We start from the raw sequence: 108,081 nt of genomic DNA, 5'->3' as shown, positions 1-108,081 counted from the left end.
AAATCCCCCAAATAAAATCCCCAAACAAAATCCCCAAACAAAATCCTCCCCAGCAAAATCCACCAACAAAATCAACCAACAAAATCCACCAACCAAATCCACAAACCAAATCCACAAACCAAATCCACCAACAAAATCCCCCAAATAAAATCCCCAAACAAAATCCCCAAACAAAATCCTCCCCCAGCAAAATCCACAAACAAAATCAACCAACAAAATCCACCAACCAAATCCACAAACCAAATCCACAAACCAAATCCACAAACCAAATCCACAAACAAAATCCTCCCCAGCAAAATCCACCAACAAAATCCACCAACAAAATCCACAAACCAAATCCACAAACCAAATCCACAAACAAAATCCTCCCCAGCAAAATCCACCAACAAAATCAACCAACAAAATCCAAAAACAAAATCCAAAAACAAAATCCAAAAACAAAAAATCCACCAACCAAATCCACCAACCAAATCCACCAACAAAATCCACCAACAAAATCCACAAACAAAATCCAAAAACAAAATCCACCAACAAAATACACCAACAAAATCCACCAACAAAATCCAAAAACAAAATCCACCAACAAAATCCACCAACATAATCCAAAAACAAAATCCACCAACCAAATCCACAAACAAAATCCACCAACAAAATTCACCAACAAAATCCACAAACAAAATCCACAAACAAAATCCACAAACAAAATCCACAAACAAAATCCACAAACAAAATCCACAAACAAAATCCACAAACAAAATCCACCAACAAAATCCACCAACAAAATCCAAAACAAAATCCAAAAACAAAATCCACCAACAAAATCCACCAACTAAATCCACAAACAACACCCACCAACCAAATCCACAAACAAAATCCACAAACAAAATCCTCCCCAGCAAAATCCACCAGCAAAATCCACCAACCAAATCCACAAACCAAATCCACAAACCATATCCACAAACCAAATCCACAAACCAAATCCCCAAACCAAATCCTCCCCAGCAAAATCCACCAACAAAATCCACCAACAAAATCCAAAAACAAAATCCAAAAACAAAATCCACCAACAAAATCCACAAACAAAATCCACAAACCAAATCCTCCCCAGCAAAATCCACCAACAAAATCCACCAACAAAATCCACCAACAAAATCCACCAACAAAATCCAAAAACAAACTCCACCAACAAAATCCACCAACATAATCCAAAAACAAAATCCACCAACCAAATCCACAAACAAAATCCACCAACAAAATTCACCAACAAAATCCACCAACAAAATCCAAAAACAAAATCCAAAAACAAAATCCACCAACAAAATCCACAAACAAAATCCACAAACAAAATCCATTAACAAAATCCACCAACAAAATCCACCAAAAAAATCAAAAAACAAAATCCAAAAACAAAATCCACCAACAAAATCCACCAACTAAATCCACAAACAACACCCACCAACCAAATCCACAAACAAAATCCACAAACAAAATCCTCCCCAGCAAAATCCACCAGCAAAATCCACCAACCAAATCCACAAACCAAATCCACAAACCAAATCCACAAACCAAATCCACAAACCAAATCCCCAAACCAAATCCTCCCCAGCAAAATCCACCAACAAAATCCACCAACAAAATCCAAAAACAAAATCCAAAAACAAAATCCACCAACAAAATCCACAAACAAAATCCACAAACAAAATCCTCCCCAGCAAAATCCACCAACAAAATCCACCAACAAAATCCACCAACAAAATCCACCAACAAAATCCACAAACAAAATCCACAAACAAAATCCACAAACAAAATCCTCCCCAACAAAATCCACCAACAAAATCCAAAAAACAAAATCCAAAAACAAAATCCACCAACAAAATCCACCAACAAAATCCACCAACAAAATCCACCAACAAAATCCACAAACAAAATCCACCAACCAAATCCACCAACCAAATCCACAAACCAAATCCACAAACCAAATCCACCAACAAAATCCCCAAATAAAATCCCCAAACAAAATCCCCAAACAAAATCCTCCCCAGCAAAATCCACCAACAAAATCAACCAACAAAATCCACCAACCAAATCCACAAACCAAATCCACAAACCAAATCAACAAACCAAATCCACAAACAAAATCCTCCCCAGCAAAATCCACCAACAAAATCCACCAACAAAATCCACAAACCAAATCCACAAACAAAATCCACAAACAAAATCCACAAACAAAATCCTCCCCAGCAAAATCCACCAACAAAATCAACCAACAAAATCCAAAAACAAAATCCAAAAACAAAATCCAAAAACAAAAAATCCACCAACCAAATCCACCAACCAAATCCACAAACAAAATCCACCAACAAAATCCACCAACAAAATCCACCAACAAAATCCAAAAACAAAATCCACCAACAAAATCCACCAACAAAATCCACCAACAAAATCCAAAAACAAAATCCACCAACAAAATCCACAAACAAAAACCACCAACAAAATCCACCAACAAAATCCACAAACCAAATCCACCAACCAAATCCACCAACCAAATCCACAAACCAAATCCACAAACCAAATCCACCAACAAAATCCCCAAATAAAATCCCCAAACAAAATCCCCAAACAAAATCCTCCCCAGCAAAATCCACCAACAAAATCAACCAACAAAATCCACCAACCAAATCCACAAACCAAATCCACAAACCAAATCAACAAACCAAATCCACAAACAAAATCCTCCCCAGCAAAATCCACCAACAAAATCCACCAACAAAATCCACAAACCAAATCCACAAACCAAATCCACAAACCAAATCCACAAACAAAATCCTCCCCAGCAAAATCCACCAACAAAATCAACCAACAAAATCCAAAACAAAATCCACAAACAAAATCCAAAAACAAAAAATCCACCAACCAAATCCACCAACCAAATCCACAAACAAAATCCACCAACAAAATCCACCAACAAAATCCACCAACAAAATCCAAAAACAAAATCCACCAACAAAATCCACCAACAAAATCCACCAATAAAATCCAAAAACAAAATCCACCAACAAAATCCACCAACATAATCCAAAAACAAAATCCACCAACCAAATCCACCAACAAAATCCACCAACAAAATTCACCAACAAAATCCACCAACAAAATCCAAAAACAAAATCCACCAACCAAATCCACAAACAAAATCCACCAACAAAATTCACCAACAAAATCCACAAACAAAATCCACAAACAAAATCCCCAAACAAAATCCACAAACCAAATCCTCCCCAGCAAAATCCACTAACAAAATCCAAAAACAAAATCCACCAACAAAATCCACCAACAAAATCCAAAAACAAAATCCAAAAACAAAATCCACCAACCAAATCCACAGACAAAATCCTCCCCAGCAAAATCCACCAACAAAATCCACCAACAAAATCCACAAACAAAATCCTCCCCAGCAAAATCCACCAACAAAATCCACCAACAAAATCCACCAACCAAATCCACAACCAAATCCTCCCCAGCAAAATCCACCAACAAAATCCACCAACAAAATCCACCAACAAAATCCACCAACAAAATCCACAAACAAAATCCACAAACAAAATCCTCCCCAGCAAAATCCACAAACAAAATCCACAAACAAAATCCACAAACAAAATCCACCAACAAAATCCACCAACAAAATCCACCAACAAAATCAAAAAACAAAATCCACCAACAAAATCCACCAACCAAATCCACCAACAAAATCCCCAAACAAAATCCCCAAACAAAATCCACAAACAAAATCCTCCCCAGCAAAATCCACCAACAAAATCAACCAACAAAATCCACCAACCAAATCCACAAACCAAATCCACAAACCAAATCCACAAACCAAATCCACAAACAAAATCCTCCCCAGCAAAATCCACCAACAAAATCCACCAACAAAATCCACAAACCAAATCCACCAACCAAATCCACAAACCAAATCCACAAACCAAATCCTCCCCAGCAAAATCCACCAACAAAATCAACCAACAAAATCCAAAAACAAAATCCAAAAACAAAATCCAAAAACAAAAAATCCACCAACCAAATCCACCAACCAAATCCACAAACAAAATCCACCAACAAAATCCACCAACCAAATCCACAACCAAATCCTCCCCAGCAAAATCCACCAACAAAATCCACCAACAAAATCCACCAACAAAATCCACCAACAAAATCCACAAACAAAATCCTCCCCAGCAAAATCCACAAACAAAATCCACAAACAAAATCCACAAACAAAATCCACCAACAAAATCCACCAACAAAATCCACCAACAAAATCAAAAAACAAAATCCACCAACAAAATCCACCAACCAAATCCACCAACAAAATCCCCAAACAAAATCCCCAAACAAAATCCACAAACAAAATCCTCCCCAGCAAAATCCACCAACAAAATCAACCAACAAAATCCACCAACCAAATCCACAAACCAAATCCACAAACCAAATCCACAAACCAAATCCACAAACAAAATCCTCCCCAGCAAAATCCACCAACAAAATCCACCAACAAAATCCACAAACCAAATCCACCAACCAAATCCACAAACCAAATCCACAAACCAAATCCTCCCCAGCAAAATCCACCAACAAAATCAACCAACAAAATCCAAAAACAAAATCCAAAAACAAAATCCAAAAACAAAAAATCCACCAACCAAATCCACCAACCAAATCCACAAACAAAATCCACCAACAAAATCCACCAACAAAATCCACCAACAAAATCCACCAACAAAATCCACAAACAAAATCCTCCCCAGCAAAATCCACAAACCAAATCCACAAACAAAATCACCTAACAAAATCCACAAACAAAATCCACAAACAAAATCCACAAAGAAAATCCTCCCCAACCAAATCCACCAACCAAATCCACCAACCAAATCCACCAACAAAATCCCCAAACAAAATCCCCAAACAAAATCCACAAACAAAATCCTCCCCAGCAAAATCCATCAACAAAATCCACCAACAAAATCCACCAACAAAATCCACCAACAAAATCCACAAACAAAATCCATAAACAAAATCCACAAACAAAATCCACCAACAAAATCCAAAAAACTAAATCCAAAAACTAAATCCACCAACAAAATCCACAAACAAAATCCACCAACAAAATCCAAAAAACTAAATCCAAAAACTAAATCCACCAACAAAATCCACCAACCAAATCCACCAACCAAATCCACAAACCAAATCCACCAACAAAATCCCCCAAATAAAATCCCCAAACAAAATCCCCAAACAAAATCCTCCCCAGCAAAATCCACCAACAAAATCAACCAACAAAATCCACCAACCAAATCCACAAACCAAATCCACAAACCAAATCCACCAACAAAATCCCCCAAATAAAATCCCCAAACAAAATCCCCAAACAAAATCCTCCCCAGCAAAATCCACCAACAAAATCAACCAACAAAATCCACCAACCAAATCCACAAACCAAATCCACAAACCAAATCCACAAACCAAATCCACAAACAAAATCCTCCCCAGCAAAATCCACCAACAAAATCCACCAACAAAATCCACAAACCAAATCCACAAAACAAATCCACAAAACAAATCCACAAACAAAATCCTCCCCTGCAAAATCCACCAACAAAATCAACCAACAAAATCCAAAAACAAAATCCAAAAACAAAATCCAAAAACAAAAAATCCACCAACCAAATCCACCAACCAAATCCACCAACAAAATCCACCAACAAAATCCACCAACAAAATCCAAAAACAAAATACACCAACAAAATACACCAACAAAATCCACCAACAAAATCCAAAAACAAACTCCACCAACAAAATCCACCAACATAATCCAAAAACAAAATCCACCAACCAAATCCACAAATAAAATCCACCAACAAAATTCACCAACAAAATCCACCAACAAAATCCAAAAACAAAATCCAAAAACAAAATCCACCAACAAAATCCACAAACAAAATCCACAAACAAACTCCATTAACAAAATCCACCAACAAAATCCACCAAAAAAATCCAAAAACAAAATCCAAAAACAAAATCCACCAACAAAATCCACCAACTAAATCCACAAACAACACCCACCAACCAAATCCACAAACAAAATCCACAAACAAAATCCTCCCCAGCAAAATCCACCAGCAAAATCCACCAACCAAATCCACAAACCAAATCCACAAACCATATCCACAAACCAAATCCACAAACCAAATCCCCAAACCAAATCCTCCCCAGCAAAATCCACCAACAAAATCCACCAACAAAATCCAAAAACAAAATCCAAAAACAAAATCCACCAACAAAATCCACAAACAAAATCCACAAACCAAATCCTCCCCAGCAAAATCCACCAACAAAATCCACCAACAAAATCCACCAACAAAATCCAAAAACAAACTCCACCAACAAAATCCACCAACATAATCCAAAAACAAAATCCACCAACCAAATCCACAAATAAAATCCACCAATAAAATTCACCAACAAAATCCACCAACAAAATCCACAAACAAAATCCAAAAACAAAATCCACCAACAAAATCCACCAACAAAATCCACAAACAAAATCCATTAACAAAATCCACCAACAAAATCCACCAAAAATCAAAAACAAAATCCAAAAACAAAATCCACCAACAAAATCCACCAACTAAATCCACAAACAACACACACCAACCAAATCCACAAACAAAATCCACAAACAAAATCCTCCCCAGCAAAATCCACCAGCAAAATCCACCAACCAAATCCACAAACCAAATCCACAAACCAAATCCACAAACCAAATCCACAAACCAAATCCCCAAACCAAATCCTCCCCAGCAAAATCCACCAACAAAATCCACCAACAAAATCCAAAAACAAAATCCAAAAACAAAATCCACCAACAAAATCCACAAACAAAATCCACAAACCAAATCCTCCCCAGCAAAATCCACCAACAAAATCCACCAACAAAATCCACCAACAAAATCCACCAACAAAATCCAAAAACAAAATCCACCAACAAAATCCACCAACAAAATCCACCAACAAAATCCACCAACAAAATCCACCAACAAAATCCAAAAACAAAATCCACCAACAAAATCCACAAACAAAATCCAAAAACAAAATCCAAAAACAAAATCACCCAACCAAATCCACCAACCAAATCCACAAACCAAATCCACAAACCAAATCCACCAACAAAATCCACAAACAAAATCCACCAACCAAATCCACCAACCAAATCCACCAACCAAATCCACAAACCAAATCCACCAACAAAATCCCCAAATAAAATCCCCAAACAAAATCCCCAAACAAAATCCTCCCCAGCAAAATCCACCAACAAAATCAACCAACAAAATCCACCAACCAAATCCACAAACCAAATCCACAAACCAAATCAACAAACCAAATCCACAAACCAAATCCTCCCCAGCAAAATCCACCAACAAAATCCACCAACAAAATCCACAAACCAAATCCACAAACCAAATCCACAAACCAAATCCACAAACAAAATCCTCCCCAGCAAAATCCACCAACAAAATCAACCAACAAAATCCAAAAACAAAATCCAAAAACAAAATCCAAAAACAAAAAATCCACCAACCAAATCCACCAACCAAATCCACAAACAAAATCCACCAACAAAATCCACCAACAAAATCCACCAACAAAATCCAAAAACAAAATCCACCAACAAAATCCACCAACAAAATCCACCAACAAAATCCAAAAACAAAATCCACCAACAAAATCCACCAACATAATCCAAAAACAAAATCCACCAACCAAATCCACAAACAAAATCCACCAACAAAATTCACCAACAAAATCCACCAACAAAATCCAAAAACAAAATCCACCAACCAAATCCACAAACAAAATCCACCAACAAAATTCACCAACAAAATCCACAAACAAAATCCACAAACAAAATCCCCAAACAAAATCCCCAAACCAAATCCTCCCCAGCAAAATCCACTAACAAAATCCAAAAACAAAAAATCCACCAACAAAATCCACCAACAAAATCCAAAAACAAAATCCACAAACAAAATCCACCAACCAAATCCACAGACAAAATCCTCCCCAGCAAAATCCACCAACAAAATCCACCAACAAAATCCACAAACAAAATCCTCCCCAGCAAAATCCACCAACAAAATCCACCAACAAAATCCACCAACCAAATCCACAACCAAATCCTCCCCAGCAAAATCCACCAACAAAATCCACCAACAAAATCCACCAACAAAATCCACCAACAAAATCCACAAACAAAATCCTCCCCAGCAAAATCCACAAACAAAATCCACAAACAAAATCCACAAACAAAATCCACCAACAAAATCCACCAACAAAATCCACCAACAAAATCAAAAAACAAAATCCACCAACAAAATCCACCAACCAAATCCACCAACAAAATCCCCAAACAAAATCCCCAAACAAAATCCACAAACAAAATCCTCCCCAGCAAAATCCACCAACAAAATCAACCAACAAAATCCACCAACCAAATCCACAAACCAAATCCACAAACCAAATCCACAAACAAAATCCTCCCCAGCAAAATCCACCAACAAAATCCACCAACAAAATCCACAAACCAAATCCACCAACCAAATCCACAAACCAAATCCACAAACCAAATCCTCCCCAGCAAAATCCACCAACAAAATCAACCAACAAAATCCAAAAACAAAATCCAAAAACAAAATCCAAAAACAAAAAATCCACCAACCAAATCCACCAACCAAATCCACAAACAAAATCCACAAACAAAATCCACCAACCAAATCCACAACCAAATCCTCCCCAGCAAAATCCACCAACAAAATCCACCAACAAAATCCACCAACAAAATCCACCAACAAAATCCACAAACAAAATCCTCCCCAGCAAAATCCACAAACAAAATCCACAAACAAAATCCACAAACAAAATCCACAAACAAAATCCACCAACAAAATCCACAAACCAAATCCTCCCCAGCAAAATCCACTAACAAAATCCAAAAACAAAATCCACCAACAAAATCCACCAACAAAATCCACCAACCAAATCCAAAAACAAAATCCAAAAACAAAATCCACAAACAAAATCCTCCCCAGCAAAATCCACCAGCAAAATCCACCAACCAAATCCACAAACCAAATCCACAAACCAAATCCACAAACCAAATCCACAAACCAAATCCCCAAAACAAATCCTCCCCAGCAAAATCCACCAACAAAATCCACCAACAAAATCCAAAAACAAAATCCAAAAACAAAATCCACCAACAAAATCCACAAACAAAATCCACAAACAAAATCCTCCCCAGCAAAATCCACCAACAAAATCCACCAACAAAATCCAAAAACAAAATCCACCAACAAAATCCACCAACAAAATCCACCAACAAAATCCACCAACAAAATCCACCAACAAAATCCAAAAACAAAATCCACCAACAAAATCCAAAAACAAAATCCAAAAACAAAATCCAAAAACAAAATCACCCAACCAAATCCACCAACAAAATCCACCAACAAAATCCAAAAACAAAATCCAAAAACAAAATCCACCAACAAAATCCACAAACAAAATCCTCCCCAGCAAAATCCACCAACAAAATCCACCAACAAAATCCACCAACCAAATCCACAAACAAAATCCACCAACAAAATCCCCAAATAAAATCCACAAACAAAATCCCCAAAACAAATCCTCCCCAGCAAAATCCACCAACAAAATCCACCAACAAAATCCACCAACTAAAATCCACAAACAAAATCCTCCCCAGCAAAATCCACAAACAAAATCCACAAACAAAATCCACAAACAAAATCCACAAACAAAATCCACAAACAAAATCCTCCCCAACCAAATCCACCAACCAAATCCACCAACCAAATCCACCAACAAAATCCACCAACAAAATCCCCAAACAAAATCCACAAACAAAATCCTCCCCAGCAAAATCCACCAACAAAATCCACCAACAAAATCCACCAACAAAATCCACAAACAAAATCCACAAACAAAATCCACAAACAAAATCCTCCCCAACAAAATCCAAAAAACAAAATCCAAAAACAAAATCCACCAACAAAATCCACCAACAAAATCCACCAACAAAATCCACCAACAAAATCCACAAACAAAATCCAAAAACAAAATCCACCAACAAAATCCACAAACAAAATCCTCCCCAGCAAAATCCACCAACAAAATCCACCAACAAAATCCACCAACCAAATCCACAAACAAAATCCACCAACAAAATCCCCAAATAAAATCCACAAACAAAATCCCCAAAACAAATCCTCCCCAGCAAAATCCACCAACAAAATCCACCAACAAAATCCACAAACAAAATCCTCCCCAGCAAAATCCACAAACCAAATCCACAAACAAAATCCACAAACAAAATCCACAAACAAAATCCTCCCCAACCAAATCCACCAACCAAATCCACCAACCAAATCCACCAACAAAATCCCCAAACAAAATCCACAAACAAAATCCACAAACAAAATCCTCCCCAGCAAAATCCACCAACAAAATCCACCAACAAAATCCACCAACAAAATCCACCAACAAAATCCACAAACAAAATCCACAAACAAAATCCACAAACAAAATCCTCCCCAACAAAATCCACCAACAAAATCCAAAAACAAAATCCAAAAACAAAATCCACCAACAAAATCCACCAACAAAATCCACCAACAAAATCCACAAACAAAATCCACCAACCAAATCCACCAACCAAATCCACAAACCAAATCCACAAACCAAATCCACCAACAAAATCCCCAAATAAAATCCCCAAACAAAATCCCCAAACAAAATCCTCCCCAGCAAAATCCACCAACAAAATCAACCAACAAAATCCACCAACCAAATCCACAAACCAAATCCACAAACCAAATCCACAAACCAAATCCACAAACAAAATCCTCCCCAGCAAAATCCACCAACAAAATCCACCAACAAAATCCACAAACCAAATCCACAAACCAAATCCACAAACAAAATCCACAAACAAAATCCACAAACAAAATCCTCCCCAGCAAAATCCACCAACAAAATCAACCAACAAAATCCAAAAACAAAATCCAAAAACAAAATCCAAAAACAAAAAATCAACCAACCAAATCCACCAACCAAATCCACAAACAAAATCCACCAACAAAATCCACCAACAAAATCCACCAACAAAATCCAAAAACAAAATCCACCAACAAAATCCACCAACAAAATCCACCAACAAAATCCAAAAACAAAATCCACCAACAAAATCCAAAAACAAAATCCACCAACAAAATCCACAAACAAAAACCACCAACAAAATCCACCAACAAAATCCACAAACAAAATCCACCAACCAAATCCACCAACCAAATCCACAAACCAAATCCACAAACCAAATCCACCAACAAAATCCCCAAACAAAATCCCCAAACAAAATCCCCAAACAAAATCCTCCCCAGCAAAATCCACCAACAAAATCAACCAACAAAATCCACCAACCAAATCCACAAACCAAATCCACAAACCAAATCAACAAACCAAATCCACAAACAAAATCCTCCCCAGCAAAATCCACCAACAAAATCCACCAACAAAATCCACAAACCAAATCCACAAACCAAATCCACAAACCAAATCCACAAACAAAATCCTCCCCAGCAAAATCCACCAACAAAATCAACCAACAAAATCCAAAAACAAAATCCAAAAACAAAATCCAAAAACAAAAAATCCACCAACCAAATCCACCAACCAAATCCACAAACAAAATCCACCAACAAAATCCACCAACAAAATCCACCAACAAAATCCAAAAACAAAATCCACCAACAAAATCCACCAACAAAATTCACCAATAAAATCCAAAAACAAAATCCACCAACAAAATCCACCAACATAATCCAAAAACAAAATCCACCAACCAAATCCACAAACAAAATCCACCAACAAAATTCACCAACAAAATCCACCAACAAAATCCAAAAACAAAATCCACCAACCAAATCCACAAACAAAATCCACCAACAAAATCCACCAACAAAATCCACAAACAAAATCCACAAACAAAATCCCCAAACAAAATCCACAAACAAAATCCTCCCCAGCAAAATCCACTAACAAAATCCAAAAACAAAATCCACCAACAAAATCCACCAACAAAATCCAAAAACAAAATCCAAAAACAAAATCCACCAACAAAATCCACAAACAAAATCCTCCCCAGCAAAATCCACCAACAAAATCCACCAACAAAATCCACCAACAAAATCCACCAACAAAATCCACCAACAAAATCCACAAACAAAATCCACAAACAAAATCCACAAACAAAATCCACAAACAAAATCCCCAAACAAAATCCCCAACCAAAATCCACCAACCAAAATCCACAAACCAAATCCACAAACCAAATCCACCAACAAAATCCACAAACAAAATCCACCAACAAAATCCACCAACCAAAATCCACCAACAAAATCCACCAACCAAATCCACAAACAAAATCCACCAACAAAATCCACAAACAAAATCCACAAACAAAATCCTCACCAGCAAAATCCACAAACAAAATCAACCAACAAAATCCACCAACCAAATCCACAAACCAAATCCACAAACCAAATCCACAAACCAAATCCACAAACCAAATCCTCCCCAGCAAAATCCACCAACAAAATCCACCAACAAAATCCACAAACCAAATCCACAAACCAAATCCACAAACCAAATCCACAAACCAAATCCTCCCCAGCAAAATCCACCAACAAAATCAACCAACAAAATCCAAAAACAAATCCAAAAACAAAATCCAAAAACAAAAAATCCACCAACCAAATCCACCAACCAAATCCACAAACAAAATCCACCAACAAAATCCACCAACAAAATCCACCAACAAAATCCAAAAACAAAATCCACCAACAAAATCCACCAACAAAATCCACCAACAAAATCCACAAACAAAATCCACCAACAAAATCCACCAACAAAATCCACAAACAAAATCCACCAACAAAATCCACAAACAAAATCCACCAACAAAATCCACCAACAAAATCCACCAACAAAATCCAAAAACAAAATCCACCAACCAAATCCACAAACAAAATCCACCAACAAAATCCACCAACAAAATCCACAAACAAAATCCACCAACAAAATCCCCAAACAAAATCCCCAAACCAAATCCTCCCCAGCAAAATCCACAAACAAAATCCACAAACAAAATCCACCAACAAAATCCACCAACAAAATCAAAAAACAAAATCCAAAAACAAAATCCACCAACCAAATCCACAAACAAAATCCACCAACAAAATCCACCAACAAAATCCACAAACAAAATCCTCCCCAGCAAAATCCACCAACAAAATCCACCAACAAAATCCACCAACCAAATCCACAACCAAATCCTCCCCAGCAAAATCCACCAACAAAATCCACCAACAAAATCCACCAACAAAATCCACCAACAAAATCCACAAACAAAATCCTCCCCAGCAAAATCCACCAAACAAAATCCACAAACAAAATCCACAAACAAAATCCACCAACAAAATCCACCAACAAAATCCACCAACAAAATCAAAAAACAAAATCCACCAACAAAATCCACCAACCAAATCCACCAACAAAATCCCCCAAACAAAATCCACCAAACAAAATCCACAAACAAAATCCCCCCAGCAAAATCCACCAACAAAATCCACCAACAAAATCCACCAAAAAAATCCACAAACAAAATCCACAAACAAAATCCACAAACAAAATCCACAAACAAAATCCACAAACCAAATCCACAAACCAAATCCTCCCCAGCAAAATCCACCAACAAAATCCAAAAACAAAATCCACCAACAAAATCCACCAACAAAATCCACCAACAAAATCCAAAAACAAAATCCACCAACAAAATCCACCAACAAAATCCACCAACAAAATCCAAAAACAAAATCCACCAACAAAATCCACCAACAAAATCCACCTACAAAATCAAAAATCAAAAAACAAAATCCAAAAACAAAATCCACCAACCAAATCCACAAACTAAATCCAAAAACTAAATCCACCAACAAAATCCACCAACAAAATCCTCCCCAGCAAAATCCACCAACAAAATCCACCAACAAAATCCACCAATAAAATCCACCAACAAAATCCACCAACAAAATCCACCAACCAAATCCACAAACCAAATCCACCAACAAAATCCACAAACAAAATCCACAAACAAAATCCACAAACAAAATCCACCAACCAAATCCTCCCCAGCATCAAGCGTAATAAGATCAGACACAGGAAAAGTATTTTATTTATTTATTTATTTTAATTTTATGTGTTGCCAAGTAACGTCATCATTATGCAAAACAAATTAATTTGTTTCCAACAAAAGAAGCAGTCCATCAAAACTTTTTTTGGAAGCACAAAGGCAGACAACACCTGTTTCTTCATAAGAGATATCAGATACAGTAGACACATGGCAGCAGAATTGTACACATTTCATGATAAATCAGTTCAGTAAATATTTCAGTAATATTTGTCAGTTATAAATAAGTTATGCCCTCCTTTATCTGTGGCAGGGTATATCAAACATTTGTGGCAGATTTTGTATCATCCACAGATAAGCAAATTCAAATTTCAAGTTAGATAATCTGTTAGATAATCTGTTGTATATTGTCCTGTGGTGCGTATGTAGTTAACGTTCACAATGCACAAGTTACATTTATAATTTAGAATGCAAATAGTATCGCGCGTGTGTGTTGCATGTTTTATTTATGTGTTCGAGTGTGTTAGCACATTAGTTGTAAATTCAAGGCACAGTTTGCATCATGTTTCTTCCATCCCAGCAGCTCAAGGCCTCACATGTTCCTGGTTACATGGTTCCCACTACAGTAATCCCTCGTTTATCGCGGGGGTTACGTTCCGAAAATGACCCGCGATAAGTGAAATCCGCGAAATAGAAAACTTTTTTTTTTTTACAATTAGCAACTATTACATGTATACAAATACAGTGACTCACGTGTAGGCCGTTTCACTGCTCTTCAGACTGGGCCGCTGCATCCTGACTGCGCTCTGCAGTGTTCTCTTCTTCTGAAGCCCGCGGTGCAGGTGTGTTTGTTCGGGAGAAGAACATAGTGATAGGCAGCTGTTGTCGCTCTTTTTTCTTCTTTGCAAAAAGATCCTTGTACACCGACATGCCACCATCGATTACGTTGGAGAACTGTAACGAACGGCTCATCAAAGGGTCCCATTTCATTAGGAGATGTTCGAAATTACAAGATAATTTGGCCAACTTAATGTAAATTTGCCAAGCTGTTTTATGTACGTACACATAACTGCACGAGACGACAAAATGATAGCACAATTCGTAGCATGTTTTGATACAAGAAGCGGGAGTGAGTTTTTAGCGAATCAGAATGCAGAGCACAATGCACCAAAAAAAAAAATGCATTATGAAAATCCGCGAAATAGCGAATCCGCGATAAGTGAACCGCGAAGTGGCGAGGGATCACTGTATACGACCAAGCTGCAAAGTCAAAATCGGCAATATTTTACATTTTTTAAACATTTTTAGTCATTTAGCAGACGCTCTTATCCAGAGCGACTTACATGAGCAATTAGGGTTAAGTGCCTTGCTCAAGGGCACGTCGACAGATTTTTCACCTAGTCGGCTCGGGGATTAGAACCAGCGACCTTTCGGTTACTGGCACAACGCTCTTAACCACTAAGCTACCTGCCATATCATGAAGATGTATGACATCTTTACGATATGGTCTTGTGTTAAAGGGATTCTTCGGGATTTTGGCAATGAGGCCCTTTATCTAAATCCCCAGAGTCAGATGAACTGGTGGACACCATTTTTTTATGTCTCTGTGTCCAGTATGAAGTAAGTTAAAGGTGGTTTCAAGAGCCAATGCTAACTAACTAGCGTTAGCACAATGGCTGGAAGTCTATGAGTATCTGCTAGCATGCTATCCCTTTAAGGTTCTGGTTAGGCATAAGGTTAGCAGTGTGGTTAAGGGTAGGGTGTTAGGGTTAGCTTTACAATCAGGTCTGAAGAAGAGAAATTGTATAACTAGAGAGGGCTTCCGACTTTGCAACTTGTCCAAATAGTGATGAACTGTTAACATATTACATGTTATTAGTTGTATCTCTGGTTTCTGGTCCTAACTGCTTTCCTCTCGTTCAGGTACATGTTGACATACGAGGTCAGAAGATCATCCATCTTATAGCCCTGATGGACAAAGACACAAAGCACAATATGGAAACATTATTCAGAATAAATGTATTTTATTAAGGCCAGGTACCACACCCTAATAGGGATTTTTCACAATTAACTTTTACAAGTTGAATGTAGATACAAATATTACTTTTTTGTATTACACATCTTCTAAAATATTAAATTAAAATATGCAAATGACCTCAACATGCGTTTTTTTGCCAGAAATGCCTTCTGGAACGTGAACATTCATGTGCCTTTATAACAACCTTGTGTGCCATCTGTAAATACGAATACAATTGTTAAATTGGCTCGGTTTAGCCACAGAAAAATACAGGAACCTTCCCGCTAGCCATGATTGGCTGAGATAATGGATGGGCTGGACATACTGAGAGATGAGTTCGGATTGGTCTGCCATGTAGCATGTTTCTGTCTATAACATGAGCTGCTCAGTATGTGTGGATAATCCTTTTTACCACTTTTTTGTTGTTGTTGTTGATATCAAGAAGAACTGAAAAAGTGTTGCATTGACGCCCTGAAGTTAATAGCGCTATCGACAAAGATCAGTGGGAAAAAGTTGTGCTGGACTACTTTCTGGAGGAAGGTCGTGCCACGGTGACTCTCTCTGACTCGGATCGGACGATGAGGAAATCCCTGATTTAGGTAAAAACATTTTAATTGAACCGAACATTGTAGTGTCTTCTGATTACAGTGATGGGGAAGATTATTGTACCTCTGGAGAGTTTTTGGTTACATTTCTATCTGTAAAATACTAAATATATAAAAACATAAAATGTTATCTAGAATTAAAAAAATTTAACATATCAACAATTCCATCCGGGCAAGTCTCGAGTATATATCTAAGGATGACCACACAACATTTGGTGAATGTAGATGTTTCTGAAGCTGAGGAAATTTAGTTGGCGTGTGGGAAGAGTCTGACTTACGGGAAAAGGCAGTTAAATACAAAAAAACACTGAATTTAGACTTACAAATGCCAAAAACCTATTTAGACCCAATCACCATCTCTTCAAAGTATGTTACTATACTGAACAAAAATATAAAAGCAACATGCAACAATTTCAAAAGATTTTACTGAGTTACAGTTCATATAAGGAAATCAGTCAATTGAAATAAATAAATTAGGCCCTAATCTGTAATGATCATGCTGTTTAATCAGCTTCTTGATATGCCACACCTGTCAGGTGGATGGATTATCTTGGCAAAGGAGAAATGCTCACTAACAGGGATGTAAACAACTTTGTGCACAATTTGAGAGAAATAAGCTTTTTGTGTGTATAGGGAAAATTATTTTATTCAGATCGTGAAACATGGGATCAGCACTTTACATGTTGCGTTTATATTGTTGTTCAGTTTACATATAGTCCAGATTGTTACATTCTCTATGAAATGGGCTTTTTAAATGATGTGTAATTCAATGTAGTGAGTTTTGAAATCATGGATGTGTGCCCATTTTAATGTGGTCAAAATGTATGACATTTTTATGACGGTAGTATGATAAACGAAAGAAAATATACCTTTTAATCAAGATTTTGACATTTTTATGTTTACTTTGAGAAAATACTAATATTAATGGATCAAAATACCAACAAATATCAAAATTAAAAGGTAGATGCAAAAATGTCATTTCAGCCTGTGGTGCCTGGCCTTGAAGGTTGAACACATCTATCTAATAAGAGCTAAAAACCCGTTTTTTCAACCACTCCACAAATTTCTTGTTAACAAACTACAGTTTTGGCAAGTCGGTTAGGACATCTACTTTGCGCATGACACAAGTAATTTTTTTCCAACAATTGTTCACAGACAGATTATTTCACTTATAATTCACTGTATCACAATTCCAGTGGGTCAGTCAGAAGTTTACATACACTAAGTTGACTGCGCCTTTTAAACCGCTTGGAAAATTCCAGAAAATGACGTTGTGGCTTTAGAAGCTTCTGAGAGGCTAATTGATATCATTTGAGTCAATTGGAGGTGCACCTGTGGATGTATTTCAAGGCCTATTTATTAAGAGCTAATAGGAAATGGTGGAAGTTTATCGCAGCAATAGGCTTCCGTAACAAACAGGAGAAAGAGGCACACAAAATAACTAGCTACAAAGTCAACAGTAAAAAAAAAAACAAGCAAACTAACAAAACAGTAGCACATGTCTTACCAGTGATGTTTCACACAGGATCTTGTTTCCCTTGACCAGGTTGCCCACGGTGATGTGGAAGTAGGTGGATCCGCTGCACCAATTAGCGATACGGTTGAACGGGTGAGTCGCAAGGACATCCTACGGGACAGACAGACAGGTTAGACAGACAGACATCTCTTTACTGTTCATGCTCTCCGTTGAATGTTAATGTCAGCTGGATGTATAAAACATATCTCAATGAGAGGGCCATGGATATTACCTAGTACTGTTTAGAAAGGTCAGATTCTTTGCTTTTTTTGGTAGTTATTATTTATCTATGATTTGTAGGCACTTTGTGCACTAGAATGCACTGCTATAGTAAATAGCATGAAAGATAGTACATCCTAGATTTCATTTTCACAATGTGTATACTATAGTTTTTAAAAAATAATCTACATATACTCACAATCAACTTTAGTCATTTAGCAGACGCTCTTATCCAGAGCGACTTACAGTTAGTGAGTGCATACATAATTTTTTTAATTTTTCATACCCCCCGTGGGAATCGAACCCACAACCCCATGCCCTACATCCCTGCCGGCCATTCCCTCCCCTACCCTGGACGACGCTGGGCCAATTGTGTGCCGCTCCATGTGTCTCCCGGTCGCGACCGGCTACGACAGAGCCTGGATTTGAACCAGGATCTCTAGTGGCACAGCTAGCACTGCAATGCAGTGCCTTAGACCACTGCGCCACTCGGGAGGTCTCTTTGCTATAAGCTATAAGATTTCAGATGCCTTATTATTGTAATACTTTTTTTTATATAATTAGTGGTCAGGGAAGATCCGACTCATTTCCTGGTGGGCTGCTCTCATTCGTTGTTGTCTCTCCCCCTGTGAACGTACCACAGAGTTAGCTAGCGAATCTACTAATTCTTCACGATCTCAGATTTCATCTAATATAACATTTGTCCCTTTGTGACGAACACAAAGTGATTTTGTTTCACATCTTCAAATTGTGTTCAAGTTAAAAAATAATTTAAAAAATGATATAAATCTTATTTCGATCGTATTTGTCATAGAACACATTCATTCCGCTACAGCTGTGTGTCTGAGATGTACCGTTCCGACACAAATTGATGGACAGTCCGATCAGCGAATGAGCGTTAAGGGCGGGACTCTCGAGCCTCCAATGGCTGTGGAAATGTCACCTGATGCCCCAGAATCAATGGACGCTAACTGAATTGAAGAGGGGAAGCGGGGGGCTGTCAGACAGAACTGCCGTGAAGCCATTTGGCCTAACAGAAGTTGATTAATAAGCAAATTACCTTGATATGCCTTGATAAAACAATTAAATTATAACGAAAGTCCCCTAAATAGAGTAATTAACAAAATTTAAGAGGAACCATTTCTCAAGAGGAAAAAAAAGGAGTCTTTGATGGTGAATGAATGAATGTTGAATGAATGAATGAATGTTAGGATTGTGTGTGTGTGTATGTGTGTGTGTATGTGTGTATGTGTGTGTGTGTGTGTGTGTGTGCGTGTGTGTGTGTGTGTGTGTGTGTGTGTATGTGTATGTGTGTGTGTGTGTGTGTGCGTGCGTGTGTGTGTGTGTGTGTGCGTGTGTGTATGTGTGTGCGTGTGTGTGCGTGCGTGTGTGTGCGTTCGTGCGTGTGTGTGTTACCTTGGTTTTGGGGTGGATGATTGTGACCCCCTGTTTGCTGATGGCAATTCTGACGATATCTGGGAAGTTAGGTTCTGATGTTTGCTGGAGGAAAAAACACAACATCTCTAATGAGGATGGAAGACAGAGTAGTGCATGCTCCATCCTCACAAATGGCACCCTATTCCCTATCTAGTGCACTACTTTTGTGTCCTTCTGCGGTACACCCATTTCTCCTGAGGGGAATTTAATTTGTGATAAATCAATGCCTGTTCCATACCTTCACTTCAAAGAAAGCGCAGCCGAAGGTGGGCCAGCGACAGACCACCTTGAGGAACGCCAGCATGGCTTCTTCAGCAGTCATACCAGCCTGCTTGTTGTAGGCCGCAACGATGTTCTGGTATCAAAGAGATTAAAATGGTTTAAAAAAAAAACACAAAAAAAACATTTCTAAGACATTTTACATAGTTGATCCCTCTGACCTCACAGATTTAATGAACTGAGTTAAGGGTCATTTGAGTTCAGGGATCATGTAGAGGGTAACGTGGAGCTGCAGTCACAGACAAAGGGGCTGTGACTGTCTACTGACTGTCTTTGTATACAGGCCACATGAAGTCATCACCCAGTCCCTTCCAGCTATGTGCACTCATGCACTCCTCCCAGTAAACCATATCTCATATACCGGTTCAGGGAAGTGAACAAGTGCACACTTTTGGAGGAATGACTACAGTGACACAGAGAGACTCTCTTTCTTCGATGCATGACAACTGTAAAAATGGCTTTATAAATAAATGATTGATTGATCGATTGATTGATTGATTGATTGATCTTACCTTCTGCCACTCCGTAGCGGACATGGCCTTCAGCATGTCGCCGGGCACCAGGTCTTTCAGCATCTTGGGGATCATAACGAACTGGGACTTGTCGTTGTTGGACTTCACCCTGAAGAGCAGAGCCCCTACATTCACCATGTCCTCCTTCGTGCAGCGGTGGTACCCCCTCAGGTACTTAGGCAGCTCCTAGCAGGGAGAGGGAAAGGCTAATCAGGACGTCTGTCTGTTAGTATAATGCACTGAGGGAAAGGCTAATCAGGACGTCTGTCTGTTAGTATAATGTACTGAGGGAAAGGCTAATCAGGACGTCTGTCTGTTAGTATAATGCACTGTAAGCAGTGTTAGGGTCAATTCAGAAAGTAAACCAAATTCCATTTCCGATTTTTCCTCATTTAAAAGCATTTAGGTAGAATTGGAATTGGAAGCGGAATGTCAGTGCACTTCCTGAATTTACTGCTTTTTAAATGGCTGACTGTAAAGATGGGCAGTTTCATCATAGGTACACAACCACAACATTCTATTTTGTGGTTAGAGAGGGAGGCCAGTAACCGGTCGAATCCAAGCGCTGATTTGGAAAAATCTTGCAGGAGTTAGCCGGCAACCGGAGGGTTACTGATATCAATATCTCAGGTGCCACCTAATGCCCTTGAGAAAGGCCCCCAACACACCTGAGGGCAGTGGAAGATAAACCATGATGGCCCCCAACACACCTGAGGGCAGTGGAAGATAAACCATGATGGCCCCCAACACACCTGAGGGCTGTGGAAGATAAACCATGATGGCCCCCAACACACCTGAGGGCAGTGGAAGATAAACCATGATGGCCCCCAACACACCTGAGGGCAGTGGAAGATAAACCATGATGGCCCCCAACACACCTGAGGGCAGTGGAAGATAAACCATGATGGCCCCCAACACACCTGAGGGCTGTGGAAGATAAACCATGATGGCCCCCAACACACCTGAGGGCTGTGGAAGATAAACCATGATGGCCCCCAACACACCTGAGGGCTGTGGAAGATAAACCATGATGGCCCCCAACACACCTGAGGGCTGTGGAAGATAAACCATGATGGCCCCCAACACACCTGAGGGCTGTGGAAGATAAACCATGATGGCCCCCAACACACCTGAGGGCAGTGGAAGATACACCATGATGGCCCCCAACACACCTGAGGGCAGTGGAAGATAAACCATGATGGCCCCCAACACACCTGAGGGCTGTGGAAGATAAACCATGATGGCCCCCAACACACCTGAGGGCAGTGGAAGATAAACCATGATGGCCCCCCAACACACCTGAGGGCTGTGGAAGATAAACCATGATGGCCCCCAACACACCTGAGGGCAGTGGAAGATAAACCATGATGGCCCCCAACACACCTGAGGGCAGTGGAAGATAAACCATGATGGCCCCCAACACACCTGAGGGCTGTGGAAGATAAACCATGATGGCCCCCAACACACCTGAGGGCTGTGGAAGATAAACCATGATGGCCCCCAACACACCTGAGGGCTGTGGAAGATAAACCATGATGGCCCCCAACACACCTGAGGGCAGTGGAAGATAAACCATGATGGCCCCCCAACACACCTGAGGGCTGTGGAAGATAAACCATGATGGCCCCCAACACACCTGAGGGCAGTGGAAGATAAACCATGATGGCCCCCAACACACCTGAGGGCTGTGGAAGATAAACCATGATGGCCCCCAACACACCTGAGGGCAGTGGAAGATAAACCATGATGGCCCCCAACACACCTGAGGGCAGTGGATGATAAACCATGATGGCCCCCAACACACCTGAGGGCAGTGGAAGATAAACCATGATGGCCCCAAACTGCACCCTATTTCCTATACAAGGGATCTTCAACCTTTTCTTGCCCAGGGACCCCCTCCCAGACAAACCGGCGACCCAGAGACCCCCATCATATGTTATCAAAAAAAATAAGTAATATCTTGTCTTATCATCAGGTGAAATAGAATGAAATAGAAGAAAACTTTATTGTCCATCCAGGATGGACATTTTTCTTTGGCATCACCTTCCATTAAAAGGATCACATTCACATGCCTTCTCACATCACATCTAAACCAGTCAGTCCATCATGTTGCATCCACTAAAAACATAGAGGACATTGATACATTCACTCACAACTGACCGCTGTCCCAACTGCACTGGATAGATAAGTACATACAGTGGGGAAAAAAAGTATTTAGTCAGCCACCAATTGTGCAAGTTCTCCCACTTAAAAAGATGAGAGAGGCCTGTAATTTTCATCATAGGTACACGTCAACTATGACAGACAAAATGAGAATTTTTTTTCCAGAAAATCACATTGTAGGATTTTTAATGAATTTATTGGCAAATGATGGTGGAAAATAAGTATTTGGTCAATAACAAAAGTTTCTCAATACTTTGTTATATACCCTTTGTTGGCAATGACACAGGTCAAACGTTTTCTGTAAATCTTCACAAGGTTTTCACACACTGTTGCTTGTATTTTGGCCCATTCCTCCATGCAGATCTCCTCTAGAGCAGTGATGTTTTGGGGCTGTCGCTGGGCAACACAGACTTTCAACTCCCTCCAAAGATTTTCTATGGGGTTGAGATCTGGAGACTGGCTAGGCCACTCCAGGACCTTGAAATGCTTCTTATGAAGCCACTCCTTCGTTGCCCGGGCGGTGTGTTTGGGATCATTGTCATGCTGAAAGACCCAGCCACGTTTCATCTTCAATGCCCTTGCTGATGGAAGGAGGTTTTCACTCAAAATCTCACGATACATGGCCCCATTCATTCTTTCCTTTACACGGATCAGTCATCCTGGTCCCTTTGCAGAAAAAACAGCCCAAAAGCATGATGTTTCCACCCCCATGCTTCACAGTAGGTATGGTGTTCTTTGGATGCAACTCAGCATTCTTTGTCCTCCAAACATGACGAGTTGAGTTTTTACCAAAAAAGTTATATTTTGGTTTCATCTGACCATATGACATTCTCCCAATCCTCTTCTGGATCATCCAAATGCACTTCAGACAGGCCTGGACATGTACTGGCTTAAGCAGGGGGACACGTCTCGCACTGCAGGATTTGAGTCCCTGGCGGCGTAGTGTGTTACTGATGGTAGGCTTTGTTACTTTGGTCCCAGCTCTCTGCAGGTCATTCACTAGGTCCCCCCGTGTGGTTCTGGGATTTTTGCTCACCGTTCTTGTGATCATTTTGACCCCACGGGGTGAGATCTTGCGTGGAGCCCCAGATTGAGGGAGATTATCAATGGTCTTGTATGTCTTCCATTTCCTAATAATTGCTCCCACAGTTGATTTATTCAAACCAAGCTGCTTACCTATTGCAGATTCAGTCTTCCCAGCCTGGTGCAAGTCTACAATTTTGTTTCTGGTGTCCTTTGACAGCTCTTTGGTCTTGGCCATTGTGGAGTTTGGAGTGTGACTGTTTGAGGTTGTGGACAGGTGTCTTTTATACTGATAACAAGTTCAAACAGGTGCCATTAATACAGGTAACGAGTGGAGGACAGAGGAGCCTCTTAAAGAAGAAGTTACAGGTCTGTGAGAGCCAGAAATCTTGCTTGTTTGTAGGTGACCAAATACTTATTTTCCACCATAATTTGCAAATAAATTCATTAAAAATCCTACAATGGGATTTTCTGGATTTTTTTTTCTCAACTTGTCTGTCATAGTTGACGTGTACCTATGATGAAAATTACAGGCCTCTCTCATCTTTTTAAGTGGGAGAACTTGCACAATTAGTGGCTGACTAAATACTTTTTTTCCCCACTGTATACCGATACAATTTATTTTGCATTTACTAGTCCAACAGCACAAGGAACGAATGAATGTTTGAACACGTTCTTCTTGGCCAATGATAATGGCAAGGAGAAGTCATCCATTTTAAAATGAATAGTTTCGTTAGACAGTTTCATTATTTTAACCTCCCCACAGTTCATTGGAAGAGGAAGTGTCGACTCTAACATACCTTTCTAGCTAATAGGCTATCTTGGAAACGGAGAGAAATTATTGCCGTTGTAAACGCTAATTTTCAGCAATTCTACACAGTTTGGCATGGAGCTGAGAGACAATTTTTGAGTTTTAAAGATAACTTCCTGCAATTCTATGCATTTTGCCATGGCTAATGCTGTGTTCCCCTGCTCAAACATTATAACAAAATCAATGGGCATGTGCCCTGAATACCTGTTTTTTTTTTTTTTTTTATGTTCGATTCTCAGCAATATTCATAAGAAATATGATTTGTCACGTAAAATAAATATATACACATCCCCCCCAAAATGTAATAATCGGGCCCTGGTCAGAAGTAGTGCACTACCCAGAGAATAGGGTGCTGTTTGGAACTCAGCCATTGTAACACACCTGGGGGTAGTGGAAGATGAGGTCAGCCTCCAGGTCTCTGCCAGGACTGACGTTAAACCACAGCTTCCTCATGAAGAACACTAGGTAGGTCATGTTCAAGGGCCCTCCTCCTACACACACACACGCACACACGCACACGCACACACACACACACACACACACACACACACACACACACACACACACACACACACACACACACACACACACACACACACACACACACACACACACACACACACACACACACATACACATACACATACACGCACGCACACACACACACACACACACACACACACACCCACACCATTGTTAAGGGTTCAACACTGGGCCGTGGGCATATCAACGGCGTTCCTAAAGGCATGATCTGATCTTATCTTACCCTCTTTGACACTCTTGGCTTTCTTGGACCAATCAGTGATCTGTCTCAGGCTGTCAAAGAAGTAGTCTGAATCATTCAGACTGAGAACCTGGACAACATAGGGACAAAAGGACGTCTCACAAACTAGAGACAAATACTTGTTTTACTTTCTACTTTTTGTGTATGAAAAGGTCCTCTGATATTCAGGAATCTAGCCTGGTCCCAGATCTGTTTGTGCCGTCTTGCCAAACACCATATGACTCCAGGGGAACCAGGCTACTATGAATCACTGAGGTCAGGAGTCTGTTATAATGACATTTATTGATGATGTTGTTGTATTGATGACGAACCTTGTCGGGTGTTTTGACGAAGATGCTGAAGCCGTCAGATGAGACCAGCTGGAGCTTGGCGGAGATGGTCTGACAGAGGTCCCTGATCCTAGTGCTGGTGTTGACCTCAAAGACCTACAGAGGGAGGAGGGGGAGAGAAGGATACCCAGGGAGTAGGGATGTGGAAGGATACCCAGGGAGTAGGGATGTGGAAGGATACCCAGGGAGTAGGGATGTGGAAGGATACCCAGGGAGTAGGGATGTGGAAGGATACCCAGGGAGTAGGGATGTGGAAGGATACCCAGGGAGTAGGGATGTGGAAGGATACCCAGGGAGTAGGGATGTGGAAGGATACCCAGGGCGTAGGGATGTGGAAGGATACCCAGGGAGTAGGGATATTAGTGGAAGGATACCCAGGGAGTAGGGATATTAGTGGAAGGATACCCAGGGAGTAGGGATGTGGAAGGATACCCAGGGGACATATAGTACAGTTCAGTACAGGTTCTATACATGTGCAACAAAGGGAACAACATATGCCTGGACAAATGTTCCTATCCGGCTCAAAGGACCAGTGGTTATGAAAGGGACTGTACATATTGTTTGTACAGATTATTAGAAGTTTAGTTTAGCACTTGTCAGAGTAACCGTCATGGCGCGGGGCTCTTCACCTCCTCCATGTTGTTGGGGAAGTGGACCTTGTGGAAGATCTGGGTGGAGTTCTGCTGGATGGCATCTACCTCCACCTGATGAGGAGGCAACTTCCTGGGCTCCATCCTGATAGACACACAGTACAATCAGTACAACCACCCTAACCCTAACCTCTAACCTTTAACCCTAACCTATAACCCCTGACCTTTAACCCCTGACCTTAACCTCTAACCCTAACCTCTGATCCTAACCTCTAACCTTAACCTCTGACTCTAACCCTAACGTCTAACGTCTAACCCTAACCTCTGACCCTAACCTATAACCCTAACCTCTAACCCTAACCTCTGACCTTTAACCTCTAACCTCTAACCTCTAACCCTAATGTACAACCCTAACCCCTAACCTCTAACCTTAACCTCTAACCCTAACCTCTGATCCTAACCTCTAACCTTAACCTCTGACTATAACCCTAACGTCTAACGTCTAACCCTAACCTCTGACCCTAACCTATAACCCTAACTTATAACCCTAACCTCTGACCTTTAACCTTTAATCTCTAACCTCTAACCCTAATGTACAACCCTAACCCCTAACCTCTAACCCTAACCTCTAACCCAAATCTCCACCTGGTGAGGAGGCACCTTCCTGTGCTCCATCCTAATAGACAACACAAAGTACAATCAGTACAACCACCCTAATCCTAACCCTTAACCCACAACATATAACTTATAACCCTAACCTCTGACCCCTGACCTTTCCACATCTAAGGAGATGGGGTCTAATGGGTCCCCTCTAATGGGGCTATGAGATGGGGTCTAATGGGCCACCATAATATGTACAGTAAGTGAAGATATTCAGTATTTGATGTGCTCATGTACAGTGCCTTGCAAAAGTATTCATCCCCCTTGGTGTTTTTCCTATTTTGTTGCATTATAACCTGTAATTGAAATGGATTTTTATTTGGATTTCATGTAATGGACATACACAAAATAGTCCAAATTGGTGAAGTGAAATTAATTCATCACCAGTTTCAAAATATTCTAAAAAATCAATAACGGAAAAGTGGTGCATATTTATTCACCCCCTTTGCTATGAAGCCCCTACATAAGATCTGGTGCAACCAATTACCTTCAGAAGTCACATAATTAGTTAATTCAAGTCCACCTGTGTGCAATCTAAGTGTGACATGATCTGTCACATGATCTCAGTATATATACACCTGTTCTGAAAGGCCCCAGAGTCTGCAACACCACTAAGCAAGGGGCACCACCAAGCAAGCGGCACCATGAAGACCAAGGAGCGCTCCAAACAGGTCAGGGACAAAGTTGTGGAGAAATACAGATCAGGGTTGGGTTATAAAAAAATATCTGAAACTTTGAACATCCCACGGAGCACCATTAAATCCATTATTTTAACAAATGGAAAGAATATGGCACCACAACAAACCTGCCAAGAGAGGGCCGCCCACCAAAACTCACGGACCAGTCAAGGAGGGCATTAATCAGAGAGGCAACAAAGAGACCAAAGATAACCCTAAAGGAGCTGCAAAGCTCCACAGCGGAGATTGGAGTATCTGTCCATAGGAACACTTTAAGCCGTACACTCCACAGAGCTGGGCTTTACGGAAGAGTGGCCAGAAAAAAGCCATTGCTTAAAGAAAAAAATAAGCAAACACGTTTGGTGTTCGCCAAAAGCCATGTGGGAGACCCCAAACATATGGCAGAAGGTACTATGGTCAGATGAGACTAAAATTGAGCTTTTTGGCCATCAAGGAAAACGCTATGTCTGGCGCAAACCCAACACCGCTCATCACCCCGAGAACACCATCCCCACAGTGAAGCATGGTGGTGGCAGCATCATGCTGTGGGGATGTTTTTCATCGGCAGGGACTGGGAAACTGGTCAGAATTGAAGGAATGATGGATGGCACTAAATACAGGGAAATGCTTGAGGGAAACTTGTTTCAGTCTTCCAGAGATTTGAGACTGGGACGGAGGTTCACCTTCCAGCAGGACAATGACCCTAAGCATACTGCTAAAGCAACATTCGAGCCGTTTAAGGGGAAACATTTAAATGTCTTGGAATGGCCTAGTCAAAGCCCAGACCTCAATCCAATTGAGAATCTGTGGTATGACTTAAAGATTGCTGTACACCAGCGGAACCCATCCAACTTGAAGGAGCTGGAGCAGTTTTGCCTTGAAGAATGGGCAAAAATCCCAGTGGCTAGATGTGCCAAGCTTATAGAGACATACCCCAAGAGACTTGCAGCTGTAATTGATGCAAAAGGTGGCTCTACAAAATATAGACTTTGTGGGGGGGGGTGAATAGTTATGCATGCTCAAGTTTTCTGTTTTTTTGCATCTTCAAAGTGGTAGGCATGTTGTGTAAATCAAATGATACAAACCCCCCAAAAATCAATTTTAATTCCAGGTTGTAAGGCAACAAAATATGAAAAATGCCAAGGGGGTTGAATACTTTCGCAAGCCACTGTACCTCAGTGATCCCTGTAGGCGCTGTAGGCAGTCAGGGGCCAGGGCTTCACGCCGTCGGGACTCCAGGAAGCGCTGGGTGTGTTTCAGCAGCGACTGGCTTGGAGGGAAGAGACCACAGCACAGCCACAGCAACTGCCAGCCCTGCTCCAAACTGAACCTGTTACAACAACAATCATCATCATCATCATCATCACCATCATCATCATCAGAGACCACAACACAGCCACAGCAACTGCCAGCCCTGCTCCAAACTGAACCTGTTACAACAACAATCATCATCATCATCATCATCATCACCATCATCATCATCAGAGACCACAACACAGCCACAGCAACTGCCAGTCCTGCTCCAAACTGAACCTGTTACAACAACAATCATCATCATCATCATCATCACCATCATCATCATCAGAGACCACAACACAGCCACAGCAACTGCCAGCCCTGCTCCAAACTGAACCTGTTACAACAACATCATCATCATCATCATCATCACCATCATCATCATCAGAGACCACAACACAGCCACAGCAACTGCCAGCCCTGCTCCAAACTGAACCTGTTACAACAACAATCATCATCATCATCATCATCACCATCATCATCATCAGAGACCACAGCACAGCCACAGTAGCTGCCAGTCCTGCTCCTAACTGAACCCGCGTTGGGGATGTTACAACATTGTTACAAAATCAGCAATACCACATTAGGAAAATTGTCACGAACAGAAGAGGACCCAAGAGCGCAAGTTCAAATTCAGAGTTCTTTATTCAAGGTTACAGGCGGGAAGAGGAGTCCCAGGGGTGTCAGGGGTCTTTCAGGGTCCTCCTGTGGGTACCTGTGCTCCGGGGGTCACCAAATGTCCGGGGGTGTCCAGTCCAAGTGCTTAGTGTGTGTGTTCCCCAGTGATGGAGCGGCGTATCGGGCTGAGGGTGGTGAAACGTCTGGGCACGCTCCTCTGGTGGTCGGGGACCGGAGGGGCTGAAGATCGGAGAGTAGTCGAGGTCCAGAAGGCGGGTTGGGATAGACGGGGCAGTAGAACAAGGAGGCAGTCAAGAAAGGATCGGTATCACAAACAGGAGTCAGAGCGCAGACAGGCAGGTTACTGGTCCGGGTTTGAAGACGATCTGACAGGGCTTGGCTGAAAAACAGGGCTTGATATACTGGGAGAGGTAGTGGGGAAATGCAGTTCAGCTGGTAGAGTAATTAGAACAGAGTGAGGCAAGGTGAGGATGGTGAGATGGGAAATGCAGTGCAGCTGGCCAGGTAACAAGAGCAGAGCAGGGCAGGTGGAGCTAGTTAGGCTGAGTAGAGAGAGGGAGGTGAGCAGAGTGGAAGATAATTGAATGCAATTAATGTTGCTACCAGGGAGAGAGAGTGCTCATGACAGGACCCCCCCTCCAAGGGGACGGCCCCAGAAGTCCCAAGAACAACATCATGCCGGGAGGGTGGAGGGGAGCAGGCGGCGGGTCAGAACTCCTCCGAGCGGTCCGAGTGAATCTCCTCATCCTCAGAAGGAGCTGGAGGGTCACGGTCGGGAGACAGGACAGGCACTGAGACAGGAGCAGGGGCGGGCCGGACGGCTAGGAACCCCTCTTGGACGGCCCCCTACGGATTGCAGGCTGATCAGGATGTAGTCGGTGGAAGTCAGTGATAAGGGTCCGGTCCACTATCCTCCTGGCCGGGATCCAGGTCCTCTCCTCTGGACCATCTCCCTCCCAATCAACGAGGTACTGGAGACCCCTACCCCTTCGCCTAGAGCGGAGCAGCCGCGGACGGTGAAGACAGGACCGCCATCTACGAGGCGCGGAGGAGGTGGCGCCGGAGCTGCAGGGACCAGGGGACTTTCATGGACCGGCTTGACCTTGGAGACGTGGAAGGTGGGGTGGACCCGCATGGAAGCGGGCAACTGAAGTCGGACCGCCGTTGGACTGATGACTTTCTGCACAGGAAAAGGACCAATGAAGCGAGGGCCAGCTTTCGTGATACAACCCCGCAGCGGCAGATCCCGGGCAGACAGCCAGACCTTCTGACCAACCCGGTAAGTAGGTGCTGGGGTCCTCCGTCGGTTGGCACCCGACGGCGTAGCTGGTTCCAGACTTCAGGAGCACAGTGCGAGCCTGGGCCCAAGTGCGGCGGCAGCGGCGGGCATACGCAAGAGCAGACGGACAGGTGGCATCCGCCTCTGGCTGGCAAACAGTGGAGGTTGATACCCGTAGACACACTGAAAGGGGGAGAGCCCGGTGGAGGAACTGGTGAGTGAATTATGGGCATATTCCACCCAGAGCAGGTGTTGAGCCCAGGCCCGGGGATTTTGGGAAGCCACACACCTCAGTGCCTTCTCCAGCTCCTGGTTCATGCGTTCAGTCTGGCCGTTTGACTGCGGGTGGAATCCAGACGATAGGCTGGCGGTGGCCCCAAGGAGATGACAGAACTCCTTCCAAAAGGTTGCTGAGAATTGCGGGCCCCGGTCTGACACTATATCCTGGGGTAGGCCATGGATACGAAACACATGTTCCAGGACCACCTGGGAGGTCTCTTTAGCAGAGGGTAGTTTGGGAAGGGGCACGAAGTGGGTCATCTTACTAAAGCGGTCAACAATGGTAAGGATGACTGTGTGTCCGTCAGAGGGCGGAAGGCCCGTAACAAAGTCCAGTGAAACGTGGGACCAGGGCCTCTTGGGTATGAGTAGGGGTTGCAGCAACCCAGCAGGAGGCTGGTTGGGAGTCTTGTTTCGGTTACAAGTGGGACAAGCTCGGATGAATTCTCGGACATCCCGTCTCATCCCCCGCCACCAGAACCGCTGGCGGACCAGATGAAGGGTGCGAGTGATGCCGGGATGACAGGCCAGACGGGATTCGTGCCCCCACTGAATCACAGGTGACCTGAGATTTGCTGGAACAAACAGACGGTTGGGGGCGCTGGTGCTTGGACCTGGCTGGTCCCGAAGAGCCTCCATGACCTGCTTCTCGATCTCCCAGGTGAGGGCCGCTACGACCAAGTGGCTGGGAAGAATGGGAGCTGTCATGGCGGTGGTCTCGTCCCTTCTGAAACATCCGGGAAAGAGCATCAGGTTTGATGTTGCGAGATCCCGGAGCGGTAGGAGAGCGTGAAATTGAAGCGCCGTAAAGAACAGAGACCACCGCTGTTGACGGGGAGTTCAGCCTCCTGGCTGTTTGGATATACTCCAGGTTCTTGTGGTCTGTCCACACTACGAATGGTTCCTTTGACCCCTCTAACCAGTGCCGCCATTCTTCAAGGGCGAGCTTGACAGCCAACAGCTCGCGGTTCCCAATGTCGTAGTTGCATTCGGCAGGGGTTAGCCGACGGGAGTAGAAGGCACAGGGTGCATCTTGCCATCCTCAGCTGCTCTTTGAAAGCACTGCACCCACTCCCACGTCCGAAGCATCTACCTCCACCACAAACTGCCTTGCTGCATCTGGCATCTGGAGGATGGGAGCAGAAGTGAAACATGTCTTGAGGATATTGAAGGCCTTATCAGCAGCTGATGTCCATTGGTACGGGTTGTTTAGTGCTGGTTAGCGCCGTGAGGGGTGCAGCCACTGTGCTATAGTTTCTGATGAATCTCCTATAAAAGTTGGCAAAGCCCAGGAACTGTTGCAACTTCTTCCGAGACTCAGGAACTGGCCAGGAAGTGACAGCTCGACACCTTCGTGAGATCCATCTGAATGCTGCCCTCGGTCACCACATACCCCAGGAATGAAACGGTCTTGGCATGGAACTCGCACTTCTCTGCCTTCACGAAAAGAGAGTTCTCCAGCAGGCGGCGCAGGACCAACCGGACGTGGTGCGTGTGTTCTGACAGAGTCTTTGAGAATATTAAAATATCGTCAAGGTACACAAATACGAACGTATTTAGCATGTCCCTGAGGATATCATTCACTAGGGCTTGAAAAACTGCTGGGGCATTGGTGAGGCCGAAGGGCATGACGAGATATTCATAGTGGCCGGTTGGTGTGTTGAACGCTGTCTTCCATTCGTCTCCCTCCCCTCATCCGCACCAGATGGTAGGCATTGCGAAGGTCCAGCTTAGTGAATACAGTGGCTCCCTGCAGCAGTTCGAAGGCAGACGAAAGTAAGGGCAGTGGGTAGCGATTCTTAACCGTGATGTCGTTCAGACCCCGGTAATCTATGCATGGACGAAGAGAACCGTCCTTCTTGCCGACAAAGAAGAATCCCGCTCTCCTGCGGGGAAGACGACGGTCTAATTATCCCGGAGGCAAGAGAGTCGTTAATGTAGTCCTCCATGGCCTTTCTTTCCGGGGCTGACAGTGAATACAGACGACCCTTGGGAGGTGCTGTGCCAGGCAGGAGATCAATCGCGCAGTCATAGGGTCTGTGTGGGGGTAGAGATGTCGCCTTGGATTTGTTGAACACCTCTTTCAGGCTGTGGTAACAGGCCGGAACATTGGATATGTCGGAGGTAGCGCTAGATCCTTCCCGGTGAACGGGCAGGGTGGCCCCCTTAAACAGGTCTGGTGACAACTCCTTCCCCACTCACGGACTGTTCCTGTCTCCCAGTCGATGTGGGGGGTTGTGCTGACGGAGCCACGGGTATCCAAGAATGAGTGGTTGGCCAGGTGAGTGTAGGAGGTGAAACTGGATGGACTCCTGGTGGTTTCCTGACAGCAGGATTGTCACAGGGGCGGAGATATGAGTGACAGTGCCAAGATGATGCCCATCCAGGGCTCGTGCAGGGAATGGGTTGTGTCAGTTGATGATGGTTCACGCCCAGTTGCTGTGCAAGCTCAGGGTCCATGATGTTTGCTTCGCTCCGAATCCACAAGGGCGGCCAATGTATGAGTCTTGTCAGAAAGCTGAAGGCGGAGATGAAGCAGGGTCTTTCGGATGGAGGGAGACTGAAGGCTTGTTGAGCTCACCCGGATCTCCCTACACCTGGTGAGCTGCGGCTTTTGCCGGACAAGTAGCGACACGGTGATTCCTCGCCACCACAGTAGAGGCAAAGGTTGGAGCTTAGACGGCGCCCGACGCTCCTCGGGAGTCAGAGAGGCACGGCCAATCTCCATGGGCTCAGGCTGATTGAGTTGGCTATGGGACTTGACAGGCAGGGGCTGGACAGAAGCGGTATCGACCCGAGCACGGATGGCAGGTTGACTGAGACGGCCCTTCTCCCTCCTCCGGGTCTGTATACGGCGGTCAATGCGAACGGCAAGGTCAATGGCGGCATCAAGCGTTGAGGGCGGGTCATGGGAAACAAGCTCGGTCCTTGATATAGTCCGCCAGGCTATGGAGGAAGGCTTGCACCAGTGCCTCTGGGTTAAGCGAGCTTTGACTGGCCAGGGTACGAAAGTCAATGGAGAAGTCTGCCACTGTCCGATTGCCCTGACGGATGGTGAGCAGAGCTTGTGACGCTTCGGCTGTTGGCGAGCCTAGGTCAAAGACCTTTAACATCTCCTCCTCAAAGGCACTGAAGGAGGCACAGGCTGGGGTTTGCCGGTCGAATTCCGCCGTTCCCCACAACCGAGCTCGACCGGGTGAGATGTGTGATGACATACCCCACCTTGGCTCCCTCTGTTGAGAAAGTCCTGGGCTGTAGTGCAAACTGGATTCGGCAGCTGCTCAAGAATGGTCTTACTTGCTTCTGGTTGCCATCAAACGTTCCGGGTTCCCAATCCTTGGTTCAGGAGCGTGGGGATCTGGTGGCAGCACTGCCGGGCCTGCAGCATTGGGACCTCCAGCGGAGGGATGAAGGAGTATCGGTGGTACAGGAACAAAAGGACCAGGGGGGTGCAGGTGGAGTAGCCGGGCTTGAGAGTAGTTGCAGGGCTTGGGCTAGCTGTTGTTGCTGCAGTTGGAACTGTTGTTGCTGCTGGTTGAATAGCTGGAGAAGGGAAGCGATGTCGCCAGCCATCCGATTTATGTCTCCCTCAGAGCGCTCCAGTCGCTGTAGGGCAGTCCTCTCCTGGCTCTTCCTCCATCGTGGTCAGGGGAGTGCGCTGGGTCCATGATGGTCAGATCGTTCTGTCACGAACAGAAGAGGACCCAAGAGCGCAAGTTCAAATTCAGAGTTCTTTATTCAAGGTTACAGGCGGGAAGAGGAGTCCCAGGGGTGTCAGGGGGTCTTTCAGGGTCCTCCTGTGGGTACCTGTGCTCCGGGGGTCACCAAATGTCCGGGGGTGTCCAGTCCAAGTGCTTAGTGTGTGTTTCCCCAGTGATGGAGCGGCGTATCGGGCTGAGGTGGTGAAAGCGTCTGGGCACGCTCCTCTGGTGGTCGGGGACCGGAGGGGCTGAAGATCGGAGAGTAGTCGAGGTCCAGAAGGCGGGTTGGGATAGACGGGGCAGTAGAACAAGGAGGCAGTCAAGAAAGGATCGGTATCACAAACAGGAGTCAGAGCGCAGACAGGCAGGTTACTGGTCCGGGTTTGAAGACGATCTGACAGGGCTTGGCTGAAAAACAGGGCTTGATATACTGGGAGAGGTAGTGGGGAAATGCAGTTCAGCTGGTAGAGTAATTAGAACAGAGTGAGGCAAGGTGAGGATGGTGAGTGGGAAATGCAGTGCAGCTGGCCAGGTAACAAGAGCAGAGCAGGGCAGGTGGAGCTAGTTAGGCTGAGTAGAGAGAGGGAGGTGAGCAGAGTGGAAGATAATTGAATGCAATTAATGTTGCTACCAGGGAGAGAGAGTGCTCATGACAAAAATAGTATTCTTCTTGTGTAACCTCCCATCTATGTATAGGAGTGTCCTTTCCTCTGGTGTCCTGTCCTCTGGTGTCCTGTCCTCTATTGTCCTGTCCTCTGGTGTCCTGTCCTCTGGTGTCCTCTCCTCTGGTGTCCTGTCCTCTGGTGTCCTGACCTCTGTTGTCCTGTCCTCTGTTGTCCTGTCCTCTGGTGTCCTGTCCTCTGGTGTCCTGTCCTCTGGAGTCCTGTCCTCTATTGTCCTGTCCTCGGGTGTCCTGTCCTCTGTTGTCCTGTCCTCTATTGTCCTGTCCTCTGTTGTCCTTTCCTCTGTTGTTCTGTCCTCGGTTGTCCTGTCCTCTGTTGTCCTGTCCTCTGGTGTCCTGTCCTCTGGTGTCCTTTCCTCTGGTGTCCTGTCCTCTGGTGTCCTGTCCTCTGTTGTCCTGTCCTCTGTTGTCCTGTCCTCTGGTGTCCTGTCCTCTGGTGTCCTGTCCTCTGTTGTCCTGTCCTCTGTTGTCCTGTCCACTGGTGTCCTGTCCTCTGCTGTCCTGTCCTCTGTTGTCCTGTCCTCTGCTGCTGTCACACTCTGGCTCCGGGACTGTTTATGTTGAGTCAGGGTGTGTGGATTTCCGTGTGTTTTGTACTGTGTTTAGTGTCTAGGTGTTCTCGTTCTATGTTTGGTCAAGTGACTCCCAATCGGAGGTAACGAGTGTCAGCTGTCGGCTCGTTATCTCTGATTGGGAGCCATATTTAAACTGTCTGTGTTCACCTTGTGGTTGTGGGTTTTTGTTCTATGTTCAGTCGGTGTACTAAGGACTTCACGGATCGTGTTTTGTTTTGTCGTGTTTCTACATTAAAGTCATCATGTTCACTCCCAACGCTGCGCTTTGGTCGTATTTCATAGGCGATCGTGACAGAAAAACCCACCATAACCAGACCAAGCAGCATGTCCAGGAGTTGGATGACGAGTGGTGGAGACAGAGGAGCGAAAGTTGGCGCGAGGACGATAGAGGCCTGGTCTACGGGAGGAGAGACCCCAGAAAATTTTTAGGGGGCTCACGACGTGGGACGACGGGCAGCAGGAGGCCGCGATGGAGCGGTCCAGCGGCTGTGAAGAGGAGGCCGACAGGTTAAGGGGGCCCACTGGTCACTAAGGGGAAGGAAGGTGTGGAGGCAGGGCGAAAGGTACTGGGGTGTGTTGCCAGTCCGGTCCGGCCCGTTCCTGATCCCCGTGGAGGGCCAGGGTGTGTGTCCCCAGTGCGGTCCGGCCCGTGCCTGCTCCCCGCACCAAGCCAATGATGCGCGCCGCCAGCCCGGCCCGGCCTGTTCCTGTTCCACGCACCAAGCCTACGGTGTGCGTCGCCAGCCCAGCCCGGCCTGTTCCTGCTCCCCGCACCAAGTCTGTGGTGCGTTTCGTCGACCCTGTCCGGCCCGTGCCTGCTCTCCGCACCAAGTCTGTGGTGCGCGTCGCGGCCCGGCCCGGCCTGTTCCTTCTCCCCGCACCAACCTGTGGTGCGCGTCGCCGGCCCGGTCCGGCCTGTTCCTGCTCCCCGCCCTAAGTCTGTGGTGCGTCTCGTCAGCCCTGTCCGGCCTGTTCCTGCTCCATGCACCAAGCCTGCGGTGTGCGTCGCCAGTCCAGCCCGGCCTGTCCCTGCTCCACGCACCAAACCAAGGGTGCGTTTCGTCAGCCCTGTCCGGCTCGTTCCTGCTCTCCGCGCCAGGTCTGTGGTGCGCGTCGCCGGCCCATTCCGGTCCGTTCCTGCTCCACGCACCAAGCCGGGGGTGTGTATCGTCAGCCCGGTCCGGTCCGTTCCTGTTCCACGCACCAAGCCTGGGGCGCGTGTCGTCAGTCCGGTTCCGGCCAGCGGGGCTAGACAGGACCAGGGGTACTTTGGGGGGTTGGAGAGGAAGTGGGGATCTAGCCCGGAGCCGGAGCCACCGCCGAGGAGGAATGCCCACCCAGCCCTCCCCTGTTTTTGCTCGTATTTAGGCGCGGTCGCAGTCCAGGGGGGGGTACTGTCACACTCTGGCTCCGGGACTGTTTATGTTGAGTCAGGGTGTGTAGATTTCCGTGTGTTTTGTACTGTGTTTAGTGTCTAGGTGTTCTCGTTCTATGTTTGGTCAAGTGACTCCCAATCGGAGGTAACGAGTGTCAGCTGTCGGCTCGTTACCTCTGATTGGGAGCCATATTTAAACTGTCTGTGTTCACCTTGTGGTTGTGGGTTTTTGTTCTATGTTCAGTCGGTGTACTAAGGACTTCACGGATCGTGTTTTGTTTTGTCGTGTTTCTACATTAAAGTCATCATGTTCACTCCCAACGCTGCGCTTTGGTCGTATTTCATAGGCGATCGTGACAGCTGCTCTGTTTTAAACATCTTTCCAAAAGGGTTCATTCTACCTTGTATTTAGATTAAAGTTAAAAAGCCCCTCATGATTTACACAGATTAAGTCTACTCCTGGACTGACATTAAGAATCTCGATTGAACATTTAATATTTTGTCTCTTTGCTAAATCTATATCTGCGTTTGGGAAACAGGCCCTAAAAGCCTACCTGTTGTTGTTGCTGGTCATTTGTTTCATGATCTGACAGTAGATTTCGTCTCTCAGGGCCTCGTCCTTGGTGGCTGGGCCAAAGATCTGGTCTGTCAGCTCCACAGGACTCTGTATCTGCTTGGTGGGGTAGTCCCCCATGTACTTCAGGATAGGTACACACAGGTCAAGGACAGTTAGCAACACATCTCTGAAAACTGTATTGAAACAAACTGTATGTCATTTGCCATCCAACCACAAGAGAAGAGGTGAGTCTATGATCCCGTACCAGGACATGGAACCTTGATTAGAAAAAACGTTCACGAAGACATTTAACATTTAGCCACTTACAATAAGTGTATCTGGTTTCCACATATCATATATATTTTCATCTTCATTCTGCACCACTGTCCATGCACCTTGGTCTGAATAGAAAGCAAGGTAGCGACAGCATTTTATTTTCTCAGTAAGGATATCAGTGAAGACCAGAGTATGTCACTCTAGACAAGAGTGCTTGCTAAATGACTAAAATGCGATGTTGAGGTGATTCCAAAGATGCTCTTGAAGTAATCTGTCAGTGAGAAGGCAGTAAATCAATTATTAAAGGATATCAGTGAAGGCCAGGCAGGCCCGTTGGCTGAGATCAGAGTTCCCCACTAGCCTCTTAAGAAGGGGCTGTCTGATTGGCTCCCTGGAGTTGGCCCACAGGCACTCAGGGACCACGTTCTTAGAGATCACCTGACGGTTCACATCCTTGATGGGCTGCCTGGAGGGACAGACAGAAGCACAGAACTTTTAGGTTAAAATCACAATGTTTTCCCATATATATTATATATTATATATATTATATATATTATTGGCTATACTATTATCACTTTTTCTGTTAATATCGTATCAGAGGTTTCTCTATTACCTGAAGTACTGGTAGGAGAACTGTTCCCTGAAGTACTGGTAGGATAACTGTTGCCTGAAGTACTGGTAGGAGAACTACCTGAAGTACTGGTAGGAGAACTCTTACCTGAAGTACTGGTAGGAGAACTCTTACCTGAAGTACTGGTAGGAGAACTCTTACCTGAAGTACTGGTAGGAGAACTCTTACCTGAAGTACTCATAGGAGAACTCTTACCTGAAGTACTCGTAGGAGAACTGTTACCTGAAGTACTCGTAGGAGAACTGTTGCCTGAAGTACTCATAGGAGAACTGTTACCTGAAGTACTCGTAGGAGAACTGTTACCTGAAGTACTCATAGGAGAACTCTTTGAGGGACACGGGGGCCACTCTCTCCACGGTGCCTGTCTCCTTGTGATTGGCTGCCATGATACTCTTCCTCTGGTCAGGTGACAGGTTCAGAAGACTCTGGAAACATTTTATGTCGCCATTTTAATCATTTATCCAGACTGATTAGAATTAGTGCATTGAAATAAGGTAGGTAAAACAACCACAAATCACGATGAATCAAACCTTCTTCAGAATAGCAGCTATCTCAGTGCCAGAAAGAGGAAGAACACTTCCTACAGGAAAGGATCGACACTTTGTCAGCCCTAATTTGACCTTAGATAGTAAAACATAAGGACATGCGTTCATACCATGACTTCATTGGTAGGTTTGGTGAGAGTGGGCAGGACCAGGATAGCGTCGGTGGGTACCGCCCCCGTCATGCTGGTGCGTTCGTTCTTGCCCTTGATCCAGCCGCGGCCGACAGTCAGCTCATCGTCTTTAATGAGGACTATCAGCTCTCCTTTCTTAAAGCTCAGGAACGTAGGGTCGTCTATATGAGAGAGAGACAGAGAGAGAGAGAGACACAGAGAGAGAGAGAGAGAGAGAGAGAGAGACAGACAGACAGAGAGAGAGAGAGAGAGAGAGACAGAGAGAGACAGACAGATGTAAACTAGGAGACAGGTCTCATATACCAACAGGCCCTAAACCAATATAATAAGTTATTACGAAGGAAAAAATCCCTCTATATGACCAATGAGCTTGACAAAATAGCAATCAATAAAAATTAATTTAGGGAATTATGGCGGAAATTCGATACCACTGTTAAAAAGAAAGCCATCCCAATCAAAGATAGAAATATCTGGCAACAGTATTTTGAAAACCTCTATAAATTCAAGAACAATAACCTAACTCCACCCAAACATCAGTAATAGAACAATTGACATAATTAGAATGAACAGTAACAGACCAACAAAACCTGCTGGACAATCCTATTACACTGTCTAAACTAGATGATTAAAATACAGGTAGTCCAGAGCGGTAAAGCCTGTTGGCCAGACAGCATTCTAACAGAGATGCTGAAACACAGCAGCCATAAGCTGAGAGAGGCTATTCTCAAGCTGTTTAACCTAGTGATGGGGGTAGGCTACTTTCCTGAGCTCTGGACACAAGGCTTTATCACACCTAGATTCAAAAAACAAGTTTGACCCTAATAACTATAGACATGGGAGGGAGGGAGGGAGGGAGGGAGGGAGGGAGGGGATTCGTTTTTTCAAGGCTTTATCACACCTAGATTGTGGGAGCTGTTTTCTTAGATTTCAGTGCAGCTTTTGATGGCGTTGATCATAACCAGCTTGGACCATTATTGTTTTCTGTTTTTACTAATGACCTTCATCTGACATTGAATAAAGCCTGTGTGTCCATGTACTCTGACAATTCAACAGTATAATAATAATAATATAATAATAATATGCCATTTAGCAGACGCTTTTATCCAAAGCGACTTACAGTCATGTGCGCATACATTTTTACGTATGGGTGGTCCCGGGGATCGAACCCACTACCCTGGCGTTACAAGCGCCATGCTCTACCAATTGAGCTACAGAGGACCACATACACGTCGGCTGCAACAGTAAAATAAGTAACTGACACCCTTAACATAGAGCTCCAGTCAGTTTAAAAAAAAAACTAGCAATAGCCTGGTGCTAAATATCTAAAAAAATAAAAGCATAGTTTATGGGACAAATCAGTCACTAAAACCCTGAACCTCATCTAGATGTATTACTGAATAATGTGTCGATTGAGCAAGTTGAGGAGACTAAACTGCTGGGTGTAACCCTAGATAGCAAGCTGTCATGGTCAAAACATATAGACTCAATGGTTCCTAAAATGGGAAGAGGTCTGTCCATGATAAGGCGTTGCGCTGCTTTCTTGACATCTAAATCAACCAGTCATGTGGTCCAAAACAGAGCAGCACGTATTGCACTTGATGTACATGGAGGTGAATGTCAGTTGTATGCATGTCAATCTCTCCTGGCTCAAAGTTGATGAGAGATTGACTGAATCACTGTTGGTCTCTGTGCGAGGTGTTGATGAGTTAAAGGTACCGAACTGTCTTGTTCAAGCAGTTGGGACACAGTTCGGACACTCAATGGTACCACACAAGACATGCGGCCAGACGTCTCTTCACAGTCCCCAGGTCCAAAACAGAGGCTGGGAAACGCACAGTATTAAATAGAGACATGACTACATGGAACTCTCTGCCACCCCAGGTAACTCAAACTAGCAATAAAACCAGATTCAAAAACCAGATTAAAGAACACAGCATGATGGGGACTGTGAAGAGACACAGACATTTGTATATATTTTGTATTGTATTTTGCATTGTATTAATGTATTGTATTATGTAGTGTTATGTATATTATGTGTTGTGTTTTGTTTCCTGTTTGGACCCCAGGAAGAGTAGGCTAATTGGGGATCATTATAAAATACTAAATATTTTTTAAAATGGTGACAAGTTTGACCCTAATTAACTAGAAAAAAAGGTTCCAAAAGGGTTCTTCTGCTGTCCCCATAGGATGCAATTTTCGTATATATGGTCAAACCAACTTATCTAAAACTTGATTAAAGTTTGCTAAAAGATAAATGTTTGCTAAATCCTTGGTTGGTGTTGTGTCTGACCAACCTTGGTTGACCTCCTGCAGGCCTACAGCGTACTGGGAGCGTTCCCTCAGTCCTCCCAGGAACAGATGCACCAGCTCTGCTATGTTCCCAGCCATCGCTGCATTCAGAGAGAAGTCTCCCTTCAGAGTCAGGAGACACACAGAATGGCCAAACGCCTTGCCCTCCCTGAGAGAAGGAGGAGAATCACTCATATTACTGAAAGATACTAGTTAACTCATAATGAGGTATCCAACATATAATCCAGGGTATTATTCACTACTCAGTGAACCGGGAACATTCCCAGAACATCAGCTAAGATTCCCATTAAGTTCTAGTAGGGTTTTATCTAACATTAGGATGATAACATCCCCAAAACATTCAAAGAATGTTTTTGATAACACATTTGTAAAAATAAATATTATATATCCTTGGAATGTTCTCCTAACATTCACAAAAATGTTGTGCACAATATCTGTAACAACCACCACAGAACATTCCCCAAATGTTCTCATTAGGTTTCCAGGTAATGTAATGTAACATAATGCACCAGTAATTTCCCCAGCAAACCAAAATTGGTTCTGTGAAAGTTCCCAGAACATTCATTAGGTTAAGGCAAATGTTCCCATAACACAAAAACTGTCCAACCTCTGTGCAGCCTTTGACCTAGCTTCCTGGTGGCATCCCAAATGGCACCCTATTCCCTACGTATATAGCACACTACTTTTGATTAGAACCCTACGGGCCCTGGTCAAAAGTAGTGCACTACATAGGGAATAGGGTGCAATTTGGGAAGCTCACCCTGCTCCCAACCACTGTGCACCTTAACTGTGACCTTTAACCTATAGCTTATTGTGCTGTACCTCATGGTGTTGACCCCAGTGACCTCTGGGTAGGAGAGCTGCAGCAGTCTCCTCTCCTTCTCATCCAGGAAGGTGATGCCTGTCCAGTTGATCGCCACAATGAACTTGTTTTTAGGCAGTGCAGGACCTGGTAATATGCATAATGAGTTAAACCAGCAGGATAAACAAAATGTTTGCCTCCCAAATTTACATTTACATTTACGTCATTTAGCAGACGCTCTTATCCAGAGCGACTTACAAATTGGCGCATTCACCTTAGAGCCAGTGGGATAACCACTTTACACATTTATTTTTTATTTTTTATCATAATAATAATAATATGCCATTTAGCAGATGCTTTTATCCAAAGCGACTTACAGTCAAGCGTGCATACATTTTTGTGTATGGGTGGTCCCGGGGATCGAACCCACTACCTTGGCGTTACAAGCGCCGTGTTCTACCTCTGGGGGGGGTGGGTTTAGAAGGATTAAATGACAAATGACACCCTATTCCCTATGTAGTCCACTACTTTTGACCAGAGGCCCAACAGCAGGGAAGGATTGCTGCACTAATGCCTTCCCTTCCCCCCTACTGGCGCTGTCTCTCTACCACATTAACGGCTGTGATCCAAATTGCACCCTATTCCCTACATGTCGGATCTTCATTTCAGCATTCTTTTTGAAGTGATTTTATTTCCTTAGACATTTACATTTTAGTCATTTAGCAGACGCTCTTATCCAGAGCGACTTACAGTTAGTGAGTGAATACATTATTTTTAATTTTTTTCATACTGGCCCCCCCGTGGGAATCGAACCCACAACCCTGCCGTTGCAAACGCCATGCTCTACCAAACTGAGCTACATCCCTGCCGGCCATTCCCTCCCCTACCCTGGACGACGCTGGGCCAATTGTGCGCCGGCCCATGGGTCTCCCGGTCGCGGCCGGCTACGACAGAGCCTGCCGCGACCGGCATTCAAATGAGCCTCGTGATTTAGATACGTTCACTGAAAACCCTCGTTCTCTCCATGCGGGAGGCAGTGGAGCCATTCGGACCAGTGCCAGCTATCGGGGTCAGTGGAGCCATGTTAATAAGCATGTTAATAAGCTTAAACGCTAAAGCACCAGACGTAATATTAATAAATGTCCTGATGCTACTGTAGGCCTTTAGGTCCTGTTACTGTAACGTTCAAATGTACAAAAATGTATCTGAAAAAGCATCCATAGACATCAACAACCGTCATTTTATATAGCTTAATAACACACGCTAGATATTGGTCTCCGCTATGACCTACAAGTGTCAAGTGTATCCAAAATGCAGCCGTCCAGCAGGCTATAGCTTACTGTAGCCTATCAACAGCAGGCTATAGCTTACTGTAGCCTATCAACAGCAGGCTATAGCTTACTGTAGCCTATCAACAGCAGGCTATAGCTTACTGTAGCCTATCAACAGCAGGCTATAGCTTACTGTAGCCTATCAAAAGTCATTGCAGACACAGGCTTATAATATCAGATGTAAAGATATGATGACGTTGAGAATAGTGACGTAGCCTAACGGAATGGAGCGCAATGGTGCATGCCCATGATTTTTTAAAAATGTAAATCTACAGTATATATTATCGAAAAAGAGGACATCTTAAGGTTTTCTAGCAAACCTAAGGTCATGAATCAATTGTCAGAATTGAGTTAACTGGTGGAATGGGGTGGTCTACTGGTTAGAGACGCTACCTTCAGTGTGCATATATACATATAGGCGTACCCATGTTGGTGTGGGATTGATTCCGGCCCATGCCCTTCTGGAACAAATAACTCAATCCCCCGATTGACTTGATTTAGTTACACATTTATTAACATATGGACAGTCCAGGGATATTTTACATTTTCAAGGAACATGTATCACTCACCAAGCGAGGAGCTGTTGTATGGAGGTCATTGACAGAGTGTCGAATTTGGTCAACAAGAAATTGAATGGCTTATTTGCTACTGTATGTGTGTCTTATTTAATCGAATAGAAGTTTCGTAATGATTCGGTTGTTTACGAGTGTACTGATATAAATAGGACACATGACGTTCCAGCAAATTTGAGAAAAAAACACTAAGTCATAAACTCTGCCTATTTCTACAATTAATCTTCTTTAATTATGATTTTAAACATAACCTTAACCATGCTGCTAGCCTTATGCCTAACCCTAACCTTAAATTAAGACCAAAAAGCAAATGTTTATTTTCAATTTGTTTTTAGATATAGCCAATTTTGACTTTGTGGCTGCGGTAACTAATGGAAACAGTTTTGGCTGCTGTTCACACGTGCATCTGCCCTCTCATTGGCTAGAATAGCCCCACCTGATCTTGCCTCCTCCCAACTGCCTTCCATTTTTTTGAAGACATTTATTTTTATTGTTAGAGCGCCCACTAGAGTATCTGGTCAATATAATGGATCATCTGTGACTACCTAGGGAGTAGGCTGCCAGTTTGGACTCAGCCTAAATATGTCAAACTCCCTCATGCCAAGGGTTAAATCTGTGATAAGAAGTATGTGAATGCACACTTCTGGAGAAGGATGGAGAATTGGGATGCAACCTGAGATCATTTTATTGGAGAGGACTGTGTTTAATACCTGAGAACTTGGAGGCCTCGAAGAACCTGGAGAAGAACATAGGCCACTTCTGACGAGCGTAGTCCACCACCTCAGCCTTCACACCTGCTGCTTTCTGCCTGGAGTTGACATACGGACCCTGGTATAGGGCAGACAGAGCAGAGGAACATCAGAAGACAGTACACAGTTGGAAAGAACATTGTCTCGCACAGTAGAGAAGGAAACAATCATATTAATCCATACAGCTGCTCTCTATGACCAGCAGAGACTTCAGGCCTGTTAATAATACAGCTGTCTCTATGACCAGCAGAGACTTCAGGCCTGTTAATAATACAGCTGTCTCTATGACCAGCAGAGACTTCAGGCCTGTTAATAATACAGCTGTCTCTATGACCAGCAGAGACTTCAGGACTGTTAATAATACAGCGGTCTCTATGACCAGGAGAGACTTCAGGACTGTTAATAATACAGCTGTCTCCTTGACCAGCAGAGACTTCAGGCCTGTTAATAATACAGCTGTCTCTATGACCAGCAGAGACTTCAGGCCTGTTAATAATACAGCTGTCTCTATGACCAGCAGAGACTTCAGGCCTGTTAATAATACAGCTGTCTCTATGACCAGCAGAGACTTCAGGCCTGTTAATAATATAGCTGTCTCTATGACCAGCAGAGACTTCAGGCCTATTAATAATACAGCTGTCTCTATGACCGGCAGAGACTTCAGGCCTGTTAATAATACAGCTGTCTCTATGACCGGCAGAGACTTCAGGCCTGTTAATAATACAGCTGTCTCTATGACCAGCAGAGACTTCAGGCCTGTTAATAATACAGCTGTCTCTATGACCAGCAGAGACTTCAGGCCTGTTAATAATACAGCTGTCTCTATGACCAGCAGGGACTTCAGGCCTGTTAATAATACAGCTGTCTCTATGACCAGCAGAGACTTCAGGCCTGTTAATAATACAGCTGTCTCTATGACCAGCAGAGACTTCAGGTCTGTTAATAAGTAATGTGCAGGATTCGGGTCATTCCATTTCATGAGGAACATTTCAACTGGATTTCTAGTTTACTTGCTGAATTGACTGAATTTAAATGGAATTGACTGAATTTAAATGGAATTGACTAAATTTAAATGGAAATGACCACAACCCCGTTAATGAGTGATCTAACTCATGTTTTGTATTTACGGTCTACATGTGTATTTTCTTAATTGTTAAATAAACTCAAATGAATCAGTCAACTCACCTGAGCATGGGCAGCGCTGACCATCTGAAGCCATTGGTCCTGAGACTTGGCCTCCAGAAGAGAGGAGTTAATGCAGTCCTTAACTACAGTCTTAGCGTTGTCAAGACTACAGTCTGATCCATACTGGATGTAGAAGTGTTTGGCTGACAGCTGGACTATGTCATCCTCCTGGAGAGAATGGAGATTAGAAAGGACATTAGTTCAAGTTTAAGTAAAACAACTTTGCCCATTTCTGTTAGAAGCAGAAAATGTGTCTTCTGCTTAGGAATATATTACCAATAAAACAGTAATAACGAATGAAAGAGCCAGGGGTTAAAGCCAAAACAAATCCCATGAAAGAGCCAGGGGTTAAAGCCAAAACAAATCCCATGAAAGAGCCAGGGGTTAAAGCCAAAACAAATCCCATAAAAGAGCTAGGGGTTAAAGCCGAAACAAATCCCATGAAAGAGCCAGGGGTTAAAGCCACAAAAAATCCCATGAAAGAGCCAGGGATTAACGCCAAAACAAATCCCATGAAAGAGCCAGGGGTTAAAGCCAAAACAAATCCCATGAAAGAGCCAGGGGTTAAAGCCAAAACAAATCCCATGAAAGAGCCAGGGGTTAAAGCCAAAACAAATCCCATGAAAGAGCCAGGGGTGAAAGCCAAAACAAATCCCATGAAAGAGCCAGGGGTTAAAGCCAAAACAAATCCCATGAAAGAGCCAGGGGTTTAAGCCAAAACAAATCCCATGAAAGAGCCAGGGGTTAAAGCCAAAACCAATTCCATGAAAGAGCTAGGGGTGAAAGCCAAAACAAATCCCATGAAAGAGCCAGGGGTTAAAGCCAAAACAAATCCCATGAAAGAGCCAGGGGTTAAAGCCAAAACAAATCCCATAAAGAGCCAGGGGTTAAAGCCAAAACAAATCCCATGACTGAAACTTAAGTTGATCTCAGATCGATTGTCTGGGGCCAAGTTAACCTCCCCTTTCATGTAAGAAAGTCATGACCATCATGCTTTTAGAAAAAGAGGATCATTCTGTACATGCGGGTTTGACCAATTCCAGTCCCCTTGCTTAGGGTCCTCCCCGGGAGAATTTGGACGTAGAAGGACTGAGATGCTCAGTTCTGGTGACTTAAAAAAAAAAAGTCTCTACTTCAAAATTAATCAAAATAAAATGATGTTGACACCATCTAAAATATAATTTACACCTCCAGGAATGGGCCTAATAACATATTGGTCAAAATGATGCTAAAAGTATTTTAACGTATTGGACCGTGCCTATAGCCTATGCATGGTCTATATTACCAGTTGTGTTACCATCGGAGTGTCAGTTCAGTGCACACAGCATAACAGACTGAACAAATATTTGAGGATACATTTATTTCTGAATATATTTAGTAGAACAGACATGCGTCTGTCTGTATTTGTTATCTCCAATTCTCGAACCATTCAACCATTTATTTTTTAAAGAAAACTCCAGTTTTTGCCAGTGGCTTTCATGCGATTTCCACGTGAGCTTGTCAGAGGTGGCCCCTTCGTAAAGTGATCCTTCGACCCGGATAAATCAACGACCTTACAGTAATGTACACTGAGTACACCATGGCTGACCCCATTTAGTCTTCTGGTCGATCGTTTGGTCGACCAAGACTGCTTTAGTCCAGCAGTAGCAAAAAAAATAGAACCTGTTTAGCACACATAATATCACAATATCACAATATCCACAATATCATAATATCACAATATCACAATATCATAATATCACAATATCACAATATCACAATATCACAATATCACAATATCACAATATCACAATATCACAATATCATAATATCATAATATCACAATATCATAATATCATAATATCCCAATATCACAACATCATAATTTCACAATATCACAATATCATAATATCACAATATCATAATATCACAATATCACAATATCACAATATCACAATATCATAATATCACAATATCACAATATCATAATATCATAATATCATAATATCACAATATCATAATATCATAATATCATAATATCACAATATCACAATATCATAATATAACGCAGCCCTTCTCACACTGGTACTCGATAGACCACGGTAAATGTTCCAAACCTTTACAGCGGTTCTTCGAGACGTACAGTATATGAACCAGTGACGTAAATCACTTCACTTCAAGATTGACTGTGTAGGGTAAGGTTGACCCTAGACCAGGGTTCTTCAAGTCCGGTCCTGGAGGGGGCCGAAACACCTCTGTTTTTCATCCTCTCCTTCTAATCAGGGGCTAATTCAGACCTGGGGACACCAGGTGAGTGCAATTAACTACCAGGTAGAAATAAAAAAAAAACAGAAGTGTTTTCGGCCCTCCAGGACCGGACTTGAAGAACCCTGTTCTAGACACTGATCTTGGGTCAGTTCTGAATTTTTCCCCACTAATTGTGAGAGTTAGGATAGGGGGGAGCTGATCCTAGACCTGTACCCAGGGGAAACTTAACCCCAGAGCAAGACTGACAGTGCATTACCATTACATCACCTTGTCACACTGGTACTCTCCGTAGCGTAGTCCCCTGATGACCTGTCTGTAGATGAGGTCTGTGCTGACGGAGTCTTCTTTGCAGTCGTGCCACGGGGTGAAGATCTCCTTCCTGTAGTAGAGTCGCCAGGGGGCGTGCTGCTCCTGCCCACCTTTCCGTTTCACTTCCTGTTCGCACTGGGAGATGGCGTCCATCACGTGCTCCCGCCCGCTGCCCAGCGACCACACCTGGAGGGGGTGGGACCAAGAGACACCTCAATTGACATTGCACTAAACACACACACCGACACTAAGAACCCTGTCACATCGGTCCACCAGACAGTTGCTCAATTCCAAATCGAGCCCCAGTCTCTCATCCCTAGACACTCCTGTGGATCTGAAGAGGTCAGCAACATGGCCAAAATGTAATCCAGACTATCAGAAGGCAAAGGTGAAGCCAGCGCCATATCGATTACAACCTCGGATGTACAGGAGGGCCTAGGGGTCGATTTGGAAATCAGGGTGTCTCAAAGACCTTTCTGGAAGTAGAGGTCAGAGTAAAACAGTACAGGTGGGGGATCTATTCTACTAATAATAGTACTGCTTACCTTTTCATAGAGAGCCACGTAGAGAGAGAAGCCGAAGGTGTCTTTGAGGGAGACCTTCTCAGAGAGTAACTGGCAGATCTCCTTGGAGGTGGAGGCGGAGTCTACAGGCAGGCTGATGGTGCGTCCGTCCATCAGCGTCACAGACACCGCAATGGGCTTCTTAGACTTGGTCGCCTGTCAGTCACCGCAAACACAGGTCAGAGGTCAAAGGTTGGAGAAGAGAAGAACTACAGAAGAACTACAAAATAACCACAGACAGACTACAAAAGAACTACAGAAGAACGTTTAAACAAAAATTGGGATCGTTAACGTTTAGAAAAAAATCCCTAACCGAAAACCCTTTTTTGTTTATGTATTTTTTTCTCCACAAAATTTAAATCACAGAGAAGTCATCACCAAACTACCACTAACCTGATCATCATCATAAATAAATAAACAAATACCTACAATACTCAACAATGCTGTAAAGTTAGTAGGAGGAGATATGCATCTTTCTAATGATTTGCCACCGATATAAAGCCCTCCGCAGGTCATCGTTGTTAACAGTTGGAAAAGAGAGTGAGACAGGGAAGAGACAGCAGCCCAGTACTGTATGGCAATACATTGACAAGTTAAATCAGAAGGTGGTGAAATGCTAACTTTGCGAGGTGGAATTGATCTACAGTGGCAGTACAGGGGGGCAATGCGTAACCATCTGAAAGGGAGGCACCGTGAAACCCAACAGTTGCTGCGATAAGGGACGGAGTGAGAAAATCACTGCCCTGATTAGAGAAAGGATTGCAGTTGATATGCAACCATTATCAATGGTAGAGGATGTCAGCTTCAATGCCCTGATGGCATGCCTAGAACCAGACTACAAGATGTCCAAAAAAAGGTGACGGCCCTGATGAAGAAATTGTACAAAGAGCGAGCTCTCCAACACCATACGTGGTGTAAACCAACAGGATTTTTGGACACATCACTGCAACGAGTCATCACGTTGATGAGAAGTGGGATATGAAGTCCCATGTACTGACCACTGAGAACATGGAGGAGAGGAAGTCCCCTTTACTGAGAACATGGAGGAGAGGAAGTCCCCTTTACTGACCACTGAGAACATGGAGGAGAGGCACACAGCAGAGAACCTAAAACAGCATGAACTGCCATTGTTGCCGAGTGGTTGGGTGACAGCAGTAAGGTGAACGCCGTCTGGTAGGTAGCCATGACTGCGGTAGATTGAACTGCACCGCCCCCTAGCGGTCATACGCAGGACCACATCTTAATTGTGAACTCGTTTCAATGTTTGAATGATAAAAAATAAAAATAAATGGCTGTTTAAACGTCAATCATTTTTTTATTTTTTTTTACATTTTTCACATCCCTACTTCCCTCTCACCTCTAGTTCAAGCCAGCTCGGAGGCTCTCCACGGACTCCATTGGCTACGGTGCGCCTCAGTCTCTTGGCACAGTAGGGGGCATAGCCCATCGGCCCGAAGCGGATAAAGCTCTGGAGGAACTGGAGGAAAGGGAGAGAGATTGAGGTGATCAGTCAACGTAGGATCTAAAAACTCAAGACTATGTAATGCACGGGCCGATTCAGAGTTGTGATAAGCATGCGCAACTCAGACTTTGCGTAAATCATTTCACAAACCGGGTTTCCATCCAACTGTTTTAAGTGAGTAAAAGTATACAGGCCTGGTGGAAACAACACATTTGTCTGTAAACCTTCCAAATGTCGACAAAACAAAACACGCTAGACAAGGTGAGATCTTTTTTTATGTCGCTAAAATTAATTATGCGAGAAGTGGCATGGAAACACCTTTATGCGCAAATATTGATCTAATAACCAATCACATCGAAGTAAACTTGGAGTCACGTGATGACATGTTGTGTGGCCCCTCCCACTAGGACTCAGGAAAGCATCAGTTTATTAGGCTACAGATTAAATAAGTTATGATGAACTTCACAGGGTGGCGAAAGGGCACGGTGATGAGCTTGATGCTCATTTTCAATAAATATCGAGGGTCTTATTCTGGTGACATGATGATCGATGCTTGGCTGCCGTTTGACAAATAAAAATAATCTCTCTCTTTTGTCCATAATAATCTCATCATGTAGCCAAGCCTACCCGCACTGTATATCTGTGAGCTGCTGGCTAGACTGTATATCTGTAAGCTGTTAAGCTAGACTGTATATCTGTGAGCTGTTAAGCTAGACTGTATATCTATGAGCTGCTGGCTAGACTGTATATCTGTAAGCTGTTAAGCTAGACTGTATATCTGTAAACTGTTAAGCTAGACTGTATATCTGTGAGCTGTTAAGCTAGACTGTATATCTGTGAGCTGTTAAACTAGACTGTATATCTGTGAGCTGTTAAGCTAGACTGTATATCTGTGAGCTGTTAAGCTAGACTGTATATCTGTGAGCTGTTAACCTAGACTGTATATCTGTGAGCTGTTAAGCTAGACTGTATATCTGTGAGCTGTTACGCTAGACTGTATATCTGTGAGCTGTTAAGCTAGACTGTATATCTGTGAGCTGTTAAGCTAGACTGTATATCTGTGAGCTGTTAAGCTAGACTGTATATCTGTGAGCTGCTGGCTAGACTCTATATCTGTGAGCTGTTAAGCTAGACTGTATATCTGTGAGCTGTTAAGCTAGACTGTATATATGTAAACTGTTAAGCTAGACTGTATATCTGTGAGCTGTTAAGATAGACTGTATATCTGTAAACTGTTAAGCTAGACTGTATATCTGTGAGCTGCTGGCTAGACTGTATATCTGTAAGCTGTTAAGCTAGACTGTATATCTGTGAGCTGTTAAGCTAGACTGTATATCTGTGAGCTGCTGGCTAGACTGTATATCTGTGAGCTGTTAAGCTAGACTGTATATCTGTAAACTGTTAAGCTAGACTGTATATCTGTGAGCTGTTAAGCTAGACTGTATATCTGTGAGCTGCTGGCTAGACTGTATATCTGTGAGCTGTTAAGCTAGACTGTATATCTGTGAGCTGTTAAGCTAGACTGTATATCTGTGAGCTGTTAAGCTAGACTGTATATCTGTGAGCTGTTAAGCTAGACTGTATATATGTGAGCTGTTAAACTAGACTGTATATATGTGAGCTGTTAAGATAGACTGTATATCTGTGAGCTGCTGGCTAGACTGTATATCTGTGAGCTGTTAAGCTAGACTGTATATCTGTGAGCTGTTAAGCTAGACTGTATATCTGTGAGCTGTTAAGCTAGACTGTATATCTGTGAGCTGTTAAGCTAGACTGTATATCTGTGAGCTGTTAAGCTAGACTGTATATCTGTGAGCTGCTGGCTAGACTGTATATCTGTGAGCTGTTAAGCTAGACTGTATATCTGTGAGCTGTTAACCTAGACTGTATATCTGTGAGCTGTTAAGCTAGACTGTATATCTGTAAACTGTTAAGCTAGACTGTATATCTGTGAGCTGTTAAGCTAGACTGTATATCTGTGAGCTGTTAAGCTAGACTGTATATCTGTGAGCTGTTAAGCTAGACTGTATATCTGTGAGCTGTTAGCTAGACTGTATATCTGTAAGCTGTTAAGCTAGACTGTATATCTGTGAGCTGTTAGCTAGACTGTATATATGTAAGCTGTTAGCTAGACTGTATATCTGTGAGCTGTTAAGCTAGACTGTATATATGTGAGCTGTTAAGCTAGACTGTATATCTGTGAGCTGTTAAGCTAGACTGTATATCTGTGAGCTGTTAGCTAGACTGTATATATGTAAGCTGTTAGCTAGACTGTATATCTGTGAGCTGTTAAGCTAGACTGTATATCTGTGAGCTGTTAAGCTAGACTGTATATCTGTGAGCTGTTAGCTAGACTGTATATCTGTGAGCTGTTAAGCTAGACTGTATATCTGTGAGCTGTTAGCTAGACTGTATATCTGTGAGCTGTTAAGCTAGACTGTATATCTGTGAGCTGTTAGCTAGACTGTATATCTGTGAGCTGTTAAGCTAGACTGTATATCTGTGAGCTGTTAAGCTAGACTGTATATCTGTGAGCTGTTAAGCTAGACTATATATCTGTGAGCTGTTAGCTAGACTGTATATATGTAAGCTGTTAGCTAGACTGTATATCTGTGAGCTGTTAAGCTAGACTGTATATCTGTGAGCTGTTAAGCTAGACTGTATATCTGTGAGCTGCTGGCTAGACTGTATATCTGTGAGCTGTTAAGCTAGACTGTATATCTGTAAACTGTTAAGCTAGACTGTATATCTGTGAGCTGTTAAGCTAGACTGTATATCTGTGAGCTGTTAAGCTAGACTGTATATATGTGAGCTGTTAAACTAGACTGTATATATGTGAGCTGTTAAGATATACAGTCTATCTTAACAGCTCACATATATACAGCTCTAACAGCTCACATATGCAGTCTAGCTTAACAGCTCACAGATTACAGTCTAGCTTAACAGCTCACAGATATAGTCAGCTTAACAGCTCACAGATATACAGTCTAGCTTAACAGCTCACAGATATACAGTCTAGCCAGCAGCTCACAGATATACAGTCTATCTGTGAGCTGCTGGCTAGACTGTATATCTGTGAGCTGTTAAGCTAGACTGTATATCTGTGAGCTGTTAAGCTAGACTGTATATCTGTGAGCTGTTAAGCTAGACTGTATATCTGTGAGCTGTTAAGCTAGACTGTATATCTGTGAGCTGCTGGCTAGACTGTATATCTGTGAGCTGTTAAGCTAGACTGTATATATGTGAGCTGTTAAGCTAGACTGTATATCTGTGAGCTGTTAAGCTAGACTGTATATCTGTAAACTGTTAAGCTAGACTGTATATCTGTGAGCTGTTAAGCTAGACTGTATATCTGTGAGCTGTTAAGCTAGACTGTATATCTGTGAGCTGTTAAGCTAGACTGTATATCTGTGAGCTGTTAGCTAGACTGTGTATCTGTAAGCTGTTAAGCTAGACTGTATATCTGTGAGCTGTTAGCTAGACTGTATATATGTAAGCTGTTAGCTAGACTGTATATCTGTGAGCTGTTAAGCTAGACTGTATATCTGTGAGCTGTTAAGCTAGACTGTATATCTGTGAGCTGTTAAGCTAGACTGTATATATGTGAGCTGTTAGCTAGACTGTATATATGTAAGCTGTTAGCTAGACTGTATATCTGTGAGCTGTTAAGCTAGACTGTATATCTGTGAGCTGTTAAGCTAGACTGTATATCTGTGAGCTGTTAGCTAGACTGTATATCTGTGAGCTGTTAAGCTAGACTGTATATCTGTGAGCTGTTAGCTAGACTGTATATCTGTGAGCTGTTAAGCTAGACTGTATATCTGTAAACTGTTAAGCTAGACTGTATATCTGTGAGCTGTTAAGCTAGACTGTATATCTGTGAGCTGTTAAGCTAGACTGTATATCTGTGAGCTGTTAAGCTAGACTGTATATCTGTGAGCTGTTAGCTAGACTGTATATCTGTAAGCTGTTAAGCTAGACTGTATATCTGTGAGCTGTTAGCTAGACTGTATATATGTAAGCTGTTAGCTAGACTGTATATCTGTGAGCTGTTAAGCTAGACTGTATATATGTGAGCTGTTAAGCTAGACTGTATATCTGTGAGCTGCTGGCTAGACTGTATATCTGTGAGCTGTTAGCTAGACTGTATATCTGTGAGCTGTTAAGCTAGACTGTATATCTGTGAGCTGTTAGCTAGACTGTATATCTGTGAGCTGTTAAGCTAGACTGTATATCTGTGAGCTGTTAGCTAGACTGTATATCTGTGAGCTGTTAAGCTAGACTGTATATCTGTGAGCTGTTAAGCTAGACTGTATATCTGTGAGCTGTTAAGCTAGACTATATATCTGTGAGCTGTTAGCTAGACTGTATATATGTAAGCTGTTAGCTAGACTGTATATCTGTGAGCTGTTAAGCTAGACTGTATATCTGTGAGCTGTTAAGCTAGACTGTATATCTGTGAGCTGCTGGCTAGACTGTATATCTGTGAGCTGTTAAGCTAGACTGTATATCTGTAAACTGTTAAGCTAGACTGTATATCTGTGAGCTGTTAAGCTAGACTGTATATCTGTGAGCTGTTAAGCTAGACTGTATATATGTGAGCTGTTAAACTAGACTGTATATATGTGAGCTGTTAAGATATACAGTCTATCTTAACAGCTCACATATATACAGTCTAGTTTAACAGCTCACACTATGCAGTCTAGCTTAACAGCTCACAGACATACAGTCTGCTTAACAGCTCACAGATACACAGTCTAGCAACAGCTCACAGATGCTCAGTCTAGCCAACAGCTCACAGATATACAGTCTAGCCAGCAGCTCACAGACATACAGTCTATCTGTGAGCTGCTGGCTAGACTGTATATCTGTGAGCTGTTAAGCTAGACTGTATATCTGTGAGCTGTTAAGCTAGACTGTATATCTGTGAGCTGTTAAGCTAGACTGTATATCTGTGAGCTGTTAAGCTAGACTGTATATCTGTGAGCTGCTGGCTAGACTGTATATCTGTGAGCTGTTAAGCTAGACTGTATATATGTGAGCTGTTAAGCTAGACTGTATATCTGTGAGCTGTTAAGCTAGACTGTATATCTGTAAACTGTTAAGCTAGACTGTATATCTGTGAGCTGTTAAGCTAGACTGTATATCTGTGAGCTGTTAAGCTAGACTGTATATCTGTGAGCTGTTAAGCTAGACTGTATATCTGTGAGCTGTTAGCTAGACTGTGTATCTGTAAGCTGTTAAGCTAGACTGTATATCTGTGAGCTGTTAAGCTAGACTGTATATCTGTAAGCTGTTAAGCTAGACTGTATATCTGTGAGCTGTTAAGCTAGACTGTATATCTGTGAGCTGTTAAGCTAGACTGTATATCTGTGAGCTGTTAAGCTAGACTGTATATATGTGAGCTGTTAGCTAGACTGTATATATGTAAGCTGTTAGCTAGACTGTATATCTGTGAGCTGTTAAGCTAGACTGTATATCTGTGAGCTGTTAAGCTAGACTGTATATCTGTGAGCTGTTAGCTAGACTGTATATCTGTGAGCTGTTAAGCTAGACTGTATATCTGTGAGCTGTTAGCTAGACTGTATATCTGTGAGCTGTTAAGCTAGACTGTATATCTGTGAGCTGTTAGCTAGACTGTATATCTGTGAGCTGTTAAGCTAGACTGTATATCTGCGAGCTGTTAAGCTAGACTGTATATCTGTGAGCTGTTAAGCTAGACTGTATATCCCCAGACAGATGGAAAGGAGGGAGGATCTACCTTGATGAAGCGTTCAGTGGGGGGGAAGATCCCCAGACAGATGGACAGGAGGATCCAACCTCGATAGAAACTGCTGCGGTTCCCATTCTCCTGCAGCTGCTTACAGATCTGACAGTAGATCTCATCTCTACATGGAGAAAACAGAGGAAGAAGAGAGGAAAGATGGTGAAAACAGAGGAAGAAGAGAGGAAAGATGGTGAAAACAGAGGAAGAAGAGAGGAAAGATGGTGAAAACAGAGGAAGAAGAGAGTGGGAGAAGAAAGAGAGTAGAGGAGAAGAGAGAGGGAGGGAGGAAAGAGAGGAGAGGAGAGAGGGAGGAAAGAGAGGAGAGGAGAGAGGGAGGAAAGAGAGGAGAGGAGAGAGGGAGGAAAGAGAGGAGAAGAGAGAGGGAGGGAGGAAAGAGAGGAGAAGAGAGAGAGAGGGAAGAGAGGAGAAGAGAGGAGAAGAGAGAGGGAGGAAAGAGAGGAGAGGGAGAGGAGAGAGGGAGGAAAGAGAGGAGAAGAGAGAGGGAGGAAAGAGAGGAGAGGAGAGAGGGAGGAAAGAGAGGAGAGGAGAGAGGGAGGAAAGAGAGGAGAAGAGAGAGGGAGGGAGGAAAGAGAGGAGAAGAGAGAGGGAGGGAAGAGAGGAGAAGAGAGAGGAGAAGAGAGAGGGAGGAAAGAGAGGAGAGGAGAGAGGGAGGGAAGAGAGGAGAAGAGAAGAGAGAGGGAGGGAGGAAAGAGAGGAGAGGAGAGAGGGAGGGAAGAGAGGAGAAGAGAAGAGAGAGGGAGGGAGGAAAGAGAGGAGAAGAGAGAGGGAGGAAAGAGAGGAGAGGAGAGAGGGAGGGAAGAGAGGAGAAGAGAAGAGAGAGGGAGGAAAGAGAGGAGGAGAGGGGGAGGGAAGAGAGGAGAAGAGAGGGAGGGAAGAGAGGAGAAGAGAGAGGGAGGGAGGGAAGAGAGGAGAAGAGAGAGGAAGGAAAGAGAGGAGAGGAGAGAGGGAGGGAAGAGAGGAGAAGAGAGAGGGAGGGAGGGAAGAGAGGAGAAGAGAGAGGGAGGAAAGAGAGGAGAAGAGAGGAGAAGAGAGAGGGAGGAAAGAGAGGAGAAGAGAGGGAGGAAAGAGAGGAGAGGAGAGAGAGGGAGGGAAGAGAAGAGACGAGAGGAGAAGAGAGAGGGAGGAAAGAGAGGAGAAGAGAGGGAGGAATGAGAGGAGAGGAGAGAGAGGGAGGGAAGAGAGGAGAGGAGAGAGAGGGAGGGAAGAGAGGAGAGAGAGGGGGGGAAGAGAGGAGAGGAGAGAGAGGGAGGGAGGAAAGAGAGGAGAAGAGAGAGGGAGGGAGGGAAGAGAGGAGGAGAGAGGGAGGGAGGAAAGAGAGGAGGAGAGAGAGGGAGGAAAGAGAGGAGAAGAGAGAGGGATGAAAGAGAGGAGAAGAGAGAGGGAGGAAAGAGAGGAGAAGAGAGAGGGAGGAAAGAGAGGAGAAGAGAGAGGGAGGAAAGAGAGGAGAGGAGAGAGGGAGGGAAGAGAGGAGAAGAGAGAGGGAGAAAAGAGAGGAGAAGAGAGAGGGAGGAAAGAGAGGAGAAGAGAGAGGGAGGAAAGAGAGGAGAAGAGAGAGGGAGGAAAGAGAGGAGAAGAGAGAGGGAGGAAAGAGGAGAAGAGAGGAGAAGAGAGAGGGAGGAAAGAGAGGAGAAGAGAGAGGGAGGAAAGAGAGGAGGAGAGAGAGGGAGGAAAGAGAGGAGAAGAGAGAGGGAGGGAAGAGAGGAGAAGAGAGGGAGGAAAGAGAGGAGAGGAGGAGAGAGAGGAGGAGAGAGGGAGGGAAGAGAGGAGAAGAGAGAGAGGGAGGGGAGAGAGGAGAAGAGAGAGGGAGGAGAAGAGAGGAGAAGAGAGAGGGAGTGGAAAGAGAGGGCAGAGAGGAAGAAGACAGAAGGAAAAGAGTAGCCAGATCCACAGCTGAGCCACACACCTGAGGTCTCTTCTGACGATGGCGTAACCCACGATGATGTGTAGTTTTTCCAGAGCAGTCATTGGCCGGTCGAGGGTGGGTCCCTCTCCTATCAGTATCTCGTCCTCCTCACTGATGGTCTGCACAGTGGGCGGCTTGGACACCTCTTCTCCTTCCTCTGACTGGGGGACACAACACCATAAAGAATACCCAGGCCGCCTCTCTGACCTTAAGGCTAGCTGGCTATCGCCCCATTTTAATGTTTGTCTAGATGTTGTGGACACTGTTGTGGCTTTACTGGGCCTCTGGATCTGTGAACCCTGGGCTCAGTCCTCAGTTTTAGTCTGAAATGGCACCCTATTCCCTATATAGTGCACTACTATAAAGTTTGATTTGATTTGATCTAGGGAATAGGGTGCCATTTCAGACCCAGTCCTCAGTCTCACCTCCTCCTGGATGATAGAGGGTTTCCTCGTGCCCCTAGAGGGAGAGGCTGGGACCTCCTCAGGGATGGAAGACGTCTTTCTACCCCCACTCAGCAGGTTAGTGAACGTAGAACCCTTCCTGGCTCGGGGCGTCGCGTCTACGGCCGAGGAACCCTTCCTGGCTCGGGGCGTCGCATCTACGGCCGAGGAACCCTTCCTGGCTCGGGGCGTCGCGTCTACGGCCGAGGAACCCTTCCGGCTCAGGATCACCTGAGGACCACAAGGGAAGTAAACGTTCAGATTTTATTGGGGTGGTTTCCCGGACACAGATTACGTTTAGTCCTGGTGTAAAAAAGGCCATTCCTTTTCAGCAATCAGCGTGCCAAAAATGGACGTTTGGACTCTGGCCCCTCCAGGTCAGAGGTTATAGTACTCAACAGATGAAGATGCAAGTTTATCAGTGTGTGAAGTGTGTGGTGGTGACCTAGAGAATAAAGCTCTGGATGTGGAAACATCTGCCTGGTTCCTGTAGTGGGTCAGACCAAAGTAGAGTTCCGTCACCAGTGGGTGAAATCAACAACAAAATCACCTCGTCAGTCTTGGCAGAGGCCTTGCGGTTCCGGGACACCAAGTCTGTAAAGGTGGAACCCTTTCTGCTTCGAGGAGCAGGTTCCTCTGGTACCGTGGAGACCTTACGGTTCTTCTGGTTCCTCAGAACCCTCTATAAAAGACATGTACATTAATTAATTAACCCTTCCACATGAGAAATGGTCAAAGGAGAACATTCACTGAAACAGAAATGTAAATGAAAATGACGGCTGAAATTCAGGTCAGAGGCGCTCCTCTCATTCTGCCGTCCATCATTCTGATGTTTTTCCTATCCTACTTGGGCTAATCCCAGTGTGTGCTGTGGTCTGGACCCACCTGGTCCAGGCCCACCATGTGGCTCAGCCTCCTGTCCTGTCTCAAGACCAGGTTCTGATCCAGGGAGCTGTTAGCCATGTTTGACCCCCTGACCCCCCTAGCCCCCTGGCCCTGCACCAGCTTGGGCTCCGGCAGGTCCCCCATGAACCTCAAGATGATCCACCACACTGTCATGGAGGCCTGCGGACAGAGAGAGACAACTTAATGATGGGTTGACTATGTTTTCTGTGAACAATTTTTGTATTTAAAGGTTTTCATTAATGTCCATCAAAACAGAGGATCGCAGTCAAATAAGGTAGGAGTTAAAGTAAGTGAAACGTACAATATTTACTGTTATTAAAGAATGGTTATTTTAAGAAACATTGAAAGCTGGGTTTAGGAGAGCCTCCTAAAGTGCGAGGATCAGAAAGATTATTAGCAGGGGAAGTTAAGAACCGCAGAGTTCAGAAAACCTGTTGATTTCACAACAATGAAGTACTCCATGATGGCACCGGCAGTTTATTCAATGTACCGGTCACTTCGACTAGGCGAATTCTGTGCCAAGATGGGGTTCTATCGGGTGGTTTTGCTGAACTCTCTCACATTTTTATGGGATTTACCATAACATTTCCTTCGTCCTCGTGGTAGAGTAGTGGCTGTCTGAGCCTCTGGCGGATGTGTGTTGGCGTGGCGGCGCCCTGGAAGTACATGGAGGCAAACTTTGAGAAGGAGTACTCATCAAGGTCGTCATAGTCCTCCTCGGGGATGTCCTCTACCATGGGCAGGTCATCCAGATCCACCTCCTCTGGTCTGGTCCGCTCTCCCTGCTTCTCCAGGTCCTGAGGGAGAGAGACAGAGAAATGGTTGGGAATGGACGCTTAGATGGATCATGGCTATCGTGAAACCAGACTAAAACAGAATGCGGTTTAACAAGGCTTTGTGACTGTAGCATGGGAAACGTGGTTGAAAGCACCATCAAGGGGATGGACCACAGAGTAAAACAATCTAGAGGGTGCACTGGGGATAAAAGACTGTGACAGCATGCAACATTTGAAAGCAGTGCCTCTAGTTTTTCTAAATCTGTGGGTTGGACACATCACCCCTTCAGGGATGCTGCAACACTAGTATTTACCACAATTCATCTTACTACATCTATCACAGAGGTCTTTAACCTTGAATCCGACAGGAGCCTGCCCCTCCTGCCCTCCCACCATACTGGGCAGGAACCCGAAGATGTTGTCCACCATTTCCTGGTCTGTTATTGATTCTGATTGGGCGCTGGCCTCCTTCTCTCCCTTCTGCCGGAGCACCTCCTCTAAACGTCTCTGCCTCTCCAGGGCTGCCAACTCCTCCTCACGACGCTCCTTAGCTGACAGGTACATCTGGAGATGAGACAGGAGTTCAGGAGCACAGTCAATAACTGATTAATGAGTCAGTAAGTCAGATTTTAATTATTGGTTGATTGATTGAATCAATCAATCAAGTTCCTCCTCACGACGCTCCTTAGCTGACAGGTACATCTGGGATAAACAGGAGTTCAGGAGCACAGTCAATAACTGATTAATGAGTCAGTAAGTCAGATTTTAATTATTGGTTGATTGATTGAATCAATCAATCTCCTCCTCGCAGTGCTCCTTAGCTGACAGGTACATCTGGGGGGGAACAACAGATCAGGAATAAATCAACCAGTCAATCAATCAATCAGTCAGTCAGTCAGTCAATCAATCAACCAATAATTCAATCAACCAATCAATCAAGCTATTAAGCAACCAATCCATCAAATGTATTTATAAAGCCCTTTTACAGCAAGTAAAGTTGTCGCAAAGTGTTTTACAGTAACCCCGCCCTAGACCCCCAAAAGAGCAAGCAAAGAACATATCTAAGCTGAGAACATATCTAAGCTTAGAACATATCTAAGCTGAGAACATATCTAAGCTGAGAACATATCTAAGCTGAGAACATATCTAAGCTGAGAACATATCTAAGCTGAGAACATATCTAAGCTGAGAACATATCTAACAGATTGACTACAGTTACTACTGTACAGTGAACACGTCATCGAGGAGCTTATCATACATCTCTCTTCATCTTCTTCATTTGCTTCCTAGCCAGCATGCCCCTGGTGTTAGCCTGCAGGAGGACCACCGCGTGCCTCTTCCTCTGCCACTCCTTTCTGGCCAGGTAACCCCGTGACTGGGCCTGGAGCAGGACCGCAGCGGCCCTCTTCTGCTGGTAGTGGTGCTGCAGCTGGCGGGCTCGGACCTTCGCCTGCAGACGAGCAAAACCCAGCTGGACCTGGAGGAGAGAAAGGCCATAAACGGGTTATATTGTGTTCATGCGCTAAACAAATAAAATAACAATCTTACCGCAGGAAACTTCACATGGTCTCTGTTTTATTCTAACAGGTTTGGCTATGCATATATATATTCTGTTAAACTTGCTTACCTTAACAGTCTTCTAATATGTTTCGGTACGTTTCTGTTCATCTTTATATATTTTCTTTTGAGCTCTAAATGGAATATGTTATAACGGACAGTAACCATAGTAACTCACCACTCTGTACAGCTTTCTGCCTTTGTAACCTCTCCAGTGTTTCTGAATGACCAGCGCAGAAGACCTCTGTCTCAGGAACTGTCTCCTGCAGGGTGACACATAGAAGACAAAGACATCTCAATGAACTGTTACATCACAAGATTACCACAGTCTACATCCACAATGACCATCTATTCCCTATATGATGCATTCCTTCTGACCAAGGTTCGTAGGGCTCTGTATAGAGACTGTATTGTCCAAGCTGTTTGGCCCGATATCATACCGATGTTTGTAGCATCGCAGGACCCTCTGGATCAGCAGGGCTTTCTCATTCAACTCCTTCATTCTCTCCAGCTCCAACAGGGTGTCATGGAAGTCCTGAGATTAGAGGAATGGAAAGCTCACATTATTACATGTTAACTCAATCCATCCATCCATCCATCCATCCATCCATCCATCCATCCATCCATTAATCATCAATCCATCAATCCATCCATTAATCATCAATCCATCCATCCATCCATCCATCCATCCATCCATCCATCCATCCATCCATCCATCCATCCATCCATCCATCCATCATCAATCCATCCATCCATCCATCCATCCATCCATCCATCCATCCATCCATCCATCCATTAATCATCAATCCATTAATCATCCATCCATCCATCCATCCATCCATCCATCCATCCATCCATCCATCCATCCATCCATCCATCAATCCATCAATCCATCCATCCATCCGTCAACCACTCCGTCATTCTTTAAACCTGGTACCTGGACAACCATGCTATCTAGAGATTAGAGTTATATGTGAGAGGTCAGCATAAATGGATTGTTACCTTCAGAAATATCTTTGTCTTGCCGGTCTTCCAGTCACCATCTTGTCCAGCAAGAACGGTCTCACAGATACATTCAGCGCATTTCTGTGGAGATTCCTGGGAAAACAATAAATTTTCTTTGCACAGGCTTTACATGCCACGTTATGAAGATACTTGGCTATCATATTTAAACAACAAACATGGTTTCTGTGGTTGAGCCACGAGATGGAGCAAAGTTGCAGTGATGCAATGAACAACAATAACAACAACAACAACAACAGCAACAGAAACATTTCTTCTCACCGCTTTGGGGTCACAGAGGGTGGTCTTGAGCAGCACGCGGTATCGCTCCAGGAACTCATCGAAGGTGTAGCGGATGGGATAGCCAGCCTTCCTGATCCTAATGGTCTCCATCATCCCAGAGTAGCGCAGCTGACGCATACACAGCTCTCTGTCAAACAGCTAAAACAGGGACGTATACACAGCTCTCTGTCAAACAGCTAAAACAGGGACGGATACACAGCTCTCTGTCAAACAGCTAAAACAGGGACGGATACACAGCTCTGTCAAACAGGGACGTATACACAGCTCTCTGTCAAACAGGGACGTATACACAGCTCTCTGTCAAACAGGGACGGATACACAGCTCTCTGTCAAACAGCTAAAACAGGGACTCATACACAGCTCTCTGTCAAACAGGGACGTATACACAGCTCTCTGTCAAACAGCTAAAACAGGGACGTATACACAGCTCTCTGTCAAACAGCTAAAACAGGGACGTATACACAGCTCTCTGTCAAACAGCTAAAACAGGGACGTATACACAGCTCTCTGTCAAACAGCTAAAACAGGGACGTATACACAGCTCTCTGTCAAACAGGGACGTATACACAGCTCTCTGTCAAACAGGGACGTATACACAGCTCTCTGTCAAACAGGGACGTATACACAGCTCTCTGTCAAACAGGGACGTATACACAGCTCTCTGTCAAACAGGGACGTATACACAGCTCTCTGTCAAACAGGGACGTATACACAGCTCTCTGTCAAACAGGGACGTATACACAGCTCTCTGTCAAACAGCTAAAACAGGGACGTATACACAGCTCTCTGTCAAACAGGGACGTATACACAGCTCTCTGTCAAACAGGGACGGATACACAGCTCTCTGTCAAACAGGGACGTATACACAGCTCTCTGTCAAACAGCTAAAACCCGGACAAAAAGTCCATCTTTAGGATGGGATGGTCTCATAGGAGAAACAGTTTCATATAAAAATTGATGTTAAAGTAACTAATCCAGTGTTTCCAGATTCCTATGAAATATGACCCATACAATATGAGTGAAATATGGTAATTAAGTATGTTCAAAAGCAGCTTTTCTGTGTCGGAATGGTGTTAGAGTACCCCAACAACAGAATGGTGTGGGCATGTACCGGTCATAAAAAATATTAATGCGAGTAGACCGTTGATTGGCCAGCTCGGCCCATGAGCCAACATGACATCATGTTCTATGATGAAATAGCAAGCATTTCTGAAACGGTCTGTTTGAGATACAAGTTTGAGGTGGGGTTTTTGAAGTGTTTTTTTTTCTCCAATTTACGCTTTGGCCACAAATATGAGTATAGGACGAGCCAACAACATTATTTGGGTATGAGTTAAGAGAATATGATTCCAGTGTGATTTTCACTGGACAGTTACTATGAGTGACATACATTTCAACACAGCTGTCATGGTTTAAGGTGACCGTATTAAAAACCACAGAAATACATATTAGACCTAATTTGATGGGACTTCTGTGATTAAAACCCTTCTGACGTACCATGGGCTTCTTGAAGTCGTTGGGCTTGATGCAGCGTATGAAGTAGGGCTGGCAGACTGTCAGGGTCTTCATCAGGGAATCTAGGGACTGTCGGAACTGACCACTCAACGTAGGAACATGCTTCTTAGCATCAGCCGCTTGCTGCTATAGAGAGAGAGAGAGAGAGAGAGAGAGAAATGTATATAGAGATAAATATAAATGTATACAGTATACAGTATATATACAGTACCAGTCAGAAGTTTGGACACACCTACTCATTCAAGGGTTTTTCTTTATTTTTTTACTATTTTCTACATTGTAGAATAATCGTGAAGACATCAAAACTATGAAATAACACATATGGAATCATGTAATAACCAAAAAAAGTGTTTAAAAAATCTAAATATATTTTAGATTTTTCAAAGTAGCCACCCTTTACTCTTGGCATTCTCTCAACCAGCTTCACCTGGAATGCTTTTCCAACAGTCTTGAAGGAGTTCCCACATATGCTGAGCACTTGTTGGCTGCTTTTCCCTCACTCTGCGGTCCAATTCATCCCAAACCATCTCAATTGGGTTGAGGTCAGGTGATTGTGGAGGCCAGGTCATCTGATGCAGCACTCCATCACTCTCCTTCCTGGTCAAATAGCCCTTACACAGCCTGGAGGTGTGTTGGGTCATTGTCCTGTTGAAAAACAAATGATAGTCCCACTAAGCGCAAACCAGATGAGATGGCGTATCGCTGCAGAATGCTGTGGTAGCCATGCTGGTTAAGTGTGCCTTGAATTCTAAATAAATCACAGACAGTGTCACCAGCAAAGCACCCCCACACCATCACACCTCCTCCTCCTTGCTTCACGGTGGGAACCACACATGTGGAGATCATCCGTTCACCTACTCTGCGTCTCACAAAGACACGGCGGTTGGAACCAAAAATCTCAAATTTGGACTCATCAGACCAAAGGGCAGATTTCCACCGGTCTAATTCTTCTTGTTGGTGTCTTTCGTAGTGGTTTCTTTGTAGCAATTCGACCATGAAGGCCTGATTCACACAGTCTCCTCTGAACAGTTGATGTTGAGATGTGTCTGTGACTTAAACTCTGTGAAGCATTTATTTGTGCTGCAATTTCTGAGGCTGGTAACTCTAATGAACTTATCCTCTGCAGCAGAGGTAACTCTGGGTCTTCCTCTCCTGTGGCGGTCCTCATGAGAGCCAGTTTCATCAAAGTACTTTATGGTTTTTGCGACTGCACTTGAAGAAACTTTCAAAGCTCTTGAAATGTTCCGTATTGACTGACCTTCATGTCTTAAAGTAATGATGGACTGTCGTTTCTCTTTGCTTATTTGAGCTGTTCCTGCCATAATATGGACTTGGTCTTTTTACCAAATAGGGCTCTTCTGTATACACCCCCTACAACACAACTGAGTGGCTCAAATGCATTAAGAAGGAAAGAAATACCACAAATTAAATTTAACAAGGCACATCTGTTAATTGAAATGCATTCCAGGTGACTACCTCATGAAGCTGGTTGAGAGAATGCCAAGAGTGTGCAAAGCTGTCATCAAGGCAAAGGGTGGCTACTTTGAAGAATCTCAAATATAAAATGTGTTTTACACTTTTTTGGATACTACATGATTGCATATGTGTTATTTCATAGTTTTGAAAATAGCAAAAATAAAGAACCCTGGAATGAGTAGGTGTGTCCAAACTTTTGACTGTTAGTATATATATATAGAAAGAGAGAGCGAGAGAGAGACAGAGAGAGAGAGAGAGAGAGAGAGACAGAGAGAGAGAGAGACAAAGAGAGAGAGACAGAGAGAGAAAGAGAGAGACAGAGAGAGAGAGAGACAAAGAGAGAGAGAGACAGAGAGAGAAAGAGACAGACAGAGAGAGAGAGAGACAAAGAGAGAGAGACAGAGAGAGAGAAAGAGAGAAACAGAGAGAGAGAGAGAGAGAGAGAGAGAGAGAGAGAGAGAGACAAAGAGACAAAGAGAGAGAGACAAAGAGACAAAGAGAGAGAGACAAAGAGACAAAGAGAGAGAGACAAAGAGACAAAGAGAGAGAGACAAAGAGACAAAGAGAGAGAGACAAAGAGACAAAGAGAGAGAGAGATATTGTTCTTATGCTACTGTATCTGAGTCCCTCTAAAATGTAACTGCATCTCTACATGTTTCACCGTGAGGCTGAGATTATTATTATTTATTATTTTAAGCTAGTTTCCTGCAATTCTACACATTTTGTCATGGGGCTGAGAGAAAATATGCAGTTTAAAAGCAAATTTCCTGCAATGTTACACATTTTGCCATGTTCTTATGCTACCGTATCTGAGTGACTCGAACATGAAACAAAATCAATGAAGGGCCCCATGCCATGATATTTTGGGAATGTTTGATTCTCCCTGACTGTCTAGTTTTTATTTTGGTAATTGTTAGTATATATATATAGCTCCATTTTATTTTTCTACATACTTTACGATTGGTTTTAGTCATTTAAGTTTACAATGAAAACAGGAAAGTATAGGGGAAACGATGAACCAGCTTTGAACCGCTGGGAACCCTGGGTGTTATAGTGAAGCTGCCCCCAGGGTTTCCTAGGCCTCTTTCCAGGTGGTTCCCAGGGTTCCACTGACCCGTCGAGAGTTCTTGTGATTGATGGTCATCTTGGGGTTGGCGCTGGCTATCTCGCTATTGGAGGAGAGCTCGTTCTGGAATGCCTGCTTCAGCATCTTACTGGACGACGTCTCCACCAGCTGGATGAGGTCAGTGCTCAGAGCATCTCTGTTCTTCTCAAGGAAACCTAAATTACAAGATGAGACTATATCAGGGTGTGTCCCAAATGGCACCCTATTCCCTATATAGGGCACTCCTTTAGACCAGAGAATGGCACCCTATTCCCTATATAGTGCACTACTTTAGACCAGAGCCCATAAGGTCAATAGGGTACCATTTGGGATACAGCCTACATTATACAGATTTTATACCGATTAAACCCGAACACAAATAGTGGGCAGGTTAAAATAAGAAAAGTGGTACTCATTCAAGCACAGGCACAAAACTGTCATTACAGTTTAGATTATAGCAATACAAAAGTTTGCGTCTCATAGAGATCTGTAGAATACCTTTTGAATCGTAGTGGACCACCCCAGCGAAATGCTGGATTCCAAACTGCGTGTCGTGGTTGTTTTTAGGGGGAATATAGACATCGCCCTTCCCATGTACCTGGTTCATCTTGTTGATCATGGTAGTATCTGTACCCTACACACACGCACACACACACACACACACACACACACACACACACGCACACAACAGAACAAAGAACAGAAGAGTTAGGCCCTTTCACTTGTCCGAGCCAGAACGGCACCTAGACAGGACACTACTCAATTACAGGGCCTCACTTGTAATGTTACCTGTGGTTCTCAAACCCGGCCTATCCACCCTTGGGAAGACTAATACGAGCATCTCAAACCCGGCCTATCCACCCTTGGGAAGACTAATACGAGCATTGGCCTTATAATCAGTTGCACATGAGGGGGGTACTTCAGAGCACAATGCAATTGGGGAACATTAACCAAAACAGTTCTTAAGAGTCACTGAATTAATTTGCGTCCCAAATGAAACCCTATTCCGTACAGAGTAAACTACTGTTGACCAGAGCCTTGTGGGCAGAAGTGCACTCTGTAGGGAATAGGGAGACATTTGAGACGCAGTCTTAAAGTGCAGGGGGGGCGGAGGCTGCGTACCTTGGGGAAGTTGCTTTCCTCGTCGATAAGTGCCAGGATGTTAAGAGACTTGTTGGCCAGCACGTCCAGTGTTCTCTGGTTGTCGTTGTAGTCGATGTGGTTCCAGACGATGTTCTCGCGGGCGTACTCATCCTGCTCCAGCTTGAAGACATGCTTCACGAAGAACTGCTGCAGCTTCTCGTTGGCGAAGTTGATACACAGCTGCTCAAAACTGCAATGAAAACAAGCAAACAACCCACACAATAATCAAAAGAATGGTCAACACACTTTAGGACGTTAAATAAAGTCAAAGGGTGACTGACTTTAGGACGTTGAATAAAGTCAAAGGGTGACTGACTTTAGGACGTTGAATAAAGTCAAAGGGTGACTGACTTTAGGACGTTGAATAAAGTCAAAGGGTGACTGACTTTAGGACGTTGAATAAAGTCAAAGGGTGACTGACTTTAGGATGTTGAATAAAGTCAAAGGGTGACTGACTTTAGGACGTGGAATAAAGTCAAAGGGTGACTGATTTTAGGACGTTGAATAAAGTCAAAGGGTGACTGACTTTAGGACGTTGAATAAAGTAAAAGGGTGACTGACTTTTTGATGTTGAATAAAGTCAAAGGGTGACTGACTTTAGGACGTTGAATAAAGGGTGACTGACTTTAGGACGTTGAATAAAGTCAAAGGGTGACTGACTTTAGGACGTTGAATAAAGTCAAAGGGTGACTGACTTTTTGATGTTGAATAAAGTCAAAGGGTGACTGACTTTAGGACGTTGAATAAAGGGTGACTGACTTTAGGACGTTGAATAAAGTCAAAGGGTGACTGACTTTAGGACGTTGAATAAAGTCAAAGGGTGACTGACTTTAGGACGTTGAATAAAGTCAAAGGGTGACTGACTTTATGACGTTGAATAAAGTCAAAGGGTGACTGACTTTAGGACGTTGAATAAAGTCAAAGGGTGACTGACTTTAGGACGTTGAATAAAGTCAAAGGGTGACTGACTTTAGGTCGTTGAATAAAGTCAAAGGGTGACTGACTTTAGGACGTTGAATAAAGTCAAAGGGTGACTGACTTTAGGACGTTGAATAAAGTCAAAGGGTGACTGACTTTAGGACGTTGAATAAAGTCAAAGGGTGACTGACTTTAGGACATTTAATAAAGTCAAAGGGTGACTGACTTTAGGACGTTGAATAAAGTCAAAGGGTGACTGACTTTAGGACGTTGAATAAAGTCAAAGGGTGACTGACTTTAGGACGTTGAATAAAGGGTGACTGACTTTAGGACGTTGAATAAAGTCAAAGGGTGACTGACTTTAGGACGTTGAATAAAGTCAAAGGGTGACTGACTTTAGGACGTTGAATAAAGTCAAAGGGTGACTGACTTTAGGACGTTGAATAAAGTCAAAGGGTGACTGACTTTAGGACGTTGAATAAAGTCAAAGGGTGACTGACTTTAGGACGTTGAATAAAGTCAAAGGGTGACTGACTTTAGGACGTTGAATAAAGTCAAAGGGTGACTGACTTTAGGACGTTGAATAAAGTCAAAGGATGACTGACTTTAGGACGTTGAATAAAGTCAAAGGGTGACTGACTTTAGGACGTTGAATAAAGGGTGACTGACTTTAGGACGTTGAATAAAGTCAAAGGGTGACTGACTTTAGGACGTTTAATAAAGTCAAAGGGTGACTGACTTTAGGACGTTGAATAAAGTCAAAGGGTGACTGACTTTAGGACGTTGAATAAAGGGTGACTGACTTTAGGACGTTGAATAAAGTCAAAGGGTGACTGACTTTAGGACGTTGAATAAAGTCAAAGGGTGACTGACTTTAGGACGTTGAATAAAGTCAAAGGGTGACTGACTTTAGGACGTTGAGTAAAGGGTGACTGACTTTAGGACGTTGAATAAAGTCATAAAGTCTGACTGACTTTAAGGAGTTAGAGTAAAGTCATAAATTGACAGCTCTACCATATAGATTGCAAAATAGTTGGGAATAGATTTTTGACGTACCGATTCCATGCCACATGGTTTATGAACTAATACACAAAACAACGCCGGATTGAAAACGTTGAATTGTTCAATTTCAATTATTATACAACATTCTTGCAACAAATAGAATGTTATATGTATGGGGGATACAACCATCCCAGCTCTGCAGATTTTTTGCGAAGAGACAGAATCATTAGATTATTTGTTTTGGTACAGTCCAAATGTAGCTTGTTTTTGGTCGCAAGTCCAGGAATGAGAGAGGTTTAATGAGAGAGGTAACATCTGACGGAGCTTCTCTCTCACTGTCTCCCAGGAGCTAAATCAGCCTTGACTGGGATAAACAAATATTACTTACACTGTTATTCAATTGAATTACACCTCTCTCTCTCTCTCTCCCTCTCTCTCTCTGTCTCTCTCTCTCTCTGTCTCTCTCTCTCTCTCTCTCTCTCTCTCTCTCTCTCTCTCTCTCTCTGTCTCTCTCTCTCTCTCTCTCTCTCTCTCTCTCTCTCTCTCTCTCTCTCTCTCTCTCTCTCTCTCTCTCTCTCTCTCTCTCTCTCTCTCTCTCTCTCTCTCTCTCTCTCTCTCTCTCTCTCTCTCTCTCTCAAAAACAACAAGATAACTCATGTAAAATATACTGTGTCCCGTAAAATAGGTTCAGAACTTTTGTGAAACAGCACAGTTAAAAATATATGGCAAAATATAAATCAAAATGGATGGGATTGAGAGATAGATGGGAGGGGTTGAGTGGAGTTGAAGGATGGGATTAAAAACGAACAAAATATAACTAGTTGTAAAATAAATTGTGTCCGTAAAATGTATATAGTATGTATAAGCTGGAAGTAGAAGCCTAAGTGTTGTTGTTCATTATTCTACCCCAATTAGGGGAGGGATGGTAGGGTTAGGGGAAAATAATAAAGGAAAATATATTTTAAAAAAATATATATATACACTATTGGTCAAAGGTTTTAGAAAACCTACTCATTCAAGGGTTTTTCTTTGTTTTTACTATTTTCTATGTTGTAGAATAATAGTGAAGACATCAAAACTATGAAGTAACACATATGGAATCATGTAGTAACCAAAAAAGTGTTAAACAAATAAAAAATATATTTTATATTTGAGATTCTTCAAATAGCCACCCTTTGCCTTGATGACAGCTTTGCACACTTTTGGCATTCTCTCAACCAGCTTCATGAGGTAGTCACCTGGAATGCATTTCAATTAACAGGTGTGCCTTCTTAAAAGTTAATTTGTTGAATTTCTTTCCTTCTTAATGCGTTTGAGCCAATCACTTGTGTTGTGACTGTCACGCCCTGGCTCTAGGGACTCTTTTAAGTTGAGCCAGGGTGTGTAGAGTTTATGTTTTGTGTTCGTTGTGTCTAGTCTAGTTTTTGTATATCTATGTTGGCCAGAGTGGTTCTCAATCAGAGGCAACGAGTATCAGCTGTTGCTGGTTGTCTCTGATTGGGAACCATATTTAGTCAGGTGGTTTTCCCACAGTGTTTGTGGGATCTTGTTCCGTGTTGGTTTGTGTTTTGCACCTGTGGACGTCACGTATCGATTTGTTGTTTTGTTTGTGTATCATTTAATAAATAAGTATGTTCACCTTCCACGCTGTGCCTTGGTCCTCTATATCCAACGATCGTGACAGTGACAAGGTATACAGAAGATAGCCCTATTTGGTAAAAGACCAAGTCCATATTATGGCAATAACAGCTCAAATAAGCAAAGAGAAATAACAATCCATCATTACTTTAAGACATGAAGGTCAGTCAATACGGAACATTTCAAGAACTTTGAAAGTTTCTTCAAGTGCAGTCGCAAAAACCATCAAGCGCTATGATGAAACTGGCTCTCATGAGGACCGCCACAGGAATGGAAGACCCAGAGTTACTTCTGCTGCAGAGGATACGTTCATTAGTTACCAGCCTCAGAAATTGCAGCCCAAATAAATGCTTCACAGAGTTCACAGACACATCTCAACATCAACTGTTCAGAGGGGACTGTGTGAATCAGGCCTTCATGGTCGAATTGTTGCAAAGAAACCACTACTAAAGGACACCAATAATAAGAAGAGACCTGCTTGGGCCAAGAAACACAAGCAATGGACATTAGACCGGTGGAAATCTGTCCCTTGGTCTGGAGTCCAAATTGGAGATTTTTGGTTCCAACCGCCGTGTCTTTGTGAGACGCAGAGTAGGTGAACGGATGATCTCCGCATGTGTATTTCCCACCGTAAAGAATGGAGGAGGAGGTATTATGGTGTGGGGGTGCTTTGCTGGTGACACTGTCTGTGATTTATTTAGAATTCAAGACACACTTAACCAGCATGGCTACCACAGCATTCTATAGCGATATGCCATCCCATCTGGTTTAGGCTTGGTGGGACTATCATTTGTTTTTCAACAGGACAATGACCCAACTCACCTCCAGGCGGTGTAAAAGCTATTTTACCAAGAAGGAGAGTGATGGAGGGCTGCATAAGATGACCTGGCCTCCACAATCCCCCAACCTCAACCAAATTGAGATGGTTTGGGATGAGTCGGACGGCAGAGTGAAGGAAAAGCAGCCAACAAGTGCTCAGCAAATGTGGGAACTCCTTCAAGACTGTTGGAAAAGCATTCCAGGTGAAGCTGGTTGAGAGAATGCCAAGAGTGTGCAAAGCAGTCATCAAGACAAAGGGTGGCTATTTGAAGAACCTCAAATATAAAATATATTTTTATTTGTTTAACACTTTTTTGTTTACTACATGATTCCATATGTGTTTTTTCATAGTTTTGATGTTTTCACTATTATTCTACAATGTAGAAAATAGTAAAAATAAAGAAAAACCCTTGAATGAGTAGGTGTTCTAAAACTTTTGACCGGTAGTGTATATATATTGACAAAAAAATATATGGGGGATTGGAAATGATGCAGACAATTACATTGATGGAAGCTACAATCTATCTGCAATATTAACGCTCCCCAATTCCGGAATATTCCATCCGGAATTTCAAGAAAACCTGGGAATCTTTGGAAAGTTAATGGAATTTTGCAACCCTTATTCCTCCATGGGAATGAACGAACTATTTTGTGATGGTACATGCCTGTTCTTGTTGAAGTTCTCGAAGCCGAAGATGTCCAGCAGACCGATAGACTGTCTGCCGTGTTTAGTGTCCTCGGGAGGAGGCTTGAACACAGCCATGTTGATCTTCCCCACCACCCAGACAAACAGTCTACCATAGATGGCCTGGTGGAGGACAGAGCAGAATACAAGCAAACATTATCATACTGTATTATGATTATTATAATGCATTATCATATATTATCATACATTATCATACGTCGGCCTCCTGTAGCTCAGTTGGTAGAGCATGGCGCTTGCAACGCCAGGGTTGTGGGTTTGATTCCCACGGGGGGCCAGTATGAAAAATGTATGCACTCACTAACTGTAAGTCGCTCTGTATAAGAGCGTCTGCTAAATGACTAAACATTTTTTAAATCTAAAATACGTAATTATATTATAGCCAAGCATCGGAGATGATAATGTTTCTATTTTTACCTCATGACTGAAAGTTCGCAAAGTGGAGTGTCTGATTTAAGCTCCAGATATATTATGGTCTTAGCAGGAGCCGATGCAGTCTCCTAGCCTGGTCCCAGGTCTGTTTGTGCCGTCTTACCAACTCCTATGGTCATTACCTAGCCTGGTCCCAGATCTGTTTGTGCTGTCTTGTCATTGTCACTCAATTTTGCAAGACAGCGCAAACAAGACAGCAAGTGGTACCAGCCTCACCTTGACAAACGCGTCTCTGCCGTCCATGGCCTGGGCTGAGGTGAGGGGTTTGGTCACACTCTCCCTGGAGGTCATGAAGGAGCGCTGGGTCAGACTCTTCTCCAGGGCCTTGGGGTCCACCTGGACCACAAACAGAGAGGGACATCACAGAGGACAATGACAGGTTAGTCTGGAGCTAACAGATATCACACCATTTTCTTGTGTACTCTTTGTATTCTTGAGAACTGAAAGCCGGTTTTGGGGGTATGGAGACACCTAGAACGTCTGGGATTGAGGCTAGTGACAGGCTTACCTCCAGAAGTTTGCTTGCCATGTTGAAATGATTTGACGTCATGACGTCACAGCTCTCCAGATTATTCAAAATGGTGGCTGGAAGGATCAAAGGTAAGGAAGTCAGTTACAGTAGGTATTTCAATGGCCCAATGGATTTGACATGCACAAATCCTGTATCTCAGTTGGTAGAGCATGGCGCTTGCAACGCCAGGGTTGTGGGTTCGATTCCCACGGGGGGCCAGTATGAAAAATGTGTGCACTCACTAACTGCAAGTTGCTCTGGATAAGAGCGTCTGCTAAAATGACCAAAAAATAAATAAAAAATGTCTTCCTCCCCAACAGGCCCACGCCATGGCTCTATCTCAACTTGTCTTTCCGTGATTCCTCACATTCTGTTTTTCTCTCAACCTTATTATAGTAGATGGTCCAAGGAGAGATGATGGGTTAGGGTTAAGTCCCAATCCTAGACCAGGAGAGATGGGTTAGGGTAAAGTCCCAATCCTAGACCAGGAGAGATGATGGGTTAGGGTAATGTCCCAATCCTAGACCAGGAGAGATGATGGGTTAGGGTTAGAGAATGTCCCAATCCGAGACCAGGAGAGATGGGTTAGGGTAAAGTCCCAATCCGAGACCAGGAGAGATGGGTTAGGGTAAAGTCCCAATCCTAGACCAGGAGAGATGATGGGTTAGGGTTAAGTCCCAATCCTAGACCAGGAGAGATGGGTTAGGGTAAAGTCCCAATCCTAGACCAGGAGAGATGATGGGTTAGGGTTAGGGTAAAGTCCCAATCCTAGACCAGGAGAGATGATGGGTTAGGGTAAAGTCCCAATCCTAGACCAGGAGAGATGATGGGTTAGGGTAAAGTCCCAATCCTAGACCAGGAGAGATGATGGGTTAGGGTAAAGTCCCAATCCTAGACCAGGAGAGATGATGGGTTAGGGTAAAGTCCCAATCCTAGACCAGGAGAGATTATGGGTTAGGGTAAAGTCCCAATCCTAGACCAGGAGAGATTATGGGTTAGGGTAAAGTCCCAATCCTAGACCAGGAGAGATGGTTAGGGTAAAGTCCCAATCGGAGACCAGGAGAGAGGATGGGTTAGGGTTAGAGAATGTCCCAATCCTAGACCAGGAGAAAGGATGGGAGTTAGGGTTAGGGGAAGTCCCAATCCTAGGGCAGGAGATGTGGGTCAGGGTAAAGTCCCAATCCTAGGCTATAAGAGACCATGAGAGGAATCCAGGAAGGGTGAATAGAGAAAAGTCATAAAACCCTCCCTGATCATGACCTTCAAATATATAAACCCCTCCTCCTCCCTGATCCTGACCTTCAAAGATATAAACCCCTCCTCCTCCTCCCTGATCCTGACCTTCAAAGATATAAACCCCTCCTCCTCCTCCCTGATCCTGACCTTCAAAGATATAAACCCCTCCTCCTCCTCCCTGATCATGACCTTCAAATATATAAACCCCTCCTCCTCCCTGATCCTGACCTTCAAAGATATAAACCCCTCCTCCTCCTCCCTGATCCTGACCTTCAAAGATATAAACCCCTCCTCCTCCTCCCTGATCCTGACCTTCAAAGATATAAACCCCTCCTCCTCCCTGATCCTGACCTTCAAAGATATAAACACCTCCTCCTCCTCCCTGATCCTGACCTTCAAAGATATAAACCCCTCCTCTCCTCCCTGATCCTGACCTTCAAAGATATAAACCCCTCCTCCTCCTCCCTGATCCTGACCATCAAAGATATAAACCCCTCCTCCTCCTCCCTGATCCTGACCTTCAAAGATATAAACCCCTCCTCCTCCTCCCTGATCTTCAAAGATATAAACCCCTCCTCCTCCCTGATCCTGACCTTCAAAGTCAACGTTTCCCAGGTGGAGTAAAGCAGCCAGTAACTTGTTGATCTCCCAGGAGTCATTCTCAGAGAACATCAGGATCTTCATGGCCGAGCGGAAGTGGGCGTACTCCTTAATGTCATCACGCCCATCGCAACTGGTGCAGTTACCCTGGCAACGCAGAACAACAACAACCAGGCTCAGAACAACATGATATTGATGCATCTCGGACCTGGTCCCCATTTATATCAATGAGCAATTATCCACTCATAACTCATACATGTGCAACACTGGTATGCATTATTGTCACGCCCTGGCTCTGGGGACTATGTTATGTTGAGCCAGGGTGTGTAAGTCTATGTTTGTATATCTATGTTGGCCTGAGTGACTCCCAATCAGAGGCAACGAGTGTCAGCTGGTTGTCTCTGATTGGGAGCCATATTTAACTGTCTGTCTTTTCACTTTGTGTTTGTGGTTTCTTGTTCCGTGTTCGGTCATTGATACCGTGGACGTCACGAGTCGTGTTTTGTTTTGTATTTTGATGCTTTAACTAATTAAAGTATGTTTGTTCATCACGCTGCGCCTTGGTCCTCCTCATTGGTAGACGATCGTGACAGAAGAAACCACCATAACAGGACCAAGCAGCGTGAAGAAGAGAGAGGATGGACTTGGGAGCAGTGGAGTAGGAGTCTCGACTGGGCCAAGCCAAGAGAAGAGGAGAGAGGTTGGACTTTGGAGCAGTGGGGTGAGAGTCTGGCGAGAATGATGGAGGCCTGGCCCACGGGGAGGAGAGACCCCCAGAAAATGTTTAGGGGGGGGGCTCACGACGTCGGGGCAGCAGGAGGCCGCGATAGAGCGGTCCAGCGGGTTGGCAGAGGAGGCCGCCAGGTTACGGGAGTCACTGGTCACCAGGGGGAAGGAGGTTGTAGAGGCACGGCGAGAGGTACTGGCGTGTGTTGCCAGTCCGGTCCGGCCTGTTCCTGATCCCCACGTAGGGCCAGTGGTGTGTTTCCCAGTACGGGCCGGCCTGTTCCTGCCACTCCCACCAAGTCTGTGGTGCGCGTCACCAGCCCAGTCCGGCCCATCCAAGCTCCCCGCACCAAGTCAGTGGTGCGCGTCGTCAGCCCGGTCCGGCTCATTCCTGCTCCCCGCACCAAGTCTGTGGTGCGCGTCACCAGCCCTGTCCGGCCCGTTCCTGCTCTCCGCACCAAGTCTGTGGTGCGCGTCGCCAGCCCAGTCCGGCCCATTCCTGCTCCCCGCACCAAGTCTGTGGTGCGTTTGCCAGCCCTGTCCGGCCCGTTCCTGCTCTCCGCACCAAGTCGGTGTTGCGCGTCGCCAGCCCAGTCCGGCCCATCCAAGCTCCCCGCACCAAGTCAGTGGTGCGCGTCGTCAGCCCGGTCCGGCTCATTCCTGCTCCCCGCACCAAGTCAGGGGTGCGCCCGTCAGCCCGGTCCGGCCCGTTCCTGCTCCCCGCACCAAGTCAGTGGTGTGCTTCGTCAGCCCAGTCCGGCCTGTCCCTGCTCCACGCACCAAGCCTACGGTGTGCGTCGTCAGCCTGGTAAGGCCCGTTCCTCCTCCATGCACCAAGCCAGGGGTGCGCGTCGTCAGTCCAGCACAACCCGTGCCTGGGTCATGTCCGGAGCCGGATCCGCCGCCGAGGCGGAGTGCCCACCCGGTCCCTCCCCTGTTGTGGTTGTTTGGCGCGGTCGGAGTCCGCGCCTTTGGGGGGGGGTACTGTCACGCCCTGGCTCTGGGGACTATGTTATGTTGAGCCAGGGTGTGTAAGTCTATGTTTGTATATCTATGTTGGCCTGAGTGACTCCCAATCAGGGGCAACGAGTGTCAGCTGGTTGTCTCTGATTGGGAGCCATATTTAACTGTCTGTCTTTTCACTTTGTGTTTGTGGTTTCTTGTTCCGTGTTCGGTCATTGATACCGTGGACGTCACGAGTCGTGTTTTGTTTTGTATTTTGATGCTTTAACTAATTAAAGTATGTTTGTTCATCACGCTGCGCCTTGGTCCTCCTCATTGGTAGACGATCGTGACAGAAGAAACCACCATAACAGGACCAAGCAGCGTGAAGAAGAGAGAGGATGGACTTGGGAGCAGTGGAGTAGGAGTCTCGACTGGGCCAAGCCAAGAGAAGAGGAGAGAGGTTGGACTTTGGAGCAGTGGGGTGAGAGTCTGGCGAGAATGATGGAGGCCTGGCCCACGGGGAGGAGAGACCCCCAGAAAATTTTTTAGGGGGGCTCACGACGTCGGGGCAGCAGGAGGCCGCGATAGAGCGGTCCAGCGGGTTGGCAGAGGAGGCCGCCAGGTTACGGGAGTCACTGGTCACCAGGGGGAAGGAGGTTGTAGAGGCACGGCGAGAGGTACTGGCGTGTGTTGCCAGTCCGGTCCGGCCTGTTCCTGATCCCCACGTAGGGGCCAGTGGTGTGTGTTCCCAGTACGGGCCGGCCTGTTCCTGCCACTCCCACCAAGTCTGTGGTGCGCGTCGCCAGCCCAGTCCGGCCCATCCAAGCTCCCCGCACCAAGTCAGTGGTGCGCGTCGTCAGCCCGGTCCGGCTCATTCCTGCTCCCCGCACCAAGTCTGTGGTGCGCGTCACCAGCCCTGTCCGGCCCGTTCCTGCTCTCCGCACCAAGTCTGTGGTGCGCGTCGCCAGCCCAGTCCGGCCCATTCCTGCTCCCCGCACCAAGTCTGTGGTGCGTTTTCGCCAGCCCTGTCCGGCCCGTTCCTGCTCTCCGCACCAAGTCGGTGTTGCGCATCGCCAGCCCAGTCCGGCCCATCCAAGCTCCCCGCACCAAGTCGGTGGTGCGCGCCGTCAGCCCGGTCCGGCTCATTCCTGCTCCCCGCACCAAGTCAGGGGTGCGCTTCGTCAGCCCGGTCCGGCCCGTTCCTGCTCCCCGCACCAAGTCAGTGGTGTGCTTCGTCAGCCCAGTCCGGCCTGTCCCTGCTCCACGCACCAAGCCTACGGTGTGCGTCGTCAGCCTGGTAAGGCCCGTTCCTCCTCCACGCACCCAAGCCAGGGGTGCGCTGTCGTCAGTCCAGCACAACCCGTGCCTGGGTCATGTCCGAGCCGGATCCGCCGCCGAGGCGGAGTGCCCACCCGGTCCCTCCCCTGTTGTGGTTGTTTGGCGCGGTCGGAGTCCGCGCCTTTGGGGGGGGGTACTGTCACGCCCTGGCTCTGGGGACTATGTTATGTTGAGCCAGGGTGTGTAAGTCTATGTTTGTATATCTATGTTGGCCTGAGTGACTCCCAATCAGAGGCAACGAGTGTCAGCTGGTTGTCTCTGATTGGGAGCCATATTTAACTGTCTGTCTTTTCACTTTGTGTTTGTGGTTTCTTGTTCCGTGTTCGGTCATTGATACCGTGGACGTCACGAGTCGTGTTTTGTTTTGTATTTTGATGCTTTAACTAATTAAAGTATGTTTGTTCATCACGCTGCGCCTTGGTCTACTCCTTACCTCGACCTTGACAATTATGGATTGAAGTTTATTCCATTCCATGTATTCCATCCCATGTGTTGGTAGTAGTACCAATGATGTCCATAAACACAATACACATACATGTAAATATAAACTATTAGAATATACACTGAGTATACCAAACATTAAGAACTCTTTCCTAATATTGTGCTGGCCCATGTTGACTCTAATGCTTCCCACAGTTGTGTCAAGTTGGCTGGATGTCCTTCGGTTGGTGGACCATTCTTGATACACACGGGAAACAGTTGTGCGTGAAAAACCAAGCAGTTCTTGACACCAACCGGTGCGCCTGGCACCTACTACCATACCCCGTTCAAAGGCACTTCAATCTTTTGTCTTGCCCATTCACCCTCTGAATGCCACACATACACAATCCATGTCTCAATTGTCTCAAGGCTTACAAATCCTTCTTTAACCTGTCTCCTCCCCTTCATCTACACTGATTGAAGTGGATTTAACAGGTGACATCAATAAGGGATCATAGCTTTCACCTGGATTCACCTGGTCAGTCTGTCATGGAAAATGCAGGTGTTTTTAATGTTTTGTACACATGTTTTAATGTTTTGTGTATATGTCTATGTGTTGTTACCATGGTGATGTAGTTGTACTATATAGATATGTGTGTGGTTGTTACCATGGTGAGGTAGTTGTACTCTGAGGCGTTGCCTAGAGACAGGATCTTCTTCTGTTCAGCAGGCATCCCCATCAACATACAGTAGAATATGTGGTAGTTCCTTTCCTCAGGGGCCTGCACATACAAACACAATCACAACATATAGAACACACTTCCTCTATGGGCCTGCACATACAAACACAATCACAACACACAGAACACACTTCCTCTATGGGCCTGCACATACAAACACAATCACAACACACAGAACACATTTTACCTCTACGGGCCTGCACAACAAACAGTACTTCCTAACCACCCATAACGATCTGTAAAACATGGGAGTGAACTTCCACTTGAGTGGAATTTTCACTTAGTCGTGCATTGATGTCAATGGGAGAGTGAAAATTCTACTTATGGTTTTTCTCAATCGCATACAAGCGAACGATGTTGTCAATTTTCGAAACAGAGTCCACAAGACACAGAGCTCTGTGGCCTTTTGCAAAACTGTAAATGGGTTTTTAAAATGTATTTGCTTTCTCAAAACATAAATACATTAATCTAAACCGTATTATAAACTATTTTATAAACTACATTATACCATCGGTATCGTCAAATTCCAATTCCATGTATTCAATACAAAGGCTGGTTAGCTCATTGTTTTGAAGACTTTCCATTGGTGCACAGAAACGCTATCCACAACAGAAATAAGGAAAGGTGAATGTCACAGTTCCCTCAGCCAGAACCCAAAAGCAGACCAGGACAAGGAGAGTTGAACGAAAGTGAGGGTTTATTCGGATACAAACAAAAGGTGCAGAATATTCCAGGGACAGAGCGGGCGGCGTGGATGAGTAGTTGGGGGTGCAGTGCAAGGTCCAGTGATGGCTCGGCAGCCGCCGACCATCAGGCAGAGGTGGGGTGAAGGTTCCGGACGTGTGATGTTCATGGCTAACGATCCGGCAGGAACTGGATGTTGGGCCAGAGCCTAAGAAAGGTGCTGATTAGGCCCAGGTGTGCAGATTGCTAATGGGAAGCAGGTGCGGAAACCAGAGCGCTCCCGAGCGTTCCCGAACCTCGGGAAACTGGAGATTACGACCAGGACCCGACTCAGACAGCCGGGATCGGTACAGTACCCCTCCCGACGAACGCCACCGGGCGGACTCCCGAGCGCCAGGATGGAGGCGGTAAAAGTCCCTGATGAGATCCGCATCTAGGACCTGTCGCCGCGGAATCCAACTCCTCTCTTCAGGACCATACCCCTCCCAGTCCACGAGATACTGGAAACCCCGACCCCGCCGTCTGGAATCCATAATGCGACGCACCGTGTAGGCAGGACCACCTCCGATCATCCGAGGAGGAGGAGGAGGGGGCGGAGGAGGCAACAGAGGACTGAGGAAGACAGGCTTGAGGCAGGAGACATGAAAGGTGGGATGGACTCTGAGCGTCCTCGGTAGTTTGAGTCGCACTGCCACTGGATTGATCACCTTCTCCACCACAAACGGACCAATAAACTTCGGTAACAACTTCCTAGACTCAGTCCGTAACGGAAGATCCCGTGTGGCCAACCAAACCCTATCTCCGATGGTATAGGTGGGAGCGGGGTCCGGCGACGATTCGCCTGGAGCTGATACCGGTCCGAACCTCTAAGGAGTGCCTTTCTGGCCCGATGCCAGGTCCGGTGGCAACGAAATATGGGCCTGAACAGAAGGCACAGAGAGCTCCTTCTCCTGAGAAGGGAACAGGGGAGGTTGGTAGCCATACAGGCACTGGAAGGGAGACATCCCAGTGGCAGATGTAGGGAGAGTATTGTGGGCATACTCAACCCAAGGCAACTGAGAGGCCCAGGAGGTGGGGTTGGAAGAGACCAGACAGCGTAGCGTGGATTCCATCTTCTGGTTGGCTCTCTCTCCGCCTGACCATTGGATTGGGGGTGAAAACCAGATGTGAGACTGACTGTAGCTCCAATGGCCAAACAGAAGGACTTCCAGACAGCAGAGGTAAACTGAGGGCCACGGTCGGAAACGATATCACTGGGCAAACCGTGGACCCTGAACACCTCCCTGACCAGGATCTCGGACGTCTCCGAGGCAGAGGGAAGCTTGGCAATAGGCACAAAGTGGGCGAACTTGCTGAACCTGTCCACGATAGTCAGAACGACCGTGTTCCCCTCAGAAGCGGGCAACCCCGTGACGAAGTCCAGGGCCAGATGCGACCATGGACGCGGGGGGAATAGGAAGGGGGTGAAGTAGTCCAGAGCTGGGCCGATTGGTACTCTTATTCTGCGCACACACTGGACAGGCAGCCACAAAACCCCCGAGTATCCTCGGCCATGGCAGGCCACCAAAAACGTCTGCGAAGAAACGCCATTGTCCGAGCCACGCCAGGGTGACAAGCCATCTTACTGGCGTGGGACCATTTGAGAACAGCAGGACGAACCGACTCAGGCACAAACAACCGACCGGGTGGACCGTTACCGGGACCGGGCTGAGTCCGAAGGGCCGCCAGCACCTCCCTCCTCAATCCTCCACATAACTGCTCCCACGACGCAGTTCCGGGGGAGAATTGTCTCGGTCTTGGACCCACTCTCCTCCGTCTTGGAGAACATCCGGGACAAGGCGTCCCGCCTTGCCGTTCTTAGATCCAGGTCGGAACGTCAGGACAAACTTGAATCGTCCCGAAAACAACGCCCACCTGGCCTGACGGGGAGTTGAGACGTTTAGCCGATTGCACGTAAGCAAGATTCTTGTGGTCAGTCCAGACAATAAACGGTTGCTCCGCCTCCAACCAGTGGCGCCACTCCTCCAAGGCAAGTTTCACCGCGAGAAGCTCCCGGTTACCCACATCGTAATTCTCTCCGCAGGCGAAAGGCGACGAGAGTAGTAGGCGCAGGGATGGAGTTTACTGTCCGTGGAGCATCGCTGCGACAGGATGGCGCCAACTCCCACATCAGACGCTGGCCCACTTCAACGACGAACTGACGGGCCGTGGTCCGGTTGAGAGAGAATCGGTGCGTTGGTGAATCGCCTCTTCAAATCCAGAAACGCTCGATCCGCCTCCGGATTCCACTTGAAGGTCCTGATGCTGGAAGTCAAGGCAGTTAATGGAGCGGCCACACGGCTGTAATCCCGGATGAATCTGCGGTAGAAATTCGCAAACCCCAAAAATCTCTGGAGTTGCAATCTCGCACCGGGCTGGACCCATTCCAGAACCGCTCTAACCTTCTCCTGATCCATCCTAATCTCACCCCTGGAGATGATGTACCCGAGAAAGGATGTAGTGTGGGCGTGAAACTCGCACTTCTCGGCCTTCACGAACAGGCGATTCTCCAACAATCGCTGCAGAACCTGCCGGACATGCTGGACGTGGTCGGAAGGTTCCTTCGAGAAGATCAGAATGTCATCCAGGTAAACAAACACGAAGAGACCGATCATATCTCTCAGGACATCGTTCACCATACTCTGGAATACCGCTGGAGCATTGGTCAGTCCAAACGGCATCACCTGATACTCGAAGTGACCCATCGGTGTATTGAAACCCGTCAACCACTCGTCCCCCTCTCTGATCCGGACCAGGTGATACGCATTGCGTAGGTCTAGCTTGGTGAACACCGTAGCACCCTGTAAGGAGTCGAAGGCAGAACTCATCAAGGGCAGGGGATACTTGTTCTTGACCGTGATGTCATTCAACCCCCGATAATCAATACACGGTCAAGAGAGCCATCCTTCTTTCCCACAAAGAAGAATCCTGCCCCAGGGGTGATGACGAGGGACGAACGAGACCAGCAGCTAGGGACTCCTTGATGTAGGTCTCCAACGCCTCACGTTCAGGTCGGGAGATACTGTATAACCTTCCCTTGGGGTAGACAGCTCCAGGAACCAGGTTGATGGCACAATCATATGGTCGGTGGGGAGGAAGTGACAGAGCCTTCTGCTTACTGAAAACTTCCCCCAAATCGTGATATGTCTCGGGAACCAGGGACAAATCTGGGGGTTTAGCCTCAATCACCTGACTGGGAACCGAATGGGGGCAGGCAGTCTTGAGACAGTTAGCATGACAATCAAGGCTCCAACTCGTTACCTTGCCCGTCACCCAATCGAACGTGGGATTGTGTTCCTTCAGCCAGGGGTATCCAAGGACCAGAGGAACATGGGAAGACGGCAGAATGAAAAAATGAAATCATCTCAGAATGATTCCCGACAACCGCATCTTAACCGGTTCAGTCCTCATCGTGATACGTGCCAGACTACTGCCGTTCAGAGTGGTCGCTTAATGGCTTCCGGCAATTGCTCCTTGGAAAGCCCCAGCTGTTCCACCAACTCGGCATCAAGAAAGCTTCCGCCGGCACCTGAATCGATAAAAGCGTTAAGCGCTAAGCTCTGATTCCTGTTCACAAGGGTAGCCGGGAAGCGGGGTCTGACAGAGGTACTGAGAGGTTGAAACTGGCTCGCTAAAAGTCCTCCCAACTTTAGCGAGCCGGGCAGTTTGACGACCGCGGGAACAAGTGGAGATGTAATGTCCCGAGCGACCACAGTAGAGGCAGCAGTTGGTCTTACGTCTATGTTGACGCTCCTCCTTGGTTAACCCGTGCCGCCCCACTTGCATGGGTTCAGAATCGGGAGAGAGGTCCTCTCCACTAATCCTTAGTGGTGGAGAATGATCGACGTGTTCTGGTCCACCACCCGACCCGACTGGGAACTGAGAAGCTGATCGATTGGACGGACCCCCATTGCTTCTCCCTCCTTCGCTCTCGGACTCGATTATCCACCCGAATAGACAAGGCTACCAAGCTGTCCAGGTCACTAGGCTCCGGATAGGAGATCAACTCATCCTTGAGCTGCTCCGACAGGCCCTGGTAAAAGGCCGCTTGCAAAGACTCTCGTTCCACCCACTCTCCACAGCCAACGTCTTGAACTCGATCACGAAGTCGCCACGCTGGCAGTTCCTTGGTGAAGAGAAAACAGACGCCTAGCTGCGTCCCTCCCTCGGACGGAATGGTCGAAGAGCTTCCTCATCTCGGCCGTGAACCCCTGGTATGAAGCCATGCAGGGATCCTGTCGTTCCCAAACGGCTGAAGCCCACTCCAGCGCTCGACCACGCAGCAACTCAATCAAAAAGGCTATCCTAGCCTTGTCAGTGGCATAAGAGTAGGGCTGTAGATCGAACACTAATCCACACTGCATAAGGAAGGAACGGCATCTTCCCAGCTCCCCCTCATATTTCTCCGGCGTCGGAACCTTGGGCTCACGGAGGGACACAACTTCAGAAGCGGCAGGCGAGATGGGTGAAACCGAGTGGGTCCTCCACCGGACACTGGCGTTGGTTCTGGACCTCCATCAGGCCGGTAGAAAGGTTCCGAACTGACAACGCGATCTCCTGTAGTACCGTGCTATGATGGCCCAACATCTTCTCCTGCTGGGTAATGGCATGGCGAACGGAGTCCAGGTCCGCTGGGTTCATAATTGGCCGGATCGTTCTGTCACAGTTCCCTCAGCCAGAACCCAAAAGCAGACCAGGACAAGGAGAGTTGAACGAAAGTGAGGGTTTATTCGGATACAAACAAAAGGTGCAGAATATTCCAGGGACAGAGCGGGCGGCGTGGATGAGTAGTTGGGGGTGCAGTGCAGGGTCCAGTGATGGCTCGGCAGCCGCCGACCATCAGGCAGAGGTGGGGTGAAGGTTCCGGACGTGTGATGTTCATGGCTAACGATCCGGCAGGAACTGGATGTTGGGCCAGAGCCTAAGAAAGGTGCTGATTAGGCCCAGGTGTGCAGATTGCTAATGGGAAGCAGGTGCGGAAACCAGAGCGCTCCCCGGAGCGTTCCCGAACCCTCGGGAAACTGGAGATTACGACCAGGACCCGACTCAGACAGCCGGGATCGTTACAGTGAATACACAATGGAGAAACACAACTGATATGAATGTATAGGCCTCAACCCACACCAAAGCAAAGCTCTATAATGAACGGTCATGATGACTTTAAGGAGTAACACAAAGTTACTTACAAGTAACCCAACTTCATGCTCTAGGTTTCTGCATGTCCGCAATATTGTAAAACATTATTACAGTCCCCACTGCCTGGATATTTCCAAATATTTTACATGGTATGACACTGATGGGGTGATTTAGAATTTTGTGCAGTGGTATTCAACGATTGCCATAAACAGTGAACACAATTGTACACATTTATCTTTTGTAATTGTGTATTCACTGATGACATTTTTTATTTAAAGTTTTGCAATAGACCACCTAAGATATGCAAGTCAGGCACTAGGGCAAGAAAATTATCAGTAGTTCTGTAAACGTATTTGAGCATTTGATCATTGCTGTTCTGCTATAGATACGTTTCAACACAGATCCATCGCTTGTACGCCATTGAGAAAAACCGGTATGCGGAAGTTCAAATTCACCCCTTTAGTTGTAACACATATTTATTCACATTCCCACAGAAACGTATGGATGTTTATGGGTGGTCCTCTGTAGCTCAATTGGTAGAGCATGGCGCTTGTAACACCAGGGTAGTGGGTTCGAACCCCGGGACCACCATACGTAAAAATGTATGCACGCATTGACTGTAAGTCGCTTTGGATAAAAGCGTCTGCTAAATGGGATGTTATTTATTGTCCACGTCTCCTACCTGTCTGCTAAATGGCATGTTCTTTATTGTCCACAACTCCTACCTGTCTGCTAAATGGCATGTTCTTTATTGTCCACAACTCCTACCTGTCTGCTAAATGGGATGTTATTTATTGTCCACGTCTCCTACCTGTCTGCTAAATGGCATGTTATTTATTATCCACGTCTCCTACCTGTCTGCTAAATGGCATGTTATTTATTATCCACGTCTCCTACCTGTCTGCTAAATGGGATATTATTTATTATCCACGACTCCTACCTGTCTGCTAAATGGGATGTTCTTTATTGTCCACGTCTCCTACCTGTCTGCTAAATGGGATGTTCTTTATTGTCCACGACTCCTACCTGTCTGCTAAATGGGATGTTATTTATTGTCCACGTCTCCTACCTGTCTGCAGACGCGGGACTTCTCCAGTAGGTACTGCTCTATCTTAGCCCCTTCGATGGCCCCGCCCTTAGTGAAGTTAACGTCCATGTACTTCCCGAAGCGACTGGAGTTGTCGTTGCGGACGGTTTTGGCATTACCAAAGGCTGAAAGAAGAGTAGAAGTTGCAGTGTGTTTATAAGGCAGAATAGCAGAAGTTGCAGTGTGTTTATAAGGCAGAATAGCAGAAGTTGCAGTGTGTTTATAAGGCAGAATAGCAGAAGTTGCAGTGTGTTTATAAGGCAGAATAGCAGAAGTTGCAGTATGTTTATAAGGCAGAATAGTAGAAGTTGCAGTGTGTTTATAAGGCAGAATAGTAGAAGTTGCAGTATGTTTATAAGGCAGAATAGCAGAAGTTGCAGTGTGTTTATAAGGCAGAATAGTAGAAGTTGCAGTGTGTTTATAAGGCAGAATAGTAGAAGTTGCAGTATGTTTATAAGGCAGAATAGTAGAAGTTGCAGTATGTTTATAAGGCAGAATAGTAGAAGTTGCAGTATGTTTATAAGGCAGAATAGTAGAAGTTGCAGTATGTTTATAAGGCAGAATAGTAGAAGTTGCAGTATGTTTATAAGGCAGAATAGTAGAAGTTGCAGTATGTTTATAAGGCAGAATAGTAGAAGTTGCAGTATGTTTATAAGGCAGAATAGTAGAAGTTGCAGTATGTTTATAAGGCAGAATAGTAGAAGTTGCAGTATGTTTATAAGGCAGAATAGTAGAAGTTGCAGTATGTTTATAAGGCAGAATAGTAGAAGTTGCAGTATGTTTATAAGGCAGAATAGCAGAAGTTGCAGTGTGTTTATAAGGCAGAATAGTAGAAGTTGCAGTGTGTTTATAAGGCAGAATAGTAGAAGTTGCAGTGTGTTTATAAGGCAGAATAGTAGAAGTTGCAGTGTGTTTATAAGGCAGAATAGCAGAAGTTGCAGTGTGTTTATAAGGCAGAATAGCAGAAGTTGCAGTGTGTTTATAAGTTAGTGAAAAGGAGGAAAACAGCCTTTCATTAGGAAGGGACCACAGGTCCAGGGAGAGCAGATTGAAATCACATTCATGAATTCTTCTGGTGCAACAAGATCCCAGCCTGATGAATGCATGAATGAATGAACGAATGCATTAATTAATTAACGCATTCATTCATTCACCCCATCAATCAACCAATCTATCAACCAATCAATGGTCTTTAGGACAACCCCAAAGCATTACCCTCCAGTATAGGGTTGGCCTCCAGTATCTGTTGTTCTATCCAGGAGTGTTGCCCGCTCACAGCAGCTAGAAACTGCAGCATCAACTTGGTGCTCTCTGTCTTTCCTGCCCCAGACTCACCACTGAAACACACAGGGAACATAGTTTAATCTAATGTACTGTTCTCACCACTGAAACACACAGGGAACATAGTTTAATCTAATGTACTGTTCTCACCACTGAAACACACAGGGAACATAGTTTAATCTAATGTACTGTTCTCACCACTGAAACACACAGGGAACATAGTTTAATCTAATGTACTGTTCGCCACCACTGAAACACACAGGGAACATAGTTTAATCTAATGTACTGTTCTCACCACTGAAACACACAGGGAACATAGTTTAATCTAATGTACTGTTCTCACCACTGAAACACACAGGGAACATAGTTTAATCTAATGTACTGTTCTCACCACTGAAACACACAGGGAACATAGTTTAATCTAATGTACTGTTCTCACCACTGAAACACACAGGGAACATAGTTTAATCTAATGTACTGTTCTCACCACTGAAACACACAGGGAACATAGTTTAATCTAATGTACTGTTCTCACCACTGAAACACACAGGGAACATAGTTTAATCTAATGTACTGTTCTCACCACTGAAACACACAGGGAACATAGTTTAATCTAATGTACTGTTCGTCACCACTGAAACACACAGGGAACATAGTTTAATCTAATGTACTGTTCTCACCACTGAAACACACAGGGAACATAGTTTAATCTAATGTACTGTTCTCACCACTGAAACACACAGGGAACATAGTTTAATCTAATGTACTGTTCTCACCACTGAAACACACAGGGAACATAGTTTAATCTAATGTACTGTTCGCCACCACTGAAACACACAGGGAACATAGTTTAATCTAATGTACTGTTCGCCACCACTGAAACACACAGGGAACATAGTTTAATCTAATGTACTGTTCTCACCACTGAAACACACAGGGAACATAGTTTAATCTAATGTACTGTTCGCCACCACTGAAACACACAGGGAACATAGTTTAACCTAATGTACTGTTCGCCACCACTTAAACACACAGGGAACATAGTTTTAAGGCTATACAATCTAATGTACTCTTCTAGTTGATTTTTATTATGGTGCATGGTCCTGTTTTTCAACCCTAGTTACTGCCCACTGGGCAAAAACTTGCTGAATCAAAGTTGTTTCCACGTCATTTCCACCAAAGAAAATCAATGTGATGACGTTGAATCAATGTTGAAAACTGATTGCATTTGCAAAAAGTCCTCAAAGTTGTTTTAAGTCAGGGCACGTCCTCTTTTTTGTTGTTGTTGTTGACCTAAATCCAATGACATGGTACATTTTTTGTTATTGATTTCACGTTGAATTCATGTTAGTTGACAACTCAACCAAATGTAAATCAAAACTAGACGTTGAATTGTGGGTTGGGACTAGTACGTCTATGGAGAACCCCCCCAACCTGATGACACAGCACTGGTCCTTCTTGTTGCGTCTCATGTTGAAGAAGCAGCTGTCTGCGATGGCGAACACGTGTGGAGGCAGCTCGCCCAGCCGGCGGTCCGTGTACAGATGCACCTGCTCTGTAGTGTAGAGGGGCAGCAGCTGGTACGGGTTCACTGCCACCAGAATGGAGCCTGTGTAGGTCTGGACACAGGACAGAGAGAGAGAGGGACGTTATCTGGCTGTCACACACACACACACACACACACACACGTGGTAGTGAGATGGGTGATGTGGGCACAAGAGAGAGACGTTATCTGTCAGACTGTGGTACCACTGATGAGAAGCGTGGGTGTCCGGCAACACCAGTCGGTTAACAGTAGTAGCACATTCATCAACACTACACTATAACCTTTAGTCTCGCTTGCCTGAGACAGAGGCTATTTAACCTCCAGCCAGGACACAACACAGAGAGGGGATTGGCTGCTCAGTCAAGGAAGTGTTTCTGATTTACTTTCCAGATACAGCAGCTGATGAAACTAACTCTGAAAAAATGTGATAAAAAAAAATAAAATAAAAAAAATCATTGTTATTTCCTGATAGTTGCTGGATGAAAATACAATCTACACTGGACCTTCTAATCAGCAGGTTTGCATGGGGGCGGGAGTTTCGGCATTCCATGGTGACATCACCAGGCGGTAAATTGATTTAATAGACCAATAACAAAGAGAGTTCCAAACCTCTCTGCCAATAACAGCTAGTTTTCAGTTTTACCCTTCCCACTCAGACCACTCCAAGATAGTCCTAGCAAAAGTCTTGCTTGAGAAATAGTTTTTTTTGTTGCTAAAAAAAACTATTTTTGCCCATTTGAATAGAAATCTATTACAGTATGGTACTTCATTGTTATGCAAGAAATGATTTGATATTGAAATAAAAACATCTGCATTGGGCCTATTACCCAGTCATACCAAAACCTAGCAGCCGTAAGGTTATAAAGTCATTGCAACGGGCTTGGTGTTCAGAAGCCGCATCGCATTTCATGTTCGTAAACGTCATAAATAAAACCAAACAATCGTCCCTCTGCTTTCTATGTTTCTATCTAGTTCTGATTCATGAAGGCAAGACAGCGGCGTTGGCAGCTTGGCAGGGCAACACTGGGACGTTCTCATTAAACACATAGAGCCTCATTGGTCTCTATGGAGACTAACACCAGTGTGATAACCTTACTACAGAGCAAAGTCTATCTATCTGTCACTGACAGAGCATTCACTTCACAGTCAGAGAGGAATACAGCATCTCCAATGAGCCTAAACCACCAATCATCATGAACAAGCTAGTTATAGATCATTTATCGTGAATGGGGTTCTATTCAACCAGGAAGATGACAGTTGAATCTTTGCATAATGTTTGATCACATATGATCAGTGGTATGTCAATAAAAATATATGTGGTTCTAGCCGGTCCTACCTTTCACACACCATTAATCTCTGCAACTTCCTTATAGGTTGTTATCAACAAAGGCATAATTTGTTTAATTTTGCACATCCCATTTCCAGCTCGGGGGGGCAATGACTGTTAAGAACTTAGTAAGGTGGATTATAGATACAATCATATGAACAGGGACTAAATCGTTTATATAGTATACTATAATATATGTATCTAGTATACTAACATAGATAATGCCCTCCTTGTGTCGGACCAGGAGGTTCCTGAGGAGCCCGGCCTCGTTGAGGTCCCCCAGTCTGATCATGTCATCCACTCCGTTAACGGACGTAGGATGCATGGGCCGGATCCCATCCTCTTCCTTCTGGTTGATCTCATGCTCCTGCAATGATCAATAACACTATCACAACTTTATCACAATATCAGGATCAAATATTTCTTCCAGAGGCCAAAGATTTCACACAAAAAAAAAAAACTTTCTTTCAATTCAAATAACTACATTATTTTCTCATGAGAATTTATTTTGTGGAGCGGTTCAAGAAAAAACTGTAAATATACATTTTTTAAAAACAGCTAAGAGGACAGGACACTTAACAATATATCAAAAAAACATTCAGGTATACAGGACAGGTACAATACCCTCCAGTGGACAGTTAGGAGGTACAGGTAGGTATTGGACAGGTATTGGACAGGTATTGGACAGGTATTGGACAGGTACCATACCTTTCCTTCATCATCGAAGAGCTGCAGCTGTCCAGTGTCGGTCAGCTTGACCTCAGCTCCGATGGGCACCCCCAGACCAGAGTCCACCCACACCCAATCACCCTGGGGGGCAATGGACATTGTCAATACTGAGAATACTGGAGTAAATACTGAGATAAAACTATGGGAATTCACCTACAGACATACTATGAAACACAATGATTCAAATCTTTAAACTATTCCCCCCAATAATATCTGATGTTATATTCAGTCTGTGACATATTTTCTGTCAAAGACAATGTCGAAGATAGGACCTGTTATAAATCATGCAAGCAGATCTTCAACATTTAGTATGAGAAGAGTACAGTAATATGTATCTTACCTTCCTCAAAACCACCATGATTAAAAACGTCTTGTCTCCAGTCTGTGGATTTAGAGAAAAAACACAGCTGTGTAAGAGTCCATACTGTATGATGACGGTGACTGGTCTCCGTTCCAAATGGCACCCTATTCCCTACAAAGTGCACTACTTTTGACCAGAGGCCTATGAGCCCAGGTCAAAAGTAGTGCACTATACTGGGAATAGGGTGCCATTTGGGATACAGGCAATATAATCGGTCCTATAAAAATGGCTGCCATTTCGGCCAGGACCACTCCCTTTACAGCAAAACAACATTGACACATTATGACACCTGATGGTCAAGACCTTGGGATTTCTGCTCCAATAAGTTTAATTAAAGATGAGGTTTTACCATCTCATATTAAATCAAATTATTCAATGGAATCTGAATCCCATTTAAATCCCATTAAGAATCAAACCCCACAACAATGCATGTGGACAGATTGAAAATGTATCATATGACATGGCATATCTTATCACTGGCTATACTATGGCTGTCATCACACCACCATTAGATTAATCAAAATAACTTTGACAACTGTGGGTCAAACCCCTACAGCAGAAGTTGACCAAGACCATGTGTTACCTGTAGAGGTCTGTAGAAGCCCTCCCTGGTCCTATAGCCAGTTCAGTAATCAGCCACCGTTCAATTGTCTGTCCTGTCCAGTCCACCAAGAGAAAGAAAGAAACTGTGAACCAGGAAACAGGAGGACAGTGAGCTACGCCAACCCAGCACAGCCAGCACCCCTTTATGGCCTGAAGACTTTGATCCCAGACACCCAGCACGGATAATACTCAGAGCAGGTACAGCCAGCACAGGTACAGTGAGGAAAAAAAGTATTTGATCCCCTGCTGATTTTGTACGTTTGCCCACTGACAAAGAAATGATCAGTCTATAATTTTAATGGTAGGTTTATTTGAACAGTGAGAGACAGAATAACAACAACAAAATCCAGAAAAATGCATGTCAAAAATGTTATAAATTGATTTGCATTTTAATGAGGGAAATAAGTATTTGACCCCTCTGCAAAACATGACTTAGTACTTGGTGGCAAAACCCTTGTTTGCAATCACAGAGATCAGACGTTTCTTGTAGTTGGCCACCAGGTTTGCACACATCTCAGGAGGGATTCTGTTCCACTCCTCTTTGCAGATCTTCTCCAAGTCATTAAGGTTTCGAGGCTGACGTTTGGCAACTCGAACCTTCAGCTCCCTCCATAGATTTTCTATGGGATTAAGGTCTGGAGACTGGCTAGGCCACTCCAGGACCTTAATGTGCTTCTTCTTGAGCCACTCCTTTGTTGCCTTGGCCGTGTGTTTTGGGGCATTGTCATGCTGGAATACCCATCCATGACCCATTTTCAATGCCCTGGCAGGAGGTTCTCACCCAAGATTTGATGGTACATGGCCCCGTCCATCATCCCTTTGATGCGGTGAAATTGTCCTGTCCCCTTACCAGAAAAACACCCCCAAAGCATAATGTTTCCACCTCCATGTTTGACAGTGGGGATGGTGTTCTTGGGGTCATAGGCAGCATTCCTCCTCCTCCAAACACGGCGAGTTGAGTTGATGCCAAAGAGCTCGATTTTGGTCTCATCTGACCACAACACTTTCATCCAGTTCTCCTCTGAATCATTCAGATGTTCATTGGCAAACTTCAGACGGCCCTGTATATGTGCTTTCTTGAGCAGGGGGACCTTTCGGGCGCTGCAGGATTTCAGTCCTTCACGGCGTAGTGTGTTACCAATTGTTTTCTTGGTGACTATGGTCCCAGCTGCCTTGAGATCATTGACAAGATCCTCCTGTGTAGTTCTGGGCTGATTCCTGATTGCAACTCCACGAGGTGAGATCTTGCATGGTGCCCCAGGCCGAGGGAGATTGACAGTTCTTTTGTGTTTCTTCCATTTGCCAATAATCGCACCAACTGTTGTCACTTTCTCACCAAGCTGCTTGGCAATGGTCTTGTAGCCCATTCCAGCCTTGTGTAGGTCTACAATCTTGTCCCTGACATCCTTGGAGAGCTCTTTCGTCTTGGCCATGGTGGAGAGTTTGGAATCTGATTGATTGATTGCTTCTGTGGACAGGTGTCTTTTATACAGGTAACAAGCTGAGATTAGGAGCACTCCCTTTAAGAGTGTGCTCCTAATCTCAGCTCGTTACCTGTATAAAAGACACCTGGGAGCCAGAAATCTTTCTGATTGAGAGGGGGTCAAATACTTATTTCCCTCATTAAAATGCAAATCAATTTATAACATTTTTGACATGCGTTTTTCTGGATTTTTGTTTTGTTATTCTGTCTCTCACTGTTCAAATAAACCTACCATTAAAATTATAGACTGATCATTTCTTTGTCAGTGGGAAAACGTACAAAATCAGCAGGGGATCAAATACTTTTTTCCCTCACTGAGAGAAGGTCCACCCGGAGCAGGTCCACCCGGAGCAGGCCCACCCCGAGCAGGTCCACCCGGAGCAGGTCCACCCGGAGCAGGCCCACCCGGAGCAGGTCCACCCGGAGCAGGCCCACCCGGAGCAGGCCCATCCCGAGCAGGTCCACCTGGAGCAGGTCCACCCGGAGCAGGTCCACCCGGAGCAGGTCCACCCGGAGCAGGCCCATCCCGAGCAGGCCCACCCGGAGCAGGTCCACCCCGAGCAGGCCCACCCGGAGCAGGTCCACCCGGAGCAGGCCCACCCCGAGTAGGGGAGGGATACCTCGTATAGCAACCACCCCCCTCTCAAACCTCTGTCTGTAGGATCACTGTTTCCTAATTCTATTTCAGCATTAGGATAGGTGGTGTTGACGAACCTCTGTTAGTGACAGGCGTCAGGTAGCTTAGTGGGTAAGAGCATTATGCCAGTAACCGAAAGGTCGCTGGTTCTAATCCCAGAGTCTACTAGGTGAAAAATCTGTCAATGTGCCCTTGAGCAAGGCACTTAACCCTAATTACTCCTGTAAGTCGCTCTGGATAAGAGCGTCTGCTAAATGAATAAAAATGTAACAGGAATGTAAAGAGTGCTTTAACGCAGCCTAATCAAATGTGAATTACATTATATTTGAGTGGCCTGCTACACTAAATGTATCATAAACAATGTTGATTAAGGTTACTGCAGTACCTTCCGAAAGTATTCATACCCCTTGACTTATTCCACATGTTGTTCTGCTACAGCCTGAATTTAAAATGGATTAAATAGTGGGGGTTTTCTCTCCACCATCTACACACAATACCCTATAATAGTCTCCTGAGTGGTGCAGTGGTCTAAGGTACTGCATCGCAGTGCTAACTGTGCCACTAGAGATCCTAGGTTTGAATCCAGGCTCTGTCGCAGCCGGCCGCGACCGGGAGACTCATGGGCGTCGCACAATTGGCCCAGCGTCGTCCAGGGTAGGGGAGGGAATGGCCGGCAGGGATGTAGCTCAGTTGATAGAGCATGGCGTTTGCAACGCCAGGGTTGTGGGTTTGATTCCCACGGGGGGCCAGTATAAATAAATAAAAATATGTATTCACTAACTGTAAGTCGCTCTGGATAAGAGCGTCTGCTAAATGACGTAAATGTATAATGACCAAGTGAAAATATGTTTTTAGACATTTTTACAAATTGATTGAAAATTAAATACAGAAATATTTAATTAACATCAGTACTCACACCCCTGAGTCAATACTTTGTAGAAGCTCCTATGGTAACGATTACAGCTGTGTCTTTCTGGGTAACATTTTAGTCATTTAGCAGACACTCTTATCCAGAGCGACTTACATGAGCAATTAGGGTTAAGTGCCTTGCTTAAGGGCACATCGACAGATTTTTCACCTAGTCGGCTCGGGGATTAGAACCAGCGACCTTTCGGTTACCAGCACAACGCTCTTACCCAGTAAGCTACCTGCCGCCCTAACCGGGTAAGTCTGTAAGAGCTTTCCACACCTGGATTGTGCCACAAGTTCTGTCAAATTGGTTGTTGATCATTGCTAGACGGCCATTTTCAGGTCTTGCCATAGATTTTAAAGTAGATTTAAGTCAAAACTGTAACTAGGCCACTCAGGAACATTCACTGTCTTCTTGGTAAGCAACTCCAGTGTATATTTGGCCTTGTGTTTTAGGTTATTGTCCTGCCGAAAGGTCAATTAATCTCCCAGTGTCTGGTGAAAAGGAAACTGAAATAGGTTTTTCATTTGCCTGTGGTTAGCTCCATTACCGTTTCTTTTTTATCCTGAAAAACTCCCCAGACCTTAACGATTACAAGCATACCCATAACATGATGCAGCCACCACTATGCTTGAAAATATGAAGAGTGGTACTCAGTAATGTGTTGCATTGGATTTGCCCCACAAACATAACACTTTGTATTCAGGACAAAAAGTGAATTGCTTTGCCACATTTTAATTAGTATTCAAATCAAATCAAATTGTATTGGTCGCATACACCTATTTAGCAGATGCTATATCACATGTAGCGAAATGCTCCAACAGTGCAGTAATATCTAACAACACACAACAGTACACACAAATCTAAAAAGTAAAAGAATGGAATTAAGAAATGTAGAAATATTAGGACGAGCATATATGTCAGAGTCCGGAGTATAGATTTTCTATACATCCCATCACACATACATACAGTGCCTTCAGAAAGTATTCAGACCCCTTGATTTTTTTCCACATTTTGTTACGTTACAGCCTTATTCTAAAATGGATTAAATTAAAATAAATCCTCATCAATCTACACATAATACCCCATAATGACAAAGCAAAAACAGGTTTTTAGAAATGTTTGCAAATGTATTAAAAATAAAAAACAGAAATTTCTTAGTTGCATATGTATTCAGACCCTTTGCTATGAGACTCGAAATTGATCTCAGGTGCATTCTGTTTCCATTGATTATACTTGAGATGTTTCTACGACTTGATTGGAGTCCACCTGTGGTAAATTCAATTGATTGGACATGATTTGGAAAGGCACACACCTGTCTATATAAGGTCCCACAATTGACAGTGCATGTCAGAGCAAAAACCAAGCCATGAGGTTGAAGGAATTGTCCGTAGAGCTCCGAGACAGGATTGTGTTGAGGCACAGATCTGGGGAAGGGTACCAAAACATTGGCCTCCATCATTCTTAAATGGAAGAAGTTTGGAACCACCAAGACTCTTCCTAGAGCTGGCCGCCCAGCCAAACTAAGCAATCGGGGGAGAAGGGCCTTGGTCAGGGAGGTGACCAAGAATCCGATGGTCACTCTGACAGAGCTCCAGAGTTCCTCTGTGGAGATGGGAGAACCTTCCAGAAGGACAACCATCTCTGCAGCACTCCACCAATCAGGCCTTTATGGTAGAGTGGCCAGACGGAAGCCACTCCTCAGTGAAAGGCAAATGACAGCCCGCTTGGAGTTTGCCAAAAGGCACCTAAAGGACTCTGACCATGAGAAACAAGATTCTCTGGTCTGATGAAACCAAGATTCGACTCGTTGGCCTGAATGCCAAGCTTCACGTCTGGAGGAAACCTGGCACCATCCCTACGGTGAAGCATGGTGGCGGCAGGGACTGGGAGACTAGTCAGGATCAAGGGAAAGATGAACGGCTCAAATTACAGAGAGATCCTTGATGAAAACCTGCTCCAGAGCGCTCAGGACCTCAGACTGGGGTGAAGGTTCACCTTCCAACAGGACAACGACCCTAAGCACACAGCTAAGACAACGCAGGAGCGGCTTAGGGACAAGTCTCTGAATGTCCTTGAGTGGCCCAGCCAGAGTCCGGACTTCAACCCCGGTCTAACATCTCAAACAAATCAAAATATGTTTTATATTTGAGATTCTTCAAACAACCACCCTTGGCTGATTAAGGTAGCTAGCTGCACTAAATGTACCATAAACAAGGCTGATTAAGGTAACTAGCCAATATTATCATGGTCCTCTGTAGCTCAATTGGTAGAGCATGGCACTTGTAACGCCAGGGTAGTGGGTTCGATCCCCGGGACCACCCATACGTAAAGAAAAAAAATTATGCACACATGACTGTAAGTCGCTTTGGATAAAAGCGTCTGCTAAATGGCATATTATCAGCTGAAAGTAAGAGACAGATTTATAGGGAGGGTTGTCCAACTTTTTTTTTTTTCTCTTTAAGGAGTGTTGTGTGTTTATTTTTTTGGGCGAAGGGGAGGACATTTCTTCTCTGGTTTACATTCGCTCTTATGCAGGTTTTACTAAATAATTTATTTCATCCACATTTCCTTATCTGCTTGCATGCGCACCTCCCCTATATCAAGGTGTTTTGGTACCTCCTTTATGCACAATCCAAACTGTGCAGCGGCCATTTGATGAATGGAAAGAAACATCTGTTACAAAACACCAAAAAGTTTAATGACATTCGGAGATTGTTAAACCGAGCCGTCGATACTGGGTAAATCTACAAGGTAGGGAAGGACATATGTTCTGTTTGTCCAGATTGACATAGTCTATTTACTGTGGTGTTGAAAACACAAACCATGATATTGAAGCTGGTAGAAAATGTGTTGCATACCCAGTATTCTATATCATTATTAATATGGCATCAACATTGTGAAAGTCTGATTTCCCCCTGTCTGTTCATTGTCTGCAGCCGGCTCTGATCGTAGCGTAAATGAGACAGGTAGGAGAGAGTGAGCACGTCCGTGGCGGTCCGGTGAACCCACAACCTTCCGGCCCGTAGCCCTGTGGCATCGACTGTGCCACAAAAGCATAAGTCAATAGCAGGTAGCTTAGTGGGTTAACCCGAAAGGTCACTGGTTCTAATCCCAGAGCCGACTAGGTGAAAAATCTGTCGACGTGCCCTTAAGCATGGCACTTAACCCTAATTGCTCATGTAAGTCGCTCTGGATGAGAGCATCTGCTAAAATGTAAATGTAATATCCATGTTTATAAACACAGGGTTGCTGCATTATTTGTGGTCGTAAACATTATTTTGAGTTAATTCTATGAGGGGGGAGGGTATGCAGTCTTTTTTACAGTACAAGGTGAGGGCCATGTGAAAATAGTTTTTACGTTGAGGGGGCTTTTTTTTTTTAGAACACCTTTAATTGGACCACCCCCCCCCCCTACCGCCACAGTAAATTTCGAACTGTCCCTAAAATGGCAGCAAAATAATGTCGGTTTCCTAGAAATTAAACCATAATGGTGAAGGACTAATGGTGAAGGACAATTTACGTGGCCTTCGGACTAATCTGACGTCAGAGGGAGACGAAACTTTCCGCTAATCTCCCACAAGGGCAATTAAGCTGTAAAGAATTGAATAGAGAAAAGGAGAGAGAACTCCAGGTGTAGAATACATCAACTTTGGTGAATGTTTCACTTGGTACAAAGCTACATAAACACAAGTTATACCGGTTCTCTCACATAACGGTGGTCCCGTGTGGCTCAGTTGGTAGAGCATGGCACTTGCAACACCAGGGTTGTGGGTTCGATTCTCATGGGGGACCAGTACGAACAAATATGAAAATATTTTTGTCGTCACTCTGGATAAGAGTGTCTACTAAACTGTAATCATTGACCAATTACCACGCACAAGTAACCTCAGATATGTAAGTGTTTTTTTAAACATTTTAGTCATTTAGCAGACGCTCTTATCCAGAGCGACTTACAGTTAAGTGAGCGCATACTTTTTTTTTTTCATACTGGCCCGCCGTGGGAATCGAACCCACAACCCTGGCGTTGCAAGCGCCATGCTCTACCAACTGAGCTACACGGGGCTATATTTTTCAATTTTGAATCACAGTTGGTACTGTTAACAAGTTTCAGCTGATCAATATGAAACACATTGGCGTCAAACAGATTGAGCTATAATCTATCATTGAACATTTAATTAAAATAAAACAGTCAGATGCCACTGCTGTCTTCTCATACTGCATATTCTAATCTGTCTGTATACCTCTAATGACCTCACAGGTGTAGAATAGATTTGATGTAGATGTTTCAGACGGTAAGTTTAACAAGTTCTACTTAATCAATATGAAACTCATTGGCCTCAAGTAACAGAATGATCAATAATCATTTGAACATTTTCTAATCGAAATAGTCTACCACACGCAGTCTAATCTCAACCACCAGCGGCTCTCTCTGCCTATATGCGGTAGCTATTGAGCCTAGGGGTGAGGTAACCTGCTGCCAGATCCAGGGTTGGGTGGGTTACTTTCTAAATGTAATACGTTACAGTTACATGTCCAACATTTTTATAAAGTAACGTAACTTTTGGATTACCCAAATGTAGTAAAGTAATCAGGTTACTTTGTTACTATTGGATGACTTTCCCTTTAAAGAGGCATTAGACGACTAAAAGGATCCTTTAAATGCATTAGGTGTGTCGTCGTAGTGGACTCTGATTGGTGGTCATCATTTGGTGTGTCATTATAGTGGTCTCTGATTGGTGGTCATCATTTGGTGTGTCATTATAGTGGTCTCTGATTGGTGGTCATCATTTGGTGTGTCTTCGTAGTGGACTCTGACTTGTGGTCAGACTCGCTCAGGTGGAACAAACTTAAAACTTGTGCCTTTTTCAATGCTGAATTGAACGTCACTAACCACGTTTATATCCACAGTTGTTATGCGAGTAAAGTTATACTGTATAAAAAATAAAAAAAATCACCACAGTTGTGACGGAAACAGGAAGTTTCGGTACAATTGTATAAATGCCACCAGATAATTTGTTTGTTTGACATGTTGGGATCTTTTTGTGTCAGTAAAATTATTTATGCGAGAAATGGCGGTGGAAACGACTATGCATAAATATTGATATAATAACCATCATATGGAAGTAAAGTTGAGTCACGCGTTGATACGGTGTGTGGTCCTCCCACCACGACTCGGGAAACCATGCAGTTTATTAGGCTACAGATGAAATAAATAATTAACTTTACAGGGGTGGTGAAAATGCAAAGTGATGAGCTTGATGCTCCTTTCCTATATACAGTATATCGAGGGTCTTTTTTCTGGTGACATGATGATCGATGCTTGGCTGCCGTTTGACAAATTTAAATTGGCTCACTCTTTTGTCCATAATAATCTAATCGTATAGGCTATACCCGCACCAGACTGGACACATTCACTTTATAACGCAACATTTTTTTGTGACAAAACCCTAAATAGAGTTGAAAATGGGACAGAAATCCATTTAACTTGTATTTTTTATTCCGTACATGGGAATTTTAACCGCAAGTAATTTTTATGTGCACTAAATCATCACGCACAGCCTTTTACCTGCAACAAGTCAATTTGATGGAGACATCTCTGGTGCGAAAATGCGCATATTGTTTTTATGCTGAATTTTTAATATTTGCATGTAAATCTGTCGCCAATAGGATGGAAACCTAGCTATAGAGAAAACAGAAACCCAGAAAACAGAAACCTAGCTATAGAGAAAACAGAAACCTAGCTATAGAGAAAACAGAAACCTAGCTACAGAGAAAACAGAAACCTAGCTATAGAGAAAACAGAAACCTAGCTATAGAGAAAACAGAAACCTAGCTATAGAGAAAACAGAAACCCAGAAAACAGAAAACAGAAACCTAGCTATAGAGAAAACAGAAACCTAGCTATAGAGAAAACAGAAACCTAGCTATAGAGAAAACAGAAACCTAGCTATAGAGAAAACAGAAACCTAGCTACAGAGAAAACAGAAACCTAGCTATAGAGAAAACAGAAACCTAGCTATAGAGAAAACAGAAACCTAGCTATAGAGAAAACAGAAACCTAGCTATAGAGAAAACAGAAACCTAGCTACAGAGAAAACAGAAACCTAGCTATAGAGAAAACAGAAACCTAGCTACAGAGAAAACAGAAACCTAGCTATAGAGAAAACAGAAACCTAGCTATAGAGAAAACAGAAACCTAGCTATAGAGAAAACAGAAACCTAGCTATAGAGAAAACAGAAACCTAGCTATAGAGAAAACAGAAACCTAGCTATAGAGAAAACAGAAACCTAGCTACAGAGAAAACAGAAACCTAGCTATAGAGAAAACAGAAACCTAGCTACAGAGAAAACAGAAACCTAGCTATAGAGAAAACAGAAACCTAGCTATAGAGAAAACAGAAACCTAGCTATAGAGAAAACAGAAACCTAGCTATAGAGAAAACAGAAACCTAGCTACAGAGAAAACAGAAACCTAGCTACAGAGAAAACAGAAACCTAGCTATAGAGAAAACAGAAACCTAGCTACAGAGAAAACAGAAACCTAGCTACAGAGAAAACAGAAACCTAGCTATAGAGAAAACAGAAACCTAGCTACAGAGAAAACAGAAACCTAGCTACAGAGAAAACAGAAACCTAGCTATAGAGAAAACAGAAACCTAGCTACAGAGAAAACAGAAACCTAGCTACAGAGAAAACAGAAACCTAGCTATAGAGAAAACAGAAACCTAGCTATAGAGAAAACAGAAACCTAGCTACAGAGAAAACAGAAACCTAGCTATAGAGAAAACAGAAACCTAGCTATAGAGAAAACAGAAAGGTGTCATAACGTATTTTTTTCTCAAACATTCTTTCTGAATTTTAAAAGTTATCCAAGAAGTAATGATCTAGTTTTTCTAAAGTATCTGTAATCTGATGACAATATTACATTTAAAGTATCTGTAATTCGATGACAATATTATATTTAAAGTATCTGTAATCTGATGACAATATTATATTTAAAGTATCTGTAATCTGATGACAATATTATATTTAAAGTATATGTAATCTGATGACAATATTATATTTAAAGTTTCTGTAATCTGATGACAATATTTTTTGCTGCCTCAGGACCTGGACGACTTGCCTTAATAGAATGAACCATGAATTCTGCTCTGTATCAGAGAATTCTACAGGAGAATGTCAGACCATCCGTTTGTGAGCTGAAGCTGAAGTGCAGCTGGGTCATGCAGCAAGACAATGATCCAAAACACACAATAGAGTCTACATGAAAATTGCTAAAACGCAACTCATTTGAAGTTTTGGAATGGCCTAGTCAAAGTCCAGACCTAATCTCAATTGAGGTGTTGTGGCAGGACTTGAAACGAGCGGTTCATGCTTGAAATACCACAAATGTCGCTGAGTAAAAGCAGTTCTGCATGGAAAAGTGGGCTAAAATTCCTCCACAGCGACAAGAGAGACTGATCAACAACTACAGGAAGCATTTGGTTGGAGTTATTGCAGCTAAAGGTGGCACAACCAGTTATTGAGTGTAAGGGGGCAATTACTTTTTCACACAGGGGAATTGGGTGTTGCATAACTTTGTTTATGAAATAAATGAAATAAAGATGTAATTGTTGTGTTATTTGTTCACTTATGTTCCCTTTATCTAATATTAGGTTTTGGTTGAAGATCTGATAACATTCAGTATCACAAATATGCAAAAGTAGAGAAAATTAGAAAGGGGGCAAATACTTTTTCATAGCACTGTAAATATTGCTGTACACCAGCGGAACCCATCCAACTTGAAGGAGCTGGAGCAGTTTTGCCTTGAAGATGGGGCAAAAATCCCAGTGGCTAGATGTGCCAAGCTTATAGAGACATACCCCAAGAGACTTGGAGCTGTAATTGTTATTGCAGTTTTCAGTTTTTTTGTCTTATTTCTTGTTTGTTTCACAAGAAAAAATATTTTGCATCTTCAAAGTGGTAGGCATGTTGTGTAAATCAAATGATACAAACCCCCCCAAAATCCATTTTAATTCCAGGTTGTAAGGCAACAAAATAGGAAAAATGCCAAGCCACTGCAGGGTGTGGTAGAGGCAACTTCCTGTTTGAATTCCATTCTCTCTTCATATAGAGTGTGGTAGAGGCAACTTCCTGTTTGAATTCCATTCTCTCTTCATATAGAGTGTGGTAGAGGCAGCTTCCTGTTTGAATTCCATTCTCTCTTCATATAGAGTGTGGTAGAGGCAACTTCCTGTTTGAATTCCATTCTCTCTTCATATAGAGTGTGGTAGAGGCAACTTCCTGTTTGAATTCCATTCTCTCTTCATATAGAGTGTGGTAGAGGCAGCTTCCTGTTTGAATTCCATTCTCTCTTCATATAGAGTGTGGTAGAGGCAACTTCCTGTTTGAATTCCATTCTCTCTTCATATAGGGTGTGGTAGAGGAAGCTTCCTGTTTGAATTCCATTCTCTCTTCATATAGGGTGTGGTAGAGGAAACTTCCTGTTTGAATTCCATTCTCTCTTCATATAGGGTGTGGTAGAGGCAGCTTCCTGTTTGAATTCCATTCTCTCTTCATATAGGGTGTGGTAGAGGAAGCTTCCTGTTTGAATTCCATTCTCTCTTTATATAGGGTGTGGTAGAGGAAGCTTCCTGTTTGAATTCCATTCTCTCTTCATATAGGGTGTGGTAGAGGAAGCTTCCTGTTTGAATTCCATTCTCTCTTCATATAGAGTGTGGTAGAGGCAACTTCCTGTTTGAATTCCATTCTCTCTTCATATAGAGTGTGGTAGAGGCAACTTCCTGTTTGAATTCCATTCTCTCTTCATATAGAGTGTGGTAGAGGAAGCTTCCTGTTTGAATTCCATTCTCTCTTCATATAGAGTGTGGTAGAGGCAACTTCCTGTTTGAATTCCATTCTCTCTTCATATAGAGTGTGGTAGAGGCAGCTTCCTGTTTGAATTCAATTCTCTCTTCATATAGGGTGTGGTAGAGGCAGCTTCCTGTTTGAATTCAATTCGCTCTTCATATAGAGTGTGGTAGAGGAAGCTTCCTGTTTGAATTCCATTCTCTCTTCATATAGAGTGTGGTAGAGGCAGCTTCCTGTTTGAATTCCATTCTCTCTTCATATAGAGTGTGGTAGAGGCAACTTCCTGTTTGAATTCCATTCTCTCTTCATATAGGGTGTGGTAGAGGCAGCTTCCTGTTTGAATTCAATTCTCTCTTCATATAGGGTGTGGTAGAGGCAGCTTCCTGTTTGAATTCAATTCGCTCTTCATATACATTTACATTTACATTTTAGTCATTTAGCAGACGCTCTTATCCAGAGCGACTTACAGGAGCAATTAGGGTTAAGTGCCTTGCTCAAGGGCACATTTACGTCATTTAGCAGACGCTCTTATCCAGAGCGACTACAAATTGGTGCATTCACCCTATAGCCAGTGGGATAACCACTTTACAATTAATATATAGAGTGTGGTAGAGGAAGCTTCCTGTTTGAATTCCATTCTCTCTTCATATAGAGTGTGGTAGAGGAAGCTTCCTGTTTGAATTCCATTCTCTCTTCATATAGAGTGTGGTAGAGGCAGCTTCCTGTTTGAATTCCATTCTCTCTTCATATAGGGTGTGGTAGAGGCAACTTCCTGTTTGTATACCTCAGGTTTCCCTGACAGAGGTGCAGTTACGGATTCTCGTTGCCATGTTCCTATCGCTGGAAATCTCAAATCAGGGACTACAGATAAAAAAAAGAACATTTTGAGAAATGTTCCGTCAAATAAAGTAAAGTTTATCTGCCATGGTTTTAATCCAGGCTGCTGAGGAGCTGCTATCCTACAATTCCTCTCTAGTGTACAATGTTTGTGAGTTCATATTTTTCAAAAAACATTAAGTTATTTCAAGAAAGTTTAGACAGTCAGCGGAGAAACTCAATGATACAGCTTTATGGAACAGCCACCCGGGGTTCTCAAAGTGGGGTCTGCGGCCGAATCTCAAAATATCATTATTATTATTATTGTTTATTGTTTTTTTTTTACATTTAAATGAATATTACTAACAAATTAAACAACTTATGGGCAGGGATCTGTGGAATACGTTTAAAGTGTGTAATACAATGTAATATTATTAGTCTACAATTTGTTGTTAACCCTGGGCAACATGGATCTGGGAGGCTCACAGGGATGTTGGTATCCTCAGTACCAGTATTTTTGTTTTGTTTTGTTTTTTACATAAATGCACTTTAATTAAAGCTTTAAAAAGGTCCAATGCAGTCATTTCTATCTCAATATCAAATCATTTCTGGGTAAAAATGAAGTACCTTACTGTGATTGTTTTCAATTAAAATGGTAAAAAAATAAACAGAAATATCTTCTTAGCAAAGATACATTTCTCAAGCAATTACTTTGCTAGGACTGTCTGGGAGTGGTCTGAATGGGGAGAGGAAAACTGAAAACTAGCTGTTATTGGCAGAGGTTTGGAACTCTCTTCCTTATTGGTCTATTAACTAATTTATCACCTGGTGATGTCACCAGGTAGGCCAAAACTCCATCCCACCAAAAACAAGCTGAAATTTCAGGTGGTCTTTTCAAATAGCTCTTACACTAAAAGGGCATTATAATATTTTTCAACCTCAGTGTGAAAATATATATAAAACACAGGAAAATCATGTTTTTGAATGCACAGGGCCTTTACAACTGCAAAGTTATCTATGCCTAATGGCAAAATGTGTAGAATTGCAGCATATTAGCTTTGAAGCTGCAACAACAAAACATCTCTCTGCCCCATGACAAAAGGTGTAGAATTGCAGGAAATAATCTTGAAAGTGGCAAAATTGTATATCTGATGCCAAGAATCGGGCCTTTTAAATGTGTTTTTTTTTCCCGCCGGGCCCGAGACGTGGTTCG

The 108,081-nt window shown here is 44.1% G+C and overlaps 1 protein-coding gene across 1 annotated transcript; it reads right to left on the bottom strand.

The window, feature by feature from the left end:
- Positions 1-15,720: 15,720 nt before the first annotated feature.
- Positions 15,721-94,205, bottom strand: LOC121534170 (unconventional myosin-VIIa-like). Its single transcript, XM_041840698.2, has 49 exons — positions 94,150-94,205; positions 93,546-93,587; positions 93,185-93,286; positions 92,691-92,843; positions 91,038-91,222; positions 89,538-89,659; positions 88,305-88,447; positions 81,305-81,418; positions 77,201-77,354; positions 75,369-75,445; positions 75,077-75,196; positions 74,391-74,533; positions 69,328-69,538; positions 68,704-68,839; positions 68,215-68,381; positions 65,607-65,750; positions 64,089-64,247; positions 63,807-63,902; positions 63,245-63,339; positions 62,983-63,067; positions 62,506-62,724; positions 61,602-61,811; positions 61,050-61,268; positions 60,451-60,630; positions 60,116-60,247; positions 59,548-59,796; positions 59,123-59,283; positions 57,193-57,319; positions 51,327-51,446; positions 49,952-50,125; positions 49,365-49,592; positions 46,851-47,018; positions 45,627-45,744; positions 43,034-43,160; positions 42,196-42,359; positions 39,881-40,062; positions 39,529-39,650; positions 38,906-39,060; positions 38,317-38,470; positions 29,111-29,266; positions 26,639-26,744; positions 25,992-26,105; positions 25,663-25,750; positions 25,278-25,387; positions 20,900-21,085; positions 20,347-20,463; positions 20,088-20,171; positions 18,444-18,563; positions 15,721-16,282 (listed from the first exon to the last, which is right to left on the bottom strand). The coding sequence occupies exons 2-49, from the start codon at positions 93,561-93,563 to the stop codon at positions 16,190-16,192; spliced, it is 6,807 nt and encodes a 2,268-aa protein (XP_041696632.1). The 5' UTR covers positions 93,564-93,587; positions 94,150-94,205; the 3' UTR covers positions 15,721-16,189.
- Between the last annotated feature and the right edge of the window lie 13,876 nt (positions 94,206-108,081).

This window comes from Coregonus clupeaformis, chromosome 20, assembly GCF_020615455.1.
Source record: "Coregonus clupeaformis isolate EN_2021a chromosome 20, ASM2061545v1, whole genome shotgun sequence".
In the NCBI taxonomy this organism is placed as follows: Eukaryota; Metazoa; Chordata; class Actinopteri; order Salmoniformes; family Salmonidae; genus Coregonus; species Coregonus clupeaformis.
The sequence above is the reverse complement of the archived record's forward strand: the minus strand, read 5'-3'. Positions and strand labels throughout refer to the sequence as shown.

Coding starts and splice junctions, on each gene's coding strand:
- LOC121534170 (XM_041840698.2), bottom strand. Junction 50,126..51,326: donor CGAGCTGGCTTGAACTAGAG/GTGAGAGGGAAG, acceptor GGTGACTGACAG/GCGACCAAGTCTAAGAAGCC. Junction 21,086..25,277: donor TCATCTTCCACTACCCCCAG/GTGTGTTACAAT, acceptor TCTCCCTGCTAG/GAGCTGCCTAAGTACCTGAG.